General features: G+C 32.1%; 13 protein-coding genes and 2 long non-coding RNA genes across 43 annotated transcripts; 7 read left to right on the top strand and 8 right to left on the bottom strand.

Annotated features, from left to right (window-relative positions):
• The first annotated feature begins 11,070 nt into the window (after positions 1-11,070).
• On the top strand, positions 11,071-19,760 carry LOC112790587 (glycerophosphodiester phosphodiesterase GDPDL4). Its single transcript, XM_025833065.2, has 9 exons — positions 11,071-11,461; positions 12,949-13,242; positions 14,310-14,425; positions 14,509-15,010; positions 15,862-15,900; positions 16,013-16,297; positions 16,610-16,755; positions 18,364-18,850; positions 19,002-19,760. Exons 1-9 carry the CDS (start codon positions 11,350-11,352, stop codon positions 19,301-19,303), a joined length of 2,283 nt encoding a protein of 760 aa, XP_025688850.1. The 5' UTR covers positions 11,071-11,349; the 3' UTR covers positions 19,304-19,760.
• A 16,200-nt stretch (positions 19,761-35,960) lies between these two features.
• Positions 35,961-40,093, top strand: LOC112790595 (pentatricopeptide repeat-containing protein At2g33680). 4 transcript variants are annotated; one of them, XR_003196703.3, is made up of 4 exons: positions 36,017-38,487; positions 38,642-38,831; positions 39,585-39,677; positions 39,784-40,093. XR_003196703.3 is itself a non-coding variant. In XM_025833074.3 (2 exons), exons 1-2 carry the CDS (start codon positions 36,342-36,344, stop codon positions 38,689-38,691), a joined length of 2,196 nt encoding a protein of 731 aa, XP_025688859.1. In that variant the 5' UTR covers positions 35,961-36,341; the 3' UTR covers positions 38,692-39,153. The 4 variants fall into 4 exon arrangements, 1 of the variants encoding a protein (XP_025688859.1); XR_003196700.3 differs by having other exon boundaries at positions 36,205-38,487; positions 39,622-39,677; XR_003196704.3 differs by lacking the exon at positions 39,585-39,677 and having other exon boundaries at positions 35,961-38,487.
• A 958-nt stretch (positions 40,094-41,051) lies between these two features.
• Positions 41,052-47,260, top strand: LOC112790609 (beta-1,2-xylosyltransferase). The gene is made up of 3 exons (XM_025833096.3): positions 41,052-41,828; positions 43,178-43,327; positions 45,890-47,260. The coding sequence occupies exons 1-3, from the start codon at positions 41,175-41,177 to the stop codon at positions 46,610-46,612; spliced, it is 1,527 nt and encodes a 508-aa protein (XP_025688881.1). The 5' UTR covers positions 41,052-41,174; the 3' UTR covers positions 46,613-47,260.
• An 897-nt stretch (positions 47,261-48,157) lies between these two features.
• On the top strand, positions 48,158-57,448 carry LOC112790618 (uncharacterized). 5 transcript variants are annotated; one of them, XM_025833142.3, is made up of 8 exons: positions 48,158-48,440; positions 51,318-51,499; positions 52,877-54,240; positions 54,618-55,106; positions 55,355-55,504; positions 55,791-55,907; positions 55,983-56,419; positions 56,669-57,448. In XM_025833142.3, exons 3-8 carry the CDS (start codon positions 54,174-54,176, stop codon positions 57,260-57,262), a joined length of 1,854 nt encoding a protein of 617 aa, XP_025688927.1. In that variant the 5' UTR covers positions 48,158-48,440; positions 51,318-51,499; positions 52,877-54,173; the 3' UTR covers positions 57,263-57,448. The 5 variants fall into 5 exon arrangements, with proteins under 5 accessions (XP_025688927.1, XP_025688890.1, XP_025688902.1 ...); XM_025833105.3 differs by having other exon boundaries at positions 48,196-48,440; positions 54,615-55,106; XM_025833117.3 differs by lacking the exon at positions 48,158-48,440 and having other exon boundaries at positions 51,374-51,499; positions 54,035-54,240; positions 54,615-55,106.
• A 305-nt stretch (positions 57,449-57,753) lies between these two features.
• LOC112790646 (small ribosomal subunit protein eS8) lies at positions 57,754-60,598 on the bottom strand. The gene is made up of 5 exons (XM_025833148.3): positions 59,933-60,598; positions 59,767-59,839; positions 58,573-58,906; positions 58,267-58,436; positions 57,754-58,024 (listed from the first exon to the last, which is right to left on the bottom strand). Exons 1-5 carry the CDS (start codon positions 59,934-59,936, stop codon positions 57,949-57,951), a joined length of 657 nt encoding a protein of 218 aa, XP_025688933.1. The 5' UTR covers positions 59,937-60,598; the 3' UTR covers positions 57,754-57,948.
• An 839-nt stretch (positions 60,599-61,437) lies between these two features.
• Positions 61,438-65,228, top strand: LOC112790698 (probable cytokinin riboside 5'-monophosphate phosphoribohydrolase LOGL10). Of its 12 annotated transcripts, none has more exons than XR_003196780.3 (5): positions 61,438-61,852; positions 62,763-62,948; positions 63,307-63,491; positions 63,571-64,043; positions 64,696-65,228. XR_003196780.3 is itself a non-coding variant. In XM_025833236.3 (4 exons), exons 1-4 carry the CDS (start codon positions 61,613-61,615, stop codon positions 63,965-63,967), a joined length of 1,008 nt encoding a protein of 335 aa, XP_025689021.1. In that variant the 5' UTR covers positions 61,438-61,612; the 3' UTR covers positions 63,968-64,160. The 12 variants fall into 12 exon arrangements, 3 of the variants coding, with proteins under 3 accessions (XP_025689021.1, XP_072057903.1, XP_072057225.1); XR_011865198.1 differs by having other exon boundaries at positions 62,763-62,895; positions 63,311-63,491; XR_003196782.3 differs by having other exon boundaries at positions 64,691-65,017.
• Positions 65,229-65,740: 512 nt separating this feature from the next.
• On the top strand, positions 65,741-69,148 carry LOC112711043 (disease resistance protein RPM1). Its single transcript, XM_025763587.3, has 2 exons — positions 65,741-68,591; positions 68,872-69,148. The coding sequence occupies exon 1, from the start codon at positions 65,741-65,743 to the stop codon at positions 68,558-68,560; it is 2,820 nt and encodes a 939-aa protein (XP_025619372.1). The 3' UTR covers positions 68,561-68,591; positions 68,872-69,148.
• Positions 69,149-69,781: 633 nt separating this feature from the next.
• LOC112790728 (chloroplastic import inner membrane translocase subunit TIM22-2) lies at positions 69,782-72,033 on the bottom strand. The gene is made up of 5 exons (XM_025833264.3): positions 71,644-72,033; positions 71,488-71,552; positions 71,316-71,388; positions 71,146-71,199; positions 69,782-70,355 (listed from the first exon to the last, which is right to left on the bottom strand). The coding sequence occupies exons 1-5, from the start codon at positions 71,858-71,860 to the stop codon at positions 70,108-70,110; spliced, it is 657 nt and encodes a 218-aa protein (XP_025689049.1). The 5' UTR covers positions 71,861-72,033; the 3' UTR covers positions 69,782-70,107.
• A 386-nt stretch (positions 72,034-72,419) lies between these two features.
• Positions 72,420-78,877, bottom strand: LOC112790657 (kinesin-like protein KIN-12F). Its single transcript, XM_025833173.3, has 16 exons — positions 78,442-78,877; positions 78,170-78,313; positions 77,403-77,486; positions 77,160-77,285; positions 77,019-77,078; positions 76,854-76,907; positions 76,624-76,716; positions 76,392-76,481; positions 76,153-76,295; positions 75,514-75,663; positions 75,285-75,411; positions 74,346-75,194; positions 74,204-74,260; positions 74,098-74,124; positions 73,220-74,005; positions 72,420-72,966 (listed from the first exon to the last, which is right to left on the bottom strand). The coding sequence occupies exons 1-16, from the start codon at positions 78,712-78,714 to the stop codon at positions 72,712-72,714; spliced, it is 3,318 nt and encodes a 1,105-aa protein (XP_025688958.1). The 5' UTR covers positions 78,715-78,877; the 3' UTR covers positions 72,420-72,711.
• A 12,218-nt stretch (positions 78,878-91,095) lies between these two features.
• On the bottom strand, positions 91,096-92,454 carry LOC140175317 (uncharacterized). Its single transcript, XR_011865866.1, has 2 exons — positions 91,512-92,454; positions 91,096-91,409 (listed from the first exon to the last, which is right to left on the bottom strand). It is a non-coding gene; the product is annotated as an uncharacterized lncRNA (long non-coding RNA).
• Positions 92,455-96,836: 4,382 nt separating this feature from the next.
• LOC112790739 (uncharacterized) lies at positions 96,837-98,555 on the bottom strand. The gene is made up of 5 exons (XR_003196857.3): positions 98,250-98,555; positions 98,075-98,165; positions 97,425-97,563; positions 97,206-97,308; positions 96,837-97,084 (listed from the first exon to the last, which is right to left on the bottom strand). It is a non-coding gene; the product is annotated as an uncharacterized lncRNA (long non-coding RNA).
• A 10,757-nt stretch (positions 98,556-109,312) lies between these two features.
• LOC112790690 (uncharacterized) lies at positions 109,313-112,063 on the top strand. 4 transcript variants are annotated; one of them, XM_072203995.1, is made up of 3 exons: positions 109,441-109,740; positions 109,889-110,271; positions 110,568-112,063. In XM_072203995.1, exon 3 carries the CDS (start codon positions 110,581-110,583, stop codon positions 111,844-111,846), a length of 1,266 nt encoding a protein of 421 aa, XP_072060096.1. In that variant the 5' UTR covers positions 109,441-109,740; positions 109,889-110,271; positions 110,568-110,580; the 3' UTR covers positions 111,847-112,063. The 4 variants fall into 4 exon arrangements, with proteins under 4 accessions (XP_072059915.1, XP_025689004.1, XP_072060096.1 ...); XM_072203983.1 differs by having other exon boundaries at positions 109,889-110,267; XM_072203814.1 differs by lacking the exon at positions 109,889-110,271 and having other exon boundaries at positions 109,313-109,740; positions 110,551-112,063.
• Positions 112,064-112,441: 378 nt separating this feature from the next.
• On the bottom strand, positions 112,442-118,239 carry LOC112790652 (protein TORNADO 1). The gene is made up of 4 exons (XM_025833160.3): positions 116,929-118,239; positions 116,030-116,431; positions 114,219-115,462; positions 112,442-114,007 (listed from the first exon to the last, which is right to left on the bottom strand). Exons 1-4 carry the CDS (start codon positions 118,037-118,039, stop codon positions 112,631-112,633), a joined length of 4,134 nt encoding a protein of 1,377 aa, XP_025688945.1. The 5' UTR covers positions 118,040-118,239; the 3' UTR covers positions 112,442-112,630.
• A 12,101-nt stretch (positions 118,240-130,340) lies between these two features.
• LOC112790666 (heterogeneous nuclear ribonucleoprotein 1) lies at positions 130,341-134,842 on the bottom strand. 8 transcript variants are annotated; one of them, XR_011881175.1, is made up of 6 exons: positions 134,421-134,761; positions 134,161-134,285; positions 133,553-133,774; positions 131,731-132,934; positions 131,120-131,234; positions 130,341-131,029 (listed from the first exon to the last, which is right to left on the bottom strand). XR_011881175.1 is itself a non-coding variant. In XM_025833206.3 (5 exons), exons 3-5 carry the CDS (start codon positions 133,772-133,774, stop codon positions 131,016-131,018), a joined length of 1,440 nt encoding a protein of 479 aa, XP_025688991.1. In that variant the 5' UTR covers positions 134,161-134,285; positions 134,421-134,842; the 3' UTR covers positions 130,341-131,015. The 8 variants fall into 8 exon arrangements, 4 of the variants coding, with proteins under 4 accessions (XP_025688991.1, XP_025688985.1, XP_025688982.1 ...); XR_011881174.1 differs by having other exon boundaries at positions 133,553-133,779; positions 134,421-134,759; XR_003196769.3 differs by lacking the exon at positions 134,161-134,285 and having other exon boundaries at positions 133,553-133,779; positions 134,421-134,759.
• A 5,576-nt stretch (positions 134,843-140,418) lies between these two features.
• LOC112790714 (probable serine/threonine-protein kinase WNK11) lies at positions 140,419-141,291 on the bottom strand. Its single transcript, XM_025833251.2, has one exon. The coding sequence runs from the start codon at positions 141,289-141,291 to the stop codon at positions 140,419-140,421; it is 873 nt and encodes a 290-aa protein (XP_025689036.2).
• Between the last annotated feature and the right edge of the window lie 2,258 nt (positions 141,292-143,549).

Below are 143,549 nucleotides of genomic sequence, written 5' to 3' on the forward strand. Positions count from 1 at the left end.
TAGAGAAATATAAATTAGTTATTAATAATAGGTTATTAATAATGTTAATTATATGATTAATTTTTAATAATCATTAAATATATTTAATATAAATAACCAAGTTTAAATATATATATAAATAACTAATTTAATATTAATAATAATTCAATATATATATATATTAATAATCAATTTAATATTAATAACGATAATTATCGTTATTCTTCAATAATAATAATAATAATAATAATAATAATAATAATAATAATTTTTTCTTTTATTAAAACACTCATTTAATTGAATTAATATAAATATTTAATAAAAATAAAGGATGGATTTTTTGACTTGAAGGATAATACAATCAAATATTCTTGAAGATTTTAAAGCTGTGAGTATATATTCTTCCTATATTAATATACGCATGCATATTACCTTATTTTTTTCATAAATAAAAAATAATATTTATCCTTTAAATTTGTTAGCTGCTCAACCGATTCATCTTATTTATTGTGATTGAGATTGATATATAATCATAAAGATTTTTTTTCCTCCATTAATTTTAGTAAAAAAAATCCATGACGTAAAATAAAATAAAATAAAGTCAGTACCTACTTTTTTTCTCAATATTTTTTATATTTACGGTAAATATTAAATATAAAAAAGAAAAAATAATATTAATTATTATCACTTTTATTTATTTACATTCATAATTAAATTTAATATAATTATAGTAAGTCTCTGTAATTATAACAATTTATATCTGTTACATATATATAAATTATATTATATATAATTATATATCTCCTTTTTTATATATACTTAGCAAGTATTTCTATTTATATAATTTACTTAATATATTAAAATTGAGTTTTTTCTCAACTAATGAGAGTGAGGTATGAATTCCTCATAAATTCATTTTTTCTCCAAAATGAATGCATTTAATGAATAATGCATAATTATACTAATTTAGGAAAATATCTTTATTATAATTATATAAAATTCATATTTAATACATTATTAAATTACTTATCAATTATCAATCAAAAATATTTTTAATAATAATAATAATAATAATAATAATAATAATAATAATAATAATAATAATAATAATATACTTTTACTTAATATACTAAAATTGTATTTTTTCCTAACTAATTGATGTGAGGTGTCAATTTTTCATAAATTTATTTTTCTTCTAAAATGAAAGCACTTTCCTCTCTTCTAAATTTACTTTAGAAAAATATCTTTATTATATTTATATTACAATTAAAATTTAATGAATAATGTATGGTTATATAATTTAGGAAAGTATATTTATTATAATTATATAAAATTAATATTTAATGCATTATCAACTAATGAAAGGGAGGTTTTAATTCTTCATGAATTTATTTTCTCTCTAAAATAAAAGTACTATTCTCTCTTCTAAATTTATTTTAGAAAAATTAAAATTTCATGCTGAATATAGGTGACAAGTTAAAAAAAATAAGCAAGTTAATGGAATCAAATCATATTTCTATAATATATATAAGAATATATATTTTTATTATATAAAAATTAAATTTCTGCACTTCATGATGAGCGTGGCATACTTCTATATCAACTAATTATATCAACTAATTGATTTGATTAGGTATTTAAATATCACACAATTTATTATAATTTATATCAATCAAATAATTGTAATTTATTATATCAATTATTTTAATTCATTAATTTATAAGGTACATAATAACATAGATGATTTGTTACTTATAATGATTAAATACAATAAATACATATTAATTTAGTTAAAAAAATCATTGTCTCCTATATTTTCCTATTTATTTTTTTTAATTTATTAAATCCAATCAATTATAATAAATTAATTATATCAACTAATTAATTCAATCAATTATTTTCTAATTTATTTTTTGAATTCAATAAATCAAATAAAATTAATTATACTAATTATTTTTGTTGACTAATTGATTTGATTAATTCTTAAAAATATTTTTATTTAATTTATTTAATTTATTTAAATATAACTAATTAGTTATTTAATTTTATTAGGATAAATATTAAATTTTATTTCTAATATAAAAATACATAATTTTATTCCTTCCATTTTTATTTTACCATTATAAAAGATCATATATGTTAGAAGAAAATATCATTAATTTACCAATTACTCTTTCATTGAGTAGCTTTTACAACAATTCTTTTTCTTTCTATGAGGCGTCAGTCACAAAAAAGCAACTATCATGGACACAAATCAGCACACACTCTTCAACTCCCATGCTCATCATTTAGAGCAATATATGATATATTATCCATTAAGTATTTATAGACTATGGTGTTATCATGTATGCATAAATAAAAAAAATTCGTAATTAAGCTTAAGTCATTTACATATTTATGTGGTATATTGTAGTGTGAAATTACTTTCAATTTGCGTTGTGCAATGATATTATGGTTTAATTTAAGCTTTTATTTTAGAATTGTGTTATGATTTTATCTCATCACTTTCTCTTAGATATTAAGTTGATGTATTTTTATTTATTATTATTGAAGCGGATGTGATATAAAATTTGTAAAAAAAAACTCACATTCAATTTATTTTATTATAGTCTTCTATTCTTCTATTTTTTTATTTTTTTATTCATTTTATTTTCTTTTTAAATATCATACAATTTATTATAATTGATACCAATTAATTAATTATAATTCATTATATCAGTTAGTTTAATTCATTAATTTATCATATACATGATAAAATAGATCATTTGTTATTTATACGTTTATTTTTCTAAAATCTAAATCTGAATAATTATATTTTCAATTTTTGTTATGAACAAAATATTATTAATAATGAATAATAATTAACCACGCATACTTTTAATCAAAGTGTTTGGATGATTTTTATATTTATTAATATTAATTATTGATTATTTTTTCATAAAAAAAATTATATTATAATTTTATGTTAGTTCATAATTGATTAATGATTAATGTTCATGAAACTATGTTACTATAAATTTTATATTTTATAAATATTTTATTTAAATATAATTTTTTAACATAAAAATATATTATTTTTAATAATATCATAATTTTATATTTTTTAATTATTCTAAATGAATATTTTATTAAATACTAATTAAAGCCATTCTTCCTTTTGCTTTTACTAATCTATTATCTAACTATTATATAAAATTAAAATCGTATTAATAAATTTAATATTAAAGTTAATTTGATTTTTTATTATTTAGAGTGTTTTTCAATCAATAATTTTATACTCTTTACTTTTTTTTTTCAGTTTCATTTTGAATTTTAATTTAGTACTCAAAGGTAGTAAAATTCCATTGATACTGAAATAAAGTTACAAAAGGGTCTATAGAGTAGAATAAGTAAAATAATGTGATACCCACATTGCAACATCCAAATGAAACAACTTAGGATCTAAAATGTTTATCTTTCTCTTTTTCGCCGTCTATTATATTATCTATTCTATTATATAAAAATCGAATTTTTACTTTTAATGATAGAATCAACGTAGCATGTTTCTCCTTTATTTTGTTTAACTTATTGATGAATTAATTATATCAACTAATTAATTTGAATAGATATTTAAGTATCACACAATTTAAAATTATGTATATTAATTATTTAATTTAATTTTTATGATATATAAATTTAAGGAATAAATTAAAATAAGATCATTTATTACTTATTTAAATTGAATACAACAAATATAAATTAATTTAGTTAAAAATTTACTATTTTCTAATCTTTTATACATAAAAATGACAAAACAAAATTATAAAAATAATCTTTTTATCACTTTTGCTATTTTAATTTTATTTTCTTTACTTTTTTATGTATAATTTTATTTTATATTAACTTTGTCTATTTAATAATAAAACATACTCATATTAATTCTATCATATAATAATATATTTTTCTCCTATATTAATCGAAGAATTTCAATAGTTATCAACTACATCTAATAGAATGACTGAGAAGTGAGAACTACGAGAAGTTAAACCCAAATTCAAAATACTAAAACAAAGAAAAGAAAACAGTGGATATATGATTAGAGAAAAATGTATAATAATGACAAAATATACTAAAATCGGATTTTTTCTCCAACTAATAAAATTAGGGTGTTAATTCCTTATGAATTTATTTTTTCTCTAAAATGAAATCACTATTTTTTTTCAAAATTTATTTTAGAAAAATATATTTATTATAATTATATTACAATTAACATTTAACGAATAATGCATGATTATATTAAGAGAAATATTTTTATTATAATTATATAAAATTAATATTTAATACATTATCAACTAATAAAAGTGAGGTGTCAATTCCTCATGAATTCATTTTTTCTCCAAAATAAAAGCACTATTCTCTCTTCTAAATTTATTTTAGAAAATATCATTATTGATAATTATATTACAATATTACAATTAGTATTTAATGAATAATGCATAATTATAATAATTTAGAAAAATAAAATAAAATTCAGTAATTTATCTTCCAACTGCACACGTGTGTAGAATAACTTTTAAGAAGGAGTCACGTATAGTAAATACGGTTGATGATTGTAAAACTGTTTACTAACATTGATATAATATTATTTCAGGTATATGTTTTGCAGACATAAAAAAATGTTGAGTTATTTTTTAGTAGATTTAACTTTTTTATTATTTATTAGAGAATTTTGTGCATTAGAATTCTCTAATAATTTATTATTTATTTTGAGTTAATTTTGATATGTTCTTTCTTGACAGTAAAACAACATATAAAAATTTGTTGGTGGGTCTAAGTATTATTAAGTTATGTATAGTCATATTGAGTATATATGTTTGATTTATTGAAAAAAGTAGATTACTAAAACCAATTAATAACTATTTTAGAGTTAATATATTTAACATTAGATTAAAAAAAAACAAATAATACATAACATGTTATATTTTTATTAATCAAATTATTATAATTTAAATTAATCTTAACAAAATAATTTAAAATCATAATTTTAATTTTATCGCGTGCATATGACATGGCTTAATACACTTGTTTATAGATAAAAAACAGAGGATCAATTTTATTATTATTTATATTTATTAATTTAAAAATACTTTGTATTATTACATTTTAATACAACTATATATAGTAACTGTTTTGGATTTTTGGTAATCGATTATTAAGGTATATATAATATTATCAGTTATGACTCATGTTACACATTCATGTAATTTTGTATTTAATTTCATCTAAATTAGTCCAACACTAAAAAAATCTAATAGCATTAAATAAAACGTGACACGTCTAACACATACAAAATCGCTCGTACCCAATATTTTTCCTCTTTTTCTTTTTTTTCTCATGCCTGTTTACACACGAAGCGTCTTCTTTTTCGCCTTCTTCCTCCTCCTCATTCTCCTCATTCTTTTTCGTGTTCTTTATTTTTCACGTGTTTTTTCCTTATCGTTATTATTTTGTTATTGTTGCTGTTGTATTTTTTTATCTTTTCCTCCTTTTCTATGGTGAAGAAGTAGTAGAAGGTGAAAAGAAAGAGTTTTGAATTGTGTAGAACAGAAATGAACCGAACATATGTTATTATGGTGAAACAATTGTATAATACTAAATGAATGGAACATTATCCATTATATAAATTCAAATTCGAACATCTTTCTGCATAATGAACCGAACACGTACTCATGGTGAAACAATTGTATAGTACTGAATCAACGAAACATAATCCATTATATAAAATCAAATTCGATCAGCTTTCAGCATAATGAACCGAACACGTATTCATGGTGAAACAATTGTATAGTATTGAGTGAACGAAACATAATTCATTATATAAAATCAAATTCAAATAGCTTTCTGCATAATGAACCGAACACAATACTCATAGTGAAATATTGTACTGAATGAATGAAACATAATCCATTATATAAAATCAAATTCGAACAACTTTTTGCATAATGAACCGAACACGTACTCATAGTGAAACAATTGTATAATACTAAGTGAACGAAACATAATCCATTATATAAAATCAAATTCAAATAGCTTTCTGTATAATGAATTGAACACGTACTCATGGTAAAACATGGTATAGTATTGAGTGAACGAAACATAATCCATTGTATAAAATCAAATTCAAACAGCTCTGCCTATAATTTACATATTATCAATTCAATTCAATTCAATTTAAATTAACAATTGCATTCCATTCAATTCGATTCGAAATTGAATAATCCAAACTTCGTCAGTTTGATTCGTTTTAGAAGGATAATCCAAATCGTTTTCACTCAACTGATTTGAAGTTGAGTCGTTCATTGTTTCGATTTAGAAGTGCAGATCGAAGAAGAAAACAAAGAAGAATGGAAAGAAGATAAATGCAATGTAACTAGATCGAAAAAAGAAAATGAGCGCGACCAGAAGAGAACGAGTAGTGAGGGAGAGAGGATAGCGCGTCTGATCAATATTGCTTGAATAACTTGGATATATTTTTTATATGAATGTAGAGCATTATTGTAATATTATATTAAATTAGTTTGCTACTAACTATATACAATACAACTACAATATTTGTATTATGAAAATATTTAATAATAAAAAATATTAAAAATTATTATTTTTAATTTTATTTAATATATTTTATATAATAAATAAATATTAAATAAAATAAATTTAAATTGTTCAAATTGATTATTGTTTGTCTCCTTAATATTAAGGTTGTATTATTACATTTGAAGCACACGTTTCTTTGCATCAGTCAAAAGCCAAAACAATAACTATTTATTTACTCTTTAGTCTTTACTCTTTTGCTCATCAGTCATCACCTCAGCTCGTTGACGGAGTCCACCGAGAATTCGCTCATCCAATTTTGTTTTGTTTTTTTAGGTTCAAAGTCGAAACTTTTAAATGAAGAAGAATTTGAGCTATAAATATTTGTTCATAGAAAATTCTGCATTTTTTTGTGATCAACTTCCATTCTGGACTTTTCGTAGCGGTTTAGTGATGGCATTGGAGAGTTGGACTAATTTTTTTTAATTATTATTATTATTTTTTTTTATGAACAGTTGAACTAATTCTCTATGATTATGTAAACAAAACATTTAATTTTCTTTAAGTCTGCTTCGAACAATATTCCTTGCTTATTGCTTTATTTAAATATATAAATAATTAATACACAAGTCACAGATGTTTTTTTTGGGTAAAAAATTATTTAAAATTTCTCCCAAATTCCATATTCCGGCGGCCCAAAACCTATAATATCGAATTAATATTTAATAACATATTTATTTGATAATCAAGTTGAGTTAGTCTATTAGTTAACTCATTAATCTACTTAAATAAGTGATAGAAATTTAAATTATGTCTTGTACAGAAGCAATTTATTGATATCAGCGATAAACTCTTAAATAGAATTTAAATCTGCGATGAGTTAATTTTTATCATGCCAGATTAAAGAAGATTGTAAAAAAAAAAAAAACACAAATAAAAATTGATGTGAATGATTACTTAAAGGGTACATAGGTTTACTATATATTAATCATTAATGATAAGCTTTTTCTAATAAACTATATAAATTAAAACCGATAAGCAGCATATATTATTTTACATTTATCTCATTTTCAAGAATAATGACCTTTTAATGGAATGGGAAAAAAAGAAAAGAAAAGAAAGGTATACAAGTAGAGACGACGTTACATTATACACAAAAAAGCACTAGACGTTGAAGTCAACTCAGACGGGGAAGAAATAGACATTATGTTATATGCAATATTAATTTTGAAAGGTCTAACTTATGACAACTATAGATAATCATATAAAAGAAACACTTTTTATTTGGAGGTACAAATAAATATGTTTCTGATAAATATTTTCTTCTCTTGTTGTTGAATCAGGATAATTTGTTCCACAATTTTAATTAAAAAAACGCATTTTCTTGATGGCCTTTTTTTGCATAAATAAATAAAAGTTTAATTATTTTGTTAGTCTCTATAGTTTTGCGAAATTTTTAATTAGGTATTTATATTTTTTTCTCTTTAATTGAGTTCCTGCACTAGCTTTTTTTTCATTTAAGTCTATCTTGACAATAATTGGCTTAATTTTATAGGGATCTAACTAAAAAAAGAAATGAGTACAGGGATCCAAATAAAAAAAAAATATAGGAACTCAATTAAAAAAAAAATTATTATAAAGACTCAATTAAAAAAAAATACAAAAACCTAACTAAAAATTTTACAAAACTATAAAAACTAATAAAGTAATTAAACTATAAATAAATTGTCTTTTCTTTCTAAATGCTAGAACGAAGTATTGAATTTTTTATAAAAGAATAAATTATGTAATGAGTAATTTTGCTTGTGATATGATTTTTTTGGGTAATTCATTCTACTTATAAATAAATTTTCAGACATGAATTTTTGTGAGTAGCTTTCATGTGTTACACAATTTACATAAATATAATATTTCGTTCTGCAATAACACCATGTCCATATAAAAATAAATTAGTATATATTTGTGTATAATATAAATATATATTTTTTAATTTATTTTTAATATATATTTATATTTTAATTTATATTCTATACGAATGACTAGTTTAAAGATTGATTTTTAGTGTATATTACTTAAACATAGTTATTTACTATATATGATAAGAATTAATACATAATTGTTCATTATTTATCATTTCAATTTTTACATGTGTGGTTATTAAATATTATATTCGTTTGATAATTAATCAACAATTCAACATCCTGTACTTAAGATATATTTGGAAGAAAAAGTTTTCAAACAAAACAAAAGAAGAAGAATGTGGAACGTGTTTAGTTTATATTTATATTTTTTAATTTTTAATATAATTTATTATTAGGATTTTATAAAATAAAAATAAAAAGAGAAGGTAAAAGTAAAAATTAAAAATTAAAAAATAATTATTTTTATTATTCTTTCTTATTCATAAAATTTTTAAAAAAGAAAATACTGAAAAGCAGAAACAGAAAAAAAATATAGAGTAAAGTATCGTTTTCGTCACTAACGTTTGGGGTAAGTCTTAAAATTGTCCCTAACGTTTCAATCATCCTATTTAAGTCTATAACGTTTTAAAATTGACTAAATGTTGTCCTGCCGTTAGGGATCCGTTAACAGAATTGATGATGGAACAAAATTGAGACGATTTTGAAACGTTAGGGACTTAAATAGGACAAAAACGTTAGGGACAAAAACGATACATAAAAACAAATTTTAATTTAATTTTATCTTTCAATAATATTAATTTTTTACTGTATATAGTGTTCAATTATTTTTTAATTATATCTAAATAAATTACACTTATTCACATTATTTTCATTTTAAATAAATTTATTTTTTTATAATTTTAAAGAATTTTGATACATTAGAAACAAAAAGTATAATTTATATTTTATTGTATATATATTATTTTTTCTTTTCTACAAGTTTATATACTAGTTATTTTACAAATATTTCATGATAACTAAAAATTTTTAAGAGTAAAATTATAAAAAAAATTAATTTATTTAAAATAAAAGTAATATAATTAAGTGTAATTTATTTATATGTGATTAAAAAATAATTGAATACTATGTATAGTAAAAAATTGATATTATTAAAGGATAAAATTAAAATTTATTTTTATGTATCATTTTTGTCCCCCAATGTTTTCATCCTATTTAAGTTCTTGACGTTTCAAAATCCTCTCAATTTTGTCCCGCCGTCAATTCTATTAACGGATTCCTAACGGCAGGATAACATTGAGTCAGTTTTGAAACGTTAGGAATTTAAATAGGACGATTGAAACGTCAGGGACAACTTTAAAACTTATCCCAAACGTTGGGGACAAAAAGACACTTTATTCTATATATATATATATATATATATATATATATATATATATATATATAAAAGGTAAACGCACACGATTTTTTTGTGAAGGTATGTATTCATTTAATATTTTTAAAGTGAAAATATTCTTGCAAAATATTTCTATTACATTATTTGTTGAGTTTTATTGAATTATTTGCAAAAGATACGTATTTGATAGTTGCTTTGCTTATTAGGTGCCTTAAGTTCTTTTTCCCTCCCTGAATTTTTTTCATTGGTTATTTCTCTTAAGCAATTTTAAGTCTGCTCTATAGTTAAATCAAATATTGCTGAGTTTATACGAATTTAAATTAAAAAAATTATATATTAAAATTCAGATATTGTATATTTATATATGTGTTATTTTATATATTTTCAATACTTATTTAATATTTTAACAAATATTTTATACATAAAACTAATTTTTTGTATAAATATAATAGAATTGTTTTTAGTTATATTATTACTTACTCATTGGGGGAGAGGGGGGGGGGGTGTTTGACATTCAAATTTTATATGAAGAATTTGATTAATCCACTCAAATTTTATTATAATTACTAAATAGTAAATCCTTTTAGTTTTTTTTTTCTCTTAAAATTTGAACTCGAAATTTTTTAAATATTGAGCACCAATTTCAACTGACACATATATTTTTCTTATCCTAAAGTTTAACTGTTTAAGCCGTTTTTATAAAAAAAAAAAACTAGAAGCATTTTAGATATTTTTAAAATATTAATATTTTAATAATTTTAGTCATTAATCTCAATTTTAAAAATATTATAATATATATTAATTATAATTAACTTTTAAAATGACTAAAATATTTAAAAAAAATTCAGAAGTATAAATCATTTTTCCCCCCCACTTTCTCGTCTAAATTTCTCTATCCAAAGAACATGTTAAAGTTAAAACTTTTTATGTACCTCACCTACTCCCTTCTAAAATGGAAATAAAAATAGACTTTAACAGAACTTTAATGTAGCAACAACAAAGAACGCCAGAATGGCATCCAAATCACAATTAACTAAAAAAAAAATATATCTATCCAACAACAAAACTTTTATATATATATATATATATTTTATATTAATAATATTAATGACTAGTTTTAATATATAACTAACATAATTGAAATTAACTAATGTTACTTTCGTACATAATAGAGGTCAAATAATTCCGCCTATAAATAAAAAATATAATGACTCATAATCGAATATAGAAGAAAAGCCAGCTTGTAAAGCTTCTATGCAATAGCAACAGAACTCTCTCTCTCTCTCTCTCTCTCTCTCTCTCTCTCTCTCTCTCTCTCTCTCAAGCCATTGTGCAACTAGCACTATATCTAACTCACGCAGTTCCCGAGAACCGCACACTTCATTTTGTGTTGTTTTTTTGTTTTATATATATAATAATTTTTTTTAGTTTTTAAATTCCGGCTAGTGCGGCCGGGACTTAATCGGAGACTGAAAATTCGTCGGAATGTGGAAGCCACGCGCCGTTGATCACGCTCTTTCTCTGCTCCTCTTTTGCTCATTGTTTGCTCTGGCTTCTGCTCAGGGATCTAAAACAAACGCATGGAAGACACTCACCGGTGAGTCTCTCTCTTTCACCACTTTTTTTTTTTAATTTAAGAAATTAAGCTGAAGACGCACGTGTTCTTGGTGCTGTTTAGAGGGAGTTAGCTTAGCTTAGCTTACTCGAAAATCGAAATGTTAATTTGCAGTATCATTTTTGAGCTTTGTTGAGAAGGTGTTACTGTGTTTGTTCGGTTACCAAAACGAGGATCTGTTCAATTCATGAATACGAATTTCCTTTTTTTTTTAATTATTTCTTAATTTATTTTTACTTTTTCATTTTGGTGCGGGGAAAACGGATATTTAACAATTGAAGCTGAGATTTTGTAGCGCTTGGTGGTGCTTACAAAATAGTTGTTGGATGTCATAAATGTGCAAATAAGATAGATTTCTTTTTTTGGGTAAGAAAAGATGCTTATGCAGAAAGATGTATTGAAAAGTTATAAAATGTTACAAAATTATAGTAAAAAAAATTATAACTATAACTGTTACAATCAAAGCTTGAGAGAGAGAGAGAGAGAGAGAGGGGGGGGGTAAATGTTTGCTATTTTTAGTGATTATTTTGACAAGGATAAGATTGTAAAAAAATTTATTAAGGAAAAATTTAGTGTGTTAATACTGAATTTTTTGAGTCACTGAATTTGATGTATATGTATATAATACGAATACGCTATCAATTTTGGAAGAGAAAGTCTAGAGAACCAGCATTTTATTAGAATTTGGCCAACACTTAACCATCAAAAGAAAAGTGAGTAATCTCACACTATTGGATGTAATATTACATTATTAAAAACTCTATTGATAGCTACAAATCACAAAATCTGCTAACTTCCTAGCACTCGTCATTTTGGAATATGTGTGCATCGTAGGTTTGATGCTTTCTTGAGTTGAGTACGGAAGTGATGGTTCGGGAAAGAAGTTGGTGTAATTGAAAATGGATCAATTTACTTTACTTTGCATGGGATTAATCAAAACTTATGAAGTTTGTATCATGTTTTCTATCAGATTAATTTTCTGGGACACATTTTGCAAAATTTACAATTCAGGATTTTCAACCCAGATTGGCCTATATATAAATTAATAACAGAAAAATTATGAGTAACCAAATTAAGAGAGAAAAAAAAGGCTTTGTACATATATGGCCATATGATCTGTCATTACGTGCGACTATCTTCATTATAGAAAAAAAAAAGGCTTTGTACATATATATCGTTCAAAACTACATCGTTCAAAACTACGATTTTTATCAGCTGTAGCAAACAAAAAAACTTCATAGAATATAGAATATAAAAGTAAAAGAAAAAAATGAAGAGATAGGGATATGCTAGATACTTTTTTCTATGGATAAAAGATCCAATTTAGTAAGCAATGGAGAGAACTTCACAAATTGAGAAGTGATAGGTAGATATGGTGGGTGGGATCTGGCAGCTCTGCCCACCAGCATAGTAGAAATTTCAATTCTGTAGTTTGTTTCTTGCAACTTACTTGTACTGTTATTTTGCAGGAAGTCCACCAGTGGTCATAGCACGTGGTGGTTTTTCGGGAGTGTTTCCTGATTCCAGCTATGCAGCCTATAGTCTGGTAGGAGAGACATCAGGGAATAATTACATTGCATGGTGTGATGTTCAACTAACAAAAGATTCATTTGGGATTTGCATTCCGGATATCAAGCTTGATAATGCTACAAACATTGCTCAAGCTTTTCAAAACAAAAGTCAAACCTACCTAGTTAACGGTGCACCAGTCCGTGGATACTTTTCTGTGGATTACAATCTCAAGGATCTTGCCAATGTTATTTGTAAGTAACTTTAAATATTAATTCGATTCTTAATAATTGATATACTAATTTGAAGTCATACCCTTTTATTTAGTTACTGATGTTAAGATCTAGTAGATCAAGCAGGGAAGATGCTAATTGACTGATGATGTGAGGTTGCAATATATAGTGGTCTTTAATCGATATAAGCATGTAACTCTGGGAAATTTTTACGAGATTTCAATTTATGATATTTTTGAAAATTGCCATAGCCAACACTTCAGATTATGGTGGAACGAAGTGAAGAAGAACAAACCTAGGAAGATTTGGGATTATTGGACTTCAGGACCTTGAAGATAGTGCTGAAAACATTCAGAAACTAGGCTATTGTATCTCCACTTTCAAACTCTTTTAGCCTTTAGTTATCCTAGAGTACACCATGTAGAGGGAGGAACAATTCTAGACTTTACCTATGAGATAGAAAACTTATTGCCTTATTAGTTTAGTAACTTGCTATTAAATCCAAATGAAACACCTCATAAGCTAAACCTATAGTGTACTTGGTAATCATATTATCAAATTATTGAAAAACTGACCTATGCAAAGTGGAACAAACTGTAACAAGACATGTCTCCTAGTTATAGCTGGTACATGACCATTAATGTCTTCTATGAAAAAAAGGCTAGAAGGGGATATTGTTTCTTGGTGATTGAAATTTTCTAGACGCTTAGGCTTATGTGTAAAGTTATATCTCCTCATTATACTTTAAGTATGGGAGTATGGGACATGGGTCAAGGATATGTAGCAATAGCAGATTTTTGGACAAGCTTGAGCTGAAATGAGTTGTACAGTAATTATTAATAAATTGGTATTTTTGACTTTGTTCTCCAAAACAATTACTAAAGATTCAGGCAGTGATCATTAATTGAATTGTGTCACTTAGATGCTGTGTTGTGTTGCGCCAGCATAATTAAATCAGTTTTCCTGATCAGCTGTTGTTGAACTTCTTGCTCTCTTCGCTTGCTTTATGGAGTGTTGACTATTCATATAATATTTAAAGATAGATAGATGTATATATATTGCTGACAATTGTTTTGGTTTCTGGACAGTGGTTCAAGGAGTTTACTCCAGAAGTAACGACTTTGATGGTAATCTGTTTTCTATTTTAACTGTCGACAAGTTAGTTAAAGAAACAAAGCCACCGGCCCTGTGGTTGAATATTCAGGTAAATTGAGGCATAGTACACTTTTGTCATTCCGTCTGGGTGTTAGTCCTGAAACTAAGTTTTGTATAATTGACATTTTGCAGCATGATGCATTCTATACACAGCACAATTTGAGCATGAGAAACTTTGTACTTACTGTTTCTAAAAGAGTTGTTGTCAGTTATATCTCATCACCTGAAGCTGGTTTCCTGAGAGGTATAGTTTCGCGCTTTAATGCAAAGACTACAAAACTGGTCTTCAGGTTTATGGATAAAGATGTTGTAGATCCATCGACCAATCAGACTTATGGTTCTTACTTAAAGAATCTAACATTTATCAAGACATTTGCTTCGGGAATTCTTGTTCCCAAGGATTACATATGGCCTGTAGACGGAAACCTTTATCTACAACCTCATACCTCTTTGGTTGCTGATGCACATAAAGCGGGGCTGGAAGTGTTTGCATCGAATTTTGTGAATGATGTTCCGTCTGCCTTTAATTACAGTTATGATCCTCTAGCAGAGTACCTCCAATTCATTGACAACGGAGACTTCTCTGTTGATGGTGTGTTGTCTGACTTCCCCATAACACCAGCTGAAGCTGTAGGTGAGTTGTGTCTTCATCATTTTTGATTCGTGCTGCCTTGCATACATATAATGCCTTTCAACTGATCAACTCTTGTTCACCTAATATTTTTTCCACTGAGATGTTGCATATGTTCAAATATTTTTGGCTGAATGAGTTGTCATCTGATTGACTATTTGATAGATGAGTGGTGCCTGTGAATTTGACTTATCTATAAATCACCCTTCAGCTTTGGAAAATTCTGGCTAAATTCTATCATTTTTTCTTGGACACTGTAGCAATTGATATTTCATTTCATGCATTTTTCATTTCATCCATTAAGCCTAGGACCTAGGATTTATAATGTGATCACCATGCCTCATAATATTGATTCCTCTATAAGGTGGTTTACCTTAAGTGTAAAATAATTGGTAGGGATATATGTTATTGATCTATATACATTGGCAGATTCCAAGATGATCCAACTGAGATTTATATCATATTATCATGTGCAATTCAAAGAAATAACACCAGTAGAATTTTTATTAACTTTCTTCTTCCTCAACCTTTGCCTCAACAGTCTATTTAGACTACACTCCTTTAGGCAGGTTCAACTGCATACTTTAAGCAAACATTGCAAAATCATCATTATGTTCATTTTCCATGCCGCATTAACAAAAATAAAGAGGAAAAGAAATCTTTATGTTTTGCTCGAGGTCTTGCATGTTCATCATTTCCCCATGTTGAAATTCTGTCTCGTTGTTTTACTACATTTCTGCGCGTTCCAAAGATTTGTATATAATTGATTTAAGTTGTATGTGGATTCCGCACTTAAGCACTTCTCACTCGACCTCTATTTGAGTATGTACTGAATTATCTTCTTTTGTGAGCAGGCTGCTTTGCTCTCCTAGGCGCCAATGCTAAAAAGACAAGTACATTTCTATCTTATGCTTCATCAACATGTATTCTTATATTTTTCATTAACCTTTTTTCTTGCTGTTCCATCATTGACGATTTACTTCTCCTATTTTGCCCATTCTTCAGTTAACACCACAGTCATTTCAAAATGTGGAGCAAGCGGAGATTTTCCCGGTTGCACCAACAAGGCATATGAAAAGGCTATATCGGATGGGGCAGATGTCATTGACTGTCCTGTTCAAATGTCAAAGGATGGAACACCGTTTTGCTTAAGCTCTGCAGATCTTATAGAGAGCACAACAGTTGCTCAAACACGGTTCGCTAGTCTTGCCAAGTCTATCCCAGAGATCAAATCTGGCACTGGCATATTTACCTTTAGCTTGACATGGAAAGATATACAAACCTTGACCCGTAAGTCAAATAGTCAGATATGCTTTATTCAATTTAGTGAGGATTCATATAGAAAGAGGTATATATAAACTCAAAACAAACATATCATACTTTAAGAAGAAAAAAAAACGACTTAAATATTCTGTAATGTTACAGCTATGGGGCCATATCGAATCTTGCTGCAAGCCTGTTACTCATCTTGAGTTCTTTTTATAGCTTCTAAAAAGACTCTCCTTATTTGTTTTTATTATCCGTTGCCTGCTGTGGATATATTTAATTTTTGTGGACAAGTATATGATATCAGTGTTTTACTTTCTTTTATTTTTCTTGCAGCCTCAATATCAAGCCCTTATTCTAAATTCAAATTATTCCGCAACCCAAAATATGACAAGAGCAATATCAACTTTTTAAGTCTGTCAGATTTCTTGGACTTGGCCAGAAACAAGACTTCCCTATCGAGTGTTGTGATCATCATTGAGGTACGTTATGCTCATGCCTGCAATTTCTGTTTACAGCTCATTCCATTACCTGTTCATATCTGCTAAATTATTTCAACATTGTGATGGATCTTATGATTAATGAGTGACCTCAGTATCATCCTTGTACACACCAAAGTGTACTGAGAAGAGAGTAAAAAATTGTTGCTAATATTTTGAAACTACTTCCAAATGTGTAATAAAAGAGCAGCCTGGTGCACAAGTATCCCACGTAACGCAGGGTCAGGGGATGTACGTAGTTTAACCTGATAATTATATCAATGGCTGTTTCCACAGCTTGAACCCATGACCTTGAGATCACATGGAGACAATTCAACCATTGCTCCAAGACTCCCTTTCTTCCAAATGTCTAATGAATTGGATAAAAATGAGTTCAAAATTATAGAAGTAGATCTGACTAGCATCAAATGCAACCACAGATGTTTTTTTTCCCTCGTTGCTATAGGCATGCACTGTAGAAAAACATCATTAAATGAGATCAAATAAATATCAAACACTAAAAGGTAACCATTGTTTTATTTACAGTTCTACTTATTATGGCAAAAATGAGGGGCAACATCTCAAGTACGTGAATGATGTTGCAATTGGTAATTTTGTAAACGCAAATGTCAATGTAAATGCGGTCTTTACTATGTTCTGTAATTACATAACATATGACCAAATATTGGATTCTTACATGAATGGATCACAAATGAAGTGCCTGGATGATGTGTGTTTATGTAAGCCTTTTCAAGATTCCTTGATGAGAAATAATGTTAGTCAAAGTAGCTTTTCTCCCATGGTGTGTGTGTTTAGTAGATGGTTTCTCCAAACATATAGAAGTTGCTAAATATTTTATGCAGGATTTCCATTCTAAGAAGTTACATGTGGTTAAGGGTGCTTTTCTTTACCTGCAAACGGCAACTTTTGGGGTTAATAGGAGAACAGTTTACAGTTACTCACTCTTCAATTAAGGTGTCTAGTTAAGAGAATATATTATGAAAGGGATAAAGGAAGGGAAGAATAGTTCACATCCATAAATCTCAAGCATCACTTCTAAGTTATTCACAAGAATATATGATTCAGTTATTTTGCAAATAACTTTTTGACTCTTAAATGGCAAAGGTAGACAGATTTAAATAGGATAAGGTCTTGGAGATTGGATTGGTTTATTCATGCCACAGTAAGAGAAGGGAAAATACAAAATTGTCACATTCATGTTCAAATAATATCTCAAGTGAATTATTAGAGAAATGCTTTCTGTGTTATCATTGTTGTTCCTCAATTGGTAATGGTGCTAAAATTTGGATAATTAAAAGCATTGCTGATTGAATCTTTAAGAGATGCCATTTCAATTATGTTAATAGTCATAGTTTTCCGTTTTAGTATCAGTACATCAATAGAGAAAGTGAGAAACTGAGAGATGAGAATTTTTACCTATTAATTTAATAATCAATTTTACATATTGCACTGTATTGCTTTAAAAATGTGAAGATGTGAGGGAAATAAGAACAGGAAAAGATGAAAATTGTCTTGCATTACTTTGTTCAATTAGCATCCAAGTAGAAACTTAAAGTCTGCTAACATTATGCTGTTCTCTACTTTTGTCAGAATGCTGCCTATCTTGCAGAGAAAGAAGATTTGAGTGTGACTGATGCTGTCATGAACACTTTGAGCAAAGCTGGTTATGATAAAACTGGGCCCCCAAGGGTTATGATTCAGTCCACCAATAGTTCTGTACTAATGAAATTTAAAGGGAAAACAAATTATGAACGTGTCTACGAAATCGATGAGCTAGTTGGTGATGCTGTTGTTTCAGCAGTAAACGACATCAAAAGCTTTGCAAATTCTGTAGTTCTCCAGAAGAAATCTGTGTATCCTACCAATTCTGATCTCTTCCTTACTGTCTCTACGAAGATTGTAACAACTCTCCATCATGCCAATCTCTCCGTCTATGCACAAACATTTAGCAATGAGTTCGTATCTCAGGCATGGGATTTCTTCTCGGATCCAACTGTGGAAATCAATACATTTGTTCAGGAAGGATTAGTTGATGGAGTCATCACAGATTTCCCAAAAACAGCTAACAGATACAGAAGTAAGTTCATATAAAACATGTTTCTTATTCTTGGAACTAGCGGATCCAATGTTCCATGTTATATATTGGTCCAGTTTCATAGGTGTAAAATTCAGCTCTGCAAATCTCATATTTGATATACTGATATGATTTATTCTTCTTCCTATTGCAGGAAACAAATGCTTGACTATGGGTGACAACATGCCTGTTTACATGCTACCTGTTCAAATAGGTGGTCTTCTACAAGCTGTTCCCAAAGGTTACTTGCCACCGGCTTCAGCTCCACTCCCTCCTCTGAAAGAATCTGAAGTGAAAGAACCACCTTTGCCTTCTGCTTCCCCATCACCAACACCATCTGGATCTTCTGCTGGAAACAATTCAGCAGCTCAGTCACCGAAAAATGCGCAGGGTAAGGTCACCATCTCCTTCCTTTTGTCCCCTTTGGCTGTGCTTGTAGCTTGTCTTCTGCTTTGAGGTTTGAGCAACTTCCCACGAAAAATCAAACAAAACAAAAATTGAGGGGAAAAAAAGGGAAGAAAAGAAGAAGAAAGAGTTGATTGTGCTTGTTATTATAGCCCCTAGTTTTTGCCCATCTCTTTCTGGATTAAGTAGCATGAAGCTGTTTTGACTTCAGAATTCAGACCCCATATGAGTAATCCAGAATTATTTTTCTAGTAGTAAATTCTTTCCCTTAACTGTTGTAGCACTAGTTATGTCCATTCCCAGTTCCTCAATCTATTCTTCCTGGTTTAATTCTATGGACCATCATGAGGGGTACATATCTTTTTAGGCGAGCCTTTTGTATCTTCTGCTGTAAGTTGTAACCATTATTATATATTTATGGATTGTGTTTGTCGTCAGATAAACAAGCATGGCATCATGTCCAAATTGTGTTTTCTGGAAATTATTATTAGCTTCCTAGCTGTTAAAATATTAGATGATTTTCTACTCTCTTTTTGATCCCCCGCTATTTACATTAACAAATACTTCTGTAGTAGAAAACCATATAATCATGGTAACACTTCATATGGTGGGGAGAATGATGGTTTTCATCATGTCTTCTAACATAATTGTTGATCCTCGGGTATGTTTTTAATTCAATGAGTATTCTAATCAAGGACATTGCAATGATGTATTGGTACATCATGCGTCAAGAGAACCTAATATTATAGATTGTAGCATAATATTATATCAGGTTAAGTACGATTTTTGTCCCTAACGTAGAGGCTAAAAATTTATTTTGTCTCCGCCTTCTTTTTTTCGCTACAAAATGGTCCGAAGGTTCCAATTTATTTTAAAATCGTTCGAGACCCCTTAGTTCTTTAGTGTCCATTGCACCTTTTTTAACAAATATAATATTAAGGGTAAAGTATACTTTTTGTCCCTTAAATTTGACAAAAGTTTTAAAAATAACTCTAAGTTTTATTTTGTTTCAATTTTGTCCAAAAGTTTTCGATTTGCATCAAATATACCCATGATGGCTAATTTTTCAAAAAAATTTAAGACCAATTCAACAACAATTTTATAAGAACAACTTTCAACACAAGCAAATCAAGCATAATTTTCATGCATTATAGTTAGGTTGATCTTAAACTTTTTGAAAATTTAGCCATTGAGGGTATATTTGATGCAAATCGAAAAATTTTGGAATAAAATTGAAACAAAATAAAACTTAGGGGTATTTTTGAAACTTTTACCAAACTTCAAGGACAAAAAGTATATTTTATCCTAATATTAATTAATAATAATAATAATAATAATAATATAATAATAATAATAATAATAATAAAGAAAACAATAAATAGATAAATAATGAAACTAAATAAGGGTGTAGTGTGTGGAGTGGACAACACAAGCGTCTTCTTCGAAAGCTCAACGGAGAGCAGTAGCGCTAGGGGTTCAACAAACAGCGTCCATGGCTTCCTAGAGTTCAAGAGCTGCACGATTTCGTTCACATGCGAAGGAGTTGCTATGCGAACATGGCGAGAGGCCAATTTTGCGACCTTCATCCACGAAAGATAACCCGGGACGAAGATTTTGGGGCTGCGTATACCATGAGGTATGCTGTTGTTCCTTATTTTCGATTCTGGGTTTGTGAATTTGGAGGTTTTTCATCTATCTTTTTGGCTTTTATCAGGTTTAGGATGGTTGTATTTTTTCTGTTGGACAAATCCAGAACCTGGAGGAGCTCAGCAGGAGATTGAAATTGCAAGAACCAAGAGGAAGATTACAAACTTAAAATCAAGATCAAAGGATGTTGAACGGAAGCTTAAGATTGTTGCTACATTAGGGATTGTTGGCTGGATTGAGTTTTTGTTCTTATTGCTGCAGAATCTGTATAAGTTAAAGCAACCATATGGAATGCACCTAAATTATAGATGATTTAGCTAGGAAATTTTAGGAGATTTGTTGTGTTGTAGGGTTAAAGTTTGAGGATAATTTGTGATGTTACAATAGTTTAATGGTGTATCATGTGTGAACCTGTTTGAATTAATGAATGAAAATGATGTTTAATGGAGTATCTGATATGAACCTGGTTAATGGTGTATCAGGTGTGATGTTTTAATTGGCAATCTTAATAAAGAAGTGCAGTAAAGTACAATATGCATGAATGATATTTATGAATCCAGTAATAACCTAATGGCTTGTTTCAACTTTCAATTGAAGAGAAGTTAAAACAAACACAAATCAGATGTTGGTTTCCATAAGTCTAAGAGGATAACATAGATTACACTGGATGTCATGCCACTGAAACAAAAAATAGTACTCAACAAAGTGTGCTGAAACACCTAATACCAAAATACAGACATTAAAATAGTGTTTATAAAGCATTATTCTAAAACTAAATATTGTTTCTATATCAGTAAGACATTGATAACAAAAGAGCATAACAAGCAATATCTAAAGAGTCTCTCATTGACTTGGAGGTAATTTGGCCATCAACTTCAGCTTCTGTAGAGGAACATGTGGTGCACTACTTTGGATGACAGAAAAATACCTCTTCCTCTCAGATGGCTGGCTCAGTGATTGTTTCTTGTTAAAGGAGGTTGCTGCTGCTGCACCCTTGTTCTTGGCCAATGATTGGGTTGAAGGTGCTTTCGGAATGGACTGGACTTGGGTGTTGGGCTGAGTAGATACATTCTTGGGCTGAGGTATTGGTTTCTTGGGCTTAGCTACTGGTTTCTTGGCTGAGTTGTTGGAAGGTTGGGTAGTGATGCTGAAGTCTTTCTCTTTCTCCCTGTTCGAACTATTTGACCAGGGGTCAGCTTGGATGTATCCTTCTTCCCTCTTTTTGTGGCTCCCCCTTCTTGTTGTGTTGAGGTTTGAGCCTATTAAGAAAATGGCAATTATACAGAGAGTTAGATACATAACCAAGTAGTGAAATAAATAGAAAGCATAATATGAAGTAAACCCTAGAACATAATGTTACATACCCTCTTTTTAGGCTTTGTACAACCCTCTTCTTGCGTCCCACTGCACCACAGTTGGAGCATCTTTGAATTTGACCCCTCTGTGATAGGTGATTCTGGCTTCTATTCTCCTTATCTGTAGGCCCTCGCTTCCTCTTATTCACAGGTCTGTGGCTTGGCCTCTTATAGGGAGGTGGCATGATATCATCATACTGAGTTCTTTCCCATAGATCCGGTCCATTAACAGGGTGTATCACCTCCTGGTAGCACTTCAGGTAAGCATCCTTCTTATAGCAATCATCCACATAGGACTCCAAATCAAGTCCTTTAAAGCTGATGCAGCTGATGGCATGAGAACATGGAATGCCACTCATTTGCCACTTCCTGCAAGAACACTCAGCAGCAGCTAGATCCACAACAAATTTATCCAATCCGCACATAACCTCATATTTACTAACAGATGACCAGTATGGCCTCCAGTCTCTAGCTAAGCTTGCCCGTTTCTCCAATTTCTTCCTAATTAGTGGCATAATGTTTCCTTGGTAAGTGTGAATCCTATCTCTATTGGCAGCCCATCTAATCATCAGATACACCCTAATATCTTCTAACATGGTAATAATAGGTTTTTCTCTTTCCTCTACTATGACAGCATTGAAACTTTCACTCATATTATTAACAAGGGTGTCATATTTTGAATGAGAAGTAAACATGGAGCGGAACCAAAACCTAGGTGGAATGCCGTTCAGATGTCGAAATGCCCCCTCATTGACAACTCGCAGACATTTCATTTCCTTCTCCCAATCCTTCCAATGACTTGCCTTAGCACACCTCCACATTCTGTTCTTCAACTCCAAACCCAGAAATTTCTTCCTGAAATTGTTATAGAGATGCCTGATGCAGAATTTGTTGTCCACCCCTGGTATGATCTCTTCAAACGCCGGCAATAAACCTATGACTAGAAGGTGAGCATGAATTTGATTAGCACATAAATCATTAGTTCATTTAGGCTTATCTATATTTGTTTAAGCACAAGCTAAGTGTAAAATGTAACATTACCTTCTGCTGATCAGACATAAATGTGCATTTTCCAATCTTCTCTGGACCCAAATCCTTGGCAAGATGACGCAGAAACCAGACCCAAGAGTCCTTTGTCTCGGCTTCAACAACTGCATAAACAATTGGAAGAATCTGCTCATTCAGGTCTCTTCCAATTGCAGTCAATAGTTGTCCTCCTTGAGGAGTTTTTAAGAAGCACCCGTCTAATCTAATAAACGGTTTGCAGTGTTGGAAGCTTTTCTTGCATGCATCAAAGCAGACATACAATCTTTGGAAGACACAGTAATTCATTAAATTTGGATTTTGTCTCTCCTGAGCAAAATCTAGGGATCGAATCACTTTCAGGTACACTGATGATCTTGGATTTGTTCTTAGTAGCTCACCACAATAATCGTTAATCCTTTTGTATTGCTCCCTAAATGCACCCTGGATTTGGCTCAATGCCTCTTGCTTGGTCTTCGCTGCCATTGCCCTAGTCACGGTCAGATTTCACTTTTTGTGTGTCTTTGCCACGAGATCTTTTACCTTGATTCTTGGATTGGATTCCACTTTCTTCTTAAACTAGTTGCCTAGCCATTTGTGTAAAATCCGAGAAATTAGTAAATGATTAGGTAATAAATTAATTATTAATCAAGATAATTAGAAATATGATTTTTATGATTTAATTTGATAGAGAAATTAAAATAAGAAGTTCGACACTAATTTCAAAAAATTTGGCCCCAGATTGAGTCAAACGGGCCGAACCGGACAAACCGAGCCCGTATTGGGCCCAAGGCCCAAACCCAGTTACTCCACCTTATATAAAACCATGCTTTCAGCCACTCCTCCCTTCAAGAACAGGGGATCACGCTGAAATGGGGGTATGAGGGAGCAAATAAGAACTCTAAAACCCTTGCTTTGATTTCAATTTGCCATAACTTTCAATCCGAAGCGCCGATTACCGCACCGTTTGCGGTCATACGTCTGCAGTGATGAGCTCTACAAAGTCTAGTACCTTTTAAGGTGAGAAAATCATATTCCCAGCTCTTATTCTCTCTTCTTCAATTTGAAAATGTTGAGATTTTGGGGTATTGAAATTTTGGTTAATTTGATGTTTTAGGATCAAATTGACTTGAGAAATTGGTAGGTTTTGGCTTAATTGAAGTACATATATGGTAAGGATTACTAACCCTAGTTAATTCCTTAAATTTGTGTATTGGGTATTGAGTTTGGGTATGTATGTGTGATATATGTAAATTTAGGTGTATATATGTATATGTTGCAGCTTGAATTGTGAGATTTGGAACTCGGTGGAGTTTGGGTGACGTGTGTTGGTGATTTTGGACCTTCTGGGACTGTGTTTGGTGCTTTGGTGATGTCTCGGGTTATTCGGAAAATTGGTCAAGGTATGATTTAGGTTTCTCATATTTAATATATAATGTTCTGTGAAAACTTAGACTAGGTGACCGTAGGATAGGTGTGAATACATGAGTATGATATTTGCCTAGCTCCTTTAATGATAATTGTTTATATGGATTAAGTATTTGTTGGTGATTATTGTACATAATAAGAGTAGGATGATAAATGATGGGTTAATGATGTTTGATATGTTGAAAATGATGGATATGTATAGATAAATGATTAAGGATGAATTATTGTTATAATTGTAAAGTTCATGCTTGAGAATTATGTAGAAATGAGGTATAGTTGATTATGGTAAGTTGTGGAGGCAATATGTCTGTGATATGGTAAGTGGTTTGTAACCTTAAAACATTGATTAAATTTGATTTTTGTAAAAAATAGAGGTTTAAGAGGTTTGGTGAAGTAAACTTGGAAAATGATGAATTAAGAATGAAAAGTGCAAAGATGTGACTAAATTAGAATTTAGGGGTGAATGTTGAGACTGGCAATGACTGGTATGGTCGGAATGGTCGAGAGGGCAAGATTTGGGTGCAATCCTGGTTGCTCGTTAACTTGAAAATGTATTCGGATGGCAAGTTGAGGATAGAAGTTCCCTCTCTTGTCGTAATGAGGGTGTGGAAAAAGTGGAAAGAAACTCTCTTTTGTATTGTTTTCTCCCACATTCTTCTCTGGTTGCAAGGTGGAAAGGCACACTCCTTCGATGTGGAAAGGCACTCTCCTTCGTTTATGATCCTATTGGAGATGCGCAACCAAGAGACAAATATTTGAGTTAGCTACCAGATGTGTCAGATTCTGGCGATATAACCGACACGAGAGCTCACGGCCAGTAGGACAGGCATGCATCATGTTGCATTTGTTTGCTTTGTTTGGGTGTGCATACTTGTTTTAGCTTGCCTATCTGATAAATTCTGTATAATTGGTAATTGTGATACTTGCTGCAACTATTCTTTAAATATGTTTGCCTTGTATTTCTTTGTGTTTGTAATTGTCTTTCTGTTTTTGGTACTTTGGTGGTGGACTGATAATAATGATGAATTGTTTTTATTTGGGCCAGAGGCCGAATTGAGTTTATTTGGGCCAGAGACCGGGTTGAGTTTATTTGGGCCAGAGGTCGAGCTGGTTTGATTTGGGCCTTAGGCCGTGACTGGTTGCACCAGTGGTAAGGGTTGGTTAACAATGATCTATTAGAAAGCGGTAAAATGCCTTAGAATGTTATGTTAGGTGAAAGTCGAAGCAAGGGTTAGAGTTATATTATGACTTGGATACCTTAGAGCATTATAACCAAATTTATGGTTTAGTTATTTCCTTTAAGATTATATCATATCTGAGTGTCGGGGTTCTAGGATTGCCTTCGACTTTCCCGAGACCTTATTTATTATATATGTGGGCACCTTAACCATATTAAAAACTCCCAGTTCTCATCCCATACAATATTTGTGGTTTTTTAGATGCAGGTTGAAAAGCATCACTTTGTATTCTGGAAACGCTGATGAAGCAAAGAATTATTGGGATTCAGGGTCGTATCTTTGTTTATATTTATGTATGTATTAGGATCTCTACCTTGTATTTTATGTTTGTCCCTCTTAGAGATTGACTCGGAGAAACAGGTTGTCATTTTTCAACTTTGGGTCATTTTGGGATCCTCTTATATATATACTTGTATGGTCAGTTTATCTTCGCGAACCGAGTTGGAAGCTTTGTTAATATATCTTTGAGACTTTGACACTCCCTTTTTATTATTCATATACATATCTCTTACGTTCCTTTGTACGCAAGTTTTTATTTACGTGAGTGTTACGACTTTTGTTTTAAACTTTCCTTTAAAGGCTCCTAGTTATAAACCTTTTTCACTATATTATATATATAATTTTACTCTTAGAAGTCGTAATACCTCACCACCTCTGTCTTATGACTTAAGCATAAGATTTTGTGTTGTAGGGTGTTACAATTTGGAATGTATTATTCCAACCCTGTGTGTCTGCATGCCCTATGTTGCAAATTCATGCTTCTTAGCTGCTATGTTGATTCCTTTCCAACCCTGTGTGCATATAGCCAAAAGGGGCAGTCTTTTTGACAAACAGCTCGGACCCTTACCAAGTCACACTTCTTAAACTTAATAGTCCTAGCTGTCTGAACTGCATAGGCTGCCACGGTGTCCTTAAATTGTTTCCTAGATTCATAAAGTGTTTCCACCTTCCATTTGTAGTTTCTCATGTCTTTTTCAAATTTATGGACTGGAAACCTCAGCCCCTCACAATCAGCATCCTCCTCTGCATCATCAGCCACCAAGTCATGTCCTCCAATCATGTGATCGTTCTCCAAGTCATCACTGTTTGCTGCTTCCTCATCCTCCAAATCACTTGTCACAACCCTCTTACCCTTGTCCACAATAGAGTCCTTTGGCACATAATTTTCTTCACCAAATCCACTATTATAGTCATACTTCTCCTCACTGTCAGTGAAGTGGATGTCTTTGGCACTATCTCCCTCGTCATTAGATGGCAAGTATGTTGGGTCATCACTGTCTTCACCACTACTTTCATGGTCACCGCCTCCAATATGTCCTTCCTGGCCTAACTCCTCTCCAACACCCTTATTTTGACATTTAGTTTCTACCGCATTGCCAACAACATCAATCTTCTCTTGGTCTCCTTCAAATACTACTATCTGAAGACCACCATTAGGTTCTTCACTTTCGACGCTCCCAGTATCTCCCCCTACGTTAATCAGCATCCCTAACCTCATGCACCACAAACAAGTCAACGAAGCCCCTCAACTCGGCTATGTTGCACATCTCAATTGCATATGAGTCACCTTTCAACAACTTCAAGTTACTCTCAGAATCATCCGCATTTGGATCTTTGTACCATAACGCTGTGATGGTGGACTTCAAGTATCCAAACTGCCTTAGCTTCTCGTATGCCTCAAACATAGACCACCGATTGCCGTCAATGTCTTCGATGACTATTGCTTGACTCTTCAAATACTTCAAGACACCGTTCTCATATCCGAATGCACCCCCATGATGCACTCTCATGTTAAAGAGCACCATTTCTACTCAAACAACCCTATTATTCAACACAATACGTTACTAAACCAAATAATAAGGAAAACAAAAACAATCAGTACAAACCCTAGCCTTGTACAGAGGTTCACGCAGCCTAGATTAAACCCTACACCAGTTAGATGCATAAATGAAGGCAACATTGCATGGATAAAAAGCTTACTTCAAAAAGGGCTATCTGCAGCAACGAAGACAAGTGACCAATGCAAGAAGGTCTTCAACAACCTCGCTCGAACTACCAACAATGGATGGCCTTCAACCACTAGCCTAGATCGTTCTTATAGGAACGCTTTCGTAGGGTTTGACATAAACGTTTTAGAGACCGATTGTTTTCTCAAAGACTGACTTATTTGAGGAAGGCGAAATGATTTCGCAGGAATGACATGAAGGGAAAGAAACCATCAAAGGCAAACTTGTCTTTAATTTTTTTTTTTGCGCAAAGAACGATTTTAAAACAAACTGAAACCTTTAAAACCATTTTGTAGTGAAAAAATGCCAAAAACAAAATAAATTTTCGGCCTCTATGTTAAGGACCAAAATCATACTTAACCGATAATTTTATTAGATTTATACTATTAGATTTCTTTTTTCCTTTTTTTATATATATAAAAAGATATACTCTTAGATGAGCCCTAGCTATTAGATTATTTTAATACATCATATATCAAGTTTAACATAGTTCATGTAAGATATTTTTGCTAATCAATCTCTCATAAGCTGTAGCAAAAACTAATACAAATATTACACACATCATAGATCATATAGAGAGGTTATTACAAATTTACCGTTTTGATCAATCTTTCACCATTGGTGTATGCAAAATTGCAAGCATAATCATATATTCATACCTTCTTTCGATTGAGGTCTGTCTATCTAGTCAAGAAAGCAAAATTTTCCATGGTTACTACTTACTAGCATTCAAAATACCTCATAGTGATGATAACAACGGTTATTAGCATTCAATATCTTAATTCTTAAGTATTACCATACATTATAACAATAAATGCAATAGATATAATTAATTTGGTCTTTGGATTTTCAATCTTTAATTAATTTGGTTTTTGAGTTTTATAATCATAAAGTTAATTTCTCACACAAATTCTATCTCGAATTCTCGATACAATTTCTTATCCAAATTAATTATTATATCAATGGAATATCCAATCTGTATAGAAGATATGTTCAGTACTTATACATTCTGTGAAAATTAATAAGACTAATTTTAAAAAATAAATAAATAATAACTAAATAAAATAAAAAGTAATAAACAATTTTATTTTAGAATTATAGAATTTTAATGGTTGAAAAAAAGAAGAATTATATATCTTTAATTGACGGATGTTTTATATTGAAGAGACTCATCTATAAATTGAGTTTTTTCTTAATTCATTTCAATCAATTCATCCAACAAGAATAATAGCAACATAGAGTTACATAGATAGATTTTTCTTTGAGATGTTTTCTCTTATATTTAGAGAGAGGTGTATTCTCCTTTTATCAAGAAAGAGTGTTATTGTAACTTTTTGTGATAGAGAGAAATTGTAATTCTCAAATAAAGTTATTCTAGACAAATTTCTAATTTTTTTATCTCTATATTTTGTTATGTCATTTGTCTGGTACCTAACAGTGGTAGCAGAGACAAAGGTTGCTTATTAATAATTTTTTCTTCCGTTGCGAGTTACCACGTATAAAAAAATGATAGTAAAGTATGAGATTCTGAAATTTCATGAGAGTAATTTTTTTTTGTGAAAATTAAAAATAAAAACAATTACGAAGAAAGACAATTGCATGGCAGCAATTGAAGGTAGGTCCACTGGGATTATAGATGAAAAATAGAAAGAAATGGATGACAATGAAATTGCAAACTTACACTTAATACTAGATGCTTCAATCTTGTCAAGTGTAGCAAAAAATATGACAGCTAAAGAAATCTGGGATGCACTCACCAAATTATATGAAGTCAAGTCACTTCACAATAAGATATTCTTGAAGAGAAGACTTTATACTCTTCAAATAAGTGAATCTACATCGACAACCAATCACATCAACAATCTAAATATGCTATTTTTTCAACTCTCATCATTAGATTACAACATAGCAGAAAACGAACGTGCAGATCTTTTACTTCAAAGTCTACCAGATTCATATGATCAACTCATCATTAACTTAATCAATAATGTTTTGACAAACTATCTTTCCTTTGATGCGATTCTTGAAGAAGAATCTAGGCGCAAGAATAAGGAAGATAGGTTAGAGAGCTCAAAGCAAACAAAGGCGTTGTTGATGATGAGAGGGAGATCAATGGAGCGTAGTTCCAGTGGGAGCCAAAGTAGACCACAGTCACAAGGAAAGAAGCAATTTAAATGTTATAATTGTGGCAAGAGCAGAAACTTTAAAAAAGATTGTCGGAATAAAAAGAGCATAGAGAAGGTTCCACAAAGATCAAGTTCTCAAGGATGTGTTATGAGTACCTATGATGATGGAGAAATCTTGTATGCCGAAGCAACAATTGGTTTTAAAGACAGCAAACAGCTCACTGATGTCTGGATTATTGATTCAGGAGCAACCTGGCACATGACTCCTCATCGTGATTGGTTTTGTATATATGAACCTGTCTTTGAAGGATCTGTGTTTATGGAAAACGATCATGCCTTAGAAATTATTGGAATAGGTACTGTCAAAATAAAAATGTTTAATGGTTCTATTCGATCACTTCAAGAGGTAAGACATGTGAAAAACTTGAAGAAAAATTTTTTGTCGATTGGGCAACTGGATGAACTTGGTTGCAAGACCCATATTGAAGGTGGAATATTGGAAGTTGTTAAAGGTGCTCTTGTGGTAATAAAAGCAAAAAAGATTGCTACAAATCTTTACATGCTTATGGGAGATACTGTGCAAGAGGTAGAAGCATCAGTTGCTTCAGCAAGTCAAGAAGAAATAACAATGATATGGCATTACAAACTGGGCCACATGTCAGAACGAGGCATGAAGATCCTTGTGGAGCATAATCTCATTTCTGGGCTCAAATCGGTAAATTTACCATTTTGTAAGTACTGCGTTACAAACAAGCAACATAGATTGACGTTTGGTCGATCAACTGCTTGTAGTAAGCACATATTGGAGTTGATTTATTTTGATGTGTGAAAATCGTCAGAGATGTTTCTAGGAAGAGCAAAATATCTTGTATCATTTATTAATGATTATTCTGGGAGGCTATGGGTGTACCCAATTAATTAGAAGTCAGACGTGTTTGCGATGTTTAAAGAGTTCACAAAAAAGTTGGAACTTGAATCTGGAAAGAATATCCAAGTATTTAAGGACAGATAATGGAGGAGAATATATTGATGGTGACTTTCTAACATTTTGCAAGCAAATAGGTATTCAACGGTAATTCACAGTTTCATATACGCCTCAACAAAATGGTGTAGCAGACCGAATGAATAGGACTCTCCTAGAAAGGACACGAGCTATGTTGCAAACTAGAGGTTTAGCTAAGTCTTTTTTAGAAGAAGCTATTAAAATTGCCTGTTATGTGATAAATCAATAACTATCAACTGCAATTGAATTGAAGACACCAATAGAGATGTGACAAGGTAAGTCACCTAATTATCCTTCATTACATATATTTGGTTGTCCTATGTATGTAATGTACAATTTTCAAGAAAGAATAAAGTTTGACCAAAGTCTAGAAAATACATATTCTTGGGTTATGCTGACGGAGTTAAGGGATATTGCATGTGGGATTCCACTGCCTGCAAGATAGTTGTCAGCAAAGATGTAATATTTGCAGAAGATGAATTCCAAAGAGAACAAGAAAATGATAGTACTATTAAAGAAATAACCACTGTTCAAATAGATGAAATTAGAAATGTAGAGAATGTGATATTTCTAAAGCAGAACCAGAGCACGAAGAACAAAAAGTAGAGGCCAACGACATAGAAGTTCGTCGATCTACTTGACAAAGAAAAACACAATCATGACATTCAAATTATGTTTTGACAAACCATGATATATATTGTCTTTTGACAGAAGATGGAGAGCGAACAACTTTTATAGAGGCTATCGCAATCCAGATACTTTTATGTGGATGACAGCAATGCAAGAAGAAATTAAGGCATTACATAAGAACCATATTGGCAACTTGTTACACATCTAATAGGTCGGAAAGTCATTGGTAACAAATGAGTTTACAAGATCAAGCGATATAGTAATGATCAGGTGGAACGATATCGTGCAAGATTGATTGTCAAATGATATGCTCAGAAAGAATGTGTTGACTTCAATGAAATGTTTTCTCCAGTGGTGAGACTAACTACTATCAAAGTAGTTTTGACTATGTGTGCTTCATTTGATTTACATCTATAGTAACTAAATATAAAGACTATTTTTTTTTCCATGGAGAACTTGAAGAAGAGATATATATGCTCCAACTAGAAGGTTTTGAAGAACAAGAAAAAAAACTTGATTTGCAAGTTAACTAAATCTCTATATGGTCTAAAGTAGGCGTCAAGGTGTTGGTACAAGATATTTGATTCTTGCATTACTAGCCTTGGATACAACATACTTAGTTAAGATCATGGTACCTACTACAAGAGGTATGGTGATAATGATTTCATTATTCTATTGTTATATGTGGATGGCATATTGGTGGTGGGCCCAACAAATATCAAATCCAAGAATTGAAGGTACAGTTGGTTAGAAAGTTTGATATGAAAGACTTGGGACCAGCAAACAAGATTTTAGGGATGCAAATCACCGAGACAAAAGGAATAGGAAGATTTGACTATTGCAAAAAAATTATTTGAAGAAGATCTTGCAACGCTTCAACATGCAAGAATGTAATCCAATTTCAACCCCACTTCCTATGAATTTTAAATTATCTTCAAGTATGTGCCCTAATAGTGAAGTAGAGAGGATGGAAATATCTCAAGTACCATATACATCAGCAATGGGAAGCTTTATGTATGTTATGATCTGTACAAGATCAGATATTGCTCAAGCAGTTGCAGACTTGCAGTGGTAAATTGATTTATGACAGATCTAGGTAAAGAGCATTGGAATGTTGTTAACAGGATCCTAAGATACATTAAAGGGACCTCGAATGTTGCATTATGTTTTGGAAGATCGGAATTCATTGTCAATGGATATGTTTATTTAGACTTTACAGGTGATATTGATAAACAAAAATCTACTATAGAATATGTGTTTATACTTGCAGGAGGAGCTGTGAACTAGCTATCTAAATTACAGAAAGTTGTAGCTTTATTTACTACAGAAGGTGAATATAGGATAGCTACATAAGCATGCAAGGAAGCTATTTAGATCCAAAGGTTGATGGAGAAACTCGAGCACAAACAACAAAAGATTTCTATGTATTGTGGCAGTCAGAATGTTTTACACATTGTAAGGAATGCTGCCTTTCATTCAAGAACAAAATACATTGGAGTACAATATCATACTGTTCGGGAAGTAATAGAAGAAGGGAGTGTTGATATGCAAAAGATTCACACTAAAGATAACCTAACAAATGTCATGACAAAACTAATTAACACTGAAAAATTTGAATGGTGCAGATCTTCATATAGCCTATCAAATACATGAGCAACATGAGTTTTTTGAAAATTTACCAAAATTAGCTTTATGTGAGAGATTGTGAAAATTAGTAAAGTTAATTTAGAAAATAAATAAATAAATAAATAAATAATTGCTAAATAGAATGAAAGGTAATAAACAATCCTAGTTTATAATTATAAAATTTTGATGGTTGAAAAAAAGAAGAATTATATACCTCTAATTGACGAACGGTTCATATTAAAAAGACTCACCTATAAATTGAGTTTTTTCTTAATTCATTTCAATCACTTCATCCAACAAGAATAATAGTAACGTAGAGTTACATATAGAGATTTTTCTTTGAGAAGTTTTCTCCTATATTTAGAGCGAGATGTATTCTTCTATTATCAAGAGAGACTGTTATTGTAATCTCCTTTGATATAGAAAAATTATAATTCTCAAAAAAAATTATTCTATACAAATTTCTAATTTTTTCATCTTTATATTTTGTTACGTCATTTGTGTGGTACCTAACACATTTATCATCAGCAAAGAGAAAAAAAAAAGAGAGAAAATAATACTAATACATATTTTAAGAAATAGTGAGGTTCATGTATGATAAAAATTACCACTCAATGAATAATCATTTATTTTTCACTTTTCTATTCTTCTCAATTTAGATGAATTTTTCCTTTGTCTAAAACTCTAATTTAATTAGATATAAAAATCATGAAACAACAAAAATTATTTAAGTTCTTCACTTAGTTTGTGTTAGTTGGTAGGGTCAATACTAAGTAGAGATTATATAGATTATGTAAAAAAGATATTGAGAATTTTTACCACCTATTTTTTAGTTGTGAATTTATTTGGCAGGTTTAGTGTGTGTGGTTGTTTGCTTTAATAGACTATGGACTATTTTAGAAACAAGTAAACAATATTTTGAGAGTTAGATAGAAGTGCCTATAAGAAAGGAAGAGCGTAAAAAGTGGTTAATTGTTTTTGCTATTATCTAAATCACATGGATGGAAAGAAATAACAGAATATTCAACAATAAAAAAATAGAAGTAGCAAAAGTTATCAATAGATCCCTTATGAACTACAAAGAGTAGTATGATATTGATTCCCATAATTATTGATAAGTAGATGACTTTAGATTGAGTTTTGTTTTTCTTGTTCTTTGTTGTTTTGTTCCTTTTTATACTTTTGTTAGTCTACTTTGTTGTGTTGCATTTTTTTACTTTAAAAAACAAAAAAAAAACAAAAATCATAGCCTAAATAGTATAGTTGAATTCATCTCTTCTTCGTCTCACCATTGTCTACACCTCTTCACTACTATTATAAGCAGTGACAGAAGTTGGAAAGAATTTTTTGGGAGGTCAAAAATTTTTTCAGTACAAAATATATAATACTGACAAAATTAAATTAAAGTTTTATTAAAAATCTCTTTAATCTTTTTATCTAATAAATGAGTGATATTTATGTTAGTTTCCAACAAATTTTATTAATCAAATTAGTTTTTAAATTTTTATTTCATTAGATAAATCAATCTATATATTAAATTATTCGTCTATATAAAAAGATTGATTTAAAAATCTAAAAATTTCTTAAAATTGTTATGTCTTTATAAATTACAATTGATTTGTCAAAAATTTTTAACCAAAATTTGATGTTAAAATTTATATGTCTAATAAAATAAAAGATCATGAATTGATTAGGTGATTATAATTTGTTAAAAGATCAAATTGTCTAACTAAAAATTTTTTTAGAGACTCATTTAAAATATTACTCTTTAATAAGTACATTGAAACTTAATTTTTAATTATTTAATAAAAAATTCACTCCTTCCAATTTTTTATAAACATAACATTTATTAGTCAAATCATCGAGTTATTTACATATTATAAGATAAAATTTTAAAAATAATTATAAAAATTGTTGAGAATAGAATTTAAACCTACGAAGTCATAAAAAAAATCTAATTCTAATATGTTAACTAAAGTAATTTTGAAGATTTTTATTCTATTGTGTATATAATCTATCAAGCATTTACATTTTTTTAATTTATCGTATTTGTGTGTCAAATACATTTTAGATACGACATTTATTTAAAAAAGTTAACATCTTAAATAAGGATGCCAATGAATTTCCATAATAAAATTCTTTTTCTATCTCCTATTTTCATTTAATAAAATACTTTTTGTTTTCACTTTATTTCTGCATGGTTATTTTTTTTTTCACAAGAGAAACGATTATCTGCAAATATCTATGGATATTAAATTTTATTTTTTAAAAAAGAATTAACACAACTATAATAAATCCAATGCATTTTAATCAAATATATTAACTCAAACACAAATTTAATATAATAATATTCATATAAAATTTTTAATATATACATTAAAATTTAATTTTTATACACTGATAATATAAAATATTTTATATAATCAAACAATCATAATTATTTTTTTAAATAATTATTTACATAATAAATATAAAAAATAATTATTTTTTTAATATAAAATTATATAATTAAATATACATATAAAATAATTTTATATTAACCATACATTAAAACTAAATTCTATAAATTAAAATAAAATAAATTAAAATTACTTATATATAAAGACATTTAATTAAATTCTCTTTTACGAAAATTTTATGAATCTCCTTGAAGCGGATATCTCAATCTCCAACTCCTTCTCCATTGATTAACGGGAATGAATCTCATCCGGTAGAAATTTTGTAGATTCTGGTTTTTTTTTGGGTTATTGGACAATTTTTAATTTTATATACTCTAATGAATTGGACAATTTCTAATTCTAGATACAATACACATTCACATAATCTTTATATATTTATCAATTTTTTCTTTTCGATTGTAATTGGTAATCTGAAACTTTTAAAATGAGGAGGGGACGGAATGCCGTGTGAGCTATGACTCATTGACTTTGGGGATTCCCGTTAACCTCGGTAATCTTCGCGGATGCCTTCTTGAAACGATGAATGAATATCAAAGAGTATTGGATTGATGCCTCTTTCTCCGCAACATGCGACGGTTTTCAGAGACATCCTCCACTGTACCCACCACACCAACCTCCGACGCGGCCATGCTCTCCACGCCCGAACCCTCCGTAACGGTTCTTTCTTCTCCTCCACTCACGTCGCCAACGCCATCCTCCTCCTCTACGCCAAGTCCGGCTTCCTTTCCAAAGCCACCCTCATCCTCCACTCCATCCCCACCACCACCAGAGACATTGTCTCATGGAACTCCCTCATCAATGCCCTCTCCAGGAACAAGTCTCACTCCTCCTCTGTTTTCTCACTCTTCCGCCTCATGACAAGAACTCATCACATGGAGCTCCCTAACGCCCACACCTTCGCCGGTGTCTTTACCGCCGTTGCCAACACCTCTGACTTCGTCGCTGGCCGTCAGACCCATGCCCTCGCCGTCAAGACGTCATGCCTTCGTGATGTTTATGTTGGGAGCTCGCTGCTTAACTTTTATTGCAAAATGGGTCTTGTACTTGATGCCCGCAAGGTGTTTGATACAATGCCTGTGAGGAACGAGGTTTCTTGGTCGACGGTGATTTCCGGATATGCTTCGTTAGAGATGGTTCATGAGGCTGTGGAGCTCTTTGGGGCCATGAATTGTGAAGAAGGGGAGGTTGTTAATGAGTTTGTGTTTACAAGTGTTCTTAGTGCGTTGACTAGGGGTGAGTTTGTGGACATTGGTAGGCAGGTTCATTCCCTTGCTATCAAGAAGGGGTTGCTTTCGGTTATCTCCGTGGGCAATGCTCTTGTGACCATGTATGCTAAGTGTGGGACCCTGGATGATGCGCTAAGGACGTTTTATTTGTGCGGGAAGAAGAATTCGATCACTTGGTCGGCCATGGTTACTGGTTATGCTCAGAGTGGGGATTCTGACAAGGCTCTGAGGTTGTTTTATGATATGCATCATTCTGGGGTGATGCCAAGTGAGTTTACTCTTGTGGGGGTGATCAATGCTTGCAGTGACCTTTGTGCTATTGCAGAAGGGAAACAAATGCATGGTTACTCAGTGAAGTTGGGGTATGAATTGCAGTTGTACGTTTTATCGGCTTTGGTGGACATGTATGCAAAATGTGGTAGCATAGAGGATGCTCGGAAGGGTTTCGAGTATATAGAACAGCCCGATGTTGTTCTCTGGACCTCTATCATAACAGGATATGCTCAAAATGGGGATTTTGAAGGTGCTCTGAATCTGTACTGCAATATGCAGATGGACGGAGTTGACCCCAACGAGCTAACTATGGCGAGTGTTCTTAAATCCTGTTCTAGTTTAGCTGCTTTAGATCAGGGGAAGCAAATGCATGCTCGCATTATTAAGTATGGTTTCAAATTAGAAGTTCCAATTGGAAGTGCTCTTTCTGCCATGTATGCTAAGTGCGGAAGTTTGGATGATGGGTACCGTATATTTTGGAGGATGCCTAACCGAGATGTAATTTCTTGGAATGCAATGATATCTGGACTGTCTCAAAATGGTCGTGGTAAAGAAGCCTTGGAGTTGTTTGAGATGATGTGCCAGGAGGGAACAAAGCCGGACACAGTCACATTTGTGAATCTTCTCTCTGCCTGCAGCCATATGGGTCTAGTGGATAGAGGCTGGGCTTATTTCAAAATGATGTCTGATAAATTCAGCATTGATCCAACAGTAGAGCATTATGCCTGCATGGTTGATATCTTGAGCCGTGCCGGTAAACTCAATGAAGCAAAGGAATTCATTGAAACAGCAACAATTGATCATGGTTTTTGTTTGTGGCGCATATTGTTAGGGGCCTGTAGGAACTATCGTAACTATGATATAGGTGTCTATGCTGGTGAGAAACTAATGGAGCTAGGCTCACCAGAATCATCTGCTTATGTATTGTTATCAAGCATATATATAGCTTTAGGAAAGAAGGATGATGTAGAACGTGTAAGGAGAATGATGAGTGACCGAGGGGTGACTAAAGAACCCGGGTGTAGTTGGATTGAGTTGAAGAACTTGGTTCATGTATTTGTTGTTGGAGATGATATGCATCCAAAGATTCATGAAATACGGTCACAGTTAAGGTTATTGACCAAATTGATGAAAGATGAAGGATATCAACCTCTTTCAGATCCATTGCCTGCAACTATCAGAAATGATTTGAAAGGTGTTACTTACACTTCTTATTTTTCCATTAATCCACATGCTCTACAACCAGTTTTATTATCTTTGAACCTATTTTTCCCATTCATTACTTACACGTCTTACTAGCTTTTATTCTACTTTTGAGTTTCTTAATTTGCGTTTTTTTTTCCATGTAGATCATGAAGACAGTGAAGGGATACAACTCATGGTTTGTTCTAGCATGTAACATGAATAGGAGGATGATCAACTGATTATTATTTAATTAGTCATTGCTCTTTCTCTGGTTAAATGCTGGCATGAATCAATGAATAGGAACCAGATAACGAAGCACCATCGTTCAATCAGATTCAGAGAGAAGTTTTGAAGGTTAGCATAGAGGATAACTAGCTTCATTTGCACTGAGCAAGTCATCACAGCTATCAAAATAGATATGGAGAAATGGAAGTCGTCCTTGAAATTGCTATGCACAATGTTGTCATAGGGGAATGAAGTAAATTTAAAATGTTTTCAGAGTTCTATACTTAGTCAACAATTTAAACAATCTTAGCTTTATTAGGTTCCTTTGATTAGTACAACGAGATTTTATTTTCATAAGTACTTTTAAATTTTATTAACATAGAAACCCTCAACCATAGACTTAATTTGGTTTATGTTGAGACCCCCAATCCATTATCTATGATTTTTATTAGGTTTAATTTTATTCTGCAATTTTAAGGTTATTTTACACTTTTAAAGGTTTAATTACTCTGTTGGTCACTATAGTTTCGTTTCGCAAAATTTATAATTAGGTCTTTATAATTTTTTCCTTTTTAATTGAGTACTTGTACCAATTTTTTTTTTTAATTGGGTCTCTATATTTTTTCTCCTTTTATTTGGTCCCTACATCAATTTTTTTTTAATTGAATTTCTATACAATTAAACTAATGACTGTCAAGAGGGATCTAATTAAAAAAAAATTAGTACAGGGATCAAATTAAAAAGAAAAAAAGTATAAGGACCTAATTGAAAATTTTGCAAAAATTATAAAGACCAACAGAGTAATTAAACTACTTTTAAATAACTACAACTTAACTTTGAAGATAGTTATGTCAATAGTACAACTGCAAAATTGTTGGACAGAGCTTCTTGAGAAATTTTATTGGGCTTGCACTTGCAGTGGCAAATCATGAGAAATTATGAACCAGAATTGCTTATTAATAGAGCTTTACAGTAGTGAGTATTACTGGCTTTTAGTTTCTGTCATTTTAATATACATTTTGACAAGAAAGTACAGGGATGTTAGTTAACATTAATGTGCTTCTTTGCTTCATGCAACCAGATATGGAATGAAGGCAAGCGAGAAAGAAGTGAGGACTTCAAAATGGAGTACAAATATTCTCATATTGCCTCTATAGTACAGAAGGATGGAACTGTGGTTCTCTGATTGTATTATTGAACCATATAAACAAGTTGATGAGAAATGTATCACTGATAACAAGTTTGCTATGTCTGTTTTTTCTTTTTTGGTGTAATTAACTGAACGTTCATCTGCTAAGTGCTAACTAACATTATGCTGCTTTCCGCCATCTTTCAGAGGAATAAGATTTGTGACCGATGCTGTCATGACTCATGAACACACTTGTTTTTCAGTCCTCCTGTCATCATTACTCAGAACTTGTTAAAAAAATATTTTCCTTCGTTAATATGGAAATCACCATATTAAATCATCTGTGAGTAAAACACCCATGCCTGTGCAATATCAATTAATTTATGGGTTGGTTTTTTCCTTTTACAACCTGCGGAAAACTGACATGTGTTTTTCATAGATGGGTCTTAGGCATTGATGAGTGGCTCTAGTACAAGTGAACCTGTTGTTATGTTATGTACACATGAAGAACCTGGATATTTTATTAAAAAATATTATATTTATATTAAAATTAGTTATCATGTATTAATATATACATATACTGTTTAATTTATTTTAAATATATAATTTATATTATAATATATATTTTATATTAATTTTAGTGACTAATTTTAGTATATACTTAACATAATTATTTTTTAGTAGAATAAATTACAATTTATTATTATAAAAAATTAATTAATATTTGAGCATTAATAATTTAAATTAAATTAGTATTCACCAATAACTATCAAAATTACATAAATTAATTAATAATCATAGATAGTGAATATATTTAAATGTTAATCCTAATTTTTAAAATTTTAAAATTTGAAATTAAATAATTAATTCATAATTTAATTTTTAATTTTAATTTTACTTTTTTTTAATCCATTGCTCATATTGTTTCTCCATAGTCCATACTTCTTCAAAATAAATTAGGATAATTTATATTTATAAATTTAATTTTAATATTCTAAAATATAAATATAAATTATTCTACAAAATCATTCTATGAGATTTGATTTTTTACAAGGATGTTGTTATAGTATATTATATCTTTCAGTAAAATATATATTTTTTATTATCTTTTATATACAGTAGTCACAAAAAAGTCTTTATCTTTTACACGTGGCAATACGTAATTTGTCAATTTTCTTTTACGGTCAAAACATTTTTCACGTTGTGATGTGTCTTACCTCTTTCACTGTTGAGGCCACGACGACCTCGACCCTGTCGTCATTTGACCCGCTTTCAACACTACTCACCGAGGAGGAGAGAGAGAGAGAGAAGAGAAGAGAAGAGGAAAAAGAGGAAAGAGCGCCATGAATCGAAGGAACACGTTACTCTTCAAGATTCTCCTCTTCCTCTTCATCCTCAACTCCATTTCTCTCTTCCTCTACTTCCTCACACACTCTTCCAATTCTTCACGCTCCAACACCAACCTTAACAATCAAATTCCTCTCCTAAGATCGCAGCAGCAACAACAATCGCACCATCACTCTTTAAAGCCATGGCCAATTCTCCCTTCTTACCTTCCTTGGACCGACGCCGAAGACTCCAAGGCCAACGCCATAACCCGCTCCTGCGAGGGCTACTTCGGGAACGGCTTCACGCGCCGCGTCCAGGTCCTCCACGGGCCCGGGTGGTTCCGGTGCTGGTACAGCGAGACGCTACGGAGCTCGGTTTGTGAGGGCGGGAGGGTTAGGATGGTCCCTGACAGGATCCGGATGGCGAAGGGCGGGGAGGCGTTGGTGGACGTTATGGGAAGGGGAGAGGATGAGGAGCTTCCTGCGTTCCAAAACGGTGCGTTTGAGGTTGATGGCGGTAATGGTGTTGGAGCGGTGGAGGGGAAGACGTTGGTGGATCGTGAGTTCTTGGATCGGTATTTGCCTGCGGGTGGGATCCAGAGGCATACTATGAGGGATTTGATTAGTAAGATCCGAGTTGTTAGAGAGAAGGATTTTGCTTGTGATGAGGTGAAGATTTTGATTATTGCTAATTTAAACATTAATTGGGTTGAGTTGAATTGAGTTCATACATGGTTCATGATAATGGCGCACATTAACGTGGTAGTTTGTTTGATTACTGTTAATGCTTGGATTTGGATGGAATTGTTGTAAAGATAGGATTCTTTAATTTTCTTTGTTTGAAGATTTTATTATTTGAGTTCTTTGCTTTATATGCTTATGAATTTGATGATATGATGATGTGGATCTTGGTGCTTGGATTTGGATGGAATTGCTGTAAACTTTGAATCTTTTTATGCTTACGAATTTGATCATGTGCGGTGTTTATCTTAGTTGCTGTGAAGAGGGGTGAGGGGGAGAAGATGGGATATTGTTGGTTCATTTGTGCTTTCTAAATTCTGATCATCTGGGGAGTTTCTGGCTAATACTGGAATTGTAGATAAAATTGTTGCAAAGTTTCCTCGTATGAATGGTTCTGATTGAGGCTTGTAATGGCAATGTGATAATGGTTATTGTTTGCTTTCTTTGATAATAGAAATCCCAGTAAATCAGTTTCCAAATACCTGATTTGTAGTGGTTCTAGGACATACGTATTAAGTAAAAATGAGCTGCCATAAACTGATGGGCGAAAAGGCTATTTAATTAGAGATAAGACTTAAGAGTGAAAGTGCATAAAAGGTAGGAGGATGAGAAAATGCTCCAACATAGCAAGGCCCCAACTTTCTTGAATCAACCATGAGTAGAAATGCCGATGAGAAGCACAACATAGTTTTTATTGTATAACAAAGCTTGGCGGAAAACCTTGTTGTGTATGAAAGATTCAACCGATAATACCTTTTGAGTTCAGGATTTTAAATTGCATTATACATTTGCAGTTGAGGCCTACAGTGGTTTTAGATGTCTTTGCAACTGCTACGAATCTACAGCCGTGACAGCATAAACTGCCTTTTCCTGCCATTGTTTGTAATTTCATCAATTGCAATGCAAACCACCACCGAAGTTTAAAGCCTTGCTTTTCCTTTGTGCTTTCTTTCTTTGCTTATATTTTGAATTCGAATAATGACTTCCTCTTTTTTATATAATTGAATGGTAAATTGCATAAACCTTTTTCAAGGTTAATAGGTTATATGATATTAGTCAATTACCCCTCTATTTGTGATGCTTACGCTAACTCTCTTGGGGAAGTCTGTGTACTTTTACAAATCGAGGGTGTCGTGTAATACTATCTGATTCCAAGGGAAGTGAGTGAAATTTAGCCTAATTGATTTGATACAATCCTACAAACCTATTGTTATCATTCTTTTGTTTTGTAACTAATGCTTTTTATTGGCTTCTGACATGAGGGTTTCTGATTGCAGTGGTTTGAAGAACCAACGCTTCTGGTGACGCGTTTTGAGTATGCTAATCTTTTTCACACTATTACAGACTGGTATAGTGCATATGTTTCTTCTAGAGTCACAGGCCTTCCTAATCGACCTCATGTTGTCTTTGTAGATGGCCACTGCGAGGTATGCATGATCAGTTTTATTAATTTCATGCTTTCAAGATTCTAATGCAATTGGTTTGCATATTTCGGCCTTTGTAGTTATTGGCTGTTGAACAGGTACCTTAAATAATAGTTCTTAAAATTGGCACCGTTTATGGTAGATTATGTTGCTAACAAAACAAATATCTATTACATGTGCCTTAACAAGTATAATTTTAATAAACTTATCTCTGTTCTTGTTCCTGAGCAGTCAAAAGTGTCTTTTGTTTGATGTTGGCGAACCTGCCAAGTGCCAGCCTTGGATTTAGCATGTGTAGTAAAGGAATGAAAGGGAAGGAGAGGGGGTAGACTTATGAGATTGTATTTGGTTTTGGTTAAGATCGTTAGAATTTGACTTATTTTTTAAGCAGAGTGAAGCTTTAAAATCAACAGAACATTAGTGAGTTGGCCATTTGATTGATTGATTGTGGGAATATGGGAGGCGCATAATATGTTTTTTAAGGGTTTTCTATGACAAGTAATTTTGTTAAGTTCCAAGTTTCATTTTGGTTTTAGAATGTCCTCTTAATGCATGGATTGTGAATTAATGTTTATGTGCTGAGGTTATTGCATAACATTGATGGAAATTTTCCGAATAGAGGTCGACGGAAGCTATATGATTTTTTTCCCCTACTGTATGGATTCTCTATTTAGTTTTGCTATTGGAACTAGCAAACAGCACTTGCTTCTTGAACTACCTTAACCTTAAAAAAGCCTTTTCCTATTAGGTGGGATCGGCTACATGGATCTAAAAGGCATCATTGCATTTTGTCCATGCATTGGGATGCAATAAAATTTTACTTTGGTTGTCGCAAGCTTAACACATTCCTACATGGCTAAAGACGTTATTGCGGTTCACCAAAAGAAATATTGAGTTCACCAAAAGAAAAAAGAGACGTTATTGCGCTCTGGCCATGCATTGAAATGCGACAAAGTTTTACGTTGGTTGTTGCATCTCTAACACAGCCCTCGTTTTCTGGGCTTGGGATCAGTTATTAACATATGCCGGGTTGCTTCTTGAACTACCGGGAGATTAAATAAAAATTGAAGTTAAACACATGCCACAATGATGGTGCTTGAGGTGTGATTACTTGAGAGAAGGTCTCTAGAAGACTGCATGTTAATGAACCCCTTTTATCACTAACTGGGGAATATGTATCTGGATAAGTCCAGGTTGGTTCTTTTATTTACCTGTACACAAATGATTGGATTTCTTTGAGGAGGTGATCCCACAGCATTGATTCTTATTTAAAGCCTCATATTCAGCCTTCATGTTTGCAAGGACTGACACCAGATAAAGCCTCTTGAATTGATGAACAGTTGTAGCTAAGAATGCTGACTTCATTTTTTTTCTTAGGATTGAAGTTTAGAAAAGTTCTTGATGCCTCTTTACATCTAAGCTGAAATGCATGCGTAATTTGCTTTAGAAGCACAAGGCACTTTTATAAAAGTCCAAATTGAGGAATATATGGGCATGATCTTATTCGTGATCCACCATTTTACAAATTTTAGATGTAGGGAAATTACAATGTGCATTAGTAACCAGGCAAGAAATGTATAGTGTCATCATGGCCTGCGAATTTGTGTGATGCCCCTTGAGAGGATTAGATGCTTATTAGGAACTCAACATTATGTATTGAATTTAATCCTGTCCAGCAACTCTAATTTGAGAGGGTTTGGTAGACTGCACATGTGACACTCTATGAATAAAGGTTCATATTGATATGACGTGTGTTATTTGGTTCTTGTCCATCTGGTTGTTCAGAAAGAAGCAACCTCTGCTTGGTCCAACAGAAAGACCGAATATAGAAGCCTTATAGACATATATTGCTTGAGTCTTATTCCAAGAACTGCATGTATCCTCTACTTGGTCGCTAGGCCAGTGTTGTATTGAGATAATCCCGGCATTGTAATGTTGCTCACATAGATTTACATACTATAACAGAATTCTGCAATTTATTAATTTACTTTTTTTTGTAACTTCCTTACATTTTTCAGATAATGTCTATTATATATTGAACTTTATGCCTGAAAAGTTTATTAGTGTCACAGTAATAAACTATTGTTGACTGGAGGAAATCATTTTCAGCATAGCTCTGTCCAAATACTTTTAACAAAAAAAAAAAAAGATGTTATAGCTGTGTCCAACTTGAAATGTATGAATTGCATATTGGTTGCTAGATATTGTAAGTTCATCTCTTCAACTAGCATATTTGTATGTGAAGTCATATGGGGCTAATTGTTCCTTCACCATTAAATGAAAGTCTGTTAGCTAATTGATTTTTCTATACATAATAATTAGAGATGTGGGTAAAAGTTGCTTGCTGTCATCCATATTGAGAGCTTTGCAAGATTCTTTCTTTTATTTGTTTCGCTACAAAAGAATTCATGTTTCTGTCTTCGGTTAATGTTGCAAGTTAGATAATCATTATTATTTATTAGCGAGTGGGTATTGCCACTCCCTAATTATTATTTGTTCAAGTTGTAACTAAGGTAGTTGACAAAGTCTTTATTTACTTATGTTTAATCCAATGTGAATTTACAGACTCAACTTGAAGAGACATGGAAAGCGTTATTCTCAAGTGTTAGATATGCTAAAAATTTCACTGGCACAGTTTGTTTTCGCCATGCCATTCTCTCACCTCTGGGATATGAAACCGCAATGTTTAAAGGACTAACAGAAGAAGTAAATTGTGATGGAGCTTCTGCACAGGAACTGTGGCAAAACCCTGATAACCACAAAACTGCACGCATTTCTGAGTTTGGAGAAATGATCAGAGCAGCATTTGGGCTACCACTAAATGCATACCATTCTACAAAACCAGTCTCTGGACATAATGTTCTTTTTGTTCGTCGTGAAGATTACTTAGCTCATCCACGTCATCGTGGTAAAGTCGAATCAAGGTTAAGCAATGAGGCAGAAGTATTTGAATCCTTGAAGAGCTGGGTATCCAATTATAATGGTTGTAAAATCAACCTGGTCAATGGATTGTTTGCACACATGTCTATGAAGGAACAGGTACGAGCCATTCAAGATGCATCAGTCATCATTGGTGCACACGGTGCCGGCCTCACTCACATAGTATCCGCATTGCCCAAAACTGTGATCCTGGAGATTATCAGCAGCCAATTCAGACGCCCACATTTTGCGTATATTGCTCGTTGGAAAGGGTTGGAGTATCATGCAATCAACCTTGCAGGGTCGCATGCTGATCCAGGAACTGTGATCAATGAGCTGGCCAATATAATGAAAAGCCTTGGGTGCTGAGTTCTTAGATTTGATCTTGAATCCACTTCTCTCTGAGCTTGAGTAATGGAATGGAAGTTGATATGTCCTAATCCATGGCGAGTGCAATCTTTTTTACCTCTAATTGCCGTAAATTTGGTTACTGCGACTTGGCAATTGCAAGGCATAAGAGTTTGAGTCTGACATAACTGATTTCATGCCACACCTATGTTATATTAACTATTAAGGTTGCAGATCAGTGACATTGGAAGGGAGTTTCATTGAGTTGCAGTGGCAGTTGAACATCATTATTTAAACTGGATTGGGTTTGCCCTTGAAGGGGTAAAGTAGTAATGTTGCAGGTCAATTTTGTGTCCTTCAGTTGCTCCATGTCTATTATATCATGCACCAGAGTATACAGCTGTATACAGCTAGATGCGGTATCAAAGATTTGCTCCTTGTAAATTTATTCTCCACGGCAGTGTTTGTTGTACAATAGATTTGACTCAATTCACTTGTGGTTTGGTCACAAAAGAATAGAGCCGTGACAGAAATACTCATTTTTGTGTGGTTATTTGGGATTATGATCACAAAGGATTGTAAGTCACGTTTAAAACGAAAATCACACTGTATTTTATGGTAAAAAAGTGAGGCCTAAGCGATTAAAATAAAATGAGTATTTCTCCACAAGAGACGATGGTTTCATAGTTAATTTATATTACTTGGAGTAAGGCAAACATTAAGTTGCATTTTTGCCAGCACAAAAGCGTTTGTCTGAGGCAATATTTAGTTAGGAATGCTTTATTTTTAGTAGGTTAAGTGTTTAGTGTTTACAGAAAGTTTGAGTTCATATCTGGAGTTAAAGACACAGCAAAATCTATTTAACTAAGGACAAATAGGCTCCGCCTAAACATGCAACAAATAGGGGCATATAAGGAATAATAAACCTTACATTAATCTTCTTGAACAAGAATGGAAATTCGAACCATGGACATTGGTGACTCATGACTTATATTCTAGTATAGAATATTGTACACCAAGCCTTCACTGCCAGTCTGCTACCATTCTACGGTGATTTTGCATGCTAATATTTATGACTATTTATTAAAGAGCAATATTCACGTGATATCATCTTTATACAAAGATGACATTATAAATTTTTAGATAGTTAGTCAAAACATATATGATTAAAAATTAAAATATATTAAATTATATAATGGTCTATAATACTATTTTTATGTAAAAATATTATTATGAGAATATTTATTTTATTAAAAAATGTCAATTATTTATATATTGATATAATAAAAATTTAAATAATCAATTTAAACATATTTTTTTAAATAAATAAAATAAAATAAAAAATTTATATACAATTATCTTTATATAAATCTATTAACTAAAAATTATTAAATAATTTAATATATTTAATTAAATTATTATATAATTACGTGAGTGTTTAACAAAATAAATATAAATCTTACATATTTAGACACACTAAAAAATAATTACGCGCTAATAAATTATAACTCAAATGGCGCAAGTCTTTCCATTCTCGTTAAAAGGGTCCTCGATTTGAGTCTCCATATCTTTCCTAAAAAAGAATTACGCTTTTCCGCTTCATTAGTCATTACTTCTGTGTCTTGAGATAAGTTCATATTTTTTCTTAAAACGATCTTCATTTGAAGCTGCACGAGGGAAAGAGAAAACCGATCTTCATCATCACCAAGGAAGAAGCTTAAGATCAGATTAGGTTATGCTTCGGTATTGAAGAACAGAATCCCACTGCCAAGGCGGTTGGTTCCAACTTCCAAATTCTGATTCCGTGCTCCCAATTCTTCGATATCTGCACACACAAGAACGCTCGAAGGTATGTGTTATAATCCGATCCAACAGAATTTAAATTCGTAAGAAAGAATTGCTCATGGTCAATTTCGTTTCGTTTCTTTCTAAATGCACCCTATCTGTTTGATAAAATGCCACTTTGTCGTTTCATATTGTATTCACTCGCTTTTGCTCCATTATCATTGAAGATTAATCAGTAAAATTTTGTTATGTATCTATGACTTGAGTCACTATAACTCTGTCATTGGAATGTGCTATGACATAAGGTAAGTGAAAAAGAGATTGACTCACTTACCCACTATTTTGAAAAGAAACCATTTTTTTCCATGACAGTACATGATTGAGTAATTGTATTTAGAGGAATGCTAGAGGACCGTTAGAATTTATTGTTTTTTGCCATTAATTAGCCATCAATGTTTAAAACTGGATTAATGGTGTGTTGTTGAATTAGTAGATTAAAGGGATTGAGTTAATGGCTAAAAGTGATGGCCAAAAATAATAAATTCTGATGGCCTCGGAGCATTTCTCTTGTATTTATACTCGTATGAGTTGTATCATTTTCCATTTGAGTTTTAAGTATTATACACTGACACTGTAACACACATTTATACGATGATTTATAGAGTGAATTTGAATGCTAAGTTTTTGTACAATCACCTGTGTTAGCTAGCTAGGGTCGAACCGTGGTGCACAAGGTCTAGCATCAGCAACCACTAGCAACTGTTTATTGAAATTTCCTCCCATAAACATCATTTAAGCTTCAGCGGCAAATATTAAGCTCTGTGGCAGTTTAGTTTAGCCCTTTTTTTGTGGTTGTAGATTAAGTTCCACATGATTTTGCGCTTTATATCTAATATTTAATTATAGATTAAGGTTATTTACACCATCAGTTAATCACCGGTATCTAGAATGAATTGTAACAGACTCTAACTAATCAAACTTGAGTTGGGTTGAGTGTAGAGGTTTCTCAACACTTGATCTTTTTCTCATACTTGAATTGGAAGCCTCTGGTTTATGGATAAAATATCATAAAAACCAATTACAATCAGCAGCATGAACACAAACATCAAAAATTTTCCCATTTTTAGAACCCTAATTTCAGCTTCTAATTTACCAAATTTCCAAGCGATCTTCATCTTTCGTTCTTCATCATCAACTGAATGTCTTGTTCTATCATCACATGGCATGGCATATTCCAAAACTTTATCAACCCACATAAACAATCCACACCATTTTTTATCCACAGTCTGTACATCAAAGAAAATTCAATCAGCAAAATTTATATCCATAAATACAGCAATCAACAACAATAATACTTACATTGTAGTTCGGGAAACCCAGGAATGGTCTCCCTAGATTAGAATCCGTCTCTGACCACCGCAGCACCGGTCTCGACCCACAGGCACACCATTCTGGCAAACGAGCTTCTCTGTTTCTGTTCATTCTCCTCATGATGCTTCCACGATCGTGGGTTGTTCGAGCTCCCAGCTGCATTGCTCGTGCTAGCCATAACCTTCGGCCTTTAGAGAGGGAGAATAGAAGAACACAGCACCAACGAGGAGACAGCAGAGTGAACAATGTGGCCTTCAAAAAAGGAAATTAGGGTTTTAACTTCACCCGAGGGACCAAATTGAGTCGGAAGACTTTACTCTGCCACATCAGCTAGCCGTTGTGAGTCCCACGTGTCACCAACGCTGCCAACTAAGCTTTTCGGTTGCACCACGTGTGCTGAAATTGCCGGAAGGACCACTTTGAGTCCTGGAGTGCAAGTTCGGGGATGACTCTGAGGAACTTTTAAGTTTAGGAACTACTATGAGATTCGAGTGCAACTTCAGGGACTACATTGAAACTTATCTCATTCTAGTATAGAATATTGTACACCAAGCCTTCACTGCCGGTCTGCTACCATTCTATGGTGATTTTGCATGCTAATATTTATGACTATATGTATTAAAGAGCAATATTTACAGATGTTATCTTTATATGAAAATGATATTATAAACTTTTAAATAGTTAATCAAACATATATGATTAAAAGTTAAAACATATTAAATTATGTAATGGTCTATAATATTATTTTTATATAAAAATACTTTTATAAGAGTATTTATTTTATTAAAAAATATCAATTATTTATACATATATATAATAAAAATTAAAATAAGCAGTTTAAATGTACTTTTTTAAATAAATAAAATAAAATAAAAATTTATATATAATGATCTATACATAAAACTATTAATTAAAAATTGTTAAGTAATTTAATATATTTAATTAAATTATTATATCATCAGGTGAGTGTTCAACATAAAATAAATATAAATTTTACATATTTAGACACGCTAAAAAACAATTACGTTTTTCCGTTTTATTAGTCTGGTAAAAACTCTTCTGTAAGGTTAATAATCGAAAAAATTGTTAGATGAAAATTTAATTGGGTAGTGCTAGGGAGCCAATGACCTAAGTGTACAATGAGTACAATGGGCTAAACATTTGGTTCATGAATAAAATGAACATCACCCACACTATTCAGAATAACCATCCAAATACCAGGGATAATAAACATCTCATGTCAAAGATTGAACCCTTGACCTTTCGGATCTAGAATTCTAATACCATGTCATGAACCCACTCATCCCAAAAGCATAATTTGACAGAATAATGTAACACTAATGGTCATATCTCTAATACTTTCTAAACCTCCATTGTACACATTGTACGCTTAGACCATTGGCTCCCTATACTTTTCCAATTTAATTAAATTATCACATCATTTAACAGTCCTCTGTTATTAATTTCACATAAAATCATCACCTTAATCGTTACTTCTCTGTGTAACGAAATTGTTTTGAACGTATTGAGATACGTTCATATTTTTTCTTAAAACGATCTTCATTTGAAGCTGCACGAGGGGAAGAGAAAACCGATCTTCATCATCACCAAGGAAGAAGCTTAAGATCAGATTAGGTTATGCTTCGGTATTGAAGAACAGAATCCCACTGCCAAGTCGGTTGGTTCCAACTTCCAAATTCTGATTCCGTGCTCCCAATTCTTCGATATCTGCACACACAAGAACGCTCGAAGGTATGTGTTATAATCCGATCCAACAGAATTTAAATTCGTAAGAAAGAATTGCTCATGGTCAATTTCGTTTCGTTTCTTTCTAAATGCACCCTATCTGTTTGATAAAATGCCACTTTGTCGTTTCATATTGTATTCACTCGCTTTTGCTCCATTATCATTGAAGATTAATCAGTAAAATTTTGTTATGTATCTATGACTTGAGTCACTATAACTCTGTCATTGGAATGTGCTATGACATAAGGTAAGTGAAAAAGAGATTGACTCACTTACCCACTATTTTGAAAAGAAACCATTTTTTTCCATGACAGTACATGATTGAGTAATTGTATTTAGAGGAATGCTAGAGGACCGTTAGAATTTATTGTTTTTTTCCATTAATTAGCCATCAATGTTTAAAACTGGATTAATGGTGTGTTGTTGAATTAGTAGATTAAAGGAATTGAGTTAATGGCTAAAAGTGATGGCCAAAAATAATAAATTCTGATGGCCTCGGAGCATTTCTCTTGTATTTATACTCGTATGAGTTGTATCATTTTCCATTTGAGTTTTAAGTATTATACACCGACACTGTAACACAAACATTTATACGATGATTTATAGAGTGAATTTGAATGCTAAGTTTTTGTACAATCACCTGTGTTAGCTAGCTAGGGTCGAACCGTGGTGCACAAGGTCTAGCATCAGCAACCACTAGCAACTGTTTATTGAAATTTCCTCCCATAAACATCATTTAAGCTTCAGCGGCAAATATTAAGCTCTGTGGCAGTTTAGTTTAGCCCTTTTTTTGTTGTTGTAGATTAAGTTCCACATGATTTTGCGCTTTATATCTAATATTTAATTATAGATTAAGGTTATTTACACCATCAGTTAATCACCAGTATCTAGAATGAATTGTAACAGACTCTAACTAATCAAACTTGAGTTGGGTTGAGTGTAGAGGTTTCTCAACACTTGATCTTTTTCTCATACTTGAATTGGAAGCCTCTGGTTTATGGATAAATATCATAAAAATCAAACAGTTTCAGTGATATAATATGCCCAATTGAGTGATAGGATAATCGTTTTTAATAGATAGTATATCAGAATCAATTCCTTAATTGTTCTATCTAGCAAACATACATAAGAAACAGAGTCTTAAAACTGGTGGCCATCTACCACTTCTTCATAAAAGTGGTCACTTCTGTTGTCCCAAATGTACAAGATTTCTATCAAGAATGGACACTTTGTGCATGTTCCGATCAGAATGAACTGGCTGATGACTTCCCTTTTTTTTTTTCTCATTCTTTTTTCCTTAAAAAGATTATTTTACTACACACTATGAATGTGATCTTCTTTCACACATAATCTGATGAATGGTGCATTTAACTTATATGCTAGGAGGTTGAATTGATCTTCTTTATTAGTTGAACCTGTTTGAAGCTAATGGTGCTGTGTTTCCCTTCAACACCAAAGAAACTGGCCATGACCATTGCGTGCTTCCTCTCTGGTGCTGCTATTTTATCTTTCGGGGCGCACCTTTCTTATGTCAACGTTGCTCCCCAACAAGCTCGAACCAAAGCTCGCAACGACTTTGTTAAAGAGACGTTGAAAAGAAAGTACGGTTACGTTTCCCCGTACGAAGCAAGGAGAATGGCTCAGAGTGGTTTGGTCAAAGACACAATTGGCAACTCCAGCTTTAACAAATAGAAGAAAAACACACTTCTTGAAAGTTTTGGTTTTCATCCTTTCTCCTTTACTTTTCACTTCTTTCTTAATTTGATTACTTCTAGAATTACTAGACCTGGTTATTAGAAGATGTTGTCTGATAGTTGTGCATTGGTTAGTAAGCAAGTGGCATGTAGCAACAGATAGAAGAAGGAAGAAAGAAGAAGAAAGGCGAACTCGAACTAAGGTTTTGAGAAAAGTTTCTCTGTATTAGTTTCTGTTCAAACCATGATATGGGAATTACAAACAGAAAATTAAACATTCTATCAGTTTGGAATTATATATTGAAGAACAAAAAGAGTATATCACAAGTGATGAATTATCCACACTCGTATGGACCACACAAATTTCTCCAAAAACATTGCTATAGGAATTATCAATTTAAAATTTATTAAAGGATGTTGGCTTAAATAAGTTTAGTTATCATAAAATATTCATTCTTTTTTATGCTGATCTCGCATGTCAAAAGTGTTTTATGTGGAAGCTTCGGAGTAAAGAAAATAAAAGAAGGTAAACACGAAAATGAAGATTATCATCTTGAGCATATGAAACGTATATATTTTACCTTTTTTATACAACACAAGAGATTAATTGTTGTCTATAGCATCGAAAAAGCAACAGAAGAAAGTGGAAATACGAATCATCAACATCCCTCTACATCACTTCTTTAGAATTCATATGAAAAAAGAAAAGCAGTAAAAGTAGAGGAACCAAATACAAAAGAGGAAGCAAAAGAAGATGCAAGAATAATAATATTAGTAGTAATAGTATAGCTTGTGCTACTGAGATTGTTGTTCAATTCTTTCCACTAATAATATTATGATTTAAAAGCCAGCAAGCAAAGAAGTGTTTTCCATCTTTGCGTTGTGAACAAGGAAAGCATATTCCCCAAGTCTTGAAGACCCCAAATGGTTCTGTTCCTTCTTCTTCCATCATTGAAGCACTTGTGTCACCCAATTTGCAAAGGGAAATGTCGTTTGCAGAATCAAGTCCAGTTATGTCTATGGATGATGTCATGGCTGCTACTAATGAATTTGGTATGTGATTTTCTATTTGTCTCCATTCTTCTCGGATTAGGTAACCTTAGCAATGTTTAATGATGATTTAATTTGTAATCTTTTGGGTTTTGTCTGAATTACCACTTAAAAGTATATTCATGTTCTCACAAAGAGAAATTATAGAAAACCAATTTTTAATTAACCAACACTAATCAAGTATAGGGTTTAGGGTTTATAATTTAGGGTACAGGATTAAGGGCTTATGATTTCGGGTCTAGAATTTAAAATAAGCAAAATAATGTTAAAAGAATTGGCTAATGTTGACTGAAAAAAGTTAGTTCCCTAGCATTACTCTCTTAGAAATATTGTAATGTTCCATTTGAACTCATGCGAATACCATTATTATTGCCAAGAAGCTAGGGGATTCAACCACAGTTACTACCTACCCCTTCACATGGCAATTCTAAAAGGAGATTGGGAATCTGCAAAGTCATTCCTTGATGCTGATCCAAGTGCATGGACATCAAAGATCACCTCACTGGCCAGAACACCGTTGCATGTTGCCGCCGTAGGAGCTCAGTGGAAGATACTTGAGAAGTTAGTGCATCATGTGCCTTCAGAATTACTAGCTGAATTGGATTCCATGGGTTTCACTTGCCTTCACTATGTTGCAATGGGAGAAAGCATTGATGCTGCAAAGGCATTGTTGGCTAAGAATCATTCTTTGACACAGATAACTGATTTTAAAGGGTTTACACCACTTTTGTATAGTGTTACCTCTACCAGATGTAAAGAGATGGCATGGTACCTTGCAATGAATACTGTAGATGAAAGACCTGGTTTTCCGTTTTCTAGTGAGTCGTCTCGTCAACTTGTTGCATTGCTTACTGCTGCAGGATTTCATGGTAAAGAAAATTTTTGGCTCAAGTAGGTATCTGTTTGAAAGGAATTTTTTTTGGTGAAGAGTAACTTTGAATCAAGTTCCCTACATCTTATTTACACCAATTCTAAAATCAAATAATGATATGTAGCCTGTTTTCCAACACATAAAAACTTGTTATCATTCATTCTGCATTCATTCATAAGCTTCTACTTGCTCTGTTTAATTTTATCCTTTTCTCTATAACTTTCCTTTTGGTTCTCCTAAGTGCAGATATCACCATGTATCTTCTTCAGCGCTACCCCAACTTGGCAACTATTTCAGATTCAAATGGAAGCATTATACTTAATGTTTTGTCAAAGAAAACTTCTGATTTCCAAAGTGGAAATAAGTTTGGGATTTTGCACAGATGCATTTACCATTGTAAGTATTTATGCATGATTTTTCACAAAAATATTTGGGAGACAATAGAAAATCAGTCCAAAAATAACTCAAAATTATCTTATTTTACATTTGTTAATTATGGTTTACCTTATTTTGCAGTCTTTCTAGAATAATTGAGTAATATTAGATGTAATAAGTGTGTAATTATGGATGTTACATACATAAAATTATGGTTGTTAAATTACTTGTTTCTCCTTCCCTTCCTTTCCCTCCAAAAATTTAACTCTTTAGTGAAATCTAACATTCCTGTTGTTCAATATATTAGGTGTTCCAGCTCAACTTGATCATTTACCACATGGTGATTTAAGAGATTCTTATGACCAATCAAGCCATCATCAATCATATTCTGGAAGCAAAATATGGAATGCAATTCAAACTTCTGGTGTGGTGTTATTCTCTTAGCTGCTTCTTTTCCCATTTTTTTCTTACACAACCAATAATTAAGCTTCAATTGCAGCTCCTAGCATAAAGCATTTAAGAGATGTAAAGCTGAGACAAGTGTTTTCTGAGAGATTGGTAGAACATGTTTGCTCTCAAGCTTCAACCATGAGCAACACTCAATTTTGGGAGTCTTTTGTGAGCATGGACATTATCTACAATGCCACATCGTCTGGCATAGTCGAGATTTTAAGGATATGTTTCCAGTTTTTTCCGGATTTGGTTTGGACTCGCATTCCAAATGAAGGATATATAGCTCAAATCGCCATTAAATATAGACAAGAGAAGGTTTTTGGTTTCATATGCAAGATGCCAATAATTTCCAAGATTTTAATCTTAGCATTAGACGAATCACACAACACAACATCACATCTAGCAGCAAGATCTGCTCATTCTCAACTGTTATCAGTTTCTGGTGCAGCATTTAAAATGCAGAAGGAGTTACAATGGTTCAAGGTTAGTTTAGATTTCGACACTGTTTAGTAATGGTTTTAGGACACAAATATATAAATATTGCAAGATACAAAACATCTCTGAAAATGTCTTATCCCAAGACTAAATTTGACTAATCTTATCCTGTTATGTCTCTGCCTCGGTGTTTATTGTGCTAATACACTTACCAAACACAGTCTTAAAGCTACCTTCTACCTATTATTGAAGCTAAACTATACATAGATATTGATAATATTGCATGTTCTCCACCAGAAAGTTGAGCAATTGGATCACCCTATTCACAAGGAAATTAAGAACCAAGATGGAAAAACAGCATGGCAACTATTCAAGGAAGAACACAAGAATTTGCTAGAAGAAAGTGAGAAATGGATGAAAGATACAGCGAACTCCTGTAGCATAGTGGCAGCTCTTATCGTTACGACCGTTTTCACCGCAGTTCTCACAGTACCTGGAGGTAACAACCAGGAAAAAGGATTTCCAATATTCTTGCCAGATAACACATTCCTAGTGTTTGCTGCTTCGGTCACATTGGCTTTGTTTTCTTCCATGGCTTCTCTTCTGATGTTCTTGTCAATCCTAACAGCACGCTACGCTGAAAAAGATTTTCTCAAGGCGTTACCTCGGAGATTAATATGGGGTCTTGCTTTGTTGTTCTATGCAATTGTTACTACCATGGTAGCATTTGCTGCTGCTCTTTCTTTGGTTCTTCGCAATAGACTAAAATGGGTGTGGATACCAATAGCTATTATGGCTTGTGTCCCAATGGCTCTATTTGCAAAGCTTCAAATTCCCTTGTTCGGAGGAATGATCATATCAACTTATAGATCTAGCATTTATCATCCTTAAAATCTTTGTAAGGCTTTTGAGAATTGACAAACAAAAGCATACATTAGAACCAGTGAAGTGAGGTTTGCACTACTTCACATTTGATAAGAGTGTTGCAGCATTCCAAATAGTGAAACAAATGTATATTGATTCTCCAATAGTGGTTTCTATCATGAATATTAATAATGAACACCATTCACACCTATATATATATTTGTCAAAGGACCATACCCAAAGGTTATACCGGTTTTTGCAGCTTGTGAGTGTATAAAAAGGTAAAACCTGGTTTCAAATTTCATTGTAATAATAATTGTAAAGCATCTGCTGTATAAAATTAAAAACTTTATTATAATAATTCTATTTCTTATTTTGACTCATCAATCATGCTACTTAAGTTTTGTCCGTATAACTGTTGGATGCAACAGAATGAAGCACAAGAACACAATTTAAAGGGGAAAAAAAAGCCTTTACATGGAAGTCAATGGACTAGAAAATTATAATGGCAGTGCTAATTTAATTTAAATAGGACTCACTATCAATATCATTAAACAGTTCAAAGTTCCGGGTTTTGTTTACAACCCAACATCACTACCAAAACAACCCATAGAAAGTAGACATTCTAGCAAAATGATCACCTTGATTGTCTAAGATGTAATAGTTTCAACAAGATAATTCAAAGAAAACTAAAATGGAGGAAATACAACATCTTAAGCAGCACCCTTGCCCTTCTTTTTCTGAAGCTTCTTCATGTAGAACTCAAGCTCTTTGCCCTCCAATATATATCTGCCATTAGTTCAAAAGAAATAAATGTTGACTACCAAATAAATTAAGTTCCCGAAGACTCGCCAGTAAAATGCAAAATCAATGACTACCTCGCCCCACGTGCATGGACACACACACACTCACAAGAAGATAGAAATTTTCTAATCTAAAAAAGAGAAACACAAATTATAAATTTTACACTAATATCAGTGTCAAAAGATCATGTACTTGATACATCTAATAGATAATGGAATGTTACATACCCATCAGCACGACCACATTGACCGGGGCGGGATGAGATACTAGCCAAGAGGCGACCACTTCCAAATTGTTCTTCAATGTGGGAATCAAGCACCCGGGTTTGTTTACGCTTCTCCAACTTTCTCAAGACATGGTTACTCTTCTTCACTTCTTCGGTTGCAGTTTCAGCATCCTATTAGAGCAGACGCAACCAAATTATGTTGAGAAATGCCCTCAGGCAATCAAAGTAACTGCTATGAAATTTCACAACACTATTCAAGATTGAAAAAGAATCTCAATCTAAGAAAAGCACATTGTTTAACTTGTACCTCCCCTTCTTTCTTGCCAGAAGTTGCACCCTTCTTCTTGCGACCAATGTCGACACCATAATGCTGGAGATACCACTGTTTGAAAGGTGCAGCATCAACCTGAACGATGGCACTCTTGACCAAAGTCTGAGTTCGAACAAGTTCATTGTTGGAGGCATTATACACCACATCGAGAATCCTCGTTTTGCGAGTCACAGCTTCACTACCCCAAGAGTAGTTCCCAGTGTCAAGCCTCAAAGCACGCCATTTTACATTCCCACCTCGAACCCTGATCCTCCTAACAGTTTTGTTGCTGGAGAGCTTTGTGTTTGCTGGTTGCCTTCCAAGCTCATACCTATAAACCACATTAGATAGTAATTATAATCGTATAAACTGCAATTTATAACTAATTGTCTTCAATATTAGATTTTCATCATATATTAGTTGATGTATCATGGCGAACTTAGATTAAGTTTCATCACCAATTCTCCCAATAACAAAGCCACGCATGTGTGGAAGGGGATTATACTAGTTAGTGCTAATAGTCTGATACACATGTCTCAAGAATCAAGAATCTGAATCAAAGAAATGCTAGCTAAACAAGTTATTTTCGCAACCCAGTCTAACAAAGTCTTTCTTCTTCTTCTTATGCCTCTCCTCCTTCTCCTCTTTCTTCAACTAAAATTTCTAGTTATCAATCTTTAAATTATTAGACCAATTTAGTTAAACTTAATTACCAAAATGACTTGGTCTTCTAAACATAAACAACTTGGGTTGGGGTCAGCTCACTCGTGTTCTTTTTTTTTTTTTCCTTCGATTTGGAACTCACTCGTGCTTTTAGTCAAGTGTCGAGAGTTTGAATCCCTATATATATGAAGCAATTTATTGGCTCGCGGCAAACCCTTGAATATAGCTCAAATGTAGCTCAGATCCGCTAGGTTCAGATAAGCCGTTGGATTACCTAACTGGGAATATAGTTGAAATTCGAAAAAAAAAAATCCTAAACAACAAATGGAACGGGTTTCTCAAGTCAGATACATGTCAAAGACCTTCAACTATTCAACTAAACCAATCAACACTCGACGAAAGAAGAAACATAGAGCAAAAACAAAGACATTCATTCAAATATAAGAAAACCTTTAAATATTAAAAGAGAGAGAGAGAGAGAGAGAGAGAGAGAGAGAGAGAGAGAAGGAAAAGGTAGAAGAGCTATACTTTCTCTTCTTCCTCCAAACCTTCTTCTTGCCACCAGTGGCGCGCCTCTTGTGCATAGAATCACGAGAGATACCTGCACACCAAATTCACATCATTCAATCACTCACCATCCAAACACTTCAAAGAACATCAGAGAGAGAGGGAGAGGGAGAGAGAGAGAATGCACCCATTTTGGAAGTCGAAGGTGCCGCTGCTGGCTACTCAGCAGAATAACAACGGAGGAGGAGAAAAGAATGGGGCAATCTAGGATTGTGGTATATTTAGCTCCAATTGGGCTCAAAATATCAAAATGAGGCCCATTTCTTCATATAGTCCAACCATTGTACAAGCACTCAGGCCCAACGACCAAAGGAAAACGTAAAGGTAAAGAATCAATGATAAATTGATAACCCAACAGGAACAATAATAATAACGGAACTCTGGGCCTGGGGAGTCTTTATCGGGTTGCAAATTGGCAGTGATGAAGTGGGGGTTGCTTAACTAAGTTGGGTTGATCCAGTGGTTAGTTTATTAAGTGTCGAAGATTCAAATTCTGCCTTGTGCATGCAATAACTTATTGGCCACCAATAAACTCTTAAGTAAAATTCAGTATCGCGATAGATTAATCTTTTGCCTGTCGGATTAGGAGATACATGAAAAGCTAGAAAGGGAAAAAAAAAAGTGGGGGTTGCTTGGTGAATCCACCAAATATCGAAAATGAGGCTTAATTCAATTAGTAAAACTATATATTTCTTAAGACGCTGCATTCCATTTCAACCAACTATTAAATATAAAATTTTTAGTGTTGTGTAGGTATGCTGTGGTATTTTTGACCCCAAAAAAAAAAAAAAGGGTGGGGTTGCTTTACCCCGTAATGTTCTTTTAGCTCAATTGGAGTATGCAAAATCATGCTTCATGCACCACGTTGGTTGTTAGGAAGAGTTGATTAGTACCCAAAAAAGGAAGGATGGAGTAATGACAATGAGAATGTATTTATTTAGATGAACTTTTGCGAATAGGTTTTCTTTTTAAGTGATTTATTTTTTCAAAAAAAATTAAAAAGATAAAAAAATTTTTATATTTAGATATTTTATGTAAAAATATTTTTTACTTATAATACTAAAAATAATTTTTTAAATAAATTTTTTTTAAAATATATATAAATTATAATTTTAAAAATATATTTTTTAATATTTTTATTTTTAATACTAAAATTATTTTAAACACTAAAAAAAATGATTATTTTTTTCATAAAAAATTATTTAATAGTTAAATTAGTCTCTAAAAAATAATTTATTTTTTAAATTTGTCTTTAAAAATTTTTATCAATTAAATTAGTGCTTCAAATATTATAAATTAATTATTTTCGTTCTATATTCACTCAACTAAAATTTTTTATAAACGATTAATACTATAAAAATATTAACTCACATCATACATAACACCTACTATATCTAATGGATGAATAATTGAATATACATATTTTTATATACTTAAAAAATAATTAAATTGATTGTTTTTTATAAATATATTTATTTAGCATATAATTATACATGTTAAGTATTATATATTCTATCAGTTAATATTTTATATCTTGGATAAAAATTATTAATTGAGTAATAAAAAAATAAAATAATTAATTTATAATTTTTAAAAAAGTAATTTAATGGATAAAATGTTTGAGCGAATTTGAAAAATGACATATTAGGACTAATTTCACGGGAAAAAAAAAAAAAAAACTTTTTCTAACATCCGCCGCGAAACAAGTTGTAAACGCTTCTGAAGGAGACACAAAAGAAACAAAACCTTGGTTGGATTGATCGTCAATATCTGAGGCATTTCGGAGCGAGCGTGTCAAGGGAATTGGATGGGATTCTGTGTGGCAGGATCGTTGGATTCAAATGTTAATATTATGCTGAGACCGAGAGTGCGAAGCTCTTCTAATGAAGCAAGAATCAGGTCCCCTTCTTCATTCTGCGTAGCATCGAATTTTGATAGCGTTAGTTTCAAGCACTCTCAAAAGCAAAATCATAAGGCCATTCAAACAAGACTTTTTCTGTGCAAGCAAGACTCAGTTGAGTTTGATGAGAGGAAGAGCCCAAATGAGGTACCTCACACCCATGCTTTACATTTACTATCTTCTTTCTTTTTTTTTTTCTTTTTTAGTGGCTTTTGTATGCTTAAAATTGGTATTATGGAAAGTATTTCAACATTTTGATGGAATAGTACCTTTGCCTTGAACCTTGAATTTATGGATATGGCAATAGAAACAGAAACACAGTAGTTTGACTTAATGGCTACATTATTAGATACGGTTCTCCACTATGAACAAGAAACTTTTCAGGAGGTAGTCGCAATCAGAGCTTTAAGTTATGAATGAATTAAAGTATGATTTTCCATATGCCGATTCTAGTTTCAATAGAGCAAGAAATAAGTGTGGTCTCCTAGTATTTTGGTAGAACTTGCTAATTGCCTACATTAGGTTTAGCGTTCCTGGATTTGGTTGTCATTTTCATTTTTTTTTATGGTTTTTTATTCATTCTATATGGTAGTATCGGTGATGGTAAATACCACATTTGAGAATCAAGGATGAGAAATGTGAAATGCCATGGGCTGGGTTTTTGTTTTTGGTTGATTTTGTGGTGTGGTTTTGGGGAAAAAAGGGGGGGGGGGGGTGTTGTACAAGGGTAAATAAGTCGATTTAATTGGGTAATTGTCACCTTAAAATTCTTGGACTTAACATAACCCATAGATCCTAGCGCAATCCTTTGGTGCTTGTTGCAGCTCTATGAAGTAAGAAACAATAACAAAATAATAGATCAACCTCTTTGTGTAAATGTGTAATAACAGGTTCTCTATTCTACATATATAGGTTCCCTTGAAAAGAAGTTAATAGCAATGTGCATGGGTTTTTTTTTCCCTCATTCCCCTTATATGTGTATATCTCAAGAAACATGTTCGGAATTTCTCCGTGGCCAGTAAACTGACTCCTTAATTTTGGCTCGGTTATATTACAGGTTAGAGAAGAGATCAAACAATGTTACGAACTCATAAACAGATTGGGTAGAGGAGTTGTGTATTTGGGATCTTCAAGGATGGGGCCTGGCCATCCCCATTATGTGCAAGCACAGGAGCTGTCTAAAGAGGCAAGTAATTCATACTGTAACTTCCTGCCTGCTTCTTGCTTGCTTTCTGTGAATAATGTAAGTTGGCATTCCGAAAAACATCATTACTTTCTGGCATAGACAAGTGTGAATATGTTATATTGGCAAAGGGTTTTAATGAGTGGAAAGGAGCCCTAGGGCTTTTAATGATTCCTTTCAAATATTGATTTTATTTGGGATAGGATTACCATTTTGGCTGCCCTATGACGAAAAGCTCCTGGCCTGCTCTTCCCTAACTTATGCAAAGGGATAATCTAGCATTGTTACATGGCTTATCACTTTAGGTGTTAATCATATCTTTTTGTTTTTATATGCAGATGTCTCATCATCTTCTGTATCTCTTTCTGATAAAATATTCTTTTTAAATTATTTACTGTTTTATACATGTGCTGCACAGATAGCAAATCTTTTGGATTGCACTTCATGGTCAGGGGCTGGACCAGGGTTAATGGACGCAGTTACCCAAGGTGCTCTGCAAGCAGGAAAACCAGTTGGCGGATTCAAGATTGGAAAAGAAGCTGGGGAATGGACTGCATCCAACTACCATCCATACTTGCCATCAGAAAATTACCTCACTTGCAGGTAATACCATTGCTTGATTTCTTACTCAATAGATTTGATTGCGAGTAGCTTCTTATATCGTTTTGACTTTTGAGTTCAGGTTTTTCTCTGCAAGGAAACATGGGCTGGTGGATGTTGTAGTAAGGAATAATTCACTCGATAAGACTGCTGTTGTTGCTCTTCCCGGTGGGATTGGTACTCTTGATGAGGTGTTTGAGATAATGGCGTTGATTCAGCTCGAACGGATTGGATCAGAGCTTCCTATTCCGTTCATTTTGATGAATTACGATTCATTTTATTCGAAGCTGCTTGACTTTCTTGATGTTTGTGAGGATTGGGGCACGGTTTCTAAGGGAGAAGTTTCATCATTATGGAAGGTTTGTAACAGCAACCCTGAGGCTTTGGCTTACCTGGTGGATTTCTACGGCTTTTCTTCCAGCAACAAAAGTAGTAATTTAACGAAATTGCATAGCACAGTTGAATCATCCTCCACATAGCACCTTTTTCCCCCTTTTCTTCCTTTAAGTGATTCCTTCCTTCTTCTCAACATAGCTCGATCATGAAAACATTCTGGTAAGTTGTTGTAATATTACTTAGCCATACTATTGTTGTCACCCCAAGTTCTTACAAAATATCTTCACATTCATCTGTATTGTAAAAGTTGTATTTGAATAAAGTGTCTATTGACTATGGTTTAGATTTTCAATTTTAGGTATTGAAGACTCTATTTTCATCCACCCCCATAAAAAAAGGGAGAGGCAAATCAGGTTAAAATGATCAAATTTCAAGATGTGAGTTTTAGAGAATCCCATTAACATGAGTTCCAGAAAATGAAAAATCACGAATAATTTGCCTGATAAAGCTAATTGAGGAACATGATTGTAGTTAGAACATAAGCCTAGTGAGGTTTTGAGCCTAGAATGTGTGGTTTAATACTCTCTATAATTGTAAGCCATGGCTTGATTCTTGATATCTGTTCATTGTATGCATGTATTAAAGATGATTGAGGTCATTTTGTTACATCCCACGTTAAATTTCTTGCCCCTTTGGTTTATATACTAATTGTTTTATTGTTACTTTTGCTTACAACCGTATATTGATATCATTCTTTGTCTTGAGACCATAATCCATACTTTGTGCAATGTTATAGACATTGTGTTTTACATGCTTGTGTCCATACTTGCTGATGCGTGATATGCATTATCATGCTGGAAAATTAGAATAGAAGAGGCGAATGCAGAGGCCTTCCACTTGCATGAGATACCTGTACGTGGAGAACAAGAGAAAGGTTCAGAGGAGAAGAATTTAGAGAAGATCTAAGAAGGAAAGTAGGTAACACAATCTATCAGAAGGGAAGGAGCCCACTCCACTCATTAGTTAATCTTTTAACCTTCTACCTTCTAGTCCACTCTCTCATGCTTCTCCTTGGCTTCTGAATTGGTGGATTGGTTGCCACCTGTCCATTCCCACCAGCTAACTCTTCCTCATTTGTTAGTGGATTTAATTTGCGAGTTAATTTCAGCATGATTCCCATTAACTTCTTTGGTTCTATTTTTCTTCCTTACAGTTTGTTTTTGGACTCCAAATGTCCAAGTTGTTATTTTGGGAGAAATAGACATTTTTAGTTAGTCAACTTTAGGGTTTACATTTATAATTTAGGATTTAGAGTTTAGAGTTTATAATTTAGAATACAGAATTTAAAATAAACAAAATAATTTTAAAAGAATTGACTGATGTTGGCTGAAAAAAGTTGGTTTCCTAACATTACTCTTTGAATTGCTATTTGGACCAGAGTAACAAAATGTTTACAAATTGTGGTTTTTGTTTTCTTTTTCCTTTTTTTTTTTGGAAGTAATTAAGCAAAGGAAGAGAATCACTGTGCCTTGTTAAAAAAATTACTGCACCTTGTTAAGGCTCTTGGAAAATCATTAACATGGTCAATGTATGGCTTTCCTCCATGTGTCAGTGTCAATGTATGATACATGGGTCGTATGTAGCCAGCCTAGCTATCAAACATTAGGGGCATTATATATATACATATTATCAACCATAAACCACTAAAATAATAACTTTTTTTAAGTACCAAAAGTCAATCACTGTTTGGTAAGGGTTAAAGTTCTTTCGAACATATCTAAATTTTTTTAATAAAGAAAGGAAAAGAAGAAAGTAAACTTATAAAGTATGGAACGTGGAGGATATGATCATATTCATATAATTCAGAAGGTGTGGCTGATATACTGCAGATCATTAGGTCATTAGGAAAAAAAGAAATGGCAGAAATTGCAGTATCTTTTGTCCTTGATCAACTGTTTCCATTGCTGAGAGATAAAGCAAGAACTCTCCAAGGTGCCCACAAAGAGTTTGAAGACGTGAAAGATGAACTAGAGAGCATATGCGCCTTCCTCAAGGATGCAGACACAAGGGCTGCAAAAGACAACAATGCCCTTGACGACGATGGGATCAAATCATGGGTGAGGCAGTTAAGAGAAGCGGCTTTCCAGATAGAAGATCTAGTTGATGAGTATCTGATCTACCAACAGCAGTGGCCAAGTCATTCTGGCATTGCAGCCTCTCTATGCAAGGCTGCTAGCTTGATCAAGAATCTGAAGCGTCGCCATCGACTAGCCTCCGATGCGCAAGACATCAAATCACGTGTTTGCGGGATCAAGGAAAGAAGCGAAAGATATGGCTTCCATTGCAGCTCAAGAGAGAGCCATAGTGCGAAGTCCCATGACACTCGAATGGCCTCCCTTTTCATGGAGGAAGCTGAGGTTGTGGGAGTTGAAGCCGCGAGAGATGAACTGATTGGTTGGTTAGTTGAAGGGACAACAGACAGAACAGTTATTTCAGTTGTGGGAATGGGAGGGTTGGGAAAAACCACTCTCGCCAAGAAGGTTTATGACGACACTAATGTGATTGCGAATTTTGAATGTCGTGCTTGGATCACAGTGTCTCAGTCTTACACAATAGAAGGATTGTTGAGGAACATGCTAGACCAGTTTTACAAAGAAAGAAGAGAGGCTCCTGTTCCTGCTGCTGTAGATCTTTCGAGAATGGATCAAGAGTCGTTGATTGAAGAAGTGAGGAGTTACTTGCAACAAAAGAGGTATGTGGTGGTGTTTGATGATATATGGAATGTAAACTTTTGGGGTCAAATTGAGTTTGCTGTGTATGATAATAAGAAAGGAAGCAGGGTAATGATTACTACTAGGAGCATGAATGTTGCTGAGTTTTGTAAGAGATCTGCCTTTGTTAATTTACACAACTTGCGACCTTTAAGTCAAGAAAAATCTTGGGAGCTATTCTGCAAGAAGGCATTTAGATTTGACTTGGATGGACGTTGTCCGGAGGAACTCGCAGATATCTCCTTCGAGATTGTTAAGAAATGCAAGGGATTACCGCTAGCGATCATGGCAATCGGCGGTCTTTTATCTACAAAAGAAAAGAAGGCAATTCAATGGAGAAAGTTGAGTGAAAATCTGAGCTTGGAGTTTGAGAAAAATCCCCATTTGAGTGGGATAACAAAGATTCTAGCTCTTAGTTATGATGATTTACCTTACAATTTGAAGGCATGCTTCTTGTACTTTGGATTATATCCCGAAGACTATTTAGTCAATTCAGAGAGACTCATTTGGCAGTGGATAGCAGAGGGATTTGTTAAACATGAGAAGGGAAAAACTCTGGAACAAGTTGCAGAACAATATTTAACAGAATTGATCCACAGAAGTTTGGTCCAAGCCTCAATTGAAGTTGATGGCAAAGTTGAAAGTTGTCAAGTTCATGATTTATTTCGTGACTTGATTGTGAGAAATATGGAGGATTTAAGTTTCGCTAGGTTTGTTACTAAAGAAGATCAATCACCCATTGTTGGCATAACTCGGCGCCTGGCGATAGCAAATAGTCCCGATGATTTCATCGGAAGTTTAAGTTCAAGTACCCGGTCGCTGCATGTTTTTAGAGTTGAAGAGTTGTCAGAAACCTTTTTGAAGAGCATTGTCAAAAAGTGCAGGCTGCTGAGAGTACTAAATTTCAGGGATGCTCCACTTGGTCAAGTTCCTGAAAATTTGGGAAAATTGCTCCACTTGAGGTATTTAAGCTTGCGCAACACAGACATAAGAACTCTTCCGAAATCCATTGGCAAGCTGCAGAACTTAGAGACCTTGGATCTAAGGCAAACACGCGTCCGAGAGATACCGAAAGAGATTAACAAGCTGAAAAAGCTTAGACATCTCATAGCATACCATCTAAACTTCAAAGTTGACTTTCGCATGTCGTGGGATTGGGAAAAGGGTGTTCAGATGAATGGTGCTGTTGGAAGCTTGACATCACTGCAAACACTATGTTTAGTGAAGGCAAATCATGGTGGAGTACAGCTACTCTCCGAGCTAGGAAAGTTGAACCAGTTGAGATCATTGGCCTTGAGTCACATGAAGCGGGAATATGGAAGTGTGCTACATGTCTCGATACGTGAGATGCATCACTTGGAGACGCTAGAAATAACTGCTATAGACGAAAATGAAGTCATTGATTTTCCTCTTGTGTCATCTGTGCCTCAACTTCAGCATCTACGCCTAAGGGGGAAGTTAGAGAAGTTACCAGATGGTATTCAACAGCTTTGGTATCTTGTCAGGTTGTCCTTGTCATACTCCAAGTTAGGTGATGATCCATTGGAGGTGCTTCAAGATATGCCAAATTTGATGCACCTCTTGATGTATGATGCTGCGTATGAGGGCAAAAGCTTGCACTTTCGAGAAAAAAGGTTTCTAAAGTTGAACGAACTGACACTCAAAAACTTGTATGGTTTGAATTCAATTCTTATTGATAAAGGATCCTTGCCTAATCTCAAAAGGGTCAAGTTAGAAAATATCCCTCAAATGAAGAAGGTTCCTTTTGGTATTCGCCACCTAGTCAATCTTGAAGATCTATATTTTGTTGACATGCAAAATGAGCTTGTTGAAAGCATTGATCCTATTGGAGGTCAACAGCACTGGATCATAGAGCATGTTCCCATAGTTTATGTCAGACACAAAGTTGGTCCAAAGTTCGCTGTATTTGACACTCGCGTTATTCGTCATTCAAGGCGCAGTTAAATCGTTAAACTTCCAACTCTGGAAATAGAAGGTGCAAGCGGCTTTCTTCCGAATAACTTGAAATTTTCTGTTACCACTGTTTATAATTTAGTATGCAAGCTTCATCTAACTCCTGGAATAGTTTTTCTCTGTTCGCATTTCAGTTTCTTTGGTTATATTATTTATTTTTTATGCTTCATGTTCCTTTTAATCATGACTTAGATAGCAGAAGGTTCTGAAGAGCTATTTATTTGTAATTTTTTCAATATAAACAATTGAACCTTATATACAGGCATACAGCTCTGTAATAATATTTTGTCTGAATTGTCCAGAAATTTCAGATTCTCCACGAGGCCCCTTCACAACAATGGCATTGCTGCTCTTCTTAAATGCTTTGGTGAGTGCGAATTAAGCATATTTTCTGAGTTTAGCTCTTTAACCAAGGCACATGAAATCTCAAAATGAATGTAATTGGCTGCAGATATTTTTAAGCTTTTTAAACTCTTAGCTTCAATTAGTTTGTGATTTATGTACCCATGTATGGGTGTTTGTCTTTCAAGGATTGTGAGGCATCTTTTTCTGTTAAAAATTGAAACATTCTCTCTTTCATTTTCAGGTAGTTACTTTGCTTTATTTCATTTTGATATTTCTTTAGTTATATGTTGGAGGAAAAAATTATCAAAACAATGCGTTGATGATATATTATCAAGTTAACAATGATGGTGAAAATTTTGACCTTAACTACTTTTAATTGTGTGTGCTCCTAATAGGTCAACCCAAGTGGTTATCTCATCTCAATTTGTGGATCATTAAGCTATTTTTTAGATTTCATATTTGATGAATATTTGAACTGAGACTGAGTTTGTGAAGTAGTAGAAATTCATGCTTAGTCTGAGGATCATACCAGCTTGACAATATTTGCAGATTGAAAAGTGAGTTGATTAGTAGACTAATAATTCATTAGATTATCAGATTAAGTAAAACAAAAAGGAAGACACTTGACTTTTCTTTAAATTTTCACTTTTTTCCCCCTAATTTTTTGGCTCTCTACCATGGATTTGAACACAAACTCTTTAAAGTTGCAGTTTCAAAATTCATAAATTCAAACTCTTTTAACAACATTGCAGTTGAAGTTCACCTGAAATTTCTGTATATTTTCACTGCAACCAACCATTAGGTAAGAGGTAGTCAAGTATTAGGCATATAACAGATAGTAAAATGATCTAGATTTGATCAACCATATTAAAGGCAAAAACACCTGGAAATTTTGACTGCTAAAAGATAGTACAAATTACAATTACAAATAAAACACAAACGGCATCATTGCCTACAAATGATGGCAGACCTTCCTACACAAAACTTTCTAACTCAATCATGGCGCCAACATTTGAGTCAGCATATGCACTGAGTCAACCAATCATCCTCTACCCTTTTATTATAGCACAAACCTTCAAACTAAGCACAAATGAAGTACAAGATACAACCATGATGCAGCATTTGACACTCAATGAGCAATGTACAGAAGTCATGGTCCTTGTTACTATGTCGAAAAAAAAGGGGTGAAAAAATTATAATGTAGGGAAAGTTCCTTTTCCGCGTTTTCTAAGAGATTCATAGAAATTGGAGAAGGCACTCCTCATTTCATCTGGAAGAGGAAACTGAAGGTGAAGTGACAATGGAGAACGTATATTGTTTTGTGTGCCTGATTTCGTTGAAATGGTTAAAGCTATTGCCGGTTGCTGCTTGTTTAGCCCTTCGAGGATAAAAGAAAATGCCCCAAAAGTGACGCAGCTCTGCAAAAGAGCTTGTGGTGCACCTAGAGAATCCTTGAAGATGAGACATAATAAACCAAGAAAGCAAATACCAAGCACAGAAAATGAAATTGGAACATGAATTTAAGCAAGCATTACTTCAACTTTTACAAATATCAAACAAGCAAGCAAAGAAAAAGAAAATTTGAGTACATTAGAAAAGAGAGCAGGGTCGGCTACATAGATTAAGCAACTCCATAGTGGTTTATCATTTATATTCATATTTACACCATTGTCTAAATGCTGAGTCATAAAATTTTGGGAAGCCATTCAATGATGAAACATCCACACGCCAAAAGAGTGTAAAGGTTCAATTTTGTTCATAAAATTGCAACTGTGTTTTACTTTTAGTCACTAAAATTTCAAAAGTAAATATTTGGTCCCTATCCAGTCAACCATTAACATGATATGCCATGTAGAAAATAAGTGACAGTTGACCAGCTAAACAATAAATGGCTTAGTAAATTAAGTTTAGAAGCTCAGTAGTTCATTTCTGGAATTTCAACAATAAATCGTTTGCAATTGCAAGAACCAAATTGAACATTTATTCCCTCATCAAACCTCCTATCAAGTATCAACCCAATCACAGACATCACTGATTTTAAGTCTAAATCAAACAGTGTCACATTTGAGATTAACACCCTTAACTGCCCATGATATGAAAAATACCATTCCCACCACAATATAAAAAATAAGTTGCATCTTATTGAAGAGGTTCCAAATAAGTTAAGAAGATCAGTTTCCAAAGAAAAATGGTAATTCATAAACTGAATACAGAGAAAAAGAAAATGAAACCTGGAAAACTTAGAGCAAGGCCAGTGCAACATCCAGCTACCCCAGCATTAATGACTGCACATAAAAAATAATAATAATTTAAAAAAAACAGTGGGAAAAAAAAAAAGAAAAAACATATGAAAGCAAATTTAAAACTTTCCTATAATAGGTAAAGATTTTAATTTTAATACCATCATCCTTTCCACGAAGTTGCTTCAAGATACATACAACCAAACTATGAACACCAGACAAAGCTGCAAATGTCTAGACGCAATCACAAGATGAAAAAAATATATATTATTTATTTAGTAAAAAGATAAATATGCAGAGAGAGAGAGAGAGTTCTCAAATCTCAAGTGTAACCTTTGCAAAAGATCCAGCTTCTGCAAAGGATCCTTTAAACCCTTTCTTCTTAACCAATCCAGAACCTGAAACATTAACCATCATTAGTAATTTCGAAAATTGATTAAAGAAATTCAAAACTCTGTGTGTGGAGAGAGAGAGAGAGAGAAAGAGGACCATAGCCAAAGATGGAGCCCAACAATGCGCCACTGGCGGAGTCTGCGGCGAAGCGGAGGAGGCAAACGGTGGGAGCAGTGAACGGAGGGGAAGCGGAAACGACGGCGTTTGAAGAAGGGGTAGTAGAGCTGGTGGTGACGTCAGAAGCGGGCCTAACGGCTGAGTCCGAGTCGGACTCGTACTCGGAATCGGTAACGGGATTATTCGCCGTCGCCATGGGTTTTCGACGGTAAAACGGTGTTAGTTTTTTTCCGTTAATAAAAAAGTGAAAGAAAAATATCCAGCGAAGGGAGAAGTGTATATAACTCTATCTATCCGGTTGTGATAATACCGTAGCGTACTAGCCGGACTGGATAAGACAAATTACTCCTTACCAATAAATCAATCCATCTAAATATTGTTTAGTGTAATAAAAATCTATTGAAAATTAAAATATTTAATATAAAAAATTTTACACGATTTTTTTTATGATTTTGTTTATATTTTTTTATGAAGAATGTTTGAAGATGAGTAGAATTTATTATTTTTTATCAGTAGTTAATCAACAATGTTTAAAAATATGGGTTATAAGTATGTTATTAAATTATTAGGCTAAAAGAATTAAATTAATAATTAAAAAACAAAAATAATGATAAAAAATAATAAATTCTATCAAATTTTTTTTTTTTATCATATCGTTTTTTTTTTTGGACTTCACAAGAAAGAAAGTAAAAATAAAAGATAGAAATTAGATCAATTTAATGATGCAATAAAAATAAAATGAATACGTAAAGAAATATATTAGATGAATTTGTCATTTTCAAATATGGAGAAATTATATTTTTACACAAGTTATATGGTTAGCAAGTTGGATTACAATAAAAATGACAAAAGACGACATTGTTAAACAACAGTAGGAAGCTTACCAAAAAAATTCAAGAATTTAGTACAGAGGTGGTGATGATAAAGCAATAGCAAGGTTACAACACACAAAATAGTTTGTAGGAATACAAAGAATATATGCATATATGGGTTACATTATAGGGAGCTCCTAGATCCAAGTAGGATCTGATGCTAGAAACAATTGAACTAGTAGTAATGATGATCATGATATGATGCTCCGAATTCTGCTCTCCATGCTTGATCATCATAAGTATATGAAGTGGCATTGTTGTGTGCTAATTCAGAATCCTCTTGATACAGTGGTTGCAGTGCAGATTCTGGTAATTTGCTCTCTGCAAGGTACTGCTTCATGGTACTAACCTCTGTCTTGTGTTTACTTTTCAGCTTTTCAATTTGCAATTTCAACATCTCATTGTCTTGTTGCACGTTTGCAAAGTTTTCCTGCATCATAACATTAGAAACATGAATACCACAATGCTGAACCCTTTTCATCAACTCAGTTAATTATTATATATGCCTCATGGAGATAATATAAATGTTTCTAGAACAGGCTCTACTAAACTGGTTCAAAAACATGCAAGTATTTGATAATAGAAGGATATATACCCTCTTAAGTAGTTTATTCTGCATCCAGTGATTATTGTTTTATGAAAGCCACCATTTTAATAAATTTCATGTCTCTAAAGTTATTTACCTCTGCAACAGATGCAGCATGTTCAGCTTCTCTTAGTCTAACAAGTAGTTCTCCGGCTGCCTGAACAGCTTCCGCAGTATCTCGGAGTTGACTTCTCAAAATCTGGTTCTCCTTTTTCAACAATTTTGATTCCTTTTCCCTCTCCACCCTCATGACAGAAAGCTCGGCAGCAAGAGATTTGGCAAAGCGAGCATGTCCCTTTTTCGAGGCCTTTGCTGCCGCCCTTTTCACCTCTGCTATCCCTTCCATTACTGCCTCATGCTTAACAACCAAGTCATTATATTTCTCTTGTAGCTCAGCGTAGTGCTCCACAATTCTAGCATGACCCGTGACTGCTCTATTTAGTGCATCATCCAACTCTGCTGTGCACTTCTTCTCAGATCTCAGTTCTGCCTCCACCCTCTCTGCATGCTGGCGCTGGGACTCAAGATCAACTCTAAGTTCGTCCGTAAGACAAATCCATTCGCTTTCCATTTCGGTCCATCGCTGCTTTTCATTCTCTAGCTCTTCACCATCATTTTCATGAGAAAACACACCACTCTTCTGCAGTTGTATGGATCTTGACATTAAAGAAGATCTAAGTATATCTGTTGACTTTTTAACCGGTGCATCACCATATGATTGAAGCTTGCTCCTTAGATTCTTAATTTCTTCAAGAAGAAATTCCTTCTCATTAGCATCAAAAGAGCTATCTTTTTTGGCACACTCTTCCTGTACTTCTTTAATTTCACATTCTTCCCCTGTAATATATGGGAAATGACCAATTGAGGATGTCCCCTTCAGAATCTGAAAATGACATCGAAAACATTTGAGAATGGGAATTTTAAGTACCATGAAACGAATAGAATTCATATTTTTATATTAAAAAACCAACTGACCTTGTTTTCGTCTTTCAATTTCTCCACCTGGAAACAAACAGAATAATTATCAATAATGTAAAGTGCATCCCAAACATAATTCATTAAGGTTAGAGAATCTTAATACCATTTCATTTAGCTGCTTGATTCTAGCTGCTTGCTCCATGCACACATTATCCAAGTGCTTCAGGGGGGAAAAAAGGAGATAAATGAGAGAAGAAAAAAAATTAAGAAAGAATCTTCTATGTGGAAATCATGTGAAAACATACTTTTGGGACTTTCAAGCTATCTTGGACCTCAGCATAATCCTTATCGCATAATTTTGTTCGACAAGATGCACAAAGGGAGGTGTATTCTCCATCACTGGAAGGCTTTTTCGGTATTGTTTGATCAGAAGATTCATCCTGGTCATTTTCTGGGCATGCCATCAAGGTTAAGTGCTCAAATGAGAAGGAAGTTGTGGATTTGTTCAATGCTGAGTTCTTCTGGTGATTGTCAATTATTTGTAATCCCCTCTGGAGGCTAGTTGCCAACGATTCAGCCTTGCTAGACCGTAAAGAGGATTGCATATGCTGACACTCTTTAAATGATTTTCTTGACAAATCTTCTTCTAAATTTGAATTCTCTGCCACATTGTTCCAACGTCCAAGATTACTTGATGCAAAAGTCACGTTTTTCCTTAGGTTATTGCTAAATTTTGGGGAATCAGACAACTTTGGTCCATCAAGTATTGGAGATGGACTGCACGAATGGACTGATTTAATGCCTTCGGAAGTGTTTTCGATGCAATCAATGTTATCTGCTGATATCACAATGTCCCTGTCATTGAGCATGTCTGCATCACAATTTTCAACAGAAGAAAACTGGACACAATCTTCAGTGACAGAAATGTCTTTAGGACTCCCTTCACATGAGCTGTACAATTCATCAATCTGCTGCTGCAATTGCCTTATGTCATCCTCATTGACATTTACCACCTCATTGGTGTCATTCTCCATGTTAGAAAGGATCAATGAGCGGTTTACGCTGATTCTCAAATGATTAAGACTTTCCTGTGCATTACACCCTTGGAAGGATCCTTTTTTACCCCCATCATCCTTTGCCCTGATAAGTTCTTCCTAAACCAAAGGAAATACATTTTGACCCTTATAATTTGCACTATTGTGTTCATTCAAAAGCTATCTGCAATAACAAGTCCTAGAATATACCTTCAAGTTCTTGATTGTATCACTGAAATCAACATCAGCCTCCTTTATTTCATTGATAACTGGCTCATTTCTAACGGATCTTACTCGTTGTCCAAATCTGAGTGTGCTGAGTGTTTCACTATTACTCCTACAATCAACAAATAGAATATTTATATCTGAATTCAATTTTAATAAACTAGTGAATTGAACACTGTGATCCAAGTAAACACTGTGATCTAAGTAAAAATACTTGTTATCAGGGGAGATCGAACAGATTACTGAGAGCTTCGAATTTCCACCAAGTGAGTCTCGTAGTAAATGTGTTAAACAAGATTTCCTGTGTGGGTTGGCTTCATCTTTTGCAAATTGAGGTTCTTTAATCAGAGCATCCACAAAATGGCTGTACCAATAACTTATACAGTGGTCAGAAATAAAAATAATTTTATGTTCATGTACTTGGTCATTAGCATGAAACAAGAAACTGATTCAAAAGTGATGGCCAGTGTTCCACAAAGAAAATAACATTATTTTTGCAGTATGAAATCTTCAAGCATGTAACAACAGGCTGACAAAATTAACATAATATACTACATTCAACTTCCAAAATGATAAAAGATAAAAATCCAATCAATTTTGAATGGCGTAAGAACCCTGGATGACCTAAAACCTTTGATAGGTAGAATTAGACTTTGATGTACCAGATGTATATACATCTGCTATTGATTTCGCATAGTAATATGGCTTCAAGAGTTATGTACAAATATATTGATGTTCTTTACATTTTGGTGTTCTAAATCCTTAGTCTTCTACTATTAATGTTGTTTAAGTTGTTGATATTCTAAATCCCTAATATTTGACCATCTTTGACAATTTAGTCATGGCATCTTACCCAAGCTGAGATAATGACTTCTTTAAATTTATGGTTTCCGTATGATATTGGCCTGCATCATCAGTTGTATCCCTGTCAAGCCCAGCAAGATCAATAAGGCTGATCTTACTACTTTTTAAGCCATTGGAGCTTTTTGAAATTCCCTGCAGCAGCATAATAGAGATAAATTAACAATATGGAACCAAAGTATCAACACGAATTTTAGAGCTGTTACCTAAAAATGAAGAATTTGGCAATACCTTACACCAAGACTCAACTACAAAGGTGAAAATGATGTGTGATTTGGACCCATTAGACTTAAAGCCTCCATATTTTCTGTTTGAAAGGCCCTGCAACATATATTGAGAAATTAACTTAGCTGACTGAGACTAAAACATAATTTTTTACCAAAATCTCAGTTAACATAAGCATATATTTTATGAATATGTAGACATCTAAATTTGAGTATACTCCTTAAATGCTTCTCTCTACCTTGATCATGATTTGAGCTACATCATCGTAGCTTGTGATATATTCCTCAATCAAATTCTCAATATACAGTGCATTTTTTGAATCTTCCTTCACCTGCAATAGTTTTGACCAAGGCATAATTATCATAAGCATGCAGAAACTGAAGTGACAGAAACTAGGAAAAAGTGTTTTCTATAAAAGATGGATTGAGTAAATTCCCTAATACCACTGGTGATTAAAATGATACCTACCTCAAGGTTCTGCTGGATTGGATTGAGTAAATTTTTAATTTGATCGTGGCAAATCTGTTTAGCAAACACCAAAAAGAGACCCAAAAGAAAAAAAAGTTAGTAACACGAAGGAACAATCTCCTGAGCAAATTGAGAGGGTTTTATAAAGAATTCAGGTTCAGTTACCTCAAGAAAAGAACAACGACATTGATAGTTGAACTGTTTCCTATCTGACATACGTTTCTCCTGAAATAGTCATTCAAAATTTGAAAACCAAGATGCTTCACTTTTGATAATTATCAGTTAATGTAGAAAACAGAAACATACTCTTTCAAGCTCAGTAAATAACATTCTGAAGATCCGAGGAGCAATTCCCTGTTGACTTTGACTCAAAGGCTCCTCAACAATGGAACTTGGGGGACCCCACATTGTATAAGTCTTTCCACTTCCAGACTAGTAAACAATGCACAGATGAGGTGAAAAATTAGTCCTCAATATTTGTGCAATTGCAACACATTTTCTTTTTCCACAAAAGTTTAAAAAATCATAGCTAACATCAATAACATATACCTGGCCATATGTCAGAATTGAAGTGTTGTAACCAGCTAAAGCGCTTCTAACCAACGGTAGACCCACAGACTGGAAAACATCCTCCTAAACAACCAAAAAAAGCTTATAAATCACGCTGAAGTATAGAAGAAAAATTACTACTACTGCTAATTAATTTTACCAGGAAATTCATGAAGTACACTTTATTACCCTTTTTTAACTCAGATTAATCAAAACATAAATCAGAATGTTATATATATAATTGAAGCAAGGAAGGTAAAAGTACTAATTGCTTCATTCTAACAGGCAATTCACGTAAGTAGCTTTTAGTAATTAAACAACCTTTAGCACATATCTATCTATCTATTACCAAGCCAGTTTGATATTCATTCTCAAACACTTAATATTTTATTGTGCCACTTCATACTTTTTTCCATGGTAGGATAACCTAATTTCTTTCTTTGTATTATTATATTGGGTAAACTACTAAAATAGTATCCGAAAGTTCATAGTGACAAAAATAGCCCTTAAAGATACAAACAACAAATAAGTCCTTGAATGATTTGAAAATGCAACAAATAAGTTAAGTACTAATTGCTGCATTCTAACCGACAATTCATGCAATTTAAGTACAAATTAACCACCCGTTTAACACAGATTTATAGTATAAGAACATAACACATAGAAGTTCAACTTACAAATAAGTCACACTGAAGCTAATCAAGTAAAGCAATTCCTTCATTCTAAACACAATTTTACACATAAAAGTTCTAGTTTTTTTTTTTTACCTGGCTGGAGTTGGTATCAAAAACCTCGTCGAAGGTGAATAGTGCATCCCCCAAACACAATGTATCAGAAGAAACCATCTCAATTTTCGAATCTCCTTCTTTAGCATTGCTATTTTTATTCTCAGGTCTAATTCGCACCACAACCTGCATCAAGAAGTTCAAATAATTAAAGGCTCGAAAAATATGAGTGTTAAAAAACTACGGGTGCTTCTTTGATCATAGCAAATCACTATTAGGGTTACAGATCACAGCTTCAAAGTTCAAAATGAAACCTTCACTGTAGGATCGTCGTTCAATTGGGTGTGAGAAATTGGAGCCTTGATCTGAGATTGTTGATGGTTGATGATGTTTGGATCTGCTGGGGGAGTGTTTTCAGCGTTGGATTTGGGGACTTTAGGGTTTGAATTTGAATTTGAGGAAGAAAGTGAAGTGTATTTGTTTCGAGTGGAAGAGAATGATTTTGGAATGATGAGGTTTCTGATTGAGGAGGAAGAAATGCTCCCCAAGAAACCATTCTCTGTTGTTGCTGCCTTGTTTTGCTTCATGGCTTCTTTGCTGAGCTTGCAAAAATGGTGGATCTATGAAGAGAGTGAGAGAAAGTGTGTTTGTATGAGTGGGAGAAGAACTAAGTAAGTGTTTGGATTCAAATTTTGATGTGAAACAACGAGAGAGGGAAGAAGAACTGAAGAGTGAGGAAGTGGCTAAGGTGAACGTTACCGTTATGAAAAATGAGAAATATCTTTTTAGCTTCAAATCTTAAATGACTAAATTGTCCTTGTACTTTTAATATACAGACAATAATTGATATCAACTAAAGTGCACATGGCAAGATAGTGACTCACTGGGGGCAATATAGTCCATGCACAACAAATTCAAATAATGACTAGTCGTTGAGCTCGCCGCCATGTCTTGTGAATCATCCGTTGCACTTGCTATCATGCTCGCTCGCTCTCTCTTTTTATATTTTTGTAATTGATTAATGATTAATTTACTTAATCATCCATTAATTGTATGGAACAGTAATTGACTAAATGGTAAGGAAAAATATAGGGAGTCAAGTATCTACCAGCTAAAAATTAAACAATTTAATTAATAATAATTAATTTTAAATTATTTTTTAAATTTAAATTTTGATTAATTGATATTAATGGTATTTTTGAATCAAAATTTACCTTAATTTATTTCCACTTCTACTCACCATTCACCACACAAAACCACAAATCTTAATCTCTCTTCCTAATGTCTTACACTATCGCGGTTTCGTCCTCGCGCCGTTAGCGTCGCCGCAGCATCATCCTTGTGCGCTATCATCGGTCGTCCTTGCATCCTTCTCCACCACCTCCTCTGTCATTCGCGCAGGAAAGACGGTCATCATCGCGCTTCCATCGCGACTCCCCATCGCTCACCACTCGCACTCCATGACTCTCCATCCGTCGCGACGCAGCCACCACCAGGTCTCCATTCGCGACGCGCAATCAAATTCATGGCGCCTCCTCCACTCGTCGCAACACGCCACCGTGAGTCTCCCACTGTCCACGCAACACTGTCCAATACGTTGTCGCCGGCCATCCTGCGGCTCTTCTTCTCCTCTTCCTATTTGGTTTTAAATTATTTTTTTAACTAGTTTTTTATATTTTTTTTCTACATTTCGAATTATTCTTTTTATTAGTTTTGGATGATTCTTTTTCCTATGTTTGGTATTTTTTTTTTTAGATTTTGGATGATTTTTTATTTTATGTTTTAGTGCTTTTTTTTAATTTCAAAATTTTTTTTTAAATGAGGAATTAGTGTTTGTCTAATAAATAATAAAAGGTTAATTAAAATAAAAAGAGACAATTAATAATCATTAGTTTTGTATCTTTTAAAAAAAATTAAATAATCACTAATTAATAACAATTAATGTTATTAATTAGTATAGAATATAATTCAAAAATATTTATTAACTTATTATTGGTTAGATCTCTCTTGATTTCCGAGCCAATCATCCATTGTTATTTTTCTATGCGCTCTCTCACAACAACAATAATAATCTCTATTTATCATTATAAAAATAAATAAAAACATGATAAATTTCAATCTAAAATCCACTATAAAATGATATGGATGTGTGATATAGAAGAGGATTATTTAATTTGGTTCACCTAATTTTAGCTAAAAAGAAGAGCTCTCTCTTCATCAAAATGTCAAGTGTCGATTCATGGGATTGGGATATAAATTTTTAATACGTACTTTAAATATTTATGATACGAAAAGATTAAATATTATTTAAAAATTTTTAAATTATATTTTTAGAATATGTAATTTAATTTGATATATTTTAATTTTATTTATTTAATTATTGAATTAGATGTTATAGACTTAGGATTTTTTTTTATTTTAACTTAATAAGAAGTTATAAATATCTCATAAACTATGGTAATCATAATTCAGTGATTAGAGATGTGACTTCCATGATTAAACCATAATATGCACAAGCGAGATTGAGTTAGTTCTTCTCTTATTGCATCGAAAAATTAGATAGAAAATTTAGGAGTTCCTTTCTTGTTGCGTCAAGAAATTGGATAAAAAGTATAATGATTTTCTTTATATTCAATTTCAATCTATTTCTTTATTTTCTATTTTAATTTTAATGTATCTTTTTATTCTTTTTGAATTCTTATTTTTTTGTTTATCCTCTTTTTCTTTATCATTTGGTATCAGATTTCAGATATTATATTAATTCTTATTAATCTATATTTGTTCTTCTTATATCTTTAAAAAAAGTTTTAATGTCTCTCATATCTTTCTTTATGTTTTTGTCGTCCTTGTCTCTCTTGTTTGTATTTTATTATTATTTTGTCGTCTTGTTGATTTTATTATTTAAAAAAATATACTGTGCAAAAGTAAAGAAAAAAAAACATAAACTGTCTTCTTTATATTTGTTCTTTTCCTACGCTAATTTTTCAATAACAAAATTCAAGAACAAATCTTTTTTAAAAAGAAGAAGAATGATGATACGTGTTTTAAATATTTGTGATATGAAGAGATCAAATATTATTTAGAACTTGTTAGGTTATATTTTTAGAATGTTTAATTTAATTTGATATATTTTGATTTTGTTTATTTAGTTAATATATTGGACTTTATGCTATAGACTTAGGACTTTTATTTATTTTAACCTAATAAGATGTTATAAATACTTTATAAAGATAAAATCATGATGTGGACAAGTAAGATTGAGTGAGTCTCTCTCTTGTTGCATTGAAAAATTGAGACAAGTTAAGTTAAGGAGTCTTTGTTGTGTTAAGAAATTGGATAGAAAATAAAATAATTTTTTTTATTCAATTACAATTTATCCCTTTTGTTTCTATTTCAATTTTAATGTATCTTTTTTATTTAGTTTAAATTTTATCTTTTGGTTTATTTTTTATTTTTTTATCATTTACTATCAGATTTAAGGTATTAAATTAATTCTTATTAATAATTTATATTTGTTCTTCTTATGTTAAAAAAAGAGTTTAGTATCTTTCGCATCCTGCAATTGTCATTTTTGTTTTTCTTGTTATGTTTAGTTATTGTTTTGTCATTTTTGTTGATTTTATTATTAAAAAAATAAAAATATATGTAAGGCCCACATCGGTTGGAAAGGGAAACGAAGCATGCCTTATAAGGGTGTGGATACTTCTCCTTAGCATGACGCGTTTTGACGAGTGAGTGTGGGGGATTTCGGCTATCATCCCTATCGTCAAAGACAAAACCGTGAGGCCTTGTGTGCCAAAGCAGAACGAAGCATGCCTTATAAGAAAAAAAAAAGAGTTCAGTATTTCTTGCGTCCTTTTTTATGTTCTTGTCATCTTTGTCTTCTTTGTTGTGTTTCATTATTATTTTGTCATTCATGTTGATTTTATTATATTAGAGAAATAAAAAAACATACAGTGTAAAAAGATAAAAAAAATAAAAATTATCTTTCTTATATTTATTTTTCTCATACACTATTTTTTTAACTACAAAATTCGAGGACGAATCTTTTTTAAAGAGAAAGAGAATGATACGTGTTTCAAATATTTGTGATATGAAGAGTTCAAGTATTATTTAGAAGTTATTAGTTTATATTTTTAAAATGTTCAATTTAATTTGATGTATTTTAATTTTGTTTATTTAATTAGTAAATTGGACTTTATATTTGTGGATTTAGAGTTTTCTTTGTTTTAATCTAATAAGAAGTTATAAAATACCTCATAAACTATTGTAGTCATTATATAGAGTGACGAGTAATGCCAAAGTAATTTTTGATTTCGTGATGAAACCATGTTATAGACAAGTAAGGTTGAGTGAGTCCCACTCTTGTTATATCGAGAAACTGGATAAAAGATTGAATAAGTTTTTTCGATTTAATTCCTAAAATATGGTGTAAACAAATTAAGTTGAGGAGTCTATTTCTTGTTGTATCAAAAAATTAGATAAAAGATAGAGTAATTTTTTAATATTTAATTTCAATTTACTCTTTTTATTTTTTATTTTAGTTTCAATTTATCTTTTTTATCTAATTTTAATCTTTATATTTTTGTTTATTTTTTTTATCAATTTTGCTCCAAGAAAAAATTGGATTAAATTCTGCAAATTGTGTTTTATTTTTTAGTTTAGGGTTCTTTTGGTAGTTTTGAAAAGGATTTTATTTACTTTTTGAAGTTCCAATAAGGTTGTTTCTATTATGTTTATATATTTGAAACTCTGATTTTTGAAGAATGTCTTTGAGAAGCTAATAAGTCAGCATCGGAGATAGTATAAAAAGCCAGTAATTTAGTACGTGAATTCAATAGTCATAACTGATGGATAGTGCTAATTTTTTTTATTGTTACTTTATTTTTTTAAGTTATTTATCTTCCAATCACATTTGGTGATAATCGGAAATACTCAATTTCTTTTGTACTTCTTTACGAAAACAATTTTATTTTACAATAATAAAATAATATCTATCTTTTAAAAAAAAATCTTTCACATTTTTGTGAGAATTATTAGATTTTGGCTCTCACTATCTAAAATTTGCTGTTTAAATATATTTTAGGACAAATCACATAAACAAATTATTAGGGTTTAAAATTATATGAATGTTCTAAATGTAAAAAATGGACGTTAATACTCTAATTTCATGTAAATTGAATCAACTTATTTCGATTTACCTTTATTTTATGTAAATCAAAATAATCTAATTCGATTTAGTATGATTTCATGTAAATTAAAGGAATAAAATTCGATTTACATTTGAAAGGTTGATATATGTAATTTGAATCAAGATGATTCGATTTACACAAAAGTAGATTATGTAAATTATATTGCAATCTTAGATATAGATAGCCTAACGTTTAATAATTTAATTAAATTACATTAAATCAAATTAAAATAAATTCTAATAGTACATAATTAATCAAATATTCAAGACATAAAGTAAAAATTTAAACTAAATTAAATTACATTAATTTAAACACTAATGTTTAAGGGTTAAATTACATTAATTTTAAATAAATTAAATTTAAACTAGATTCCTAACCCATTAACCTAATGTTTAATTAAATTAAATTTTAAAAAAATTAAACTAAATTAAATCTTATATTTAAGTGGTGGTGGAGGTTTTTAAAAGAGGACTGCCCCTTATGGAAGATAGTTGTATGCTCTTATAATAGCATAAATCCTTTTGAGATGTTGTGCGGTCAACCTATTCCTGCAAGGGGGTCCTTAGAAGGATATTTGTCAACTTTAAATCAGGGAGCCACAAATCAGGAAGAAGATGATCAGAGGCTTGTCCATGGATGTAGGAAATAGTAGAACAATTCGGTTCTAGGAGGATATCTGGTTGCCTAGTGATATGTTGAAATATACATTCTCAAGACTTTTTTCGGTCTCAAACCTTAAAGAATCTGTTATAGGGAACTACGGGTTTTAGGATGCGTTAGAGTGAATATGGAGTTTCCAATGGAGGAGAGAGTTATTTCAATGGGAGCTGAAACTTTTAAACCAACTCCATGAAGTCTTGCAATTAGTCAGACCAACACATGAGAGAAAGGATAGGGTGGTTTGAAAATTTGATAAAATTGGTATTTTTTTGACTAACTCCTTTGTGCAGGTGTTGCAAGAAGCAATTCTCCCAAAGGAAATAACAAGCTATAGTTTCACTAGTGCTATTTGGAGGGGTTTCGTCCCGCCACGGGACAAGTTATTTTCTTGGTTTGTATTGGTTGAGAGGGTGAATATTAAGGAAAGACTGTGCAGATTAGGTGTCATTGATCAGCATAATAATATATGTGTTTTATGCTGTAAGTCTGTTGAGTCTGCTTTTCATCTATTTATTAGCTGTGAGCTCACTTGACAGGTGTGGTATTCTTGGCTGTTCGCTCTTGGAAAGACTTTGACTGTGCCAAGTACACTAAAGCAACACTTTGAGAGTTTGACGAATGCTTCACAATGAAAGAATGAGAGGAAGCGGTGGTTGATTGGATTCTTTGCTGTCATCTGGGCAGTTTGGCTAGAGAAGAATGATAGAGTCTTCAATAATCAAGGCTCAAGTGTGGTGGAAATTATAAACAGGTCCTTTATGCTCTTTGACGAGTGGATTAGTGGTGAACCTTTTGGTTGTTGATGACAATGTCGAAAATGACTAGAGGGTGCTCTACTTTCTGAGTTGTTCAATGATATTTTGTACTTTGAGTTGTCTTTGTTACCTGATATTCTGTTACTCCACCCTATTATGTTAAACACTTTTTACTTCAAAAAAAAAAAAAATTAAATCTTTACCAAACTCTTACTACCTATTTAATCTAATATTGGAAACTTAAAATAGATTTACCTAAATTCTAAAAAAACTTTTTAATCTAGTTAATCACTATTCTAACTAAACATTGTTATCACTTCTCCACTTTATATTTGTACTTTTAAAATTCTTACAAACTAATAAATCACTATTCTAATTACCATTTGTAATTTAAAAATCTCAATAACGCATATAATAAAATTTTAAGCGACTTAACATCACAAAATATTATTTATTTTTTAAAAATATTAAATTTCATTAACTAACCTCTTCATGAATAGAACCAACAATATAACAATATCGTCCAACCGATAAATACGATTTGGATCGTTTTTATATCTGCAGTTTGAAATTAGTATGATTTTTTGTTACAAACTTTTTTTGGAATAAGAGTTTAGAGGTGGATAATTTTAGTAAAATGTAATTTAAAACAAATAAATTTAAATTATATATATATATATATATATATATATATATATATATATATATATATATATATATATATATATATATATATAGCATCTGTTGCAAGTAAATTGAAGTTATTCCATTTAATTTACTATAGTGAATTGCTATAGATACATACCATGGGTGTAATTCAAAATAAATGATATTGATTTACTATATAGGCGGATTTCAAACTTTATTAAATTGAAGATAATAAATTTAATTTATGCATATCTCTAATAATTTGAATTTATTTGATTTGATTTATTATTCGAATAGTTAGATTAAGTTTAATCAATTCACTTTATATATAATTGTGAATAAAAACATGCACGAAACGTTTTTTAATTTAAGAGATTTACGTCAAATTAATTGTCATTTCATTTTTTTTCTTATGTGAATGGTCCTATATTTTATCCTTGTTGTTTCAATTATACTATTATATTGGATAATATACGATAGAAAAATCTTCAGCCGAGAGTCACCACACATCAGTGATACATCATCATCATACAATTACGCGTATCTCCATTAATAATGTTAGGCCAACTACAGATATTATAACAAGATTCACCGAGCAGTTTTGGACAAAATATTATAACTTGGAAAAACAGATAACAATTTAATGGATCGGAAAAAAATGTCTCATTCTTTTCCAAGCTGACAGGGTCACACAAAACTCACAAAAGAAATAAAAGTAATATCCATTGGACCCTACCTCGTTGTTTGTTTCTGGCCTGTTAGATTGTGAGTCTGATAAATAACCGGTCCATGAAGCACCGTACTGCACATGCTTTAATTTCCTTTCCTCTACTCTCACAGTCTCACTCAGTCGGCATGACTAGTTGACTAGCTGCCTATTGTAATTTGTAAGTATTGTTTCCAGGCATGTAATTTTTTTCTGTTAATGGGTTAAAAAAATGTTACTACATGTACAAATTATTTTAATAACTAAGTTCAACTAAGTTAATTCATTAACAATAAAAAATCTTTAAAAAATAACACATATATATGTACGTTCTACTAGCACTTAATTAGAATAAGTATTGTATTTTTCGTATTTTTTGTAGCACACACATTTTATTAAAAAACACATAAATTTTAAAGTATGACACACAAATTTTTAAAACATAGTACACTAAATTTTATATATAATACAAATTCATTGATATAATCTACAAATTTTTGTACATAGCACATAAATTTATGAAATATAACACACAAATTTTGAAAATATAACACAAAATTTTACCCAAATTTATCATGATGTTCATAGTTTAGATTTTTCACATAGAAACCGATTATAAACCAGTTATAAACTAATTTATATGTTAAAACTAGATTTTAACATATAAAAAATCAAATTTAACCCTTCTTTCCTCTTTTTCTCTCCACGTCTCTCTTTTCGAATTATGTTCCTACAAACCAACCAATGCCACAACTTGAAATCCCAAACGTCAACCGAAATACGACCCAGCGGCAAAGTGAAGCAGAAATCTTACCTCCTAATGTATCTCAGCAAAAAGTTCAGAATGAAATGTACACCCAACAATCTAAGAACAGTCAAAAGAACAGAAGAACATCGTCTAAGAGGTCAGCACCCACTGGTCAAAGGTTTGTGCAAGGAGGAAGTAATGAGGCACCAAAGATCTTTGTTTTTCGTGAGAAAGTATAATACTCAAATGGAAAGAAGCATACTATTCTAGGTCTAACGAGTCGAGGATCAAGTGAAGACTTTTGTGGATCAGCACGTTTGTACTAGAAGACATAATAACAAGTCTGCAGATAGGGTGTAGGTTACCGAGATGCTAGAAGAAAAGATTAGAGAAAAAAATCACTTTTGTGGAGGCCGGAACTTGATTTAAGAAAGAATTTAAAGTAGCAATTAATTATAAGAAGATCCAAAGAGCTATGAAAAAGGCAAGAAAAAATATTGAAAGATTAGAGAAAGAACAATATGCTGAATTGAGGGATTATCTTAAGCAAATACTACTTGTAAATTCAGGCTCAACAGTGCACTTGGATACCACTCTAATACCTGACTCATTGTCCTTGTTCAAGAGAATTATATTTCTTTTGAGGCATGTAATAAGGGTTTTGTCTTAGGGTGTAGATCTTTCATTGGTCTTGATGGTACATTTTTGAAGGGCTTTTATGGAGGACAGCTGCTTACTACAATAGGTTAAGATGCAAACAACCAGATTTTTTCAATTGCCTACGCCATGGTGGATTCATAAACCAAAGATAACTGAAAATGGTTCCTGGAGTATTTACACAACGACTTGGGCAACTACAAGGTGCATGGTTGAAACTTCATTAGTGACTAATAAAAGGTATGTAGTTAATCATTGTTAAAATGGACTTCAGTTGTATTAATCACTGACATATTAATTGAACAGAGTCTTATTTCGGCAATACAACAAGTTATGCCTGGAGTTCATTATCGCTTCTGTGCTATGCACATTTGGAACAATTTCACAAAAAGATGGAATGACAAACAACTCAAAAGGACAATGTGGGCGTGTTGTCAAGCCACCACAACTCAAAAGTTTGTAGCTGCGATGTTGAGACTGTAAAGGATCAATACTGGTGCATGGGAGTATTTCAAGCACCACTGCATCAAGTCCATGCAGAAACTTGCCATTGTTGTAGTCGAACTTCTTCTTCCTATTCTTTGGTGCAGAAGACAAGCCACTACAACCACTGGTACAAGTATGAGGTATATTCTTCCTTCATTGAGACTGTGACATTTTGATACCTTAGAGTTTACAAGCCCCTATTACGACAGATAGGAGGAAGATCTACAAAGAAAAATGAACTGAATGAAGGAAGAATTTTTCCCCTCTATTAGGTTCTTAGGGTTCGAAGGAATTGGAGAAGGAAGAGGATGAATAGTGGTTCCATTATGTCCTTTTTTTATTTTTATTTCAACAAATTTAATAATGTAATAATACTATTTTTCACTGTGTCACCCAACATATCCACATCACACAATACCGTGCCACCTGACCTCCACCACCTTCGGAAGGGTAGAATTGACAGCAAAAATTTATATTGGTGTGTACAAATGACTCGTTAAAAAATTGAGGGTACATCTGTCCACCGTATGAAAATCTATGTGTACTTTTGTCTATTTTTTCACATTAAAATTTATGTATTGTGCGTATTTTATTGGTTGGGTATCAATATTTTGAGTATATGATTCTTCTAAATTTTTTATATTATATACTAAAATTTATGTGCTGTACACAAAAATTTATGTATTGTGCATTAAATTTTCGGTATTCTAGTCTTCTAAACATTTATAGAAGAAGAAGAAAATGATGATTAGTAGGATGATAATGATAATAAAAGAGGATGAGAATAAAGAAATTAAATAACAATAACAACGTCAACAATAACATTACATCAATAATAAAAAAAAAACAATCATTAAAGGAGAGAGAGTAATGCGTGAGTGGTTTTTAAATTTCAACAATTTAATTAAATTTATTTACTCAAAAAATTTGAACATTTAATATTTTTGTAAAAAAAATTAATTAATATAATTAATTTGAATTTACTAAATAATCAATTTATCTATTTGTTTAAATAAGTGTTAAAAATTTAAATTTTATTATATATATATATATATATATATATATAAATTTACTAACAATCAACAAACTCTTAAATAAAATTTTAATATGCTACAAATTAATTCTATTAATTTAGATATAGCTCAAAAACGTAAGACAAAAATTCGTTTATTTACATTAAATTTTTGGGACTCATTCAAGACTTACTTGAACTATTATACTGTGAAAAACAAACTAAAGTGCATGTAATTTATATTGTAGGTAAATTTAATATCGTTTTCCCCTCATAAAACTCAAAAGTGATTTATTTTTTTGAGAATTATTTCTCGCTAAATTCCGTAATTATAGGGGAAATTATTAAGCTAAATCAGGTTATATTTGAGAAGTGGGTTCCACATGGTTTATAAATAAGAGCAAGAATGTTCTATGGTTATCTATTTGTTCATAAAAAAAATGTGGGAGTAGGTAAGTACCCAATCAAACATGGGGATTTGTATGTCAAAGAATGCTATCTAGTCAATAGAGAAGCCAATTTTTCAAAGCACCCTATTCATTTTAAGCTCTCATTTTTCAATGTCAGTCAAGATTTGCTAAATGCTAACTCTTTCTTTAATTATGAGTAACCCAATTATAAATAAACACATTGGAAAGTATAATAAAATTTTCATGTTGAGATTAAGTTTAGTTTGTGGTATGAAACTATGGCACGACTCACCACAAGCTATTAATTATGTATACGTAAAGCATGATTAAATAAATATTTTTAAGGCATCTTTTGAAAATATGTAACAAAAATTGAAAAATTGTTCAAAAGAATGCGACTGAAAGAGACAAGCATCTCAAAAATCAAAATATAGTTATTGTCTTATTGGAGTAATATATATAATAAGTGTATTAATAGGTAATAAATTTTATAGGATAAATTATTATATTAAATCATTTCACATTAAATATTATTCAATTGTCTTGTTTTAATTTTTGTTATAAAAATGTCTTTATAAAAATCTATATAACTTAAACCAATTTAGTATTATAACTTGGTAAATTGTTTTAAATTAAACTGATTTACTCAATAAAGACGTCATTATAAAAATCATTCTTAGTAAAAACAATTTAGTAGGTGTTATTCGACTAAAATATTGACAATCGATAAGCCAAGTTTTAGATTAGTAGTGTTCATTGAGATCGAAAAAAGATTTAATTGATAGAATTGACAAGACAAACGGTTATCTACATAAGCTCGACAAAAAAAAAATTTGAATTAACTCTAATAGTGTTATAGTTTGATTTGGAATCGAAGTTGACTAGATGATAGAGCAATTTTTGTTATAACTAAAAAAATTTGTTTAATACAAATAGATTTATAAACAGATTTAATTTTTATTATAGATAAATTTTTTATTACCAATAAAATTATCTCTATAAAAATATATAAAATTAGATTTATATATACGAAATTACTTTGGTAGAATTTGGTCAAATTTCTTTAACCACGGTAAAAAATATATATATACAAAATGAGGAGCATGAATCACATCATCGTGGTTCCAAAATTAGATCTAACATATTTGATTATTTTAAAACAAAAAAGAGTTTAATTTGTATAGAGATTATAACAACTATATTATACGCATTTGAAAATGAGATATTTTATTGTATAAGAATATATATTTGGTGTCTATAAAAAAGAATGTTTATGTTGTTATAAAAAAAATTAATTATTCTGCTATTATAAATTTATTTATGTTGGTGGTTGATTATTTTACTGAAAAAACATAAAATAATTAAATATACACAAATATATAAAAATTAATTTAGTAGTTCATTTTTAATATCTAAATAAAATATACTTATTTTAATTATCTTTCAATGTAAAACTTTAATTATTTGTAAATCTTATTATCTTAATCAAAAGGTAATTAAAATATTATTTTATTATTTCATCAATGTTTTTTCTTAGAAGAGATTGATCTTTTTCATACATGTATTAATACAAAAACAATAGTCCCTTTTTCAAGCCCAAACAAATAATCCAATAATGATAGGAAAAAATCCAGTTAAATGTATATTAATAAAAAAAAATTTAAATATTTAATATTTTTTGTATAATCTTATATTTTAGTACCAAACTAGTATTAATTTAGTATTATTATTCAAATAATCCAAAATCATCATATACTTATGCAAATACTCAACACTTCTTTCTTCTATATTTCAAAACAACTGACCGACTGAAGAAAATGAATCGCTCGTAGGATCGAATGTAAAGTGGAAAGCTGATGGACCACTAGACGGATTGTTTATCGAATCCAAAGCATTAAATCTTAGCAGTAGACAAAAACATAAATGGAATGGTGCCCGAAAGAACTTCACCATAAGATCCACTTTGACATCGCTCCTGCTACAGTAATTATGTAAAGCATTTCACCTCCTGAAAGAAAGAAGAAAGGCCGGCTTTTCTATTATATGAGGATTGATTCCTAAACAAACCTTCCACTACTAGATAGAAGATAAAGAAGAAAGCAAAGTCAACCTAAATGAAAGGCTTCAAGGATGGCGCTAGACCTGCAACCATATTCACTCAATCTACGACTTCGAAAACATCAATAGAGGGAAGAACGAAAACACCTTATTTGATTAAGGAGTTAAAGAGTCTCAAGACTAAGCCAATGCTTTGTCCACGACTAAAACACAGACGAATCGGGCCACTAGGGGTTCTTACATGAGAATTGATTCCTTTTCAGTCGATTAATTGCATTAGTCAAACCTACACGCAACCTCTCTGCTTCCTCATGGAAGAAGAAAAATAATAGCAAATAGATTAGATTAGACAATTACTGATTCGACTGCTTGAACCGCTAATAGAAGACTGACACGAGGAGAGAGATAGACGGACTAGGGGAATGTGGCAAAGGCTGCTTCATTAAGGAAGAGATAAAAGGAATAACTCCTTGATGAGGGACAAAGACTGGGCCCTCGCTTCAACAAATATGTGGAGGGGTAAGTTAGCCTACGGGGTTATCTGCGGGACTCTTAGAGGATTTTTTTCTGGCGAAACCGGTTACACTGAGACACTACTTCAAATCCTTTCGGGAAGAAGAGCTAATGGAATGATTACCGAATCGACTAATATACGTAATGCAAAGCGGGCAGAGAAGCTTAGACCGCTGAAGAAATTTTCTTATAGAGTGGAAAAAAAAGTCAACTTAATCCACTCCCTATACGAAAGAAATGAAAAAAACGGAAAAAAAAAATCAAAGAGTAGTCAAATCAACTTAAAGGAGATTAATGTGCCAGTCAAGAAGCCGCATACCAAATAAGAAGAAGATCGATAAGAGTTCACCTAACAGAAATCCGTGTTACAACCTAACCAGAAGAATCCATTACAAGACTTCCAAAACTTGCCGAAATCCCATACTCTCGCTTAGACGGGCATATGAAAAAACTACCATACATACATAATGGAGTACTTTTCAGACAACAATCTTTCTCACTTTGACTGATAGCCCTAAAGGATTAGGCCAGGACTCATACGATTACAAGGAGTAAGATACTTAAAAGACTGACTGATGTGCTTTTTTCCAAAGATGGAATGTTCCTTGGTGGCCCAAGAGAACGAAAAGATGAAAATAATCAAAAGATGGGGATGAATGCAATACGGAAAGAGGTAGAAAGGCAAGCTCCTGTATTTTTGGGCAGAGCCTCTCTGATACCTACACTTCTCCTTAGGAAAAAGGAGAGAGGATGATTGGTAGGTCCGCTTACAATAAAGCCACATACCTAATGAAACAAGTCAAGCTAGAAAGAAAGCACTTTTAGACCGGTAGTGAACCAAAAAGAATGAGCTATTGCAATACCAAAAGAAAGAAATCAGCATTTGAGGTTATCAGTCCACGAATAATATTTTATTTCATCCCAAGCCAGCAACTGAGAAAACAACGGATATTGGTGCTACTGTCGCAAACCCATAATATTGAAGGGTGGCGATGATAAAGAGGGATCATGCATTTACAAAATTTTTTATTGATCTCGCAGTTTCAGATGGCAAAAACAACTAGAAATTTTACTTCAAAGGCCTTTTGGGATATTGAATGAAAAAAATATTTCTATTTTCTATGCAAGCAACTAACTCTTAATACTGCTGCAACAGAATTGAGTTGAAAGCTAACCGTCCCACCTTAGAAAAACCTCGCTACACACTTTCTTTTGAGTCAACTCTATCCATTCTTATTTCAAGTTAAAAGCTTGATTTTTTCAACTCGAATTCGCCATAAAACTCATCTTTAAAACTAGAATCGAAGTCAAGGTTCGAATATAGGTCAGGGAAGACCCAAAAAGATTTAGAGTAAATTATTTAAATAAATCAAATGTATTTTAATATTATTTAATTATAACTTTTGTAATAATCCGTTAACATCTCTACCAAATTACATAAATTTAAACAAGATTGAAATATAAGTTTTTTTACAGAAGTTGTAATGGAATAATATTAAAAAGTATTTGGTTTATTTAAATAACTTATTCTATAATTTAAAAGAGAATGTTAGAGAATTAATACTTTTAGCTTAAAAAAATGAAAATTGATTAGTATAAGTTATAATAAAAAAAGCATAGGTCACATAATATTTTTAACATTACTATTACGAACATTGGTTTTCTGTGAAAAGTTATTGATTAGAAACTCATCTTCCTGGAAAACATTAAATTTAACTTAGTTCCCCCAAGTTTGTTTCCATAAATATTACATATTTGTTTGTACATCATTAAATTGATAAAAAAAAATTTTAATGAAAAACATTTTTTTAGTGTGTTTGACAGATTTTTAATAATAAAAATAAAAATACTAAAAAAATTTTTTTTTGAGAAGTTTTAATTTACATCCTTTAAAAAAGGTTTAATTATTCTGTTAGTTCTTATAGTTTTGTAAAATTTTCAATTAGATCTATATACTTTTTTTTCTTTTAATTGGTCCCTACACTATTTTTTTTTCAATTAAGTCCCTCTTGATAATAATTGGCTTAATTGTATAGGGACCAAACTAAAAAAAAATTAGTGCAGGAATTCAAATAAAAAAAAAGTTTAAGGACTCAATTAAAAAAAATTTGGAGTAAAGGACTCAATTAAAAAAAAAAAAAGTATAAGGACCTAATTAAAATTTTTACGAAACTATAGAGACCAATAGAGTACTTAAACCTTTTTTAAAAGATCTTTTTTCTTTAAAAAAATATTTTTCACATAATAAATGAACAAAAAAAATATTTTTACCTTATTTTATTCAAATATAATTGATAGATAAAAAGATATTTTTATATAAAATATTTAAATATAAAATTATTTTTATTTTTATAAAGGATATTTTTAAAAAATATCATTTTAAAAAAAAAAATTTAAATGACACCCAAATAAGCTCTATACGTATTTAGGACACCTTATTATGCATTTAAATTTCTAATGAGAAAAAACATAAATTTAAAAGCTATTTTCACTTTTTAAATAAAAATAATTCATTCTAACATGGCTTTAGAGTTTAGCCTAAACACCCAAGATAGATTTATTTATTTATAGTATAGGGTCAAAGTCTTCAAACAAATTGCCCCAAGAATCACAAAGTTTTCAATTTGATCAATGACAATTAATTCTTTCAACTTTTAAGTTTCAGCAATCATAAAGAAGCTGACAAGACAACTTAGGTTTAGTTTAGATAACACATCGAGACAGGAATATTGAATCAGAAATACAAAATAAGAATGCGTTTGATTTATGGTTTTTTTTTTAATTATTGAAATAAACTTAAAAAAATAAAACAAATAAAATAAAAAAACCGTTTAAATAGAGAAATAGTCCCATTTAAAATTATTCTTAAATTTTTTTAAGGCGAAAGAAGCTTCACATGAGAAAGTTGTAACTTTATCGCTATTTTTGTCATAGTGTTTGCCACCGTATTTGCATATCTCATAATCAAATAAATGTTAACATGTTAATTTCAATGCATAATATCTCTTATTTTGAGCACCAATTGATCAATAAACCCAAAATCATCTTGGTGATTAGTAACCAGATTAAACGCTTCCACACAATCTGTCTCATAAATAACATCTCGTTGACCTACATCCCAAGTTAAGAGATATCCTCTTCAAATAGTAAACAATTCCTCTTGAAAAATATTATTACTCTCAATTATTCCCAAACACCCTCTTTCCCAACTCTCATTACAATCTTTAATAACACAAGCAAAACCAACACTATCACTCGAACCAAGATAACTATCATCATAATTAATCTTAAAAGTATCAATGGATGAGAGATTCCAAAAACTATTTAGAGTAGAGGGAAGGGACATACGTTGTAATTCAAAAATATTTCTAAACTCCTTTTCTAAAGTTAATGCCAGACAAATCACTTTTTTCCAAAGGCCAAGTTTCATGAGGATTAAAGATGTCATTATTCTTTACTCGCCATATCCACCAAAGTCTCGAAAATAATTTGAACGGATGCTCTCTGCTATAATACAAGAACCAGTTCTTCAAATCCAAAGGATGACAAGAAATATCCAACCTATGCCATACAAGCTGAGCTTTTGGACAATTCCAAATACAATGTAAAATCGATTCCTGGCTAGAAAGACATCTTGGGCACCTATCCGATGACGACATCCCTCTTCTGAAGCGAAAACTTGCAGTAGAAAGAGCCTCCTTAAGACACAACCAAACCAAAAATTTGTGCTTTTTCAAAACAAGCTGGTGTCAAAGCCAAAGCCAAAGCCAATTCTCCTACTCCTCCCAACCAAACAGTTACTTACACAACCACAAGTAATCATTACATGAGTCATACACTTTGACAGCAAATCCAAACCAATACCAATACCAACTCACTTCCCAACCTGCTTGCACATTTGTATTGTAAGAGAGAATATTACCTTTTATTTTAATATTTATTCTTTTTATTTTTAGAATTTTATAAAAAAAGAAAAATAATAAAATTCTAGTTTCTATTTTTACTCGTAATTTTTATTTTGCAAATTTTAACAATAAAAATTACTAAAATTAAAAATATAAAATAAAAATGTATATCCTAAATTATTTTGTATCAGTAGTGATGGATATAATTATCCTTAGGTACATTTGATGGTTTGAAAATGGTTTAGTAGTTTTTAACGGGGTAAGTGATACTCTGGTGACAACTGGTAGTGGTTGGCAGTGGCTGAGAACCGTCGGTGGTGGTTCGACGAGATGACAATGGCTGTGTTGGTGGTTAATTTGTTTGAGGTTGGTGCAACAGCAACAGTAATTCATGGTCAATTAGTCACAGTATGGCAAATATTGTATATTAAAATTTTCACCAATGTCACGAGACATAGTATCATTACTTAACACATTTTAGTATTGTGTTTTGTTCTAATAATTAAAATAATAATAATTAAACACTGATTTGGTAACAACTTTCACAAGTGTACCGACTCATTTGAGTTTGATTGATAAAGTGGAAAGAACCATGTATGTGTCAAACTTAAGATAACATAAGATTAGAAGACACCATATCCAACTCAAAACCTTAATGTGTCAAACTAATTGGTCTCTCATCTTATAAACTCATCACTCTTTCTTGCTTTCTTTGATGTGGAATTAACTTCAACACTCCTTACACTTGTAACATTAACAATCTTCCCTTCAAGTGTAAGTAGGGATGGCAGTGGGGCGGGTAGGGGCGGGTTTTTGCCCTATCCGACCCCGCCCCGCCGTCCTTACACTCCACTACTACCCGCCCCACTCCTACCTGCGGGTAGTAAATTGCTATACCCTAACCCACCCCTGCGGGTACCCGCCCCTCTCCTACTCGCCCCTATAAAAAATAAATAACATTTTAAGTTTTACATATTCATATATAAATTAAGTTAAAAATTTAAAATTCATACCTAAATTAAAATAAAAACATAAAATTCATACAATATCAAATAACTTAAATTAAAAAAAGTTAATGTTTGATCCTTAAAAAATTTAACATCATAATAAAAAAATTGCATCATTAAATATAAAAGTCTTCCATACTTATTCTTCATCACTTTTCACATCTTCATCATCATTAAAGGTTTGAAGGTAAGATTCAAACCTGAAAATCAAAAGAGATAGCAATTTAATTGTTACCAAATTAAGAAGCTCTATTTCAAAAATAAAAATAGAATACTCTGCATTAAAAGCTTATTGAAAAATTGATAATACATAGTTCATACCACAAATGAGTCGCCAATGTGCGAATTGAGCAGCGTATCGTCCCTTATGAACACTGCAGTTGCTGTTGCGCCTAATTCATCCCCCTCTCCGTTCATTTCAAGCCTTTAAAAAATGAAATATTGTCTAAACCTTCAATTGAATCATACCAATATGGAAACCAATTCAGTTAGATACATTTTGTAGATTTTCTACTTTGTAGACTAGTTTATTTGCTTTACCATTTCAACAACTTGGCGTCACTATGACAAATGCTTCCTCTAATACTTTTTTAATGGCTTTGAAATCTTTTTCAACAATACTAACCCACCTTGTAAGGCTTCAAGACACTCCTTATAGAGCTCATTCCTATAGTTTGCACTTGACACATCAAATCAACAAATCAGATTATACAAAAAATAATAATTCAACCAATCACATATCCTTAAATTAATCAATATTGTGTATCCTACGGAAGCAATTAACAATGTGTATCAACATAAAAGGTGCAATAGACTTGAGAAACTCAACAGAAACACTCTTTAATGGTAGCCAAATTAAATTGATAACGGTATGCACACAAGGATAATTAATTAAAAATCATCTTCGGCATAAGACTAGTTTCACAGCAAAATCATGAAATACCATATATACACTTAATTCAATTGTGTTCACATGATAAATATGTAAGCATATTCTTCAAATAATAATTAATAGATAAGATTTTTTTGTTATAGGTTGTTGTTCATTATTTGCCATTATTTGTCAAAATTTTTAGTTCAGTTTATTTTATAGTTATTTCAAAGTGAGCTTCCTGTATTTTTTATCAAAGATGGTAGAGCATGCTTGTGGAATGGCAAATCTACAAAGATAGAGGGGCTCAGAGACTTACAAGTGGTCAGAGACCGAGAAATGGCTCCGGTGACAGGCTCACATGCAACGGCGACGGTCAAGCTCACAGCAACGGCGACCGAGCGATAAATCTGTGGAAGAACAAGAGAAGAAATTAGATCTCACAATGATGGAGAGACAGAGAGCGCGAGAGAGCAAGAGAGAGAGGAATTTACGGAGCTCTGCGAGCTAATAAGCGACGGCGAGGAGTTGCGCGACTGAGCAGTGACGGTAAGGAGTTGCGTGGCTGAGCAGCGACGGCTGACGAGAGGTGAGCAGCGATAGCGAGGAGCAGCGGGACTAAGCGGTGGCTCCAAGGAGTTGCGGTGACGGCAACGTGCTGCGGTGACGGCAACGAGCTGCGACGACGAGGCAATTGCGGAGAGGGGATGAGAGGCTGAGCTGAGCAGCAAGGAGCTTTGGTTCTATGGAGAAGAAGAATACGATTTGGAGTTGGGGTCTGATGGTTGGTGGAGGCACTTAAAAACCCTAATCCCTAAGACACATATATATAGTATGTACTCCGGGGCGGGTAGGGGCGGGTTTATCCTGACCCCGACCCCGCCCCGCCCCGCTGAACTACCCGCTCCGACCGGGTAGGGGCGGGACGGGTACCCGCGGGTTCGGGTACTCTTGCCACCCCTAAGTGTGAGTCTTCACATCAAGGATCAACTTCCCTCTAACTCTTCCACCGCCACCAGTATTCGTCCATCACACTGCTGTAAAATACCGCGGGACACGCCATCCGGACCACTTTTGTCGGGAAGACTTTCGATGTTTCATCTTGAATACCCCTTAAAACCATAAGACTGATTAACTATCGGCTCTGATACCACTTGTTGGGCCGACCGTAAAGAGCTTTCGACAATCGAAGAAATTCGAAAAAAATTAAATAAAAAAACATAAGATAAGAAGATACCACATCCAACTACATACACCCTAATTAAAATTTGATTTTTGCCGGTAATTGCAAAATACCTTAAGGGTTGCATATGCGTTGGACCCATGTACGAAGAAAAAGGAAATTTTCCTTGGATTAAAGTGCAAAAGCTCTTAATACCCCACAAAAGAAAATAAATAAATAAATAAAAAGGTGCAAAAGCTCTTGTCATAAGTGGACTATTTTTGCTACTGTTCGAGGAAATCTCTCGAGTTCTACACTTTTTTGGTTAGGTATTGATTTATATGGTTTTCTAAATTTATTTCTTTCCTTTGATTTTGTTTGAACAAATTTGTATATTTATTTTTAAATAAGATTGAAATTTGTGATACCAATAATACATAGCTTATCTTGTTCCTGTTTGTTGGAAGAAGAGAGGAGACGTCAATAAATAGATTAAATAAGTAATTATAATATTAGCCTGAACGTCACGTATTAACCTATATGAGTACTCTATATTATATATTTCTCACTTAATTATCTATTAATGTGCATGTTAGACAATATTAGGATATTTGTTTGTTAGTTAGGATAATATTAGGACTTTTTTTCATTAAAATTTGTTTAAAAATTTTAAAATATTTTTAAGTTTGTCAAAAAAAAATTAATTGTATCAACTGTATTTTTAAAAATTATTTTTTTAAAAAATTAAAATTAATTCAGTAACAATTGCACAAAGATAATTTTTATTACAAATAATTGATTTCTAGTTATCAAGCATTATGCCATAAAGAGTAACTAATTTGAGTTTGTGTAATATTCATTTTTTTTTATGAGTCAAGTCATAGATCAATGCAAAAATTATTCTCTTTTTGTAGAATTAGATTAATTTTAAGTTGACTGTTTAAATATTTACTCGGATAAAATTAGATAAACTATTTAAATTTTATAATCATGCATGCTAAATTGTAAAAATTACAAAAAAAAAAAAAGAAGTGGCGACAAAATAAAGAACAGCCAGAATGATGTGGCACCAAAATAAAACGGGCACAATGAAAATTATTACCATAAGTATCTCAATAAGTATGTTGGTATATATCTTCTGAATATATAAAATATAAATCATAAACAGTATTTATGTACTCATTAGGGGTTTAATCATATGTATATGATAGCTAGATACCATTGTATATATTGTTGCAACCAATAATCACGGAAGTTTAGAAAGTGCTTATACACATTAAAAATTATGAAACTCTGATTAAATTAAATTTTTGGTATAAAATATATAAGATTGAATTATATTTTAATACTCTATTTGATTTGAAATAAATATAAAAATAAATAAAATATTCTTAATTATTAAAAATAATGTTATTAAAATTTTAGTTTTTATTTTTAAAAATTTTAATTTTTATATTTTTATTTTTTGGAGGTATTGAAAGAGATTAAAATTTTATATCAAAGGATTAAAATTTTAGTTTTAATCTTTAATTATTAAATACAATATTAATTTTCAATGTTTTAATTTTAATTCTAAATTTTGAAAACAAATACTACCAAAAAGACAAATGAAAAAGTGCTTTAATTTCTTTGTCTGCCAGTTATCGAAGTTCTATATATAATGGCCAAAATCATATTACTGATGATGTACTTATTTTTTTTCTTCCTTCCCAACAAGAAATACTAATATGTAACTTAAACTGCAAGAATAGATCCTTTGGGTTTTTTGTGTTTTTATTTTAGGGTTAAGAATAATATATGATTTCAGCCAAAAATAAAAATTATCTTTAATTTTTTACATTCAAAATCATTCTTAATGTAGACAATCATGCTACTCACATAGAATAAAAAATTAAGGGCAATTGAAACATAATTTTATTTATGACAATATGTCAACAGAATTCAATTTCAATTTGGTTTCATTATTAAAAAATAATCAATTTGTCTTGGTGTAAACTTTTTGTTCATATTTTATTCAACAATAATATTATTAAATTATTTTAATATTATTTAATCAAAAAATATTGTTTTTCAATATTTTTGAAAGGTTTGTAACCCTAATATAAATAAAAATTAAATTTTTAGATATGTCTAAAATAAGCACAATAATTTTGTGTGTATTGAACGTATCACATTTTATAAATTATTAAATTTTATTAAATATAAATAAAAAATTACTATTATAAAAGAAGAATATTGATAGAATGTTATAAATATAGAATATACTAAATGTCATTAGTATATAATAAATAAATATATTTTAATATAAAATACTTTAAGTTACAAACATAATCATTTATTTTTAAATAATAAATATAAAACATATAAATATAAATATTTTTTAATTATTAAGATCAATTATTATGCAATATAATTTTTATAATATTTAAAAAATATATTAAAATAATATTCTAAACTGTAACATAAAAATATAAAATAATTAAATTTTATTTTATATTACTTAACAAATAATTAAATTTTTATATTAAAATTTTATTAATTAATTACTTTGTTAAAAATATTATTATATAATACAAATTTTTATTAAAAACTGTTTTAAATAAAAAAAAAAAACGCATATCTTTTATGAAAAAACACGTTGAAATAAATTAAAGTGACTTTTACATTTTTTTTCATAAAATATATGCGTATTCCTTGTTTTTTTCTTTTTTATCTAAAATAATTTTTCTTAAAAAATTAAAAAAATAAAAAGGTCAACATTTTTTTTATTATATATAATATTTTAAATAAATTTTATTTTTATAAATATTTTAATAAAAATGTATATTATATAGTAATATTTTTAACAAAGTAATTAGTTAATAAAATTTTAATATAACAATCTAATTATTTTTCAAATAATATAAAATAAAATTTGATTATTTCATATTTTTATTTTTATGTTACAATTTAGAATATTATTTTAATATAATTTTTTAATATTACAAATTATTGCATACTATTTTTATATTTATATATTTTATATTTATTATTTAAAAATAGATGATTATATTTGTCATGTAAAGTAGTGTATATTAAAAGATACTTGTTTATTTAAGAATTAGTAACATCTAATGTATTCTATATTTATTAAAGTCTATCAATATTCTTTTTTTATAATGACCTTTAATTTACATTTAATAAAATTCAATAATTTATAAAATATAATTCATTCAATACGCAGAAAATTATTATACTTATTTTAGACATACCCTTAATAATTCGTGTAAAGTTCCACGTCAGTTGGAGAGGAGAACGAAGCATGCCTTATAAGGGTGTGGATACCTTTCCCTAACATGACGCGTTTTGGCGAGTGAGTGTGGGGGATTTCGGCTATCATCTCTATCGTCAAAGGCAAAATCGTGAGGCCTTGTGTGCTAAAGTGGATAATATCGTGCAAGCGGGTGGTCTGGGCTGTTACAAATAGTATCAGAGCCGGAGCTCGGATCGATGTGCCAGCGAGGGCGTTGGACTCCCTTAGGGGGGTGGATTGTAAGGTCCCATATCGGTTGGGGAGGGGAACGAAGCATGCCTTATAAGGGTGTGGATACCTCTCCCTAGCATGACGCGTTTTGACGAGTGAGTGTGGGGGGCTTCAGCTATCATCCCTATCGTTAAAGGCAAAACTGTGAGGCATTGTGTGCCAAAGTGGATAATATCGTGCTAGCGAGTGGTCTAGGCTGTTACAGATGCAGTATTGAAAATGTTCCACATCGGTTGGGGAGGAGGCTTTGTGTGCCAAAGCGGACAATATCGTACTAGCAAGTGGTCTGGGCTGTTATAGATGGTTTTACCTAAAAATTTCTGCATAACAATTTTCACCAATTCCAGTTCCAATTCAGTTCAAAACGGTTCCAATACCACTTCTAACTCCCTCAATATACATTTATCAATTCAGACCCTTTCTAATCATTCAACACCCGTTTAATCAATTTCTCAAGACAACCCTAACATACACACTCATATAAATAAAATTCACAACCAATCATTATCAAATATTTCATTCTCATATAATATTTTACACCACTTACCTCAACTTATCTCATAGGGTATTCCTCATCCTATCACGGCCTCCAGCCCAATTTCCTTATTAATGCCTCAATAGGCAATCAATTCACAATATTTATTCAATCTCATTCAAACTCAATCATCAACTAACATATATCGCAATTCTACTAACCAAACAACCAACCACAACAATTCAACAATAATCCTAAGTCCACTAGCTTAGGATTTCATGTCACACTACATGGTACTTATCCGAAACTTAAACTCAAATCTTAATATCGCAAATTCCAAGCTTCCAAGCTTTTCTTTCCAAATTTTTCAAGCCTCAAGTTGGTTCACACCAACGTCCAAGTCCAAGTTCTACAATTTCACCAAGCTAAGCTTCCAAATACTCAATCTAATACCAAATCATACAATTTTGCACAAGATAAAAAATTAGAGTTTACATAAATTGATGAAACAAGAGGGGAAAAAGAAATCCTTACTTTTAGCCAGTAAAATTGGTGATGAAAACCACCAAGAACACAAGCTAGAGAACTCATATAATATCAAAATCACAAAAAATCTCAATACCCAAACTCAAAGGCAAAATTATATTTGAATGGAAAACTGAAGCTAAGATTTTAAGTTACTCACCAAACTATTCAGATGAAATTGAAGAGAGTTCCAAGACAAATGTGACGCCACAAACTACTTGTCAATCGGAGCTCCGAATCAAAAGTTATAAGTGATTAAAGTTGGAGGAGAATGGTGAATTAGGATTTTCTCACTCTCTTCTCTCCTCTTGTCCGCCCTCTCCCTCCCTCAAGGTCCATAATCTGAACTTTGATGAGTATCGGGAGTATTTTAAGTGATTGGGCTTGGGTTCTTGGGCTCAGCATGGGCCATGTTTACTATTTTAGTCTGTTGGCCTAATTTTGGGTCAAAACCTTTAAGATTAGCGTTTTAATTCGTATCCTAATTATTTTTACTCCCTTAAATTATAAATTTTAGTTTCTTGACCTTCCTCACTCATAATTAATTGTCTCACTCGCAGTAATGGACAACTTTAAGCTGGTACAGTTATTTTAAAGCCGGTACGCATTTTTTCTAAAATCATTATATCTTGGCGCTCAATTTAATTTTCTTAATTCAATCTTTACTGTTACATCACTAAATTATAAATTCTAATATTTTTACATATTTCGGGCTTCTTAATCCTAGTTAATGCAATTTTAATTAATTAATTTACTAAATCTAATTTTTCTCAGATTTTACAACATCCCTTTCTTACGTTCTCTTAACTTATTTTTTGGGATAAGTATTGTTTTGGTCCCTAACATTGAGGGTCAGAATCGAAATCGTCTCCAATGTAATTTTTTATTTAGAATCATCCTTAACATTTTATTTCTTATTAAAATCATCCTTTTAAATTTTTATGGATAAAAATACCCACCACCACCACCAGCACCTTTACCACCACCACTACCTCCCTTACTTCACCACCACCACCTTATTTACTCCCATCAAATTCTAATAATCAGATTTAAGAACACCAACAATAACACATTCAAATTTAGAAACAACAACATCAAATTCAATAGCAAAATAAAAAATAGAAGAATCAGAAACAAATCCAAAAAAAGAAGCAAATTCAACAGATGCAGAAGAAGAAGCAAAATTCAGATGCAACGACAAAAATAACAAAAACAAATGCAGAAACAACAAAAACAGTAAATTCAATAGCAAAAACAGCAAATTTAACAGCAAAAATAGCAAATACAACAGCAGAATCAGAAACAGATGCAAAAGAAAAAACAGATGCGGATGCAGATGTAGAATCGGAAGCAGATGTAGAAGAAGCAGATGCAGAAGCCGAAGCAGACCTACTGGTGCTTCGTCCTTTCTCCTTCCTCGCGCATCTCCTCTTTTCGCTGTTCTGCTTTCCCGACGGCAGCTCGTGGGCGAATCGGCGATGATGGCTCAGCGGCGTGGTCTCCCTCCAAGGTCCGATGAGTCCAGTGACAGATCTATAAAATTTTGGTAGTGGGGGCAAAATTTATATAATGCGATAATAATTTTTATAATAAAAATAATATGTTTATATAAAAAATTAAATATTAAATTTTCTATTAACCACTCTACGTATAGATACATGTATTGTTTAACTTATTTTCAATGTGTATTTTATATTTTAATATATATTTTATACAGATAATTATTTTTTATGTACATATTGTATGATTATTGCTATGATTATATTTGGTTATTGTAAAATATGATTAGCTTTCAAAATATCTAATATACAAATTAAAACACTAAAATAGTAATTTAAATAATAATATATAATTTAAAATTCTATTCTTTTAGGTTTTATATTTTTAAAAAATTAAGTAATTTTTCTCTTAACACTACCATCAAAATTTCTCTCTTTCCATATATATTACTAAATAATTATTTAAAAATTCACTTCCCAACATAATTAGAAGCCAACTCTTATTGATATTCATAATTAAAAAATTCTTTCAATTAATATAGTTGCTACTCAAAATTTAAGGCTAATTTGAAAAGAAGATAAATAATATTTTTTTGAGTTGATTTTTAAAAAAGAACACTAATTTCGTTTAAATATGAGAATTGATTATTCTAACGAATATCTAATATAAAATTTTTAAATTAACGATTAAGTACAAAAAATTGAGTAAAAAATTATTGTGGGGTCAAATTTAATAATCTAATGGGGCAAATAAATATTATTATCATATATTACTAAAAAAAATTTCAAATTGTAGTGGGACGCTTGCCCCACACTACTGCACTTAGATCCGTCCCTGCCAATGACGACGCGATGGCGCCGGCAAGCCCTAGCAACGCCAACGCATCTCCTTTCCCTCTTTTTTTCTCCCCTTGTCGCAGCCTCTCTCATTTCTTCTTTCTTTCTTCCTTTTGGTTTCCTGACGGCGACGGCAGCTCCAAGTTTCGCCGCTGGCGCCGTCCTCCCTCCCTCTTCTCCCTCTCCCTTGCCCCTTCCCCCCTCTCTCCGCCTTTTCCCTTTTCCTTTCTCCCCTCCCATGGCTTCCTTTTCTTCTTTTTTTTTTTTAATTTTACTTATTTTTTATTTATTAGAATAGGGGTATTTTTGTTATAAAATTAAAAATTTTATTAAAAATGACGATTTTAATACGAAATAAAATGTTAAGGACGATTCTAAATAAAAAATTACATTGGGGATGATTTCGATTCTGACCCTTAACGTTAGGGACCAAAATAATACTTATTCCCTTATTTTTTTATGTACAATATAGTGATGTTGCATCTCAACGCTTCAATTTTTTCAAAGAATTGTGTCATACAAATGAAAATGCCTCCGATTTCGTACTTCTCTGACTCTCCTCTAACTTCCTCTTAACTTACTCTGCTATTTCTAGATTTCAAGTTGCAGGAGAAGAATTGCATTCTAATCCGATTAGAACTGATGTTGTCTAAAAGGTCGAATCAGTTATGAGAATCAATGGATTTTCACATAAAGATGATGAATTTGATTAACACTCCCGTACAAGATTTTACTTTCATTCCCGTGGCCATTCAAGACATTCGTAACGATAAGTTTTCTATTTTTATATGATCACAAAATGGCATAGTTTTGAAGTATGAGGTCCTATTCATCTTCAAACTTTTTTACACGAACCAAGTAAGCATTATAATGGACATGGCCACATAGACGACACATAGGTATTTTAGTTTTCACATTAGCTTATTTCGTTATTTTTTGACTAGGTAATTGCACAAAAGATCCAAATGTCATGCATTTTATAAGGTGAAGGATAGTTTTATATTTTTTTAATTTTAAAGGACAAATTTGTTTTTGAATTAAAAAATTTAAAATTTATTTGTTTTTTTCTAATATTTATAAATAAAACAAAATAAGATGGTAAAGTGAAAGTAAAAGGAGTGATTAGTAATAATGATAGATAGAGGAGAGAGGTAGAGAATAGAGAAGAGAAATGGATGGAATTATGTAGTGCAAATTGTATTAGCATACATTAAGCATAACTGTAAATATCATAATTTGCACGACAACTAGATTAAACTAACGATTTTCTGTTACTTTTCTTCACCACATCACTCCAACCAACTTGTCTCCATTTCAATTCCAATTTCAATTCATTTCATTCAAAATTCTAATACTCGCATAACTTTTTCTTTTTTATCGTCCTCTATCAAACATCTTATATTCTTTTGCACCACGACTCTTCTACCCGAGGTAAAGTTCCTTCCAACTCTATTCATTTCACATCTCTTTCTCACATTCTCTTAAATTGTTTTTCTTATGTCCAATGTAGTGCTATCGCATCCCAACGCTTCAAAATTTTTAAAGAATTGCTTTGTACAAATAAAAATGTCTCTAATTTCGTGCTTCTCTGACTCTTTTTTAAATTTCTCTTAACTTACTCTGCTATTTCTAGAATTTAAGTTACAGGAGAAGAATTACATTTTAATCTGATTGGCTCTGATGCTGTCTAAAAGGTTGAATCAATTATGAGAATTAACAAATTTTTATATAAAGATGATGAATTTGATTAACATTTTGGTACAAAATTTTACTTTCATCCCCGTGGTCATTTAAGACATTTGCAATAATAAAGTTTCTATTTAAGACATTTTGGTCATTTAAGACATTTACTAGGTAATTGCACAAAAGACTCAAATGTCATGTATTTTTTACGGTGAAAAATGATTTTATATTTTCTGTTCTTGAAGAACAAATTTATTTTTGAATTTAAAAATAAAAAATATTTTTATTTTAATATTTATAAATAAATAAATATTCGTAACAAACTAACAGTTAAGAAATACTTTTTTAAGTTGTATATGGATGAATATAAATTATTGAATACTCTTAAAATAATATTATTAAAATTTAAAATTGTAGTTGTCTTAAAATATTTGAAATTTTATTTATTGTATAATAAATTATTAATTTTAGAATGTAACTAAATATTTTTGAAAATAATAACAATAAAGATAAATTATTATGATTTTTAATAATAAGGAAGAGGAAAAAGAAAAATGAAAAAAGAGAAAACATGATACCCCCACTTACAAGAACCCACTGAAATGAAGTATGATTGGTCTGTTAAGGGCCATGGCGTGGGGCGGTTTGTCCCCTACCCCATCCTCTCCTCAGCTATGCAACAGCAACTACTAGGACAAAATATCCTATTAATTAATTATTCATTTATAACATAAAAGTTTTAATTTTTATAATAATTGAAAATTTAAATTTAAAGGATGTGAGTTCAAATTTTAGGAATTTTTTAAAATAAACAAAATAAATATTAAAATTATAGATATAAACACGCGTTCAAAAACGTATATTTTCACACTATCATTTATTCCGTTATCAGATAAGAAGACTTTATTTTTAAATTAAAAAATAATTTATTCATGACACAGTAAGATATAAAAAATATGTACATATTACTTTTATTTTTGTTTTATAAGAACACGATATATATAAATATAACATAAATTTATTTTTTAGATTAACTATAATAATATTTTAATATTCTATTAATATTATGTATAAATTTAGTTTTTTATATTTTAAATATTTTTAGTTATATAAATTATTTTAAATACTCTTTGCTTCGCTTCCTTTTAATTTTAAATTTTATTTAAAATAGAGAATATAATAAACAAAAATTAATTAAACTCCTTGGAATTAAAAGACGGTACTTACAAAAGTAAAAACAAATTGAGAAGAAAGGAATAATTTTTTATATTAATAAATAATAACTAATAAGTTATACAATTTTAAATTGATTTTAAAAATAAAATCGAATAAATTGTAATTAATTGTGTTAAAAAATAATTTAAAATACAGTAAAATACGTAGCCATACATGTTAAGCAAATAAAAAATATTAAATGAACACATTATTTTTATAATTAAATCTTTCTCTGTCTTACGCTCTTTTTTTTTTTAACTAAAATATATGATTGTCAATATTTAATTTGTTAAACTAATATGATTAATCTTAATGACTAAAATGACTTAACTAGATAGAGTATTGCTGAAACAAAATAGATGTCATGTTTAACATATTTCAGACACACAAAACCCATAACTCAATCAAGTGTTTGTATTCCATGGTCTGTATTAACTATTAAATTAAGAGTAAAGATTTAAATGCAGTTGACTTTACAAAAAGTTGATACTTGAGTGTTATTAGATAAAAATTTAATCAAATCAGTTAAATTATCTAACGATTTTCAGATATTAACTTCACGTGAAGTGGTTTGGATCTAAATTTTCATCTAAATTAAGCCTCTAATAAATGGGAAGATAACATACAACAAAAGATTTAGTTTTGTAGTAACGGTAGACGGTAGTTAACCAAAAAAAAAAAAGAAAAAATACAAGCTTTATTTATTTTTCCTATTTTTTAAATGTTTTTTTTCTTTAATTAAATCTTTTTTTGTGTGTGTAGCATTATCCCTTATAATTTATATAGGCTCTTCCAAATTCTAATTACGCTACTCGCACTTGCACTCTCTGATTAGGCTCCAATCCATGTACACACTCACCTGAAAGGTTTCATCATTCTCAGCAGCCACACTTTTTCGCCCTTTATACAAAGTTCACACCTTTTTTTATTTTTCTTTTTGTCTTTAATTTTCTTTCTGCTGTTGTTCTTGTTGTTTCTCCATCACTGCCTCGATTCAGGAACTGGGTCATCATACTCTGACCTCTGATTGTGAATTAAACCACTTTGACTTTTAAAGCAAGGACAGGTAATGATAATAAAAGCACACCCTCTTCTATGTTTGAACTTGTTGAGATTTCTTATTATTAGTATTATCATGCTCTTAATTGTGAATTATTGTTATTATTATTATTATTATTATTCCCGCTTTTTTTGTTTTCTTGTTTGGATTGTAGTGCTGGAAGGAGGAGTAGTAGTGTGGTGTGATTCTTGTGACATGACTTTGGTCACCGTGCCCTCTTTCTTTGTTTTGCTTTTCCCTGTTTTTGCTCCCTTGGATTCCGCTGAAAGTGTGTTCTGTGAAGCAGAAGAACAATTAAAGTTGTCAGCTTTATTGGAATCTGAGGAAAATTTGGCACTACCCTCTTTTGATTGCCCCTGTTCTTATTTATATCCTTGCTGCATGCTGCTGAATTTGAGTGTGTTTCAGTTTCACCACAAACAAGTTTCAATTTTGGGGGGTGCTTCTGCTTCTTGATTCTCAATTCTTTTAAGTAAATTCAAGTTCAAAGGCTCAAAGCTTCCCATTTTTGTGTCAAGTTTAGTTCTTCAAGTGTTGGTTGCTGCTCCCTTTCTTCTACTCTTAAATTTTCTTATTTTCTTTTTAATTTTTGTTTCTGTTATTTGCATGTGCTGAAAGTTTGTTACTTTTCTTGGATCTGTTTAAACCCTAGTATCTGATATAGTACCTTTTTGTTGGGAATTTGGATTTAAGAATCATTAAGCCTAGGTAGTACTTTTTTCTTTGTGAGAGTTTTGGATTTAAGGTTTAATCATCATTTGTGTTTAGATTTATACTTTAAGTGACTTTATTATTATTTTATTTCCCTCCTTGAAGCTATTGTGCTTTGCCAGGTATACATTCACCATGGATTCACCACATTCTGTTGTGTCACCATTCAAGAGCTTGGTCTTGAATGAGGGTACTGAGAAACACAAGCATGATGATGTATTTGAGGTGAATGGAAAAGAGGCTGTGATGTCAAATGGGGACGAAGATTCAATTGGCATGCTTGATGTATATATACACCAAGCTAGGGACATTCAGAACATCTGCATATACCATAAGCAAGATGTTTATGCCAAGATTTGCCTCACTTCTAACCCTGATGACACTGTTTCCACCAAGACCATCAATGGTGGAGGAAGGAACCCAGTGTTCAATGAGAATCTAAGGGTTAGTGTTAGGACTATTGATTCCTCACTCAAATGTGAGATTTGGATGCTTAGCAGGGTCAAGAATTACCTTGAGGACCAGTTGCTTGGTTTTGCTTTGGTGCCTTTGTCTGAGGTACTGCTAGTTCAGGATGGGAAATTGGAGAAAGAGTTCTCTCTTTCTTCAACTGATTTGTTCCATTCTCCGGCCGGTTTTGTTCAGTTGTCGCTTTCTTACACTGGTGCTTCGCCAGATGTTATGGCGATTTCTACAATTCCTAAGGAGGTTGGAGCGCAGGACTCCGAGACGGGTGAGTCGCTGACGAGGGATTTGGAAAAGATTGAGTTCCCTGATCCGAAGATTGTGAATGAAGATCACTTGATGGCGTCGGAGTATTTCGGCATTCCCTGTGAGGAGACTCAGTGCTCTGCTGATAGCTTGGCAACTTCTGATGGTGAGAATCAGAGCTCTGAAGCGGGTGTTCGCCTCGTGGAAAGCTTCTCTGCTTGCAGTGTTGAGTCTGTTCAGCTTCCTCCCAAGGTTGATTCCCCACCCAGCAGTGTGTCAACAAATGGTGTCACCTCTCCGGTGCCTGCAAGCTCGGAATCATCTGAAGCTGCTGCTGCTAATTCCAAGTCTCCCGGTCAGGAACAAATTTCCAGCACCAAAGATGCTAAACATGTGGATGCTATAGATGGTGAGAGTGATTCCTCAAATGGGGTTCTTCCAAGTGTGTCATTCCCTATGCCTGTTGTTACTGTGAACCTTGTCCCAGAACCGAATTTGGTGCAGCAGGATATAGTAGACATGTACAACAAAAGCATGCAGCAATTTACTGAGTCATTGGCCAAAATGAAGCTTCCTATGGACATAAAAAGTGAGGCAACTAGTTCAGGGAATTCGAGCACTGAGGAGAAGTTGCAGACACCGAAGAGTAACAACTCGCGGGTATTTTATGGTAGCAGGGCTTTCTTCTGAACTTCTGTTTTAATGGTTCAAATTCAATGGAATACAAGGCAAGGTGACTGTAGATTCTAGAACAAGAACTTATGTTGTAATAATGTGTACTATCCAGTGTGGTTTCTCCTTCTGTGTACTTCTTCAGAATGTTGTAGGTTATAGTGAATTATAACTATGTACTCTCTCTCACAAGCTTGTTATCTTAACTTCTATGTGAACTTTTTCTTTTCTTTTCCTTTTTCTCTTTTGTGTTACCTTTACCTTCTTTATTTAAATTATGGTTCTTTTTGTTTCAATGTCAATAATTGTGAAATCTGATTTCAAAACACAAGATACTAATCATCTGCATAATCACTAGCGATGATCATATGGTCCCACTCATTCACATGGTGAATGCTAAAGTAGATTAAATCAAAATCTTAGCATACAAGATACTAATCATACTCAAAATCACTAATAGATTTTTACTTCTTTCCTTTTCACATGAAAAAAGTTCATACTGTACTGTATATATGGTCTCCATCATAATTCAGTCTATACTTTTTCTCGTTCCAATTCAAGAATTATAGAATCATAATTCATAAAACATTATAGAATTTTTGGATTGAGCTTCTTTCTTGTGAGAAATTAAAGTTTACTGATGCAACACTTCAAATCCTTTAAATGCATTGGAACACTTAAATAAATGTCAAATTCAAGGAAGAAATACACACAATGACACAATAATGAGTTAACAGGAAATTAGAAAGCAGAAGCTTTTGGTACTTGAAATTCCTAGTATTATACAAGGTAGCATGCTATTTCAAACAGGCACTTCAACTATCTCTGCAGATCTTGCATACATGTGCCTCCTACAGATCCAAGCAATCTGACCATTATCCCTGTACCGAACTCGCCATAGTCCAAACTTCTCTGCAATGTCCTTCCCTGTGGAGCACCTCCTTTCTCTTAAGAAATCAACCACCCATTGTTGTGCTGCTCTTAAATCTTGTTGAATGTCCCTTGAGCCTTCTGCAGCCCTATTTCTACGGCCGAGAACAGCTGCCCCTACAGCACCAGCTGCAGCTGCCCCAGCAAAAGCTGAAGAGCCGGCCAAATGAGCCATTTCCTTGCTCAAGTCCGGTATCATTTCTCCCATTCCGGCCGCAAGATGCGCACCTATCTTTAGCGCTAAAGTTACCAACTTCATGAATTTCTTCATATATGGAGCCAAACATTGCACAGCCCTGTTATCAACTTGCATGATCTCGCAACCCATCTGATCTTCAACAACATGCATTTGTCCCCGGAACTCACATAACATGTGAAGCCGTAGTGCGGTCATGCCAGAAAGCATGGTAGTGATCAACCTTCTAGAATAGTTTTCTGTTTGAACAAAATAGAACAGGTTTGGAACTTTCCTCTCCTCAACCTGCACATTGTAGGTTGCTAGGTAGTTCACTTTGCGATGAAGTTCGAGGAGGAGCCTATGCTCATAATATCTCAGCCCCTGGATTTCCTGCTTCAAGTCTCTGATTTCTTGTTCAATAATCTTTAGCCTGTGTAAGACTGCTTCAACTCCTTTTGCAATTCCCCCAAAGCTTGGATCAACTGTTTCAGCTTGATTGCTCAAAGCCAAAGATTGATCTTGTCCTTCTGGGTTATTTTCAGGTGGTACTTGCAATTCTTGAGCAAGATCATATAAATCATGATATCTCCGATGCAACACTTCTCGGAAGTCATCATCCGATAAAAGGTCTCGTGCTAAATCAAAACCAGCTTGGAGGATTGGCCTACCAGAATCTAAGACTGGACTCCATGTGTGCTGATAATCATACATGCTGTCTGCAGAAAGAGACAGAAGCGCTTGTTTAAGTAGCTGCACGGAAGCAGATTGTGTTTTTCTATATCTAGGGGGTGTCAAGTTTCGGACACATTCGGGCCTTATGATGCTTTCGGTCAAGGTGATCCCATGGCAAAGGCTTTGGATTGCTGGAATTATAAGCTGCTGAATGACTCTTAAAGTTTCTGTCAAGTTTTTGGTGGAGCATGCTAGGATGTCAATATAATAACCCAATTGTCCTCCAAGCTCTACTCTTATGTAAATTCCGTTGATAATGATTGAGATGAGGTGCTTCTCAAGGCTATAAGTTGCTCCATGTTGATTATTTAGAGTCTTTACTCTGTTGTGAAGGTGCACCTGTGACATCGGATAAGAAGATTTAGTTAGAAAATCATACAGACCAAAACTTCATGAATTTCTAGGTATTGTAGCTACAAATACTTTAGACTTTTGAGTGAAGATCAAAACGTGAACAATTTTAGGAAATGAGTAGTTTGTACTATTAGAATTTAGTAGACCAATTCAATCTTGAGTTAAACCACATGTAAAGGAAATGAGTAGCTCTTGCCTGCAAACGAGGGAAGAATCCTGGAGTTAGAAACATGTGACTAGAATCGTCACACTCAAGATGACGTCCTGCGTACAGGCAGTCCGGTGTGCTTAGCTGCCACCTCGGAGTCTTCCCTCTTCCTTCTTCAAGAATGGAGGGAAACAATAGCAGAGAATTTGGATCTGATGGATCTTGTTCATAGCACAACTCGAGTTTCAGCATCATTCTCACAAGATCACTAGCCTCTAAGTTCTCAGATACCTTTGAACCCATACCAGGAATGGGGCTCTGCAAACTTCCTCTTAAGATTTTCTCCAGCTCCTTCCTGCTAATAAATCCATTGTTTTCTGAGGAGTATTGCTTCCTCACATTTAACTTTACAAGCTGACCAAGTGCTTCGCCACAAAACCACTCACAATCTAATATTAGAAACCCCAACTCTTCGAAGTAAATCACCTCACCAATGTGATGAAGGCAAGTAGCAACAGCTCTTCTCCTTGTTTCCACTTTCCCTTTGTTATCATTTCTAGACCGGATTCTCAAAGCCGGCACTTTCGCTTGGCATAGCTCGCCAAATTCCTTCCACTTCATTGCTGGCTTGTTGTAATTCTCAGTTCTCCAGTCTGATAAAATCTGTATCAGATCATTGCAAAGTTGATAAACTCGCGGCACCCTTTCTAGAATAGTCTTGCTTGTCTTTCTGATGTAATGAGTGAGTTTACTAACAGATGCAGAAGATCTTGCATCAACTGTGAATATTGTTGGATAGAAATCAACAAAGCCATGGAACTTGTCTCTCAGTCTCTGAATTGAATTGACAGTATGCTGCAAATTATGTGACGGTTGATTGATCTTATCAAAGTGTGTGAGAACAACAGCAACACTCGGTAGCATGCATTGTTGTACTGCTCTTTTTGAGTTGGAAACTATGAACCTGAGCCAATACTGCAGATCTTCTTCAATCTCTGTTATGCTTTTTGGTTCTTTGTTACCCGGTTTCCTAAATAAACTAGATATTACAAGGAAAAATGATGCACTACCATGCCCTGGGAACATAAGATCATGGAGGGAGAAAAACTCATGCTGCCCAGCAAGATTCCATACTGAAATCTTTGTGTCCTCATCCTTGAAAGTTTTTATCTTCATCCCTGCTGGTTTAACAGCCTGCTCCACTGGGTTTACTATTGTTCTGACTTGATCCAAGTAGGTCAATGCCGAAGCAGAGAAATTATGAGATATTGAATTACAAAGTGTTGCCTTACCTGAAAGATGAATTTAAATTATGATTATAGTTGATTTTATGGTGTTCAAATGACAAACAATTAAGCTTAGTTTTATTTTAAATGAACTCCCAATCTATGAACTACAAGACGAAATGCCATCGATATACGGATACAACAGTGTTTTGACAGGATATGGATGGTATAGTATAACACATAAAACTGACAAAATGCAGATATAAAAGCCAAATCTGTGCTTAAAGAGAGGAATAATGATGTTAACATTATTGTAGATTGTTCTAGTTAATCATAACAAAATGTTATCATCCAGTTGATCATTCTGGAAGTTCTACTTATATAGGTATAAAATTTCAGAAAGACTAATATAAAAAAATTGTAAAAGTATAAGTAGAAGAATCTAAAAGTACCAATGGAGTAGCCAACATGACATGTATCCGATGCGAGTATGGCACCGAGTTTGAAGTAATGATGCATTATAGATTCTGATATTGTTTTATTTATAGATATGAGATGATCTTCCATGAAAATTAATCAAGTATTCATTAATGCACCAAAGTTTCAAGCATAAATATTTATATTCAGCCTTACCTGCAGATTCTTGCCCACAAAAGAAGACTCTGCAACTCTTGGGCTGTGTTAGCGGCATGTTGTTGAGCAAATCCATTTCTGGTTCAGTCTTCTCATTCTGCCCCAATCTTTGATAAATTCCTTGAGTCTTTCCAGAATTATGCATAGGTGTTCTTGAGAGATCAATGTCTTCAATCCAAGGATTTATCTGTAGTGTCTCCATCATTGTTTGCAGCAATGTCTCTCCTTGAACACCTTTGCAGCCTTGTAGAGACAAGAGTTTCAAACTAGCATTCTTCTCCAAACTCTTGAAGATTTTGACAAAGTCATCTGGTCTCAAACTCTCATCCTCATGAATCCCGAGCTGCCGGAGAGTCTCGTTGGTTGTTAGCATCTTTATTATAGCGGCTAAACCTTCCCTACCTATGTTGCATAAGTAAGGACACGATTAAACGAAGATCGAACATGATACAACAATAATTTATAAAAGGAAACTACAATATGTATGAAATAAAAAAACATATTTGCACATAGTTTTGAATCATTATAGTTGATCAGATCCTATTCCTGAGAATGCTATATGGTAAGTGTGTGTAAGAAAGCATTTCAGCATTATAGAAACCTGAACTTTTGCAATATTTTCTGGTCATTAGCATAGACACTTTCTTTTTGTGTTCAAAAACATTATTTTCTAACCTCTTTCAAGCATCACTTGACATAACTATTAGTTTCTAACCTTTTTTTTGTTTAATGTAATGCATGCTGCTTTTTTATTTTTTATGTCATAAATATTAACTATATTAGTAGAGACAAATTAAAAAAAAGAAAACAATTTCTTCTAAACAAGATAGAACAATATTGATGCAAATACACATACATAAGTAAAATTGAAGTATCCATGCATCAATATAGAACCCAACCTATTTTTGTTCTGCCACCTCCAAAAGTAACACACTTCAAAGTAATGTTGGCTTGCCTTTGCAGGGCTGAAAATCTACTCAAAGGGCAAAGCAGATGCTCCACGCCTACTCCGCCGAACCAATTTCCTGTTAGATGCAATGTCTGCAAACTCCGGTTCTTGAAGAGTCCAGCCGCAACATACACAATGCCCTTGTTTTTAAGACAAGTTCTTGATAAATTGAGCTCTTTAAGTGTCTGGTTTTGTTCCAAAACCCACCTTAACTCCTTAGCACACCGAGACTTAAGCCGGACTCCGGTCATATCCAGTGATTTCACTGTCAGATTCATTCCTAAAGCGCAGGCGACGCGGCAAGTGCCAGAGAGATTAAGCTTGTAAATTCTTAGAGTACTATTCTCAGGAACAAACTCAACAACCTTTGAACTTCTTTCCCCCTTTTCACCACTCCAAACATGAACCTCCATTGTTCTGTTCCTTGCCAAAACAGCTGATATAAGAGGAGTAGCAGTGATGGCATTCCAGTCGAAAATGGTCAACAATTTCAGAGTTGGATTGACTTCAATCATCTTTGAAAGCTCTTCAGCACCCCTTGAACCAATTGAATCATCCCAAATCTGAAGCTCCTCCAAACTATGATTCACCATGAGAGCAGAAGCAATTAGTCCAGCTCCAACTGCTCCAATCCCAGATTCCGAAAACGTAATCTCTTTGATCACCCTATTTGTCTTCAGAATATCACAAAGCTCTGAGAAGCTTTTCCCATTGAACCTGTTTCTTCTAAACAAAACTTGCTTTATGCTTTGATTATTGTTACTGTTCCCAAAAAGGGTTCCAAGTTTTCTTACCTCTTCTGTCTCCCACACAACTGAATGAAACTCAAGGTTCCTCAATGTGCATTTGGTTCTTCCGGATTCAGCCAGTGTTGTCAAGATTTGAGAGAACAATGGGAGATTCTCTTTGGAGATGTTTATGTTTATGGAGGCTTCTGTTTCTTGGTAACAGTTTGAGGTTGGTTGGGAAAGGTAGAAGGAAACACATTCAAGATTTAGGGAGTCGGATTTTAGCGATTGAAGTGCCCATTGTAGCTCTTTCATGTTCTGCTTTGAAGCCATAACAGAACAAACTATGATGTGGGTTTAAGGGTTTTGTTGGAAGACATTGTCCTGGTTTTTGAAAATGGTGCTCTTTGATTGAGACACTGTAAGAATGTCTTTTAGTCACACCTGCTATATTCTTAACTTGTCTTTGAAGGTGGCACTTGGGAGAATATATGAGTAATCATCCATTGCAAAAGACCATGAAGGGTCTCCAATAATGGGTTTGTTATAAAATAAATAAGGAAGATAAAATAAAGAAATACAAGACTCTAGTATTAGTATTACTCAATATAATTAACTTAATATAATAAAAATAATATATATATATATATATAGAGCAACTTATTTGTAAGAGAAAAGAGAACAATATATGAAAAGAGAGAGTGATTTTTATTGTTTCTGTTGTTGTACATTAATTCTCTCAGACCTCATTATTTGTAGAGGTAAAGCATTGACTATTCCAAATTTCATTTAATTATAGTTTGGCTTGGGAGTTTTATTTCTTCATAGGAAAAATCAATCACCCATATAATGAATGGCATCCACATTCTTTGAACTTATCACAACACTCCCCCTTGAATGACCATTTAAGATTATGCCTTATTAAAATCTTACTAAAGAAAAATTCAATGGAAAAAAAATTTTAGTGAAGGAAAAAGAGTACAAAATCCTTTGTGATAGGTCATTAAAAACCTTGTCAAGAAAAACCTAATGGAAAAAACCTGATCAAGGGAAAAAGAGTACAGTCTCCCCCTCTTGTCGACATCATTTAACATCTCGAAATCGACGCATCCCAATATGATGTACCAATTTTTCAAATGATGATTTTGGGAGTGACTTTGTAAACAAATATGACAGATTGTCACTTGAGCGGATTTGTTGGATATCAATTGTCCCTTGATTTTGAATATTATGAGTGAAGAAGAATTTGAGAGAAATATGATTTGTTCTATCATCTTTGATGTATCCACCCTTAAGTTGAGCAATGATTGTTGTATTATCTTCAAACAGGACAGTTGGGGCTATCTTATGATCAATCAGCCCACATGATGATAGAATATATTGAATCAAACTCCTCAGCCAAAAACACTCACAACTAGCTTCATGAATCGCTAGTATTTCAGCATGATTAGAAGATGTTGCTGCTATCGTCTGTTTCGTGGACCTCCATGATATAGTTGTACCACCATATGTGAACAGATATCCTGCTTGAGATCTCCTTTTGTGTGGATCAGACAAGTATCCAGCATCTGCATAGCCAACTAGTTGTGACTTGGATCCATAGGGATAAAACAATCACATATCAACCGTTCCATGAAAATATCGAAAGATTTGTTTGATTCCACTCCAATGTTTTCTGGTTGGAGAGGAACTATATCTTGCTAGTAAATTCACAGCAAATGATATATCGGGTCGTGTATCATTAGCAAGATACATTAGCGCTCCAATGGCACTAAGATATGGTACTTCAAGACCAATGATATCTTCATTTTCTTCTTTAGGACGGAATTAATCCTTTTCCATATCCAAATATCTTAGATTATTGGGGTACTCAAGGGATGTGATTTGTCCATATAAAATCTTTTAAAGATCTTCTCTGTGTATGTTGTTTGATGAATAAAGATCTCATTTTTTGTATGCTCGATCTGCAGACCGAGACAAAATTTAGTCTTTTCAAGATCTTTCATCTCAAACTCTTCTTTTAGAGTTTTTATAATTGCAAATACTCAGTAAGACGATTATACCACATTCGTCCAGATTGCTTTAGATCATATAGAGTTCTTTGCAATTTGACTGAGTATAACCCTTGTGAATATTCATTGGATGGTTTAGATATCTTTAGTCCTTTAGGGACTTTCATATAGATATCCCGATCTAATGAGCCGTATAAATAGACTGTTACCACATCTATTAAATGTATATGCAGTTTATGATATGCAGATAAATTGACCAAATAACGCAATGTTATCGCATCCACTACAGGGGAATACGTTTCTTCATAATATATACCGGGCTTTGTGAAAAACCTTGTGTCACAAGTCGGGCTTTGTAGCGCACAACTTCATTTTTCTCATTTCGTTTTCTCACAAATACCCATCTGTATCCAACAGGTTTTACATCTTCTAGTGTACGGACTACAGGTCTGAAGACTTCACGTTTTGCAAGTGAGTCTAATTCACCCTTCATGGCTTCTTTTCATTTTGGACAATAATTCCTTTGTCGACATTCGTCGACTGATCTTGGCTCAAGATCCTTACTTTCATGCATGATATTTAATGCCACATTATATGCAAATATTTCATTGACAATTGTCTTATTTCAGTCCCATTTCTCTCCTGTAAAGATATAATTTATCGAGATCTCGTCATTTTCACAATTTTCAGGTACCTGAACGTCTTCTGGCGTTAAAATTATATCAGAATTTTGGACAACTGCAAGTGTCTTTACTATGTCCTTTTCAACAGGAATAGTATTAACCTCTTGTTTCTTTCGAAGATTTTTGTCTTTGGAATTGACAGGCCTGCCACGCTTCTGGCTTGTATTTGCTTCAGTGGCAATTTGTCCAATTGGAACATCAATTCGAATTGGGGTATTTTCCATTGGTATATAAAATTTGGTTATCCTCTTTGTATTAGAAAATATATCAGACAATTCATTTGCTATTCTTTGCAAATGTATAATCTTTTGAACTTCTAGTTCACATTGCCCTGATTGAGGATCTAAATGCATCAAGGATGATGCATTCCAATTAAGTTCCTTTTCATGAAACTTATTCTCTCCCCCTAATATTGGAAATTTTGATTTATCAAAATGACAATCCGCAAACTGGGCTTTAAATACATCTCCAGTTTGTATCTCAAGATACCTCACTATAGAAGGAGAATCATATCTAACATATATCCCCAATTTTCTTTGGAGTCCCATTTTGGTGCGATTAGGTGGTGCAATGGGAACATATATTGCACATCCGAATATTCTTAAATGAAAAACATTTGACTGCTGGCCAAAAGTTAATTGCATAGGAGAGAATTGATGGTAACTTGTTGGCCTCAATTGAATAAGTATTGTGGCATGTAAAATAGCATGCCCCGAACCAAAGTTAGGAGATTTATTCTCATAAGTAAGGGTCTAGCAATTAATTGGAGGCGTTTAATAAGTGATTCTGCTAACCCATTTTGTATGTGAACACAAGCTACTGGATGTTCAACACTTATTCCATTAGCCATACAATAAGCATCAAAAGTTTGGGAAGTAAATTCACTAGCATTATCAAGGCGAATTGCTTTGATTGAATTTTCTGGAAATTGTGCTTTTAATTGAATAATTTGAGCCAGTAATCTCGCAAACGCCAGGTTGCGAGAAGACAATAAGCACACATGTGATCATCTCGAAGATGCGTCTATTCGGACCATAAAATATCTAAAAGATCCACATGGTAGATGAATAGGTCAACATATATCACCTTGAATCATTTCTAGAAATTCAGGGGACTCAAATCCAATCTTTACTGGTGATGGCCTTAAAATTAACTTCCCTTGAGAACATGCAGCACAACAAAATTTACTAGATTTAAGAATCTTCTGATTCTTTAGTGAATGTCCATGGAAATTTTTAATAATTCTCCGCATCATGGTTGTTCCCGGATGACCCAATCAGTCGTGCCAAGTTATGAATTCATTTGGGCTAGTAAACTTCTGGTTTATGGTGGCATGTGATTCAATTGCACTAATCTTGGTATAATATAATCCAGATGAAAGTGAGGGCAACTTTTCTAATATAACATTTTTATTTGAATCATGAGTTGTAATACATAAGTACTCATGATTTTTCTTATTCATAGTCTCAATATGATATTCATTTTGGCGAATATCTTTAAAACTCAACAAGTTTCTTAGAGACTTGGTAGATAATAATGCATTATTTATTATGAATTTTGTTCCTCTGGGAAATAAAATTATAACTTTTCTGAAGCCTTCAATCACATTGCCTGAGCCAATAATAGTATTAACATATTCTTCTTCTGGCACAAGATGGGTAAAATATATATCACTTTTGAGAATGGTGTGTGAACTTACACTATCCGCAAGGCATACATCTTCATTATATATCCTTGCCATTTTTTTCAAAAACAAATAATAATAAAATGAGTAGTATGCACAGTTAAATTGAATACTTGATCAGAATTATTTTTCTAAGAAATACTGTACATAAAAATAATGTCATATACTAAAATTTTATTTTAAAACTTGACACATTTAATGATTTCAAAATTCATGAACATTAATATTTTATTATTTATATACATCATATTTGAAACTTAAATACATAAAAAATAAAACTTAACAATAAGTTCTTTATATTATTTATTTATATGGATACTTAACAATTTCACATATTAAATTATTCCATCATTGATCAAATGACCAATATTTCCTTCAGGATCCTCAAAGAAATCAGATACATCATAATGAGTGGTGAAATTTTCAGCAACATCATTTGAAATGAAATTTGTCTCCTTTCCTTTGTCGTCTTTTTTCAAAGATGCTTGATAAAGATAGAGTAGGTGCCTTGGGGTACGACAGGTACGCGACCAATGACCCTTTCCACCACAACAGAAATACTTATCCTCTATTGATTTATTTTGCCTAATATTTCTTTTTTTATCCTACTTTTGGTGAGATCCTCTCTTTTGAATATAATTCTTTTTCCTTCCATAATTTTTCTTATCATTAAAATCTTACCATTTACCTCTTCTAGGGTAATAATTTGCCGCATTTACTTTAGGAAATGGGACAGTGCCAGCTGGACGCGCTTCGTGATTTTTCAAAAGCAACTCATTGTTGCGTTCAACAACAAGAAGGTAAGAAATTAACTCAGAATATTTTTTAAATTCATTTTCTCGATACTGCTACTGCATATTTGTTGAGAAAGTTGAGAAAGTTTTTTTCAACATATCATTATCCGTTATCTTTTTTCCACATAATTTCATTCGTGAGGTGATTCGAAACATTGCAGAATTATATTCATTTATGGATTTAAAATCCTGTAGACGCAAGTGCGTCTATTCATATCGGACTTAAGGAAGTATCACCGTCTTTTGATTATTATACTTTTTTTCAAAGTCTTTTCACAGATCTGCAGAATCTTTTGGTATGAGATATTTATTTTTCAATTCTTCGTTAAGATGATGACGAAGAAAAATTATGACTTTGACTTTATTCTTCTGAGATGCATTAACCCTCAATGTCATCCATATGTCACTGCTGAAGGAATATAAAGAAGAGATCGGTAGTGCTATTGATATTCAATTGCTGCCACCATCACTGCCATTTAAACCCCTCCCTGTAGCTATTATTGACAGCCGAATTATGCAAATAGGGGAAGGCACAAGCGAGGTGTAGGTATTCGTCGAATGGCAGAGTGCATCAAAGGAGAAAACTACACGGATCAGTTGGAGGAGAACTCACCAAGATATTTCTTAATGAAGTCTTTGAGGACAAGGTAATTGTTATGGGGGGAATAATTGATACGAACCCATTAGCATCATCTGCTATCAGAGGCCGAATGGAAGAAGTTGAGAGTAATGAAAAATCAATTGGGTCAGATAATCCAATACCAAAATAGAGAAGCAAACGTGTGAGGAAGTCATCGGTGTAGGTGAAGGACTATGATATATGAAATGAGGAATACTATAGAGGAATAAAATAGAAGTAGTGTCAAATTTATTATGTAACAACTAAGAGAGAGGAAGAAGTTAAAAAAGAAAGAGAGTCAACCAGAGAGAGATAAGTAAGAATTTTGTATTGTTTCATTTAAGGAATATTTTTCTCTTACTCGAAAAGGGAAAGTCTTATACATTCTAATTCCAAATTTAAATAAACAATTTATATTTCACTATTTGATTCATATTCATATTATGCCTGAGTTATGTATTTTGTTCTTCTTATCCTTGTTGTACGGGTGGTATTGCGGTAGCAATGATGCGGATAAGATGGAAGAATGGCCGTGGAAGATGTATTAGCGATGAGGATAGGAATATAGGATTTTTTTTTTTTTTTTACCAAAGATAGGAGACTCAAATCCGTAACTTCTTAATTGAGTATGAGGAGACTATGTCATTTGAACTATTACTCATTGGCAAATTTGGAAAGATAGGATACTCGAATCCGCAACCTCTTAATTGAATATGGGGAGTCTATGCCATTTGAGCTATTATTCATTGGCTCAGATAGGAATATAGGATTGATGGTCAAAAATTAATAATATCTATAAAATTGAAATTAGTTTTAATTATAATAATAAAATTAAATTAAATTAAATATTAAAATTAATTTTAAAAACATGTATTTTACTCTATTTTTTATTTATAAAAAAATATAACCCAAGAGTTTCTTTTTAGGTATTTTCGCCACCAACATTTAGCCTATATTATCAAGAATTTAATGAATCCAGCTTGGAAAGCTATTACGTTTCCTAATACGAATTTTTCTCATATGTTAAACTCTAAATCAAAACCTTGAATAATGGGTGAGCAGTATGTGTACCATTGCTTCAAGAGTGATGATCACGAGATCTTATCTAAATAGAATAAGTAAAAGAAGTAATTATGCGGTGTTAATGTAGAATAAATAGATAAATAAATAAATAAATAAATAAATATTTTTATTGATTCTACATGATTTGGATGAAGTCTTAACTCTTAACTATGCGATTATCCCCTTTTGAAAAATATAGCTTCTTGTCATTTAGACATGGATTAACAAAGAACTCTTATACAGAGATCCTTTCTCTTTGTGTATTTAACAAGAAATTAGGCACCTCTTCACCTTATAATAACGAAAAGAATAAAGTATATATATATCTTTTTAAAATTTGTTAAAAATTTTAAAAATATTTTTAAATTTTATTTTATTTTAATTTTATTTTAAAAATTTTCAATTTGAATCAAATTTATTTTTAACGATTAATTTTTGAACAAAATTATGATCAATTCAAGAATAATTTTACAAAAACAACTTTTAATATAAACAAATCAAATATATTTATTATATATTATTATTAAATTAATTTTATTTTTTTAAAATATAATTATTAAAAATATATTTAATATAAATAAAAAATTTATAAAATAAAATTAAAACAAAATAAATTTTAATAATATTTTTTTAATTTTTAATACATTTTAAAAACAAAAAATTACTTTATTCTAAAAAAAACCAGATTCATTGAATTCACATTAAGCCAATTGATGAGTGATGACTGCCGCGGGTATCTGCTTTTTGACCTTTTGGCCTCTTTGGGACGCTTTTGTTTCTTTTCAAACTTTCCCATTGGAATGAACATAGAATCCTATAAAGTTGGTGCTTGAAAAAGGTAGAGTTGAATATTGGACAAATTAATCACTTTTCAAGGCTCTGACGCTGAACAAACTAAAAATCTTGTTTAGAAATATGAAATTTGTATACATCTAGAAATAAATTGTTTATAGAAAACAAACGGAACCAATACAATGATAAGGGGAAAAAAAGTTTAAGTTAGAGTGGGAGCTACATAAATTTAACATTCTTAATAGCAGATGAAATTGAAACTAAACTTAGCTCTTCAAAAATGATTTTTCTTAGGTAATACTTAATTATTTATTTTGATCTCTGCAATTGAATTAATAAGTCAATTTAATCTCTAAGCTTCTAAAATAACAAAAAAACCTATTTTTAAAAATATGATTTTTATTTGCCAACCATAATGCAATGTTGATTTGAATAATTAAATATCATTCCATTGTAATGGCTATTTTATGTAGACAACTTTAGAGTATGATGAATATAGTGTCCAAAAATAATTCATTGGACTTCATTAAATCAAAATTGTTAGATACTAATTAAGTCGAGTTAAATCTCAAAATATTTTATGAACTTGTAATTGAGTGTCGAACTTTCTTTTAATTTAAAATTGTCTCAAATTTGTCTCTAAATTTAACAATGGTCGTCATATTTTTTTACGACGGATGATGATGTGGTTGGATGGAGACCATGTTGAACTTGTAAACATCGTCATTTCTTTTCTGGCACCCAAATACAACTAAAATGACGTCGTTTTGAGTATTGAGAGGGATTTAATGTGCTGGTGTTATTGTATCTTTGTCTTTCACTAATTCTCTTATTCTTCTCCAAATCCCTTCAGCTACCTCGCAGTTGCCATCGCGCCACTGCAACAGTAGCAATTTCTCAACATAGAATTCCTAGCTCGAATAGACACTACAACTCTCTTACAGCCAGAGCTCCATGCCCTATCTTTCTCCTCCTTCTCCACCTTCGATCTCCACTCCATCCGTTGCCACCTCGTCACTTCCAAAATAGATCCCTCTCTCTTCAACGAGAGCACCGGATCTCGCTGCTAGACATACTCCCGTTTTCGCTGCCCCAAATCCTCTTCCACTTGCCGCCGATGTCGTGTTGCTGGCCTCTTTCCCACTGCTAAGCTACATTCTCTTTCTTTTGATGACCTTGGAAATGTCGAGAACCATGTGATCATCGATTATCTGAAACAGTTTATCCGGAAAGATCCAAAATTCGACAGTTCGCTCTACCTTTTTCCGCTTCCGTGCTGGTCGCCTACCACGGAAGTGGTCCTGTCGAGGGAAGAGAGAGCCCGCCATGGTGGGGAGAGGAAAAGGAAAAGAGGGTAGAAGTTGAAACTAAAGGTAAACTTGGAAAAATCTTACAGTAAAATGGAGATTATGAACAAAGAGTGATGATCAATCTGATGGAGCTAGCAAAGGTAGGGGATCACACTTTCTAGACCTCAAATTGGGATTAGGGTTATAAACTAATAATAGGGACTAAATTGAGTCAAAATCTTATAATTGCCACGTAATGTAGCCGTTGGTTATTCACTGTAGCTTTCCTCCATACACGTCATCACTCCCTTCACGAATATTTGTCAGAAAATATCTTAGGGACGATAGTTGTTACGTCTAGAGACAATTTTAAGTCTAAGAACAAGTTCGAGACTCAATTGCAAGTTCAGGGACCACTTTAAAATTTAACTCAAACAAATCACTTAAATCAATTTTGGATGTCGAATTAACTATAATTAAATAGTGTTCATGTAAAGTAATTATTACAATATCATAATATCATTCAATTGCTTATATCTGCACTACTCTAATAGTTGTGAGACAGATTATTATCTATAGACTAATAAGAGTTATATTTTTCAAAATTAGAGACTTAAATGATCATTTTTAAAAAATTAAGGATCAAATTAACTTATTAAATAAATTGTTCATATCATGGTTCAGAAGAATAAAATCATGGCCAAAAACCTAGCTAAACCTAATAAAAGGTATTTAGATTCAAGATCATTTCAAAGGCTACGCGAGTTGACCTACCCGACCTACTTGGAGCACAGGTACTACAACCCTTACCCAATTCAATTTGTGCGACAAGCAATAATTTGTCACTGCACTACTTTAGATGTTATTTACAAATTAGCAATTACTTCTGTTGAAGAAAAAATCACTCACTACTACAAAAAAAAAAAATTAGAAATGGTGATTAAGTTATCACTTATCTCTATAAATATCCTATCAAATTTAGGTATTTTTCAATTTTAATTTTTATAAATCTGTATAAGACTCTTACTGATTTAAGTATCGAAATCACTTAGAGGTACCCACACTTAGAAGTACCCTCTACCACCGATTTAAAACTAACACAAAGACACTTATAATACCTCTGTCACCATCTCTGATTTCTTTTTTTTTTTAAGACTAAAACATCTTTCAATTATTGTCAAGTACATTTTAGAATATTAATTTTAAAGACTAAAATAGATATGAGACATCATTTTTTTTTGTATTTATCTTAAATTGTTAATGTAAGTAATAGGTTCACTTATAAATAGAAATTCACGGTTATATTATACAAAATTACATTTAATAAAAATATAAAGTTGCATAATATATATTCTATAATTCTTGCATAATAAAAGTTTGGTTTATCTTTTGTATCATAAAAAATTATATACTTAATAATGACCAAAACATGGTACAAATATAACTTCTCATAGATAAATATGCGCTTCTTTAGCCAATCTATTCAAACGGGTACTTCTCTATAAATGCATCTAACCTCAATTTCATTGCTTATCTAAACACTCAGAGAAGAACATCTAAAAATAGAATACTTAATGTTGGAAACAACTCAATCTTCTCTTATTAAAACTATAAGTTAAAACTTCTTTCTTTTAACTAATAATAATAATAATAATAATAATAATAATAATAATAATAATAATAATAATAATAATTGGTTCGTCCGAACACTGGGGTGGCCGAGTTTAAGCGCTTTCGAGCAAGTCGTCGCTGAAGAGGAAGAGCTTTACGTCGGCCAAGATCAAACACCGCGGCGAGAATACCTGCACAAGATACTCCGACGCTCAAGTCAGTAGTGATTTTGAGTAAATGAGTTTAGAATAAAAAGTAAGAGACTGAGAGTGATAGAACCTGAGACCTAGCCGAGCGTATTAGCTAGGTTTTATAGGAGTTGGTTTTTACCCGTTAGTGGGTGAGTCCTAGTTTATAGATTGGTTAAGATATTCTGTTTTGGTGCTATAAACCAGTTGAGCACGTTTCTTATTTTCAGTTGGGTGATGCTGCTTCGGTCCTGATCATGTGCCGAGATTTTCGGACGGCTGATACGGGACCGAGCTTTATGATGCACGTGTCTTTTTATTTAATTGAGTGAGGCCGAGCTTATCTACTTTTGTTCCGAGCTTGTTTAATGTGATGTCAACCTCAGATATTTGCGTGCCGAGCATTCCGGGCGACCGAGGATACAGGTACCGTATCAATAATAATAAATCATCTTGACAAATACCATTGCTAAAACAATTCAATCTCAGAGAAAATCACCGAACATTTTTTTTTTCGGACACGACCGAGCATTAATTTCAAAACCATTTTTGGATGACCATTTTTTCAGGTACAACAAAACCGAGGTTTGAAAATAGAAAGCATTTTTGGACTTAGCTGATGCTTTTCCATAAGAAACCAAACATAGGCCAATAAAATTTTACCAAAAACTTTTTTTTCCCAAAAAATAAAAGCAAATGAAATTGTCACGATAATGTCCAAAATTGAGATGAAGATAGAAGCAGAAGACAAATAGCAATCCATTTAGGGATAAGATAAAAGCTTGACCACACATAACTTTCAGTAGAAGATCCAAATCTGAATTCTTATTTGAAAGGATAGAATCCCACGAAAGTAACAACCACCAAAGATAAATAACCTTAAAAGTTGCATCTCATAATAAGCATAAGCTCCACAAATATAAAATTTTACTATTTTTGAACCATACCATATTTCTCCAACCTATCAACATCAGATTCAATTAATCACTATATATATTATTCTTTTTGCGTCTGTGTTGGAAAAAACCTGAATGAATTACCACAATTACCCATGAAATATTATAGCATGTAGAAAATTGCTCATCAAAGGATGCCATTGATAAAATTAATATTAAAAAAATCGAAAAATTGTGCACTAAGGACTTTAAGAGTAATTTTGTAGCAAGATGATTTTTTTTGTAAGTAATTTCGATATTTTACTCAAAATTATGCTTTGTGTATTAAAAAAATCTGTTGCCGATATAAAATACACATTAAAAATGAGTTAAACAACACATGTATTTATACATAAATACATAATAACTGATTTAGGTCCAATTTGAAAAAACAACTTAATTAAGTTACTTCTGAAAAAATAGCTTATAAATAAATTATTTTGTATTGGATTTTTAGTTTTAAAAATGCTTATTTTATAGAAATGTGATAAAAAAAATAGTAATATTATGAGAGAAGTCATTTTTTTTAACTTCTCTATAAGCTCCTAAATAACTTCTTAAAAAACTGTAAATTGATTTTAAAAATTGTACCAAACATTAATACTACTATTTTTCATAAGTCAAAAATTCAAAAAAATTACTTTTGAAACTTTCCAAACGAACCCTTAGTGATTGATTTTTGGTATGCACATAACATTTTTGATTACTCTAACAACCAAACAAGATACAACCATGCTAAGGATACACCAAAAATTATCCACCAAATTAACAACAGGTATAAAATATATGTTAAAATATAAAATAAATATTGAAAATGAGTTAAACAACACATATATTTATATATAAATACATTGGTGCCGATTTGGAGGGTATGCACATAACATTTTTTAACAGAATATAGACAGAAGTCAGAACTTTGATTAAAAAAATAGACTGAAGTGTAAAGTTACATAACTCTAAAAAAATTAATAAACTGTTCATAAACTTTAATTATTTGATTGGGATCCCATAAAGGCAAATCCCACTCATGTTTTCACACTTGATAAAATCAAACTGCACCTCAACTTACAATTTGATCTCAGAATTACATATTCCAGACAAAAAAAAAAAGAAAGAAAAAAAGAAAAAAGTTGGTGACAAGAACAAACACCTTTGTGCCAGGCATTACAATGGCAAAAAGAAAAAAGAAAGAAATTCAAAAAAATTAATAATCCTCTATAATTAAACAAACTAACAAGGGGAGAAGGCGTCTCTGCCAAGACGCAATAGTACACTATTGCAACAAATCTTCTTGAGTATATATCCCGCAATCTGATTTTACACCTCAATCAAATTCCAAGAAAGGAACCCTAGTTCTTGAAAAATATAATCCACAAAAAGAAGAACAAAAAGGGAGGGGAAAAAAAAAGCGACCGATCGAAAAGGAACCGGAAACCATACACAAAATCACTTGTAACTGCTTTCTGTGTTTTTCGAATATGTATACTTCAAAACAAAAGAACACCTTTCTCTCTTGTTATATATATATATATGACTGATGCAGATTTTCTCTCATTATGAATTCACAAATACCTCATTTTAATTCTCTGACCAGTTTGCTTGATCTACTGTTACTGTGACATAACCAAATATCATATCTCCTAAGCAGCAATTCCTGAAGCAAAGATAAACATAGCAGATGTTTAGCAACTGCCGAAATAAAATGATTCGAAAATTCTATATAGGTTATTGAACAAGCTTATACTTTTTAATATTTTTTTTTTTGGATTTCCCATGGTATCCCCTAGATCAATAGGCCAAGGACTGATCCACTGCAGATCTGAGCTCCATTTAAAGGTTTGTTGCTGGCTAATGGGTTGCTGCATGCACAAAGCGGGATTCGAACTCTCGATAGGTCAACGCACATTAGTTGCTTATACTTTTAATTAGCTAAGCATCAGTCATCCACATTCAACATCAGATTGTGTGGTCTGTGTTTAAGCATTTTTCAAGTTGATATAGCTTAGAATTAAACATCGAATTACGACATGAATTTAAAAGGAAGTGATCTAGAAACCTAAGCATTTGGATCGACGCACGGAATAAATTCTACCTATGTATGCATATGTACAAGAAGGTGCAAGCAATAAATTCTACTCTGGATTGATGTTACTATCAAGAGTTTATCGAAAATCAGAATGAAGCTATGCATTGTTTAAAATTCAGCAACCAAGAATACTCGGTATATGCAAGTTATCAACTTGGTGATATTTAGCTTAAAGACATCAATGCAGAAAAGAAGTCCATCTTCTCAATTATAAAATATCTACCAGCCAATATTTTTTCAGATATAAGAATGAAGGAAAAGATGTTTACCTCTATTAGATTGTCTACTTGTAACATTGTAGCTTCCAATATAACCCTCAGAAGTCTTTACAGGGTCGTCTGAAGCAATACCACCAAGACCATAACCAAAAGAGCCAGAACCATCCATCTCAGAAGAAGCGGTTCGCCAAGCAGAGTCATTGTAAACTGAACCACTGCCAGTTCGGTATAAATCCCCATAGGATCCTTCAAAACTACCAGTTGATGCAGCGAACGTAGAGGATGGAGTCATACCCGTACCACTGTTTCTTCCATACCCTCCCCCGCCTAACCCAAAGCCGGATTCTCCACCTTCATAAACATTATTCCCCGTAGCATAGCCCGAAGCAGCTCCTCCGGCTTGGGATGGAATAGATGGACCCCAATTAGCACCACTATTTCCAATTGAAACACCAAAGCTCCCACTTCCAGATCCCAAGAAAGAACCAGGACTGACTGCGTTATTAGCGTTATTCAGGACTCCATTTCCCCAGACATTTCGAGAAGGTGAGTTCATAATAGAGTCGCTTCTGCTATTTCCCCCACTATAGCCTATAGGAGTGGTGTATCTGCTCGAGTTTCCACTGTAGAAAGGACTAAATACTCGACCGTATCCTATATTGCTCCCGTAACTAGAAGTTCCTCCATAGCTTGGGCTCAATCCTGACTCAAGATTCACTCCCATTCCATAAGCAGTGTTGCCGAATGGAGTAAACCCGCTTCTACCACTAGTAAGAGGACTAAACCTACCATCCATCCTGACGCCATATCCTCCTATTGGACTCATACTATAACCCTGAGCGTAGTTGTTTAGATAGCTACTGGCCCTATTTATACCATAGTTATATCCTATCAATGGACTTCGGCTGGGGCCAGGGGATAGCTCTTTCGGAACTGCTCTCTTGACTTCGACCAACTTTCCATTCAGTTCATGAAAAGTTTTATAAAGAACTCGATCCACAGCTTCTTCCGAATCAAATGTGATGAAGCCAAAACCTCTTGGCCTTTGAGTATTGTGATCATACATTACTACAACATCAGTAATTGTACCGAACTGATCAAAATACTTCTTGAAATCGCTTTCTGTGATAGTTGATGGCAAACCTCCAACAAAGATCTTTTTCGTGCGCCCAGGACCAGGAGAGGCATTCGCACTACCGGACTGTCTATTTATGGACTGCTGATCATCCCTAGGAACAGCTTTCTTTGCTTCAACCTGAAATTTAACCGAATATCAACAAAACATTTTCCGTTTCATATTCTGCTAAACTAAACAGGATCAAGTGTGATCTAATGTACATAAATTCAAGAACAACCAACTCTTGTTCCACTAGGTGGGACAACTAATGGATCAGGTGACACCATAACCCTGCTAACTTATCATCCTAAACATCCCCCTAATAACCAAATGATTGGGAGAATTGATTGTTTTTTTTGGGATTCCAAGACGTTGATTGTATTTATTGATACTTCTGGTCACATTGGAGAGGCTTGAACTCGAGACATCTGAGGGGGAGGGGGATCAAATGCCACTTGAGCTATGACTCATTGGCGTATTTACATTTTATCATCATATAGTGATTAGTAGGATGTTTAGGAGAATTTTTAGAATGCTCTACCATTGCTCATTATGTTAGAAAGTACATAATCAAGCCAATAGAGCCGAATCGATGCAAGATTTCATTCATTGGCAAAGTAGAAAATCTAAAGAGTAAGGACACAATGATCTCTATCAAAATCACAAGTTTAGAAAGGGTTAAATCAATTGAAGGCCACAAAAACACACAGTAGCAACACAATGCCAAGCATTTATATCTACAATTAAGCAACTCACCGTGCGGCCATCGATTATGTGCTTATCCACAATGACTCTCTCAGCAACAGCAGGATCAGCAAAGACAACAAAGCCGAAACCACGAGCACGACCGGTGGTGCGATCTCTCATGATCACAGCCTCTATAACCTCCCCATATTTTCCAAAATATTCCTTGAGACGTTCCTCATCGGTGTCCCAAGATATCCCTCCAATGAAGAGTTTGCCAAGATCCGATTCCATCTGTTCTGATATCAAACAACCAGTTAAACCATCAATCACCAACTTTCTATACTTTCTATATCGAGATTGAAGAGAATTCAATCAATTTGAGTCAAAAGTTAATGCCAAACCAAAAACACCAAAATCAAAAGCACTAAAAACTTAACAAAAACCGAAATTCAATAATCATTTCTAAATCATTCAATGAGGGAGAAAATTCAAGTCTAGGAATCAATCTAATCGAATGGTTTTGAAGATTAACAAGCACTCAAGCTCAATCTGCATAAAAATCCAATCTTTTTTCCTCCATCAACAAGTGCAAGAGCAAAGGCAAAAGCAAAACCGATCATAAATGTAGATGAAGAAGAATCTGCGAAGAATAAAAAAAATCACACAAAAAGACACACCTTAACTTAAAAATTCAGACAGAACCCAGTTTGATGCTTCGATCAGATACGAAGTGGGTTTTTGTCAAATTCGATCTAACAGCATCGGATCTTCCGAGTATCAGTCAAAAACCAAACTTTGTTATCTAATCTCAGAACCCCACAAAATAAAAAACCAGATCAGAGATGAAAATTTTCAGAAAGCTTCTTATTAGATCAAGGGACGACAAAAAAATAACATAATCGAGAAACCCAGATGAGAAAAAAAAATAAAAATTTACCATTTAAGGATGAAGATATAGGAAGAATCATGGGCATGGGAATTTCTTCTTTTTTTTTCCTTTTTTTTTTTTGATTGTTTTGGTTCTTTAAAATTTTCAATAAGAGGAAGAAAATCTGGGAATGAAAACAGAGGATGTGTTTATCATCCCCACTCTCGCTCTCTCTATTTATATATATCTCTCTCTTGCTTTTTTATCTCTTCTTCTTGGTAATTCCACTGTCTTAATTTAAAGGAAAAGAAAAGGAATTTGTAGCTAACAATTTTTATATTTATTTATAAATAGAGAGAGAGAGAGATTGCAATGGAGATCCTCTGGTGTAAGAAATATTTCGTTTGGAGGAGGCAAGAGATGACAACAAAGGTTGATTTATTTGTTTTTTTTTCTTTTTTTCTTTTATTTTTTTAGAAAATATGTAAATTATTAATTTGGGTTTGCTTAATTGGATTATATGTCTTTTTATTTTATTTTTTGAAAAAAGGAAAAACAATTTTTACAAGGCTTGTGTAGTAAGACTCTTGTTGAAAATGTAGTATTTGACTTAATTTGATAAGAAATGGTTTTATCAAATACAATCAAGTCTTCTTATATATCTCTTTCTTTTTTTCAATTATTTTTTATGTTAATGAGTTATTGGATTAACTTAAATAAATTTAATTATTAAAATAATTTGATCATGTCGTATTGATTGAGAAAATATATGCACACAAAAAATTAATTATTATATATTTATATATAAATATATATTTTATATAACGTGATTAATTTATTGATTAATTTTTTTATATATACGTAATATAATTGATAATTAAATTTTATTTTTTTATTTTTTATTATATCTCTTAATTCGATAAATTTATCATGAATTTGAATTTTATTTAAAAATTTTATTGGTTAATGAATTATGATATATACAGAAAAATTTAAATTTTTAATATTTACTTAATTGAACCAATAAAATAATTATTTAAATAATTTAAATTAGTTATAATTAAATTATATTTAAATAGACGGTAATTTCAATTTATATTAAAGATAGCTGTTTCTTTGAGTTAAAAATAATAAATTCTTATGCACATGCAACCAAGGAAATTCCATTAGTATTTGTAAGAAGGAAAATAATAATCTAAAACCGATATATATAATTATGACATTATCAATAGAGAGGTTGGATAGCCTAATTTAGTTAGCCTTTTTCCACACCCATACATCATTACAATTCCAAGCAAACTTCTCATGTTTTTCTAGGTTACTTATAAGTACTAGATATATTTAATAACGAACATATCTTATTCTAAATTAAGATGTATCAACCTTAGCTTTTATTATTACTAAATACTTGTTTTAATATTCTAAACTAAAAAGATAAAACATGATTAAACGGAAACATGGTAGCGCAAGAGAATAGGAAAAGAAAACACCCAAATGAGAGTTTGAGGCATCAGTTTCGGGGAGAAAGGGTGATTTTTGAGTTACCGAAATTGAGATTAAAAAATTAAGACTCAATATTATAAAAAATAGAAATACAAAAAACTAAAATTTCTAAAGATAAAAATTGAAATTTTATTAATATTTTTTTTTAAATTATCCTTATTCAAAATTTTATACTCTAAATTCACCTTTTACAATCTTTCATTTATATCTAACACTATTCTTCACAATCTTCTCCTAATTTATTTTGTTTTTCAGGCTCTTTCTTTTAATTTTACTCAATTAATTTCAATCTCTACTCTTTTAAATATAGTCTTAGTGAATAAGTGGTCTTAAGATTTCAATTGTTTAACTCAACCTTTTGGTATGAAAGTTATGTATTACGAAAGAAGTGTAATGAAAAAGGCAGCTACTCCCATGAAGATGCCAAAAACATCTTCTCATGATGATCCTTGTTTAAAAAGTGTAACTTATTTATTTTGCAACACTTTAAATAAAGGTAACACTTTTACTTCAAATAAAATCAAGTCCTACAATCTATCATCCAATGGTCAAAATGATATATCTTCACATGATGACAATCATTAAATCTTCATTGGAGTAGCCACCAATGAAAAATATGCATGTAGTTTTGTGGAAATGGCATGGTGGAAGAGATTTTAATCATGTATCATTGGTGTAAGGTGGAGTGAGAGTCCTCGTTTCGAACCTCCAATACTTACTTAAATAAGTGAGCGAGTTAACTATTCAACTAAGATACTTCGGCCGATTCTCACAGTTTAAAAAATGAATGCTGATTAGTGGCCCTGTTAGTTGCTAGTATGAAGAACCCATCAAAATTAGAGAAGCGCCTAGGATTATTATTTATTTAAGGACCAGAATTAGACGATTTCAATTATGATTTTAAAAGTACTATTAATGTTAATGATGATTTTGAACAAAAATAATAAATGTTAAAAATAATTTCAATTTTCACCCTAACCGTAAAGACCAAATAGTATTTATCCCTTAGAAAGGGAGGGAAATGAGAGGTGGCTGCTAATTGGCGAAAAAATTAGGATTAGAGTGATAAAGTTTATATATATAATGGAGTAATCAGCTTGGATTATTTTTGATTGGGTAATTGATTATTCGTACCCGTAAATAACCTTGATATCATCAGGTTTGTTGGCTATGAGGTATAGAAGTAATTAATCTAATCATTCTTCTATAAGTGATCTTAGAGTCACTTTCTCCATCAATAATCTAAGATGGATGCATAGAGTTCTCATCGCCTTAGCATCTTGCATATTAAACTTAGAACAATGCTAGGGGACCAGCAATTTTTGTGATTGTTAGCCATCAATGATGATTTAATGGTGTGAAATTGATGTGAGATTTCATCCAATGGCTCACCTTTTTCTGCTGGTTATATACTGGCCAAAATTCAATAAAACTGCTGTCCCCTAGATTTTTCCTTAAAGTTATTGCTCCTTGTACTACTTTGACTAATGGACATAGATTTTTTTCTCAATTCGTTTGATCTAAAATCTAAGTAAAAAGTTCTATTCTCCTATTATATTTATGTTAAAATTATTTTTTATCAATTTAACGAAGTGTTTGAATAATGATATCTTAGTTGCTTTAAAGATGATATCGTCAATATAAATTTGAATAAGCGAAAGCTCGTTATTTTGATAAAGAATGAACAAATTTTTTTTATGAATGTCTCTCTTAATAATCTTGTTTTGTTTCTAACGAACTTCCCATCTTTAAGTTTGTTTTTCATAGTCCTAATGATTGCTTTTCCTTTAGGTCTTGAAATTAAGTCACAGATTTGATTTTCTCACACTGTTCAAGTTTTTCTAGATAGTCTAATCAGGTTTTTTATGAGATCAATGCAGATTTGTTACTAAAAGAGAATCTGATTCAAACTCCTTCTAATATCTCTCCGAAGAATAAATTTCTAGACAAAATTTTGAGATCTAACACACCTTCATAGTTTTGGAATATCTTAGATTTTTCTCTTTTTTTTTTTACTTCATCCTTTTATTTCTCAATGACTTGAGGTGATGATTTTTGGTAAAGAATCTTTTCAAGATTCATCAATCTGTTATCCAATGGAGCTACAATAAGTATATAAAAAAAATTGTGATTATTAAAGGAGATTTCTAAACTAGATCTAATTTTATCATTAAAATTTAATGATTTTATGTAAAGATCTTTTTATTTATTTCTACAAGAAAGATCCAAACTAAAAAGAATACAATAACAACAACAACAACAAAGCTTTGTCCCATTAGGTAGAATCGGCTACATGAATCAAATGATGTCAAGAGACCGTTTATATGTAAATCTCATTTGACCATCTCATGAATGATCTTCTTAGATCTTCCTCTGCCTTTAAACATTTGTCAATCTTTCATTTCATACACTCTTCTGATTGAGTGTTCTGTCGATTTTCTTCTCACATGTCCAAACTAAAAAGAATAAAAAAAAATTAAGAAATCAAATTTTTCCTTAATTTTTGCTGCATTTTTAAAATAATTAGTGGTAGTTAATGCAAAAAATTGAATCAATAAACAATATGTTTGCTGCTTATGAAAAGAATGATATTTTTTTTCAATTTTTATCTTTTTGTTGGCCAAAGTTTTTTCAATATTATTACACAACGCTTCCAAGTTCCAACTAAGTAGAAGTTAAAACAAAAACAAAAGAACAAATAGAGGAATATAGGAACTACAAATACCAATCATGAGATGGCAAATTTCCAAGTGAAAGTGTAACTCTATCAAGAAAAAACACAAACACACGAGACAGTTGACTCCACAAGAGTCTCCGAGACTGATTGCACGACTACACTTTCACCACTAACCTTAGCTCTACTTCAAGAGCCATATTATTTGCTCCATAGAAAATGAGCAGATTTTAAGCTTTAATATTTCCATTTGTTTTGAGGAGAATAACCCACTATCAAAAAAAAGAAAAATGTTACTCATCCTTTAAATATTATCTTTTATTCGGCCTTTAAATTTAATATTTTATTATTTTAATTTTTTAACTAATCATATTTCTTATTTTTAAAAAATCACTTTTATTTTATTTAATTAATTATTATATTTGTCACCATTAAATTTATAACCACTTGCAATATATTGATTTTTGGCAAATCAAATCATAAATTTTGTAATGAATTTTCGTGAATTGATTTTTTAAAAATCACAGAAGTTTTCAAAAATAAATTAAACTCACTTTAATTAATTTTTTCTTATTTAAAATATTTAAATTTTATGTCAAAAACACAACTAAAATTAAATAAATAACATAAACACATCTAAAATTATGTATTGACATATCTAAATTATTGGCATTGTGGTTCTAAATTGCATATTAGATAGAGAAAAAATTAAATTCAAATACACATCTAAAATTATAAGAATGCACTCTAAATATTTTATCAACACATCTAAAATTCATGTAAAAAAATTTATATATGGACATGAAAACATAATGAACAACGTAAACACATCCAAAATTAGATATTAACACATCCAAATTAAGTTAAAATTACAACTTCCAAATTAAACATATGAGTGTAAAAAAAAGTATAATCACAAACACATTTAAAAAAAGATAAAAAAATAACACAGACATTTCTAATATTATGCATAAATTAAAAAATATAACCTTTTATTAAACTAAAAAAAGGATAACATATCTTCATGAATAAACTCAACAAATTTTTTTTAGATTTGTACAAGCAAAATTACCAAAGACAAAAAAAGAGTGAGACGCAGGGGAGGAGATAGGGAGAGGCGCGGGAGGAAGGGGCGGTTGCGTGCGGCGCAAGGGAAGAAACCGGGGACAGGGAGGTGCGCATCGACGGAGGAGGTGCAGGGATGTGTGCGCGGCACAGGAGAGGTGTGTGTCGCCAAAGAAAAAGATCGTCGCAGAAGAGATGCGCAGTATAGAAAAAGATGAAAGCGGCCACAGATGAGGAGGGGGAAGGGCTACAGCTCTAAATTTTTAGAGAGGATAGATTTTACTAATGAAAATCTGATTTGGAATATTTAAGATTTTGTTTGGAATTTATTAAGGTTTATAAGATTTAAGGTTAAAATTTTGACTTTTAATTCTAATTAAATTATTTTTGTAGATTGGTATTTAAATTTAAAAAAACAATAAATCTATTTTGATGTGTTGTTTTATTTTTTTAAATTAATGTAATAAAAAGTTAAATGAATGACTAATTTAAAGGATATCTAATTACAATGCAGAAAAAAAAAAGGTCCTTGTCATTAGCAAACAAAGATCATGTTTTAAAATAATAATAACAAAATTGTTTTGTATTTCAGCCGATACAAGAAGTTTACAATCTCAAAAATTAACAAAAATGTTATTTGTATATTAAAATTAATTACTAATTAAAAGTATAAATACATATAGAATTTAATTATGTATTTTATACTAATAACTGATTTTAATGACTAATTTTAATATACATATAACATAATTCGACTATAAGAAGGGTAAGCCCATCTAAGAGTAAATTGAGTGATGAAGCTAAAAGAAAAGGTTTTGATGATAACTAAGAATGAAGGTCATGAAAGAAAGGGTCGTGAAGAAGCTGGGCAGCAGAAGGTCTAGCAGAGGGCGGATGAGCGATGCACTTGTGAATGAAGGACTTGAGGTCGGAATTGTTAATCTTATTCAGCGACTGCGGCCTCACGCCTGACGTCACCTTCTTGTATATCTTCACAACACTCTCACACTCGCTGTACGGAATCTCTCTCGTCACCATCTCCAACACACACATCCCAAACGAGTATATGTCCACCTTCTCCGTGTACTTCTCCGAGTACAACTCCGGCGCCATGAACTCCGGCGTCCCCAGAACCGAATGCGCCGAGTGACTCCTCCCCACAACCGCCGCCAAGCCCAAGTCACCGATCTTAACCTGGCCCGTATTTCCATTGACAAACACATTACTGCAGTTGAGGTCTCTGTGGATGATGCAGGGATTGTGTGTGTGCAAATAATTCAAACCTTCTAGAATCTGCTTTGACCATTTCTTCACCGCCTTCATGGAGACATTCTTGTGCCTCTTCCTGTACTCCCTCAGACTGCCGCTGCTGCACACTTCCGTGATGAAATTCAAAGTGTCGCTGACGTCATCCTTCCAGGATGCGAATAGCGAAATGATGTGGTCGTTCGAGAAGCCTCTTAGCAACATGATTTCGGAGTGAAGCCTATCGACCATGACAGGGTCATCCTTGAAGTTCTTGAGCCTCACTTGGTTCCAGGCCACTTCTATTCCCTCTTCTTTGTCAAATGCTCTGTACACTCTCTTCACTGAACCTGATCCTAGAAGTTCAGGGTACCTCACGTATCTTCCTGTCGGATCCACCTCAATGAATGTATCTGACTCTGCGTATGATGGATGAACTTTAGCGCCAGGCATCTACCACCAAAACATTGATCGCAAACATCATCAAAATGAAATCAAATTGAAATAGGATAAAAGATTCTTTCTGGAAATAAAAGGCTAGCAATTCATCATCATTTCATACAAAGATTCTACATTTTCTTTAAAAAATGAAAAAAAGTTCAACAAACAAAGTAGAAAATATTACTGTCTAAAGAAACAAAGACACGGAGTACTTAAACAAGATATACTCAACTCCTACATTGCCTCTACATTTTTATTTTCATTAATTTTTTTGTTAAGAAATTAAGATAGAAGAAATGGCGGCATGCATGGTATTTGTGATCTAACATAAGAGGCAAATTGATTAGCATAGGGAATTCAAGTTGTATGTATTTTTGGAGTGTTGGAACATTTTTAAGTATATGAACCCCACACTGATTGTTACCATGAAAATCCAATTGCTTTCTCTGTAGAAAGAATGAAGGTGCCAACTGAAGAGTAGAATGAGATATTTGGGACAAAAGCTCAATGAAAAAGGGGCTACGTGAATTGAGTATTTATATTGAAATCAAGAGCATAAGTTAAAATGGTAGTAGTACTTTATTTAATATTGAATGGAACTCTATATGGATTTGCACATATTCAATTCAACTTTTCCCTTGGATTTGAACATACTTTTTTATATTTTGACTCTTATGGTAAAACTTTATTGAGTTTGACCCAAAGAACAATTTTAGCCCTCAACCAATGAGTGAAAAAAAAGAATGCGTTATCTATTACTATTAATTAATAGTTATTCTATTAACCCTTAAGCGTGATAAATTTAGCCTATGCTAAAATTTTTTGAAGAGGTGTTTGTATTTTTTAAAACGTCAAACTTTTTATTTTGTGTTTAATAAATTAAAAAATTATATGTTATGCTTGTAATTTTTAAAAGATTGGAACATTTTTAAAAGTACCTAAAATAGTATTTTTTAAAATTGTTTGTATTTGTCAAAATTTAAAAGTCTAATATAATTTTATATGTTAATTAATTTTTAAATTTAATGCTTCAATTTATGTTTATTATAGTATTTTTAAATTTTAAAAACTATTTTACCAAATGTAATTATTGTTGTTTGTATTTATTGAAAATTATTTTTAATTTAATTTACCAAACATAAATACTACAACTTTTAAAAAGTCATCTTTTAAAAATTAGCTTTTATAAGCTATTTTTAAAAAATAAAAACTTTACCATACTAAGCCTTAGCTTATCATAGAAAATAGTTTACACTTAATAGGCTAATTTTAACCTTTCTTTCATGTATAATTTTACAATCGTATACTAAAATTATTTATTAAAATTAATTTCTATTAATATAAAATATATATTAAAATATAAAATATATATTAAAAATTAGTTAAATAATATATATATATATATAATGATTGAGTTTAGTAATTAATTAAAATATATAAATAATATTTTTTATTATTATATTATAATTTAATGATTTCATCAATCCTTATAGTTTCAACACATTTTTAATTAAATTCTTATATTTTTTTAATTGAATATTTATATTATTTCAGATTTTATAATTAAGTTTATACAGTGACAAAAACATTAAAATTAACAGAATATTTTATTAAATAAAATAAAATATTTAATCAAATATTATATATATTTATTAAATAATTCAGTCATATCTAATTAAATATGTCAATTCATTTAAATGATTATAACTGATCTTTATACCAAGACATCATTGTTGAAGTATCACCAATTTATTTTAGAAAGAGAAAGTATCTTTTTTGAAATTACACAAAGTTGACATTTAACCATGTTAATAAATTTAATTTATATTTTTTTTATTATATATTAACCTTAATTAATATGATTTACAAAAAAAAATATAAATTTACATATATATGTATCTAATGATGTATCATCACATTAACAAAAATAACTATCTTTTTTAATTGATTACATAAATAATCATCCAAAAAAATAAATATAATTAAATAGTTATGCAAAATATTTTATAATTACTGTATTAAAATTAAACTCATAAAACATATACATCTCCTACTTTATTTAGTAATTAGTCAAATCTCCATTAAAAAAATAAAACCTACAGATAATAATGCACACATCAAATCTATGAATCATAATCATGTTGATTTTTATTATTGATAGGGAGCTAGCAAAAATTTGCTTGTTTTGGTTGAATCTATATCAAATTTCAAATATTTCTTGAAATTGTATTTTTAAAAAAATTATGAATATATTTATAATTAATTTATAA

The sequence above is a fragment of the Arachis hypogaea genome, chromosome 1 (genome assembly GCF_003086295.3).
Source record: "Arachis hypogaea cultivar Tifrunner chromosome 1, arahy.Tifrunner.gnm2.J5K5, whole genome shotgun sequence".
Lineage (NCBI taxonomy): Eukaryota > Viridiplantae > Streptophyta > Magnoliopsida > Fabales > Fabaceae > Arachis > Arachis hypogaea.

Excerpts from the sequence above, each read along its gene's own strand:
- LOC112790698 (XM_025833236.3), top strand. The coding sequence starts at position 61,613 with ATGGGATTCTGTGTGGCAGGATCGTTGGATTCAAATGTTAATATTATG. Across the intron at positions 62,949-63,306 it reads GCTTGCTTTCTGTGAATAAT|ATAGCAAATCTTTTGGATTG; the intron begins GTAAGTTGGCAT and ends TGTGCTGCACAG. Across the intron at positions 63,492-63,570 it reads GAAAATTACCTCACTTGCAG|GTTTTTCTCTGCAAGGAAAC; the intron begins GTAATACCATTG and ends TTTTGAGTTCAG.
- LOC112790652 (XM_025833160.3), bottom strand. The coding sequence starts at position 118,039 with ATGGCTTCAAAGCAGAACATGAAAGAGCTACAATGGGCACTTCAATCG. Across the intron at positions 116,432-116,928 it reads AGGTGGCAGAACAAAAATAG|GTAGGGAAGGTTTAGCCGCT; the intron begins GTTGGGTTCTAT and ends TATGCAACATAG. Across the intron at positions 115,463-116,029 it reads TTGTGGGCAAGAATCTGCAG|GTAAGGCAACACTTTGTAAT; the intron begins GTAAGGCTGAAT and ends TTCATCTTTCAG.
- LOC112711043 (XM_025763587.3), top strand. The coding sequence starts at position 65,741 with ATGGCAGAAATTGCAGTATCTTTTGTCCTTGATCAACTGTTTCCATTG.
- LOC112790666 (XM_025833185.3), bottom strand. The coding sequence starts at position 134,457 with ATGCCCATGATTCTTCCTATATCTTCATCCTTAAATG. Across the intron at positions 133,780-134,420 it reads TATATCTTCATCCTTAAATG|AACAGATGGAATCGGATCTT; the intron begins GTAAATTTTTAT and ends GTTTGATATCAG. Across the intron at positions 132,935-133,552 it reads ACATAATCGATGGCCGCACG|GTTGAAGCAAAGAAAGCTGT; the intron begins GTGAGTTGCTTA and ends GTTAAATTTCAG.
- LOC112790657 (XM_025833173.3), bottom strand. The coding sequence starts at position 78,714 with ATGAAGCAAAACAAGGCAGCAACAACAGAGAATGGTTTCTTGGGGAGC. Across the intron at positions 75,412-75,513 it reads TCGATCTCCCCTGATAACAA|GAGTAATAGTGAAACACTCA; the intron begins GTATTTTTACTT and ends TGTTGATTGTAG. Across the intron at positions 74,261-74,345 it reads ATAGCTTGAAAGTCCCAAAA|CACTTGGATAATGTGTGCAT; the intron begins GTATGTTTTCAC and ends TCCCCCCTGAAG.
- LOC112790714 (XM_025833251.2), bottom strand. The coding sequence starts at position 141,291 with ATGCCTGGCGCTAAAGTTCATCCATCATACGCAGAGTCAGATACATTC.
- LOC112790618 (XM_025833105.3), top strand. The coding sequence starts at position 54,174 with ATGTCGTTTGCAGAATCAAGTCCAGTTATGTCTATGGATGATGTCATG. Across the intron at positions 55,505-55,790 it reads GCACAGATGCATTTACCATT|GTGTTCCAGCTCAACTTGAT; the intron begins GTAAGTATTTAT and ends TCAATATATTAG. Across the intron at positions 56,420-56,668 it reads AGGAGTTACAATGGTTCAAG|AAAGTTGAGCAATTGGATCA; the intron begins GTTAGTTTAGAT and ends GTTCTCCACCAG.
- LOC112790690 (XM_072203814.1), top strand. The coding sequence starts at position 110,581 with ATGGATTCACCACATTCTGTTGTGTCACCATTCAAGAGCTTGGTCTTG.
- LOC112790595 (XM_025833074.3), top strand. The coding sequence starts at position 36,342 with ATGCCTCTTTCTCCGCAACATGCGACGGTTTTCAGAGACATCCTCCAC. Across the intron at positions 38,488-38,641 it reads TATCAGAAATGATTTGAAAG|ATCATGAAGACAGTGAAGGG; the intron begins GTGTTACTTACA and ends TTTTCCATGTAG.
- LOC112790609 (XM_025833096.3), top strand. The coding sequence starts at position 41,175 with ATGAATCGAAGGAACACGTTACTCTTCAAGATTCTCCTCTTCCTCTTC. Across the intron at positions 41,829-43,177 it reads AGGATTTTGCTTGTGATGAG|TGGTTTGAAGAACCAACGCT; the intron begins GTGAAGATTTTG and ends TTCTGATTGCAG. Across the intron at positions 43,328-45,889 it reads TTGTAGATGGCCACTGCGAG|ACTCAACTTGAAGAGACATG; the intron begins GTATGCATGATC and ends GTGAATTTACAG.
- LOC112790587 (XM_025833065.2), top strand. The coding sequence starts at position 11,350 with ATGTGGAAGCCACGCGCCGTTGATCACGCTCTTTCTCTGCTCCTCTTT. Across the intron at positions 13,243-14,309 it reads GGATCTTGCCAATGTTATTT|TGGTTCAAGGAGTTTACTCC; the intron begins GTAAGTAACTTT and ends GTTTCTGGACAG. Across the intron at positions 15,901-16,012 it reads CGCCAATGCTAAAAAGACAA|TTAACACCACAGTCATTTCA; the intron begins GTACATTTCTAT and ends CCCATTCTTCAG.
- LOC112790646 (XM_025833148.3), bottom strand. Across the intron at positions 58,907-59,766 it reads GTTTGGAGGAAGAAGAGAAA|GTATGAGCTTGGAAGGCAAC; the intron begins GTATAGCTCTTC and ends TGTGGTTTATAG. Across the intron at positions 58,025-58,266 it reads CAATGTGGTCGTGCTGATGG|ATATATATTGGAGGGCAAAG; the intron begins GTATGTAACATT and ends AACTAATGGCAG.
- LOC112790728 (XM_025833264.3), bottom strand. The coding sequence starts at position 71,860 with ATGGCGACGGCGAATAATCCCGTTACCGATTCCGAGTACGAGTCCGAC. Across the intron at positions 71,200-71,315 it reads ACTTCGTGGAAAGGATGATG|TCATTAATGCTGGGGTAGCT; the intron begins GTATTAAAATTA and ends TTTTATGTGCAG. Across the intron at positions 70,356-71,145 it reads CCTTGCTCTAAGTTTTCCAG|GTGCACCACAAGCTCTTTTG; the intron begins GTTTCATTTTCT and ends AGGATTCTCTAG.